This window comes from Delphinus delphis, chromosome 17, assembly GCF_949987515.2.
Source record: "Delphinus delphis chromosome 17, mDelDel1.2, whole genome shotgun sequence".
Lineage (NCBI taxonomy): Eukaryota > Metazoa > Chordata > Mammalia > Artiodactyla > Delphinidae > Delphinus > Delphinus delphis.
Window position 1 is genome coordinate 2,491,934 of NC_082699.1, and position 144,179 is coordinate 2,636,112.

At 44.9% G+C, this 144,179-nt stretch overlaps 1 protein-coding gene across 4 annotated transcripts; it reads right to left on the reverse strand.

The window, feature by feature from the left end:
- Positions 1–10,048: 10,048 nt before the first annotated feature.
- Positions 10,049–71,530, reverse strand: PCMTD1 (protein-L-isoaspartate (D-aspartate) O-methyltransferase domain containing 1). Of its 4 annotated transcripts, XM_060035367.1 has the most exons (6): positions 71,291–71,424; positions 44,633–45,062; positions 31,679–31,781; positions 20,023–20,194; positions 18,389–18,512; positions 10,049–13,086 (listed from the first exon to the last, which is right to left on the reverse strand). In XM_060035367.1, the coding sequence occupies exons 2-6, from the start codon at positions 44,937–44,939 to the stop codon at positions 12,722–12,724; spliced, it is 1,071 nt and encodes a 356-aa protein (XP_059891350.1). In that variant the 5' UTR covers positions 44,940–45,062; positions 71,291–71,424; the 3' UTR covers positions 10,049–12,721. The 4 variants fall into 4 exon arrangements, with proteins under 4 accessions (XP_059891350.1, XP_059891351.1, XP_059891353.1 ...); XM_060035368.1 differs by lacking the exon at positions 44,633–45,062 and having other exon boundaries at positions 71,291–71,530; XM_060035370.1 differs by lacking the exons at positions 31,679–31,781; positions 44,633–45,062 and having other exon boundaries at positions 71,291–71,530.
- Between the last annotated feature and the right edge of the window lie 72,649 nt (positions 71,531–144,179).

Sequence of the window (144,179 nt, forward strand, 5' to 3'; positions counted from 1 at the left end):
AAGATGATGATGAAAAAAACTGAAGACACAAACAAATGAAAAGATATCCCATGTTCACAGATTGGAAGAATTAGTATTGTTAAAATATCCATACTATCCAAAGCGATACACAGGCGCAACGCAATCTTTATTAAAACACAACGGCATTTTTCACGAGAACAGAAAAACATTTATAACTCCTAAAATTCATATGGAACCACAAAATACCCCAAAATAGACAAAGCAATCCTCAGAAAGAAGAACATAGCTGGAGAAATCACACTTTCTGAGTACAAGCTACATTACAAAGCTATAGTAATCAAAACAATATGATACTGGCGTTAAAAAGACACATAGACCAATGGAACTGAATAGAGAGTCCACTATTAAACCCACACATATACGGTCAATTAATATTTGCCAAAGGCACTAAGAATGCACAATGGGGAAAAGATAACCTCTTCAATTAATGGTGTTGGGAAAACTGGACAGCCACCCACAAAAGAATAAAATTGGATCACTAATTTATACCACTCACAAAAATTAACTCAACATACATTAAAGATTTAAATGTAAGAACTTCGACCTAAATCTCCTAGAAGAAAACACAGGGGAAAAGCTCCTTAAGATTGGTCTTGGCGATTTTTTGGATTTGATCCCAAAAGCAAAGGCAACAAAAGCAAACACAGGACTACATCAAACTAGAAAAATTCTACATAGCAAAGGAAATCATCCACAAAATGAAAAAGCAACCTACAGAATGGGAGAAAATATCTGCAAATCATATATCTGATACCTGGCTAATACCCAAAATATATAAAGAACTCATATAACTCAATAACAAAATCCCCAAATAATCTAATTTTAAAATGGGCAAAGGACCTGAATAGATATTTTTCCAAAGAAGATATACAAATGGCCAACGGAGAGATGAAAAGATGCTCAACATCACTAGTCATTAGGAAAATGTAATTCAAAACCACAATAAGATATCACCACGCTTGTTCGGATGGGATGGCTGCTAACAAACAGACAAGAGATGACAAACGTTGGCAAGGATGTGGGAAAAAGAGAACCCGTGTGCACTGTTGGTGGAATGTAAACTGGTGCAGTCACTATGGAAAACAGTATGGAGGTTCCTCAGAAAAATGAAAAATAGAACTACCGTATGAACCAGCCATCCCACTTCTGTGTATATCTCCAAAGGAAACAAAATCAGGATCTCAGGGGGCTTCCCTGGTGGCGCAGTGGTTGGGAATCCGCCTGCCGATGCAGGGGACACAGGTTCATGCCCCGGTCTGGGAGGATCCCACATGCCACGGAGCGGCTGGGCCCGTGAGCCATGGCCGTTGAACCTGCGCGTCCAGAGCCTGTGCTCCGCAACAGGAGAGGCCACAACAGTGAGAGGCCCGCATACCACAAAAAAAAAAAAAAAAATCAGTATCTCAAAGAGATTACCTGCACTCCCAGGTCCACTGCAGCACTGTTCACAATAGCCAAGATACTGGCAACGTGGATGACCTGGAGGGCTTCGTGCTAAGTGAAATAAGCCCAATAGAGAAAGATAAACACTGTGTGGTATCACTTATATGTGGAACCCTAAAATTAAACTAAAGTTGAACTCACAGAATCAGAGAATAAACGGTAGTTGCCAGAGCCTTGGGAGTGGGGGAAATGGGGAGCTGTTGGTCAAAATGTACAAACTTTCAGTTAAAAGAGGTTCTGAGGATCTAATGTACACCATGGTGACTATAGTACTGTCGACGTGAAATTTGCTGAGCGAGCACAGTTAAAGCATTCTCACAAAAACAAAACAAAAGAGTAACTATGTGAGGTGATGATGTTATTTAACTTGGTTGTGATAATCATTTTATAATGTATTCACAGATCAAATCATCACATTGTACATTTTAGATATATACAATTTTGTCAATTATACTCAATAAAGCTGGAAAAATAAAAAATATATTAATCTAAACTAGTTAAATGCAAATCATAATCTATCAAATTTTAAATCAAATGTATTAAAATTAAATCTTTACTTATAAAAATGTAATTAAACCTTATTAAATATTTTTACAAAAGTAAATCTATTTTTAATTAAGCATTCCAAGTTTATACAGTTACCAGCGTAAAGAGTCTGTTATCACACTTCACACACATTATGTCTAGACATACAAATATACAAACGTAGAGTGTGTGAATTCAAGAGGAAGATGCAAATCCCTTGCTAACTTATGAGTATGTCCAGTCCAGGGATGGGTTCATGAAGAGAATCAAGGAAACGGATGATCAATGAGATTGGGAAATTGATTATGCATGAATGAGAATAGCTGTCATGCTATTGTGAATGGAGGGATGTGACAAGGTAGCGTATTTGTGTTCTCTCTTATCTACATGTTCCTACAGCTCAAATCGCCTCTCTGCTCCAGGGCTAGCACCAGTATCTCCCATAAATCCCGGCAGCCTTTGGAGAGGTAACATCCCCTTTTGTTTTGAGGCATTAGGGCAGGAGATGAGGGGAAGCATCTTCTGGGACCACAGAAGATGGTCCTCGTGATGGCCACATGATGGCCACGTGATGGTGATGGCCACGTGATGGTGATGGCCACGAGAGCAGACGTTCGGGTTTTGGGTGCACCCTGCCAGCACCAAGCCCTGGCTCCCAGGGACAGAGGCCCAGGGGCTGCTCGCCTGCCCAGGCTTGGCTGAAGGAGGTTCTCCTCTACTCACTTCCTCTACTCGATGTCTTGAGACACTCTCCTTCCAGCCACGAAGCCCCACTGCCCTTCTTTCAGCTTCTCTAAGAGCCAAAATCTACTCAGCCTTAGACTTCACTCCTCTGCTTGGAAGTTCTTTGAATGGCTGTCTCCTCATTCTGTAGGTTTCAACCCCCTTCTCAGGCAGGCCAGCCCTGATGCTTCTAAGTAAGCTCTCCCCACACCCACCCCTGCTGGCAATGTTCCATCCCTGCACAGTTTCCTACATAGGACATCTCAGAATTTGCACTCTATATATTTGGGGGGTTGGGGTTTTTTTTCTTTATTATCTATGTTCCCATTTTTGGTATAAGAGCCAGAGGGAAGGACCAAGAAGCAAAATATAGCTTTTTTTTTTTTTTTATTTTTTAGCTATTAGTATAAAATAAGCACTCCATGAATATTTGGAGGAAGGAGAGAGGGAAAGAGACTGGAAAATTCTCTGTAGGCAGGAATTATTTATAGATCAATTCTCCACTTAAAAATACTGCTAAAGGGACTTCCGTGGTGGTGCAGTGGTTAAGAATCCGCCTGCCAACGCAGGGGACACGAGTTAGAGCTCTGGTCCGGAGAGATCTCATATGCCGCGGAGCAACTAAGCCCGTGTACCACCGCTACTGAGCCTGCGCTCTAGAGCCCGCGAGTCACAACTACTGAGCCCACATGCCACAACTACTGAAGCCCGCACACCTAGAGCCCGTGCTCCACAACAAGAGAAGCCACCACAGTGAGAAGCCCGAGCGCCTAGAGCCCGTGCTCTGCAACAAGAGAAGCCACCGCAATGAGAAGCCCGCGGACCGCAACAAAGAGTAGCCCCCGCTCGCCACAACTAGAGAAAGCCCGCACACAGCAACAAAGACCCAACGCAGCCAAAAATTAATAAATTAATTTTTGTAAAGAAAACATTGATGAAAGAAATCAAAGATGACACCAACAGATGGAGAGATATACCATGTTCTTGGATTGGAAGAATCAGTATCATGTTTTCATTTTTCTTGGACCAGAATTGCTGGGTCATACGGTAATTCTACGTTTAAGGTTTTGAGGAATTGCCAAGCTGTCCTCCAACGGGCTCTGCTTCACAATTCCATCAGCAGTGTTTCTCCACATCCTTGCTGACACGTTATCGTCTGACATTTTTATTTTGTCATTCTCAAGAGTTAAAGTTGTAGCTCATTCTGGATTTGCATTTCATTAATTACTAATGATGCTGAGCATCTCCAGATGGGTTTTACTCGCCATTTGTGTACCTTCTTTTAAAAAATAGCTCTTCAAGTACTTTGCTCAATTTTGACTGGGTTATGTGGGTTTTTAAATTGTTGAGGTAAAAGGGTTCTCATATATGATTTGAAATTTTTCTCCCATTCTGTCTTATTACTTTTCTGATGGTGTCCTTTGAAGTGCCAAAGTTGTTGATTTTGATGAAGAACAATTTATCTCTTTTTTCTTTTGCTTTCAAAGGCAGATCTGCCTTTTCTTTTTCAGAATTTTCATCTTAAGCAGTTCGTTGTGGTCCTTCATGATATTGCTTGCATGAAAATGTAATCCTATGTCAAGGATTTTTGGCCCCAAAGAAGTAGAGGACCAATCTGAACAGACTTTGCATACACTTCTCTCGGCTTTCATACCCTGTCTCCAATAGGGCTCAAAAACTGAAGGTTCTGGGCTGAAAGCAACCTGCAAATACACGTGGTCGAGCCTTTCACTTTGAAAAACTGTAATTAGCTGCTAATATTGAAAAGTCAGGGGGACTTCCCTGGTGGTCCAGTGGGTAAGACTCTGTGCTCTCAGTGCAGGGGACCCAGGTTTGATCCCTGGTCAGGGAACTAGATCCCCCATGCAGAAACGAAGATGCCGTATGCCGCAATTAAGACCTGGCGCAGCCAAATAAATAAACAAATGTTTTTTTGAATAAATAAATAAAAATAAAAGTCAGGGAGGGAACTTCCTGGCAGTCCAGTGGTTAGGACTCCACGCTTTCACTGCCTAGCGCCCAGGTTCCATCCCTGGTTGGGGAACTAACATACCTGCAAGACGCGTCGCTTGGCCAAAAAAATTAAAAAAAAATAAAAATCAGGGAATTTCACTTTTGACTTCCATATTTTCTTGAAAACTACAGCCAGCTCATTATCAATGGGCCCCAAGCCCTGAGGGCAGCACCCACTCAGGAGCTGGCTGGCCCCGGCTGTCCCCGCTCCCCAGGACTCCAGCTGCAGGTCAGTCGCTGCCCATCACTCTACTAAGGGCAGGTCGTCTTTCACGCCCCCCCCCCCCTGCTCCCCTCAGAGGACCCTGCCAGCCAGCTTCCTGTGGGTATATGAGTCCAAAGTTCATGCCCTGAGCCGTAAACAGTAGTCACTGCAAACCCTTCCATACAGCTGGGCAGAACCAGATCCTCTCCTAAGCGTGTAACGCGCACGAGCTCATGTCACCTGAGAATAACGCCAGGAGGCGAAAACCGCTAGCATCCCCATTTTACAGACTGAGAAACCGAGACCCCAGGAAGCTGGGAACTCGCAGGGGGCCCGGCTGGGGTCCTGAGGGTCCAGCCACTGGGCATCATTCTCCAGCCGAGGAAGGCTCTGCACAGCTGCAAGGACAACGCCCTCTCCCTTCCGCTCAGGGCCTCCAGGAGAGGGTGTCCGGCACGGGCCGACCGCCGACCTTGGCACCTGACGGGCGGCGCACAGGCCGCCCTGTGCCTGGCGCTGGGGCTTCTGCAGAAACTGACGCCGCAACACGACACAGGCAAGGTTCAAGGCCAAAGGCCCCGCTCGCCCTGCCCTCTGGCCACCACACGAGAAGCGGCCCCGGGCTCAAGAATGCGTCTTGTGGGTTTTTCCAGTAAGGCTGTTTTTCGTATTCACGAGCACATAAAATTAAGATGCTTAACAAAAATTACTCTGGGCCGAATATAAGTGGGCTTATGTGCAACGACCACCACCAGCTTGAACTCTCATTACCCAGCTAGATCCTCATTTCACGATTATGACGAAAAGTGACCCGGCGCTGCTCGTCCTACCTCTTGCTCAAAATCCCCGGAGTCTCACTCGGGGAGAGTGAGACTCACCCGCCCAGGGATGCACCCGAACGGGGCAGGCGGCTCTCTCCCGCGCGCACCCGCCACGACCGGCAGACACTTTACCGGGGACGCTGGGCCCTTCCAACCGCCTCGTCCTAGAGGCACTTCTCCTCTTGGGGCGTAAAGCCTGAGCACCACGATGAGAAGGGTGCGCACGCCACACACTGTGCGACCCGAAGGGCAGCTCAGTGATGCGGTTTCTCTCCCCACACAGAAGGCGAGGACGGCGGGTGAGCACCCAGGCCCATCTGCCCGCCCACTCCGGCGTGGTCTCCCGGGCGCCGACCTGCCTGCTCGCCCGGGCCCCCGCCCCGCGCTCCCGGCTGCTCTGGGTACCCGGGAGCAACGCCCACCGCAGGGCGCGGGGAGGCCCAGCCGGGAGCGGGGGCACGCGGCGTGGGCGGCTGCTTCACCCAATTCAGAGTAGGGAAGATTTGGGGGTGGGGGGCGACGATAAAGGGGTTAAACTGGGACTCTATGGAGGCAAATTACCCAAGGAATGAAGATGGGAATTCTCTGTGGTAAGTTCTGGAAGATGCTAGGAGACCCGTTCCTTTCACCGCTTCAGGGCTCGCGCTTTCCAGTCTAAGCGCCGAAGCCTGGGGTTGCGGAAAAGTGAGGACCCTGCTCCGACGACCCGAGCGGGGGCGGGACCTGGGGGGACAGAGGCGCGGCGGGGCGGGGGAGCACGCCGCGGGGGCGGGGGGGAGCGCGGGGCTGGGCCAGGAGGCGGGGCGGGCCAGGAGGCGGGGCGGGGTGCGCCGCGGGGAAGAGGGCCCGTCAGCGCCAAAGCCGCCCGACAAGGCACCTCCTCTTGGCGCGTCGCTCCACTGTTTCCGTGAGCACAGCCTCTCAGCCCCCGGCCGGGCTTCGGCAGCTCACGTTGGTTCATTATTTATTGCATCCACGCAGGACAGCTTTTCTTCTTTTTATCCGGTAACACTTCCAAACCCTGAAGGGCGAGCGCAGTAATAATTGGCTGACCCGGGGGCACATACTCCCTACTCCGAACAGTATTATTCCACTCCTGAAACCCAAAGCGCTGCACTAATAAGAGATTCCCACCAGCTGCTTCTGGTTTCTTCCTTGAACACTGTTTAGCGCCCACGCCCGGCCCTGGAGCAGACGCACCCACGGTCACGCGTGTGAGCACGTGAAGTGGCACCGATGAGCCTCCAGGACCCGCCGCCCCGGCGGCTGCAGACCCGCCTCTCACCCTCTAGGTGCCCGCGGGCGGGCGGCCCTCTCCCGGCGACACCGCTGGAAACAAGACTTCTGCCACAAGTATGTCTTGCAGTTCAACGTGTACTTTTTGGGCACTCTGTAAGCAGGTATTTAAGGTTTTGGTTTTATCTTTAAAGACTGAAACTTTCAAACAAATCTCATCCGTAAAATAGGACTTTAAAAAGTGCAAAACAGAAAAACAAAGTGAAACTTGGATGGTTAATTTAGGCAGCAACTCCAGATGACCACACTGCGAGACAGACGTAGTGAGCGGAGAACGTTTTGTCAAATTTTATCAACCTTATGAGTATAAAGAAGAAACAGATTCATTCTCCTTCTCTCAGCAATTCTTCGTTCCTTTACATTCTACTGTAGGTGAACACTGCCCTCTATTGGCAGAATGTTCCAACTTTTAAATATGTGGGGTTTGGGGTTTTTTTAATACAAAAATCAGAAGAAAAAACTCAATCTCCATGAACAAGAATGATTTTAAAATAAACGAACTATGCTTGACATCGTTCGTGTGTCTCTTATTGTCTATATCAATAAACGAAAAAGCCAGCTTCGTCCTTTCAGGCCCACCGCTAACGATTCCGATGCTCTTGGTGATGTTTGCAATTTGGAGAACTTGGACAAGACATGCGGGTTTGTGTGTCGTTTTCAGTTCAAAATATTCAATATAATAAATATTACATTGTATTCGTAGGGCATTTTTCTGGAAGGAAAGACTAAAAACTTTCTACTTTTAAAAACCTGACAGTCAATGGAAAAAAAACACCCTACTGTTACCTTCCATGAGTATAAGGCTAAGAACTGCAAGAGGAGCACATGAATGCCAGCCGCATCGTGGCTGTGGGACCTTTCCTCGCAGGCCTTAGGAAACTCCAGCAGAAAACTGTGTGCGCTAGATAAAGCAGTAGAGACTTTTTTTTTTTTAAGGCATCAGTGTGCTGAGTGAGCACGTTAGTAAGACATAGACAAGGGTCCAAAAACGAAGTGAAAAGGGAAGCCAGCAAGGTACGTGAACACCGGAGTCTCATTCAGCTGGAGTATTTGCTTAACTTAGCGACATTAACTTCAGATTTGGGGCAGCAAGCTTACAGGAAGAAGGGGAAAAGCCCTTTCCTAACTGGGGAGGGCTTCATTGGAATCTCCACGTCCGCATAAAGTTCATTAAGGAGAACTAGAAATAATCCACCTTGTCCCCTCCTTCCCCCAGAGAACGCAGAGAAAACTGCCTATTTCAAAACTTGCTATGAGGAGGGAGTAAAATCTCCCCGAAGATGTAACGTCCCAGGTTAGCTTTCCCGTGGATGTTCAGGCCCCTCTCCCTGAGTGGTGTGAAACCCTTAAACCCAGGACTTAGTTTGAAGAGGCCGTGAGCCAGCAGTGCTTCTGGCAAAGACCAGTTGGCCTCCAATAAACCCTCACAGATAGAGTTCCACAAGCTCAGTCAAAGCCCGCAAAGCACAAGAGAAACGGGGTCATCACAGCTGGCCCTCAGAGACATCCTGAGCAGAAGCCCGCCACAGAGTTCAGATACTGGAATCAGATATGGAATAGAAAACAGGTTCAGTGTGCTTACCGAATTGAACGTATTAATAAAGAGCAGGAAATTATTTAAAAAAAATTTTTTTAAGAACTAGAAAATTTAACAGACATTAAAACTCAGTGTAAGGGTTTAACAGCAGACTTAAAGCAAGTGAAGACAATTAGTGGTTGGAAGATATATTTGAATGAATTACTTAGAATCCAATGCTGAGAGGCAAAAAGTTGAGGCAACGTCTGTAAGAAAAGAAAATGGCCAAGAATTTCCAGAGCTGATCAAAGAGGCCAGTCCACACACCTATAAAACAAATACCAGGTAGGATTAAAGATAAAAATTAACACCTAGTACATTATATGAAACTACAGAAAATCAACAATGCCAAGACAAGAGTATTAACAATGTCAGGACAAAACTGTAAAAACAGAGATAAAAGATAACCTTCAAAGAAATGGCTATCAGTGAACTTCTCAACAGCTACAATGAAAGCCAGAATGTAGAGAACTCCATTGTTTTAGAGAAAAATACTGTCATCCTAAAATTATATTAGTAATATTTTTCAAGAACAAAGATAAATTTTTTTCAGACAAAACTAAGAGCTAGCTACCGCAGGGTCTTTCACCAAAAGAAATTTCAAAAGATGTACTTTAGGCAAAAGAAAATTGAGATGATCCAAGAGTCAAGAAGAAATAATGAACAAAAAAGTGGGAATGTGGGAATCTAGCATCACCACAGACAACAGGGACCAGCCTCAGAAAGACAACGTGCAGTGAAAACTAGGTGCACAGCAATGAACAGGGGTGATTCCACTCATACCGCCTGGAGATACGAGCGTATGTATAAAACCGCGGCAAAAAGCCAGGTGTGACCGTCACAAACGGGCACCCTGAGAGGGGGGCTAGGATGAGCAGGGAAGAGGGGCACACACAGGAACGGTAGTGCTGTCAGTCAAGCCTCATGGTTCGTACTCACATGTACGGACATGAACACTCATTCCTTGGACTTTCCAAGCATCTTATAAATATCCTTCGTATCTACTTGAATAGTTCATAAAAATACATTTTTTGTTGTTGTTGTTTTGTTTTTTTGCGGTACGCGGGCCTCTCACTGTTGTGGCCTCTCCCGTTGCGGAGCACAGGCTCTGGACGCGCAGGCTCAGCGGCCATGGCTCAGGGGCCCAGCCGCTCCGCGGCATGTGGGATCTTCCCGGACCAGGGCACGAACCCGTGTGCCCTGCATCGGCAGGCGGACTCTCAACCACTGCGCCACCAGGGAAGCCCCATAAAAATAAATTTTTTAAAACCCTACACCCTTCAGCGGTGGCAACAGTCAAAAGGAAATGAGGTGTCCAAATACAGACAATTCTATACCATAATTCAGCATATATCCATAGGTGTACTGACATTTTCTAAATTTAGAAAGAGAAAAAAGGCAGGCCACTGGAGAACGATGCTTAATTATATGCAACTGTTTATTTAAAATAATTTTCCAAGTTTTCCCATAAATTAACAGGTTTTGCTTCACTTTTGTCCTCTCAAACAGCTGGAAACCAACACTTCCACATTTTGTATTTTAACTACTATGTGTGCTATCTTAATGACATTTTTCTTTATTAGTACTAGAACCAGATATATGGACCAATAAGCAGTACAGATTTAAACGATGTTCCTGGTAGTTAATGGTGTTGCCGGCAGTTTCTCGGGCTCTATCAGATCCTGGGTGCTATTTCAAGCCATCTCCAAGCAGCAATCTGACTGAGGGGGGAAGTCGTCGTGCTCCCTCCCTAGGCCTACTTTCTCTCCGCAAAACAAATAATTACCCCACTGTAAATTCCCATGAATACACTGCTCATCATTTTGAATTACTTCATCTTTATTTGCTACCTCTCCACCTATAAAGCACAATTATCCACACTCAAATATAACATGATTCATTAAAAAATAAACACCCAAAATATTCTTAATCATTCTAATATATTCCCATTAATAGATAAAAGGGCTTTCGCTTAAAATTTCATTCTTTATTTCTACTTCTTTATTTGAAGTCAATAGTAAAGTCACAACTGTGAAATAAATGCATTTAAAAACACAAAAGATACATTTCAATGACAAAAAATAGGCAATGATTATGAAAACCTACTGTACATTTTGCCAAAGCCAACAGAATAAAAGCTGCTATGAAAAACTCCATCTTCAAATATATCCTTAACAAAAACGTCCCTCATGAATAGTTAACACCACGATTTAAGAAAACGTCGTGTTGACGTTATCTGAACACTTGCCCCGAAAACAACAAAGCTGGTGGGGGGGCGGCTAGATAAAAAATATGTGGGCACCAGGAGCCCCAAATTAAACCTCTAAAATGGACACTGATTTCAAAATAAAAGGAACATTTCTAACGTGACAATAGCATGAAACTATTTTTTTTTCCTTGATAGAAATGAATGGGGCATTTCTTAACAATAACAGCTTAGTAATCGCCTAAGAAAAATTGTGGAGATACCCCCAACGCCCAAGCCCAGTCAATGGTAAAAAACGAACAGCTTCCACGAAATTATCTTTCACATTACTAAAATATCCTGATTTACCTGGGATGATTCACGCTTAGACTATTTCAAACAGTTGTTTTTAGACGTGTGGAATTACCAGAGCTGAGATTTTTTTAAACCATTCATCTAACGGTTGAATCTTTGCAGAGACATAAGAATCCTTCCACTACACATCGATTGCATTTCCTCAAGCATACTTGTTCAACAGTTGTAACAGTGATGCTGGTGGTGATAAGTGATACTCTCAAATTTTTCCTTCTAAAAAATATATAATCCATGGAACACTAAATAGTAAATATGCTACACTGTATACTTTCTTAAACAAGGCATGACTCTTCAGGCCCTAGTAGGAAGAAAAGAAACACTAATAACGGCATTTACCGCCTGTTTCACTACTGACATTCAAATAATGAATACAGTAGTATGGGATATTAATCAAAAAAATGAAAATCACTGTTACTTTACCACAAGAAACAAGAACAAAATAAAAACATGGGAAGAAATTAAATGAGCCCAGTGTAGGTCCCAAAGATTACACTATGATTCCGAATTTTCAAAGAAAAGGTCATCTACATATAATTTCTGTGACTACTTCCTATGCTACAAAGATGAATTTCAAAGCAAATGCAGGCTGGCGCAGCCCTGCTTGTCAAGGATGAACCTGCCAATGAACCAGGAGTTTCCTTTGCTAAAGTGCACCTGTGACCAGCCCACTCAGGCCGATTCACCGATGAGCCATCAACAGTCGCGTAGAACAACGGACTCTCTTAAAGCAAATACTTTATACAGTGGACTACAGGGAAAACCGTCCTAAATATACTATCTTCTAAAACTTCAGAGTAAGATAACCTCATCATTTTTAAATACTGAAAATGTAAAGGGTCCAACCAAACTAAGAGTTGTATTAAGTATATACGTTTTACTTTAATATTCACTTGACGTGCTCCTAAAATCTCTATGAGAGAAGCAGATGTTTTCCCCATGTCTTTTGGCAACAGATTCAAGAGCAAGAGTAGCAGTGCTGTTGAACTCCCTGAAAGGAGGAGGCTTTTTAAAGCTACATTACTCCGTATCTGCATCATTATTGCACTCATACATTGCCCGGAACAGACCTACAGCAACTCAGCAATAGTGACTGCAACACACAAGGCTTCTGATTTCCTTGTTAGATGAAGGTTTCATGGAGGAAATGCAAATGGCTGCAGTTGGAATCAGACTACATATATGCTTCCTGATTATTTCACCTTATGGAAGATTAAGTCTAACCCTCACCACTACTAGTCTGTAAGGAACCAGATGAGGGTCTGAAGGACCCAGTCTTGACTACTGTTACATTCCACTCTTGAAGTCGCTCCAAGTTAAAACAGCAATTTTAACAAGATTTAAAGAAAAATATATTTTATAAAAGGGATTCTTTTTAATCACAGAATACATCATTTTTATTACCAAGACAGAAACAAGTTATACTTTTTCCACTAAAAATTCACTCTGATGAAAGAAAGCATTCTCTTTTAACGTCTAACAATGCTACATTTTCAAGACTAAAGGAGTTATCAGTAGGCGTTCTTCCTTCTTGCTCTAAGTTACTTCTCCCTAAAGTACGTCAAGTACGCTTTTAGAGCCTCGGGCAGGGGGAGCCTCATGATCTTCTCCCTCAGCAAGTTCTGGGGTGGCGTCTCCTGCTCGCGGGCGGCGCCGCGGCCCGTCTCCTCCCCCGCGTTATCCTCTTCCATCTTCTCCTCCTCCTCGCTGTCCAGAGGCTGAGGGATGAGCTGATTCCCCACAAAGACATAAGTGTTAATCCTCTGCTTGACCCTCTTCCTTTTCCTTTTGGGCGGAGCCCTCTGAGGAACGCCCTTGGCCTGCATCTCATCATTGATGAAATTTCTAAGTGTGCGTCGAATGTAAATACGAGCCAAGTCCTGCAGATTCCTGACAGCACAGGGGGCTAAAAACACACGGAAAACATAAAAAGTACAACGTTATATACTGTTCACTTCTTAGTGAGTATTAGGAGACAGGACATAAAAAACTGACGTTCATCTAACACAGATTTTAGGAAGCACGCCTACTATGTGCCAGACCACTGCAGTACTGAGGACAGCGGACGGCACCGGGGTCTGTGTGTACGGACATGTGCGCATCCCCAGGTATGAGCATAAACCCTCTCGGGGAGGATAAATAACTTACAACGGCTGGAGCGCACGTGAATTAAGCAGTTAGGGGACACGAAGAGAAGAGCTTTTACCCTACACATCTTCTGTACTTTCTGATGTTGAAAAGTACGTGAAGGACCTGTTTCAAAACCTCAAATGAAGGCACTGTTTGAACAGCTGCCTCAGTCTGAGCTCTAGACTGTTACACGCATGCACACGCAGTTTCCATCTTTCTGTAAATCAACAGGCAGAACTGGTTCGCTGGTAAAGGGCCCCCAGAAATCATGGCGCACACTTTAGCAGCCCCGAAACACCACAGACCTAAGCTGCTGACGCTCGCTTCTATCTAGCGCACGGGGAGAGTCGGAACAGGCCCTGTCTGCTTCACTCCTGCTTCCCACCGGCGCGCAGGTGTTAAGACCTAGCGCCACATGCCCCTCTTGGTGGCCTCCTCCAGTGCATTGCACCCAGACAAAGAAAATTCTCAGGTCCCCACCTGAAATCCGTTCTTCCTAGTTTCCACCCCTGTGGGAATAAAACCCTTATCAAGGATTCTTCTCAAATACCTAACAAAACAAAACACAGCCCTCCTCAGTTCAACAGCACAAGAAAGCCTTCATCACTTCTCCCCTTACTTTTGGTACTTGTTCTTAGCTACCTCCTTCCCAACCTTCCTGTGATCATGTCACTTATCCGAATGTGTATGTGGCCGCTCTTTGCCCTCAGCTGTGAGCCCTTGGGGGCGGGGGGTAGGAAAGAGGCCTGGGGCCCTTCCTCACCCCCCCACAAAGGGCCTGAGGGTGCACATCCTGTCCGGGGTGCTTCCCTCCTGCCCTAGTGCCCGGGGCTCTGCCCAGTCACAAGCTGGGCACATCGTGCAGCGGGAGATGTGGTCGTTCATAAAACTCCAGGCAGGAGGCATTTTAGACCAATTCCAAGATCCCTTAGCACATACTTCCTGGCCTGCTACAAACCTTTTCTTCAGACTCTCTACTGAAACCCAAAATGGAAGAGCACGGCCCGGCCCGGCCCCTCTGTGGGGTGGCGGCTGGCAAGGGAAGGAGCGGGCGTGCCAGGGGCCGGCATGAGACAGGACCACGCTGGGGCGGAGAGAGGGGACAAGCCTGAGTTCTGCTGTGAAGACAGGACGGATGGGGACTGGACGCGGAGTCTTTGGTCCGAGCGGCGAGGCAGATGTAACGCTGATTACCCACGTGACCAAGAGAAAGCACAGTTCGGGGAGGAGAAGATAAAGATTTGCTTTGCTCGCGCTGTGTGTCCTAAATGGAGGTCTGGGCGCTGCTGCCACCCCGTGGGCCTTTCACATGGGGCAGCCAGTCAGTGCCGGGCGAGGCAAGCGGGGAGGGGCCGGCAAGGTGCTCGGGGCCCAGAGGCCACGCGACGTGCCGGCCCTTTCCAGCCGCGGCAGTCCCTCCACCGCCGGGCTGGGGGCAAGGCCCGGCTGCAGACGGGAGTCATGGGGTCATCAGCCCCAAAGGCCAGGACGGCCCCCGCGGGGGGCGCCGGCGGGAGGGAGGCCGGAGGTCAAGGGACCACTGCAGGAAGCGGGGTAGAGAACAAGCGGGGATAGAGCTTCAGAAGCTACAAAGAAGAGGAGGAGTACTTAGACTTCTCGGGCGTCCCTGTGGGTGTGACCCGCCCACACCCCGGGCGCTCTCCCAACACGTCCACTGTCCTCCTCCTCTGCCAGCACTGCCTGCTCCTCCAGGGACACGATCACCACGACGACCGCCGGGACAGCCCGACTGCAGAAGCACCGACGGACCCGGACTGGAAAAGGATTCAGACCTGGCTCCATTCAGTCGCTTCTAACACTCACAGGTCCTCATAGTCGCTTCTAACACTCACAGGACCTCACAGGTCCTTCTAACACTCACAGCACCCACAAGAGCCTCATTTAAACGTTTTTCTGATAATACGAACACTTTTAGACAATTCTCAGCCCTACTTATTCAAAAATCCCAGTATTTTCTGTACTGCAACCTCCTTGTTCCTAATGCTTCTAGTCACGAGAAGGATTCAATGGACCAGACAGACAACACTAGTCCTGACTGCTATAAAATTTTACTGTGAATTGAAGCTCTCAGGCCAAAACGACAATGAAGGTTATCTCTAACACACACGTCAGCTCTATTTGTTCCCAAAAGGCGGTCTCTATGTAGATTTTATAGGAACCTAGCAGTCAGCACTTTCATTTTTATTTGTTAAGTAAGACTGAAAAGGGCACTGGATTTAGGTCAAACCCCATTTTTAACCTACAAAACCGCAACTTCGTATGGCTCAGTGTGGTGCAGTTCAACAGTTCATGAAATCTCCTGACCTCTGTGATACTGAGATTTATAAGAAGAAATGCACATTTGGCTTCCCCTTCCTGACACAGAGCTCCTAAAACACGTGGAATTTCCTAAGTGATGAGAGCATCAAAGTGAAAAGCAGTGCTTTTTAGTGTTCATGAGAGGCTCCCTTCAACCACACGTGACTTGATGTTACGGGGTGACTTTCACTAAGCCCTTCAAGGTGCTAGGCTGGCTGTCGGGCACATCAACCATGGGATTAGAGAAATGGAACTTTCAGGCTACCCCTCCAGAGACGGGAAAGGGGCTAGAGGTTGAGTTAATCACCGAGAGTCGATGATTTAATCAATCGAACCTCCACAGAAGCCCCTAATGGAAAGGCTCGGGGAGCTTCTGGGCTGGTGAAGAGCTGGAGGCGCTGGGAGGGTGGTGCACGCAGAGAGGGCGTGGACGTCCGCATCCGCCCACACACCCCGCCCTGGGCATCACTCCCATCCGGCTGTTCCCCAGTTAATCTAATGAGTAATCTGTTCTCCTGCATTCTGGGAGCCGCTCCAGCAAATTATCGAACTCTAGGAGGGGTCATGGGGGCCTGATTCACAAGCAGCCCGTGAGAAGCTGGAGGAGGACAGAGCCTGCAGCCTGCGGGGTCTGGGCTAGCACCGGCGAGCACCACAACTGCACCAGACCACAGTCTAGCTCGCTGGGGTCCGCAGAGGACTGCAGGATTGCTCAAGGAGGAGAACCCACAGGTCTGGACGACAGGAGGATTCGGCAGGTGGTGTATAAAGGAAACAGAGTTTTCCTTTAGTTGGTGTAGAGTTTTTCCTTCACCCCTTCTAAAGGGCCTGCTGTGAAATTTATTTTTATAATGTCTTATACCAAAGAAAGAAAAAGAAATATGACTTTAAGTTGAATAAAAATTTGTGATGAACTTGAGGAAAAGTTATGAATATATTTCAGTAACTGCTGACATGAGCAATTTCATAGCTACAAAATACATTTGGCAAAGGATTTGCACGTGTATTTTTTAGGGTTTTTTTGTGCTAACATTCTTTCATATTTTTATTCCCTATAATTAATGAAATAATGTTCTCTACACAGAAACCTATTTTAACTTACTTTAACAGAAAAGCAAACGTGTTCTTATTCTCCACACATCCTATTCCATTTCAATTCCTAGCTACCTAGTCCCCAAGTCCACCTCTCCACTGTTAAGAACTTGAGCAGGGGAAACAGGTGTAATTTACTGACCTTCCCAAAATCCCAACACTATTCTTTACTAAGCCATTATTACCTGCTAAGCACTTTTTATAAACACTACTTCATTTAATTCTCAAAACCACCCCAGGGCTTCCCTGGTGGCACAGTGGTTAAGAATCCTCCTGCCAATGCAGGGGTCATGGGTTCAAGCCCTGGTCCGGGAAGATCCCACATGCCGCGTAACAACTAAGCCCGTGCCTGCAACTACTGAGCCTTCGCTCTAGAGCCTGCATGCCACAACTACTAAGCCCACATGCTACAACTACTAACACCCACGCGCCTAGAGCCCGTGCTCTGCAACAAAGAGAAGCCAACGCAATGAGAAGCCCGCGCACCGCATGGAAGAGTAGCCCCCGCTCAACACAACTCGAGAAAGCCCGCGCGCAGCAACGAAGACCCAACGCAGCCAGAAGTAAATAAATAAAATAAATAAAATTAAAATTAAAAAAAACACCCCAAAAGACCACAAAACCACATGGGTTGTGGGAGGGTAAAATAACCCTGAAAATAAAATGAAATCTCTCCCAGGTTCCTATGAAATAAATTCATTTAGAAAGCAAATTAAACCAAGAAGTCTACTATGGTAAAGTTCTAAAGCTCATTTTTGGCAAAGAACTTTACTTATTGGTCTCCAAAGCCATGATACACGCTGGGCCAACCACAGCCGCGCTCACCGCTCTTCCTCAGGGTCTCAGCAGCCCTCAGGGAGCTCAGCGCTCCCGCCTTCTCCAAAGTCCAGTCTCGCACACCGCACACTGCTGTCCCCCCACTTCTCGGCCCTGCCTCTGCTCGTGGTCCAGCTCTGACCTGGTGGATCACAGGCCCAGTCCCAGCGCCTCCTCACCCATCCTCCTAGCTCGTGCAGCGGGGTGACACCCACATGCCTACCTAATGGGAAACTCAAGCCCAGCCAAAATAAAAGTCTCTGATCTTCCTACACCAATTTCCAAGCTATTCACCCCTCAGTCCTAAACAGCAATAAATGGTACCATCACTCAGTGAGGGGCTCAGGGTAAAACTTTGGAACCCTCTTTTTCCTCCACCATTTTCCTACCTTCAAACAACTCCACCCCCATCAACACTGACTCTCTCCTTGAGGACAAGGCAAGTCTCCATCAGCTATCCTCTGCAGCCCAGCCGAGGAGCCTCAGCGACCCTGAAAGTTACTGCTGGTCTTGGAACGAGCAAGCTCTTTTCAGCCTAAAGAAAGGCTTTTGTGTCTGCTGTCCCTCTGTATGGAAAATGGTGCCAACAAATTTACCGTAATTAATCATTTCACAACTGTAAGTAACAAACTCATCTCTTCATTGACCTGCCCCTTCTTTTCATGCCTCCATGAAGGCAGCTAACAGGGTCTGGCGCAAGGTAGGAGCTTCATCGAAAAAAACAAATCCATGGAATGTATTACTGCATTATTTACTTAACTCTCCATAATTAACACAGTCCACTAATCCCAAGCACAGCTGCTGAACAACACAAGCCACGGGCCAGTCAGAAAGGCCCGGCGGTTACTTACGGAGGCCCACAGAGTCCGGTTTGCCACTGTCGTTCTTGCTCGGCTGCACGAGTGGGGCAAATGACACAGCAAGGATGTTTTTACTTTCCCAAGTGTTTTGTCCAGTTCGCATAATTTGTGTTAACTATTTAGAGGGAGAAAAGAAATAGAACGGCTTTATCTTGGAAGTGTGATCACCTTACAGTCACAATTTTGTTTTAACAGAATAACAGCAGTGAATGCTATATAATCACTTGTATCTGAATGCAAGCAAATTACTTTCGTTTAAATATTTACCATAAAATGATACAGGAGGAATCACAAATACCTGCTGTTCAAGACAGACACTTGAGCGCAAAAGGCATGACTTTGCAGGTTGTATCTGGGGTCTGAGGGCTTCTAGGGGTACTCTTCCAACCCACACCTGCCACTGGCCCCCAAAACACACGTCCCACACAGGTTCAGTTGTTTGGTTGAAGTGTTGTATTAGTAAAAAGACGTTTTCATTACTGTACCAACGAATCAACTTCATGATCTTCCATGGTGGTTATAAAATACAGATTCTAATTCTAATCCCAGCTTGACATTTCACAGATATATGTAATTAGTCACAAGGGGATTAGAAGTTTTACCCAGTCAGCAAATACCCACCATCAGTTCTAGAGAAAAAATATTAGCTCAGTACATGACTGAAGGAAGATGAATTAGCATCTTCAATTTATATTATAGCAATCAGCCTATTATATTTTACATTAGTACAATAGTATATAATAAATATTCAATAAAATACCAATGGGAAACCATATTTTATATGTTTAAAAACGTCTCTTTAAAGGAAAACAGAAAAAGATGATTAATCTGGGAGTCTCAACACTCCAGAAGCATTCAAGTAACATTTTTCCAAGAATGTGTTTTAATGAATGCTTTATATTCTTTCTAATAACTGACAAACACAGTACATGGTGATGGTGAAATCCTCTGACCTGCAAATCACATGTGTGAACTTAGGGGACCCTCAGATATACAAACTCCAAAACGACCACACTATGTCCCAGTCATCTTGGACAATCGATCTTCTACTTACAAACCACAAGGTGTTTTAAACATCTCAGATGTAGGTTAATATGAATATAAAAGGTATTTTTTGCAATGTATATTTATAAAATTTCAAAGTAAAAGAGCCACCCATTTTCTGAATAAATTAGCATTTCATACACTTATTATACCTAATAATTCCAAACCAAAGGCAGACAATAGGTGAAAAATACTTTCAAATGCGCCTACGTATACTAAGAGAAGATCTAAAAATTTACTCATTTCTGGAATGGAGTTAAGCAGTTCAAACCAAACCGCAAACAGGATTTCCTTTTCATATGTTCAGCTAGAAGCAGTTACCACATTCAGTGGCACTCGCTCCCCTCACCCGGACCAGGGAGCAGCTCAGCGCGGCTCTCCTAACCCTAGTTAACGGGTCTTTTCCGCACCTGCCTTGGTTAATAGTCAAGAGCCCGTTTCAATGTTCTCCTCTATAGACAGATCTGTGAAGAGTAATTATTTCTTCCTTAACACTTACAGTGTACCTTTCACTGAGGTAACGCTTCCCGTCTTACGCTAAGTGCGTCTCCTACGTCAAGTGAAAGGACAGTGGAAGCTACCTGGTCTTCTACAGGCATGACCAGGATGCCCCCGACTTTCAGCAGTATCTTCATGTAGTGTTCGTGGTCCTTCTGGACTCCAGCCCCGCAGTAGACCCGGTCATACTGGTGGCTGTCTGATGCTATCTGCAGACAATTACCAACCACAAATGCAGGCTCACAGAACTCGAATCTATACGGAAAACAGACGGCATTTTACCTCATTAAGCAAAAGATCAGATCTAAACAAATTAACAGAGTCTAGCTTCTTGAAATAGTGAAGTTACCAAATTAATTATAAGGATAAAATATTATAAAGTTTGACTGAAATATCAGCTTTATGAAGTTTAACACTGATCAAATATATTGTTTTATTATCAGTGATGCATTGTACATTTTTTCAAAACATTAACCTTTTTTTTTGCCACACTGAAACCTTACTTAAGGCTTAAAAGGTGAATATAGTGAAAAAGCCATCACAACACCAACCTTGCGATGCCCACAAAGGACATACAGTAAGGATGAGAATCCCAAAGGTCAAACAAGAGAGAAAAGGCTTCACTCCCCCCGCTCTTTCCAAAAGAAGCCAGGGGCCAGTGGACATGGAAGGGCTTGTGCAGTCCCCACTGCGGGCACCTTGCTGCAGTTAACAGTGGCAAAGCTTGTCAGGAAGACACCGGTGCCCTTACCCTATGCTCTTGCAACCACTAAAGAGTAGGGAGATTTTCCTAATACATTTTGGCAGAACTATGTTACAGGGTTGGAAAAGAGAGCAGAATGAAGTGTTTTTTGGCCCCCATGATCTCCCTACACAACAAAAGAAGAGAGATGGATGGTTTCAAAGCAAAGGCATCTTATCCAGGCCGCCTGTTCCTGGTTACAGTGTTGGTTCGTTGTATATAGAGTTAGGCTTTTACAAACTATCCTATTTAGACTTCTACTTTATTCCTTAAGTTCTGGCAAATCTGAAAACGGTCTCTAAAATACATAATTAAAAGCCTAATTCACTAATAAAACACGTACGGTAATATTTTTAAATTAATTCATGAAATATCCTTTCACTTTTAAGTTGATTGATGTTAATTTGACCACACAGCAAAATCAGGCTATCATTTGAGGGTGAAGTAATTTACATTAAAAGTTTCGGCATGCGGTGAAACATGACTCTGAATCATAATCACTTTTATTTTGTAAAACGTATCCTGTCCTTTGGTAATTAACAGACTTATTCCGCAGTAAGTTCCCATTAAAATTCACTAAAGTACAGACACACTATGGTCATCGATATCTAAAGAAGAGTTTCGCAGCATGATGCCGTCCTCAAGTTCCTGTCCCCTTGGTGGAGGGGCTGGGGGCATGAGGGTCAGTGTAGAGCCTGCACCCTCCTCTCCACACGGGGCTCCACACAGGGCCGGCCCCGCGCCACCGCTCCTTCTGCGGCACCTGCGCCCCAGTGCTCACGCCTTCTGGCTCTCCCCTCCCTCCACCGCTTCCCGCACGGCTGCTCAGCACAGGTCCATGCCCCTTAGAGGGCCATGTGGGGCTCCTTACGGTTCTACCTGGAACCCCACTTCCAGACTCACTCCCTGGCTCTGCCCCCACCCCACACACACTGCACTGCAGCCACAGGTTGAACTGTTGGCTTCTCATCACTTAGAGGAAATATTACAAAGTGTCTCCTGTATCTGTGTCTGTGCTGTTCCTTTGACTGAAAGGCCCCTCCCTCTCTACTTGATAAACGCCTAGCATCACTTGGAGACACAGCTCAGATATGAGATACACAATGAAATCTTACCCAACTCCTTAATCGGGTCTCATTCTTTCTACTTGCATAATACACACAAAAGTGTGAACTTACCTATTTAATGGACAATGTTTAATTCCTCTCTTACACTCAACACAACCTAGGCTTGTCTATAATCTGGCTTTCAAATAACTAAATAATGTGATCACTTGGTTTAATCATCTCATCAAACTCAAACAAAATAAGCATCCTTTAAAAAGAAAAAAGACCAGTATTTTCAATCTAAAAATCCCATTCTTATAAAATTTCATTTTAAATAACTTAATTTTATAATAATTTAAGCCAGTCTTAAAATTTTCAGGACGAACGTGAGCAGGGAATTTAAATTTAAAAATCTGAATTATTAAACCTCTTTTACCATTAAGTCTGTTAAATCAACTTAAAAATATGCTTATAGTTTAAAAGTTTCCTACTAGTTAAAAATACTTGAAAGCTCACAGAACTATTATCTAGCAAAACACCATTACAAGTAAACAACTTACAATTAAAACCACTTCTCATGTTCGTGATATTTTTATATGCTCTCATCCCAGCAAAATGAATTAGAAGGAGTTTAGTGTCTGATTCTAAAATCAAATGTGTGACTCTAGCCAAGTGGCCTGACACTAGCGATTAGGACAATTCATTCCAAATACTGTTTCTGGGGCACCAGTTGTGTGTCAGCTGGAAATACAACAGGAAACACTCAGGCCTGCATCTAGTGGAAGAGACAACAATCTCAGTAACTGAAGATTAATTTACAAGTGTGATAAATGCTCTAAAGGTATATGACTCCATAAATAGACTGAGGATGCAAGGAAACCGACAGCCCTGGGGAGTGAGAGAAAGGCTCCCTGAGAAATGATTAAGCCGTGATCTGAAAGGGGAGACAGGACAAGCAAACCACACGACCCAAGATGGCAGCCACTAGCCACATGTGGATACGAGCCCCTGAAGTGTGGCTCGTCCACACTGAGATGTGCTGAAAGGATAAAAATCACACAAGATCTCAAATATTCAGTATGAAAATGTAAAATATCTCAGTATTTCCTTTATATGCGTGTGTATATGTGTATGTATGTATGTGTGTGTGTATGTGTGTGTATATGTGCATGTGTGTGTGTGTGTATACTTCAACAGCCGCATAAACTGAAAACACTGAACAACTACCCTTCTAACTCTATCACCTGTAAACAGGAGCTTCAAATATTTCCCTTAACACAAACTTCCCTTTGGAATATTCTCCTGGTTTTCCTGATATCTCTTCGAACACTTCCTCTGAATTTTAATTGTATCTCCATCACCTATTACGGGCCTCAAAAAACACTAACTAAGTAGGAGAGAAACATAAGAAACAATTGTTTTGTCTGCTGTTCCACCTACCAACTTTGAATGTGAACCCAAACTTGACAAACTAAGTATGTTAATCACAAGAACCCCAGGACTAGAAGAGAAACCTGCACAGAAACAGTTACAGAAAAAATATGTGCCCATGGCACCTTCTATATCAATATGATGGTTCTTGTTTTACTAAATTGGATAACTATAAATAACTGTAGCTTCATGTTACAAAATACATGATTTTTTCCCCAAGTGCTAAAAAAAAGGCAAAACTCAAACAGTAAAAAAAAAAAACAAAACAAACACTTTTGCCTTTAATGAATAAACCAAACCAACTGTCCTCTAACTGAAAGGTACTTTGTTTTTGTTTTTTTTTTGAGGTACGCAGGCCTCTCACCGTTGTGGCCTCTCCCGTTGCGAAGCACAGGCTCCGGACGCGCAGGCCCAGCGGCCATGGCTCACGGGCCCCGCCGCTCCGCGGCATGTGGGATCCCCCTGGACCAGGGCACGAACCCGCGTCCCCCGCATCAGCAGGCGGACTCCCGAACACTGCGCCACCACGGAAGCCCCTGAAAGGTACTTTTTAGGGGCCTTTCTGAAGATCTTAAATAAGCCACCTTATTCTAGGAACGAAAGTCTTTTCCCTTGTAATGCAGATCTGAACAAGTATAACTGCTTCCACTTAGGGAATATTACAAAGAATCATTATAGAGAAAAATTAGACCTCTAAATTTATAAATAACTTCTATTAATGCAAATGGACCACATACCTCTAACAAATGCATATGGGTCTTTACACTTTCATTTAACAAATTAATTTCCTTTACCAGCATACTCAAATTTTAAAGTTTAACAGAACCTGAGACAACATTCCAAAGAGTAGAAGGATTGGACTATTTCTAGACACAAAATAGTAAAGCTTCAAGGACACATCAGGTAGAAAGGTGAATGCTTTTAAATATAGGCACAAAAACACCTAGCATAGTAATTTACTAGTTATAAGAAGCATGTCTAGCAGAGACAGTGTTCCGTCTGGGTACTGTTCATTACACTTAGAGCCATGGCTTCCCCTTCACCAATAATTCACGAATCCTTCACGTTATCAAAGAAAACAAAACAACTCTCAAACTGCCTGTACTTATAACGTTATTTTTTTAAATACACAAATGGGTTATAGATTATCTTTCCTAATAAAGGATTTAGAGATGAGCTTTAGTATTTCTGACGAGGTAGAGGTGAGACTCTTACTTAGACATTCTGTATTCTGATACTGAAATTATGGCTCATTTTTAAAATAGCATTTCATGTAAAGAAATTCATATCAATCCTACTAATAATATTTTTTCAAAAGTCTACGATTAAACTTTTTCAGGCAAATGTTTACGGATGTGCTCGTATATGTATGAAGAACAAATGACTGATTTGAGGCATGGATGACAGCCACCGTGTGGCTAGAGTCAATTACAACTGCTACTAGTTCTTCCAGTGTAAAGAAGAAAATAAAGAGAACAGTTTCCTCCTTCAGCTTTAACTAGATTCTGAAAGCTGCATCTTCCCCAAGTTTCCACAAACCTCTACAGGCAAAGGACATATAACAAAAATACCATTCTGTATAATCTGGAAGACTGTAGTAATAAACTAACCAGAAGTTTTCACTTTATTATAAAATAGTGCTACATTATTTATAGATTTATACATAAAATCTAAAATAGTTTTTAGTTTAAATAGTTAAATAGTTTAAAAATAGTGAAAGAAAAAATCCAAATTCCACCTTTCCACATCAACCACACACAAATGGAACCTGAGAAGGGAAAAAAAAAAAACAGCAAAACAAAAATAAACAAAAAGAAGAAAGATAAGAGACCTACCAAAAGGAGACTTCCTACGTGGTTATCATTTTAATCCTAGAAGTATGGTTCTTGTGTTCTCTTCCAGTTTTCACACTTGATTTAGGGGAGCTCATTAAAATTTTATGTCTGTTAGTAATGTGAAAAGTAGCAATCATTTTTATCCTTTGAAGAAAATTTCCAAAACAAAATTTCCCAGATACAGATACCTTATACTCCTAATATTACACCAAATTATACTTCCTAACAAGTTAGGTAACTTAGTTACCTGTATACAAAAAAAAAAAGTTAAACAGTTCTAAAATGTAATAACTACAAATTCATCCACTTTAGACTTATAATTATTTATTGATTTAAACCTGAAAATCTAATGGCTTTTTAGACTCTTACGTCGAGAGGGAAAATTATTTGACATGCCCTTACTAAAATAAAATGTGCACGGAAAATCATTTGTGGGAAAAGAGAGAGCACAGATAGCTTGGTTTACGACATGAGCGCTTGGCCAAACTAGCACCCGAAGTCCAATCACTTACCTCAGCAGTGCTTTTCTTTACAGGTGCATGCTGGATTATCTTCATCTCGAGATGGACAGACGATTCCATTCACAGCAGGGACCTTGCCAACTCGCCCATATAATTCTTTTGATAAGCTGCTAGGAGACCAGGGTGACCTAGCCTTGCCCTGCAGCTTCCCTCTTAGATGGATAGTCTAGGTCTAGGAGCTGACTGAGAGTAGAAAAAACAACATTCCCCTTCAATACACCGTTGGAGTGGGAGCTGACAGTTTGCACACCAGTTTATCATGTGCCATAGGACACTATCATTGAAATTTCAGACTATTATTCCCGTGGAATACAGGACTTCAAGGACAAAGGAAAGAATCCTATCTTGTTCTCATACTTCGTCCAAAACAACCTGCCAAATGAATCACAGACACTTCTTTTTCTTAAAACACTGTCATAATATACATTTTGAACTCTAACAGCTAGGACTACTTCATTAAAACAAAACTTCAGGGCTTCCCTGGTGGCACAGTGGTTGAGAGTCCGCCTGCCAATGGGACACAGGTTCGTGCCCCGGTCCGGGAGGATCCCACATGCCACGGAGCGGCTGGGCCCGTGAGCCATGGCCGCTGAGCCTGTGCTCCGCAAAGGGAGAGGCCACAGCAGTGAGAGGCCCACGTACCGCAAAAAAAAAAAAAAAAAAAAAAAAAAACTTCACAACATTCCATTGGGAAGAAAACCCAAGGAAACGTTAATCTCTTGATCTCCAAGTACAGTTATACCATTCAAAAACTCGTACAACCAAGGATTAAGCTACTGAATTTCAAAAAATTTAAAAAATCAAAGACTTTACCTTTTCAAGTGGCTTCCCTTCCAACTGTATCAAACTCATTCCAGAATAATTCAAGCATTATTTAAAGCACAGTGTGAAGAGTAAACACACAGATTTCTCATTGAATAGAGCTTTAGGAGACTCCACAGGACCAAAAACAGTCTCTAAACATTTTATAGGGAATGTGACAGGTACGTCGTATAAAAGTGAGCCTTCATATATTTCAACAATAATTTCTTATAAAGTAACTTGGGATAAAAACTATTTTATTTCTGTCAAACAGTATGTTATTCCCGGAATAATTTCTTCTCCTAAAATGTGTTAGAAGCCATCAAACTTTTACCCATGCCATTTCTAACCAATGTTAAAATACATAACTGGTAGCCCTGATGACTATTTTTAAGCATTTTTCTGTCCCACCATTTCAATGTTTGTCATGATTAAAAACTGTGTTTACAACCTATAATATCTCTCATACAACTACCATCTGAACATTATTAATATACCAAAGTGTTCAAGTATCCGAGAACTAGTTTGAAATAATATTGACTATATATCTAAGATAGCAAAACTACTTCAAGTATGCCATAATTCTCTTAAAGATGAAGCAGGACTGCTCTAGTGATAAACTCATAGAATACAGTATCATTTAATATTTTCCAATGCAAACTATATAATGTGGAAAAGGAGTCTATAATTAAAAATAAAATTAGGACACTAGACATTGCCACAAATCAATCAAATTCTTCTAAAATGCAGACAACTACACTAGCTCTGAAGGTAATTTAAAGTGTGTACCTTGACTGACCCTGAGGGACACGCTTCCTCTCCTGCCCATCTCCATCACCCATACCACAGGTAAGTCTCATTAATGAACAGGTAGGTGTGCTTTTTGATAAAAATGCTATAGTGCACGTAACCATGCTAACAGCAGTCCCTAAATTCTAATCTGGAAAAAATAAATAAATGATGGAAATAAAAGTGCTGCTTCAACTTTTGTATCTGGGGCCAAGTCGCTAGGCTGTAATTCATTGGCACAGCTTACCCCTGATAAATCAGTTTTTACATCATCATAGCTAAATCAGAACTAAACAAAGACTGGCCTAGCTGAAGTTATGGACTGTCTAACCCTGTTTACCCATCTGGGAAATGTGGACATCAATATTGCCTCTAGGACTGTGGGTACAGCACTTAGGATGGTACTTGGTACTTAAGGAACAGATAATACACATTACCTGCTGTTATTTTTATCATCTCATTACTGTCTTCATGACTCATTTCTACAACAAACTATGTAGAAACAACAGTCCCCCATTCAAAGAGAATGAAAATCTTCAATTAGGCTACGCTGCACTCATGTGGCTAATGACAGTAGAGTATTTCCAAAATCAGGTACAGCTTCCTTGGAGGGGAGAGGAGACAGGACCTATTGTCTCACAGGGAATGGCACACCCCAAAGCATGCCCTCTAGGGAGCCAAGTCGGCTCCGTGTATACAGCGTATACAAACACATCAATGAAGCCGTAAATAAATGCTACACCAATTACCACTTACTTGCAAAGCACTTACAGGGTAAAGGTTTATAATTCACGCTCCTTTAACTGACTTCCTCTTCCAAGTAAACACAGCTGGACAGATTATTTTGCTTACTCTACGTGCACAAACACTGATTCAGATAACCTCACCTTCCCCAAACTTCTCCTTCGCTCATGAAAGCCACTGGGCTAAGATAAAAACGTCACGGAGCGTGTGTGTGACGGGCAGAACAGGAGTCGGCAGACCACGGACAAGAGGCCAAATGCAGCCCGCACTTGTTTCTGTCAATGAAGTGGTACCAGAACTCCTCGCCCACCCCTCCACAGGGTGTCCCAGGAGGCCTCTGCACTGCAGTGGCACAGCTGAGCAGCTGCAACAGAGCCCGCTTGGCCCAGGAAGCCAGATACATCCACTATCTGGTCCTTCATCTGAAAAAGCTTGCCGGTGTTTTAGAGAACCTTTGAAATCAAATGTCAGTTCATTAGGGAATTTCGGTACATGTATACCACAGGCAGAGCAAAGGAATAAACCACACAAGAGAACTCCCCCTTCCCTCCTATCTCCAAGTACAGTAAATTCAGGGTAGCCTCTCCAAATTATTTCATTTGCCGATACAGAACCAAGACATAGAAAGAAAGTTTAAAAGTATATACATTATACTAAGGATCTTTTTTCTGAAAGAAGAAATAGTACTTTCAAGACTCAGGAACCAAGCTTGCTTTATAAAGCACACACAGAAACATACATCTGTACATTGTTTTTTAAATATGTATCTTACATTACATAATCTAACGTTGAGTAGTTTACTGAATCTTTTCCCGCCTACTATGTTTGGGAGTTCACTATGATCTCCAATAGATATACATAAGAAAACTTTAAAGATACAGTTTAAATCATAAGTGACATGACAATACTTTCGAAAAAGGAACTGATAAAAAAGATCCAAACCAACAGGATAAATAAGATTGGAAAAGTATTAGGTTTTAGCTTTCTACTGTCTTTGTGTTACACACAATCAAGGAGAGCCTGGTACTAAGGAACAATACTAAGTACTAAGGAATACATAAATAGCAATTTGTTTTCCTGAGTTACTTTATATTTTATTAATTAAAACGTATTTTGATGACCCGTACACAATTAAATGTAATAAAATTGCTTAGGAACGGAATTTTAAACATCACTTTCCAAAGCAAGGTTTTCAAATTTAAAAATTGAAAATAACTAGGAATATTATCAACAAACGCCAAGAAAAATCAAAGAAATCATCAAAACACAAGTAAGATAGGAAGAAAACTACTACATCTTCATCATTTCTATCACCAAAACCAAATGATGTTAAAGGAGCCCATTAAATGACTCAACTTTGATTACTTAACTTCCACCCAACTCACGACTTTGTGCAAAACGAAGCATTTCCCAGTACCTACTACCCCTTGTATGTGCAAGATACCTTTATAATCTGAAGTACATAACCACTAGTTCAGGAGCGACTTGAAAACCAGAATAGATAACATTTCCAGAACTGTCTTTTTTTTTCAGAATAGTTTATTAATATAAGAATCTGTTTTAAAAGTAAGTTGTAACACTTCAGAAACAACCATATCATAAAGTCTGATTAACTAAAGTAACAAGACCATTAAAAATTATAAAGAAACATTTAGATCAGTCATATCACCATATTTGATGATTCACCATTTTATGGATAACAAACCTGTATAACACAGTAACAACAACACTCAGGAAATACAAGCCAAGGACATTTGATCATCTTACGATTACATGAAAACAATTTTAGAAAAAAAAATTTTAATTGAGACACTTAAATATATAAAACCTTCAAAATTATCTGTGTTATAGATTACTTAATATTTAAATTACATCAACACAGAAATACTTTAAAGAATGACATATTTTACTGTTTGCCAGGACCATGCCCACTTGGCAGCAAGAAACTTGACTCCACAGATATTGTAAAGAGGTACTTCGATGATTCAAAGTTCTTCCTTGAGTTTGTTCTGCCTGATTAATGACCCAAAAGTGAATTATCTGTGCCTTTATGTGTTAACACCTGAAATATATTATCTAATATATAGCAGTTCTTAAGATAGACCTTAAACATTTGCTTTTCGTAATATTACTTTCATATTTTCCAAGTTTACTTGTATTCAAAAGGTCTTATGTGTATGTTAAGTTTCAACATCAAAACGAATACTTAGAACAATAGAAATTCAATAAATTCAACAAAGTTCCATAGTTCTAATAACCAATATAAAAACTAGCCATGCCCATATCTTAAGCACTTACCATACCACTAATTATAAGACAGACGGAAATGATGAAGACACAAAAGGATACTAACATTGAAACTCAATTTCTTATCAAATAACTTGAACTCAAAACTATTTTATTTCTGTCAAACAGTATGTTACTCTTGGAAACAGAATACGATCCCACACGGTAAGCATTTGAAAAATGATTCAAAAACATGAATTAAATGTTAACTCTTTATAAATAAGATAAAGAACTGTGTTCAGCAAACTGCTGCAGAAAATTCAAGGGACTTGCTCAGATCCACTGGCTTGATGACAGAACCAAGCCAAAGCCGAGCCGAGCACAGCTCCCGGCTCGCCGCCTGAGGCCGGTAACACCCAGTCACACTCCCTCCTGCACTGCGGACTCTGCGGCACCTGGGTTTTCTGTTCTTCAACCCACCCAGTGCCACTTGCCAGGGGACACATACAAACTGGCCATGGCAAAGGGGACGGAAAGAAAAGGGCCAGGGAAGGAAGGTGAGGAGGAGCAGAGAAGGGAGGAGAGAGGGGAAGACGCTCCAGGAGACCCTCAAAGGCCCTCCTGCTTCCTTCTTAGCGCTGACCCCCAGGCCTGAACCCTAGGAACAGCCCTCAGCTCGGAACCCACCCCCAGCCCAGGTCCCCACCTCCAAGCAAGGCCAGGCCAGGCCAGGCCAGAGCTGAGTGAGGCCCACTCCCAACAAGCTGGGTTGGAACCCTGGACCAAAGCTCTGCTATACAGTAAAGGGACTAGGTTCTAAGCTTGATTCCTATCCGTTTTAGGCCTTTCTCTCTTTGAAAATATGACTAGTTGAGAGAAATAAATGCCCTCCAAATTTTCCAGTTTCACAAGAGTTCACAGACTTCAGCAGAAGCAGCCTTTGCCCCACAGTACTACCACTGCTGAACTTCAGGGACATTACACAGCAAACAGACTTCCTTGCCCACGCAAGGGCCAACGCCTGTGCAGTATTTCTTCTAAGGGAAAGTAGGAGTTCAAAACAATGGTTCTATAAGCAAATTTCTCAAACACAGCCCTCACAGGATATATTAATATACTTCGATGATAATTTCCTCTGGCTATATTACTAAGTAACTTCATGTTTTTAAGAAAGTCCTCCATATTCTAACAGGTATCACTCTTATGCTACAAACAAAGAGGGCAGACTACTAAATTACTATCCCAAAGGTGTGAACACAGTTCCCAAAAAGTATTCTAATGCCAAGCACATCTTTACATTCTATCTTCAGGAAAGGTACTTGTATGATGTTTAATGAATGCAACATTACCCTACTAATAAAGTGACAGTAGCATATAATTAAAACATAGAAGTTATTTATTTGTAATTCACTATATACGTACACAGAATAAAAATCACAGCAGTTTTCTAACTTAATTTTTTGTCTCATTTTATACCACACTGATTGTCGCTGCACTCAACTGACAACTCAGGATCAATAAACTAACAGCAGTGAGGAACAGACATGTCAACGCGTCTACTTATCAAGTGCTTTCGAAGCAGAACTATAGGTGTGAATACTTACTTATCAAAGCTATCACTATTTTTGATGAAGCTCTCCAGCTTTTCCTTGGCATACTCCACCACATCTGAATGAAGCTCAATCCCATGATTTATTCCAAAAGGACCTGCAATTGTAGCAGCAGCATTTATAAAAAATATTAAGAATGTCTTTATAGAGCTCTTTCAATTTCTGCTCATTTATCTATCACAGGAGCATTTAAAGAGGGCTTGAAATATGTCTCTGCTAGCCACAGAGTTAAAAGCTATATGGAAACCTATTTACACCGCTTTAAAAAAAAATAAGTCACAAAGAGTTCTCTCCAGGGTGTAGCTTATCTGTCAGGACAATACTGCCAAAGAGATAATCATATTTCTATATGAAGTTTAAGTTAATTACCATTATCTTCTCCTTTACCATTTGTTAAGAATTTGGTAATTCTCAAATGTCTGCATCCACGGGCTGACACAGGTATGACAGAAGCCTCGCACAGCACCCCCCGACCCAGTGAATGCTACTTTCCCCCAGGGCTGACACCACACCCTCTGCCTCTGGAGCTCCCACTGTCCAGGGGAGTCTGGCGCCGGGCGGAGCTGGTTTGACTCTCCTGTTCCCGCCCACTTTACACCGCTTACTTGGCATTTCTTTTTGCACACAGCCAAGGATGAGTGACAGTCCAGGAACGAGGTACAGGGCAACGATCTAGGGACTGCTCCTTCCCCCACGCTGCTACTGGCCGAGAATGTGACCAACAGGATTCCCATTTCCTAAGGCTACTGTGCCTTGTGCCTGCCCCACGACCCCACGACAGTAACACACTGTTCTGAGCTAGTCATCTCATTCGTCCCAAACTTCTGAGACTGAGCCAATCAGGTTTTCCATTCTACGCTTTTGTTATATTCCTGTCTTACTTTGAGATTGGTCTCTCAGGAAAAAGTGTGTGTGTGTGTGTTATTTTCTGTATCTGGTATGTATCTTAGGAACTACTTAACTGGATGTGCCCCCTTCTGAATGCCATTAAAAATACAACATATACTGGAGTTCTACCGACCTCTAAGAACTTTAAAATAACAAAAAAATCAGTCCTCAATTAACATTTTTGAATGTACAGGGGGGCACATGAAATACCGGTTTGTAATCTAGGAATTACCTAACTATAAAAATTAAACCAAAATGTTCAGATACTATCTTCAGGTCAAAAGCAGATAAACCTACTATATTTCTATTGCATTTGATTAATTTAAAAAAAAACTGATTCTATTTGGAAAATGTATTCAGATTAAAAAAAAGATTAGATAAAAAGGTCCATCAGACCACAACACTTATAGCATTACCTTCCTTTGAAATGCTTTATACTTTTTTAAATAAGTTATTCTGATCAATGAAATCTTAAATGTTTTGCTTCTCATTTTTTGTTTCCTTACTGTCAAACCATTAGTCTTCATCTGCTAACTGGGACACCCATCCAATATCTTTTAAGATCTCTTGTAATTCCTTAATATTACCAAAGACAAATTGCCAAAAACTAGAATTTCCTTTTTCAAAAAATAAACGAAAATGGCACCAAAAAAATAAACTTAGAGAAGTACACGTAGTAACGTCACTTTTTAATTTAGTATTGAATCTGACTATTCTGAAAACTTGAATTTCCGTAAGGAAACAAAAAAGGCTAGGAAACACTGAGTAAAGTTTTCCTCATTTAAAAAAACTCAAATTACTCTACAGTTACTTAACATTATATATATAGTAAGGAAAATATTGCTCTAGGAAATGAATCTAATTTTCCTTCTACCCTTTTAAGGTAATCCACTGAACGTAAAACATAACGGAGACTTTTTTCATTTTAAGAATCTAGTTATACTCATCAACCATCTGGAAAACAAAATGAGGGCTATATGGATGAGAGGTCAATAAAAAAAGGTCACTAGGGCTTCCCTGGTGGCGCAGTGGTTGAGAGTCCGCCTGCCGATGCAGGGGACATGGGTTCGTGCCCCAGTCCGGGAAGATCCCACATGCCGCGGAGCGGCTGGGCCCGTGAGCCATGGCCGCTGAGCCTGCGCGTCCGGAGCCTATGCTCCGCAATGGGAGAGGCCACAGCGGTGAGAGGCCCGCGTACCGCAAGGAAAAAAAAAAAAAAAAAAAAAAAAAAAAAGGTCACTATTGCTGGGGCTGAAGCTTCCAATAGGACCGAACGGATAAACACTATAATAAAGGCGGCAAGTAGAGAATGTAGAAATCAAGGTTTCTGCTCAATATTTCAGACTGCCTTAGTAACAGAGGGCGTCTGAACTTAAGAGCTCTAAGTCAAAAGGGACTACGTAGGCTGTTTGTCACTTAAGACACCACTGGTCTCATTTTCCTTTTCTTGCTTTCTGCTTATACAATATCTAAAAGCAAAGTGGCACCTTTTGGAAATAAGGTTTAAAGTTTGTTAAGAAAATTTCTTAACGTTGTTTTTCACATCACCTTGACACAAAATAAAGACAATTTCATTAACATACAATGGATTTGTTTGATAGTATCATAAACACACATGTACGATATACTATCATTAATTTCTAGTACAAACACCATTCATGATTTTTTAACAGGTGGAATTGCTTCATTTTAAAATATCATGGACATATATCTTTAATTATCACTAATAAACTGAACAGTAATTAACATGTTGAAAAAATAAATTGAAAAGAATGCATTCATAGAAGGCAGAACTTAAATGGCAATGTCACCAGTATCTCATTTATTTGGAATGTGATATACAACTAGAACACATCAAGCATACGATAAAATTGCAGCGCGATGCTCTTTATTACAACTCATTTGACACCTGTATCAAATAGACCGGAAGAATAAAACACAGAAAACGAAAAAAGCACACACAGCTGCTTCTAGGGAAGGGGACTAAGACGCCTGGGGTGGGAAGGAGGCATTCTCACCATTACACTCTATTGTCTGAAGTGTGTCTTAACACATGCATGTATAACTTTTTCGATCAAAAAATAATGAGCTTAGTCAAAGAGATTTAAAAAAAAAAAGTACAAGATTTTCAAATAAATAAGTAATGTACAATAACTCTAATAGAAAGGTATAAACTGTTGCTGGAGAAAACTGAAATGGCATCCAAAAGATGAGAGCTTAAGACTCCCTATCACCATCTAACAGATGAAATGTTAATCTGACTGTGCTGAATACATGCCAGTGTTATTTTATATGTGCCAATGTGAAGAGATTTTTCTATGAAATAATAAAAGCTTAACTTTTGTCATATAAATTCTTAAAAAATCAAAGTACTGACAGTTGACCACTATCTTTAATTGCTAAATACTAAAGAGAAAACAGAAACTTACACAGAAGTCAAAGTTTATTAAGACAAATACAGGTATTAGAAAAACATAGGTATCCTATATTAGAAATTATTTTTAAGGCTGGCAAAAGTCCATTTATTAAGAGCAATAATGTAACAAAATTCCTATATAACAAAAAAATCTAAAGACTGTTTTTCTTTTGTAGTATTTGGACCTAAACCAGCTTATTTATCATCTTCCAATTAGTCGATAATGAGAGCTTATACATAAAGGTCGCTGATTATTAGGTCTAGGTATCAAGTGTCTATCAACACCTCCACTTCTTACCTACATGGCTGCTGGCCCTGTGTGACGCCCAGCACCCCACACCCCCTCTGAAGCACTGAGCGTGGTGTGCAGGCCCGGGCACCTGAGAGCTGCACAGCGCCCGGGATGCCCGGTGTCCTCCGTGCTGTGCGGAGAGCTAATCCGTGGAACAGCCACAAGCAAAAAGCACCTCACAGTGCACAGCACGTAACCAGAGGAGCTCTGAAGATGAACAAGTCGCAGTCCGTGTGAGACCGAAGCACTGCAGGGTGCTGAGAAACCGGGTGGATTAAGGCCAGTGCCTTCGTTTCCAATCCTGGCTCCTGCTACAGCTGGATCATCAGACCAGTCACTTACCATGTGAGGTCTTTCCTACTGTATGGAATGGGTCTGTGGGAGAATCATGTAAATTATGTAAAAGTCTTTCACACACCATAAAGTACAAGATGGGTACAAATCATTAGAAATTATAACATGCTCTCCCCTTGAATACAGAACCGGTTAACTGTAGAAGCAAAACTGCAGCTTATAGGTGGTTCTCTACCCTGACTGCATGTTAGAATAACCTGTGAATTTTAAAATCAAATTTCAAAGTCGATTAAATTTAATTTGATTTAAACTGTAAACAGGGGGAGGGAATCTCTCAGGGTGAGGCCCAGGCTCTGCAGGTGACCCTAACAAGGCAGCTTGGGTTGAGCACCCTAGCTACACCCTCCTAATTATTGCCATGCCCATCTAAATGATTTTTTACATCTCTTTGGAGTATTCAAATCTGTGCTCTCGTTGCTAAAATGATAATCAAGAGTTAATAACTACAAATAAAAGCATCGGGATAAAACTAAATATTTACCACAAGAGGGAGTAGGTGAATCAGTTATTCGGTTTCCATGAAATTAGCATAAAGTTTCTCAGTGAGAATTAAGTCACCCTTCAGTATTGGGGCGGGGGGGGGGGGGGGGGCGTTGGTTCCAGGACCACCCCCTGCAAATACCAAAATCTCTGCAACTCAAGTCCCTCATATAAATGGTAGTATCCGCATGCACCCTGCACATCTGTAATCCTCCCCTAATCATCTTGCCTACTTGTAATACCCAATACATAAATGCTACGTACAGGAAATACAGCGTAAATGCTATGTATGTAGTTGCCGGCACGTGACAAATTCAAGTTCTGCTTTTAGAGGCTTGCTGGACTTTTTCCCCCCAGTATCTTGATGCACGGTGGATGAATCCATAGATGCAGAACCCGTGGATACAGAGGACCAACTGTATATGTAAAAACACCTTTAAACAAGTTACAATGATATTTTATTACTAATTCTAGTTGAATAAAGTAGGCATCTTTGGGAAGATTTACAAGTAACTTTAGAAGAATTCAGAGATGGTAACAGGTGAAAAGCAGACAAGAATAGGTTTAATTCTTTCTTTCCGTGAACACCCTGGGGTATAACGCCAAGAAACAAAATAGTGCAAAGGTAGATGAAGAAAAGGGAAGAAAAAATGAGATCAGCAAAAGATTAAGTAACCGATAACCAGATAAGAGAAACTGATCGAATGCATTTCCACTTACGATACAAATATTTTCTTATGGTTGTCCGCCTTATTATATCACGTTACCAAAGCATATTAACAAAAGACACTGTCAAACATTTACCTGAATCTTGCCATGTTAAGCTTAAAATTCTTTAGCTAGTGGGACATACCTAAGACTGGAGACTTGTTCTCTGCTCTCTAGGTTTGGGAAAGGCCGCGTGAAGCAAGCCTTGGAATTTACCAGAACGTTCCAGTCCCTCAGGCTTCTCTCAGCTTATGGATATAAGTACTGTTTTCTTTTACTACAGGTGAATCTTAAAAATATGTTTACACGAAATCTGAAAGTGTCGGTTTAAACAGTTACGGAGCATGGCCCCAAGATCCTAAGTAAACTATGTCTAAAATGTCCACATATCAAGAACACATGTCACCATCAGCTGCTTCAGGTATTTCCACCCAGTGGGCTGATAATACCCAAGTCTAACGTGGCCAGAGTAGTTTACGACCATCTCTCACACGCCTACACCAGACACTACGCCAAAGCAGTCAGTAAACTGAGGAGTGTGCGCAACTGTGACAGAACAGGACATGGTTTACAAGGTAACGTGAACAGCTGTAGGTCTTGATCCAACTCTGTTCACGCACTCAACTTTCCACGGAAGCCATTTCATCAGCCCTTTTGTTGTACTGCATATTCACCTGTGAAGACACTCCAGGGCCAGTGCAGTGACCAAGTCACATCAATACTCAATAAAAATTCCTGAACTAAATGAAGAACAGCCAATAAATCTGACCCAACGCTTCTATTGCTAGTTCAGAAGCGACGTGCACGATTTCAAGGGTGTGGGATGTGTCTTCTGCACTGCTGTATCCTCAGCAGCGGGCTCAATGGCACGTATAATAAATACTCTTTGGGAGAATGATAAAGTACATAAACTTAGCTACCATCCCAAATTTAAAAGGTTCACAAGGAAGACTGAGGCAAGTGATATATATACAAAGCATAAAAATGTGTATTTGTCACGTCTTCATGTGTCAAATCTATTTTATCACAGAATGAGGCATTGTACAGAAGTAAATCTTACAGAAAAGTATATGTCATTGAAAATAAATTTCTTACTAATTTTAGCTGTTTGCTAGAAATCTTCTAAAATGCAATACAGACTTTCCTTTATGTACCTAGGAAAGGTCTTCTGCTTTCAAGTCAACTGCCACCCTCTAAGCATCCTGCGAGTCTGTGCCGAAGCGGAGGTGTCCCCAGGGCTCCATGCGCTGACTGCTCTTCAGGTGGGAAGATGAGACAAAGCGAGGAGACAGGTGAGGGGCCTGGCGGTTCTTTCAGGTTTCTAACCCTGTGAACAGACTGCCTATCCCGCAAGATAAAAGTTAAGGACAGAGAAGAGAGACTGCTGTTCAGGCCCTGCCTTGAGTAATTTTTGTAGGAAAAAGTACCTTTCACCAAAATGCAAACACAGGAGGTATAAGCCACTTGAGCTGCTCTGTCTTGTGTGGGCGAGGGTAAGGAAGGGCAACTTGAGCTGGAGACAGGCTGAACTTGGGAATCTCGTGCACACTGAAGAAGAGGCGTGCAGTAAGCACTGCATAATCAAATATCCAGCTTGTTGACCAGCTTGGAGGATGCGGAGTGTCCAGAGCTCAGCAGACAGACCTGGTGCTGGAAACCTGGGAATCCTCTGCCTGGGGAGGTGACCTGAAGACAGAAGGAAGAGCCACCCTTCACCATAGGCTGAAGCCAAAGAAGCTTCCACAAAAGGACAGAGGAAGTGTATGTAAAGGCAACGCAAAGAGCAGCAGAATCCGGGGGAAGATTCTTTGCACCAAAGGTGAGGGAGGCTGGACGGGCTGAGGCTGCAGGAGCTCCCGCACAGACGACGTGAAGGCAGCTTCCAGGAGCAGCCCTGCGACACAGGTGAGCCTCTGACGCGGGTGCTCAGTCCGGCACCCAGCTCAGCCTAGAGGAGACTGCCAGGGAGAGACACGGCGTGGGCGCCAGCTCCGGAGGGAGTCGCCGGGAGACGGAGATTCACAAGTCATTTCACACAGAGACACAAATTCAGAGAGGGTGAGGAGTGTTCTGGAGTACACAGTCAGCACACGGTGTCTGTGGTCGTTTATGTTCTGTAAAGTCCAGAAAATACTTACGAAGCAAATGCTACACCACGGCTACTAGGGAAATACGCACACATACACATACATACGTACCTCACAGAGATAATAACGTTCGGTCCTAAAAACTCACCCTGGTGGAGTCTATTTTCTCTATTTTGCACAAGAAGCGAGCTTCAGGAGAAAGGGGCCCAGCACCCAAGCTGCTCGCACCGCACTGTGACTGGATCCTCTGGCCGCCGCTCTGAGACGCTGAAACCAGGAGCAGAACCGTCCCTCGACCCAGGCCAGCTGGGGCCACGCCCACAAAGCGGCTCCCACCACCACCACCCCGCCCCCGCCGGCACCCGCACATGTGCGTCAATGACAGATACTGACATCAGGGTTACAGACGCATTTCAGCAAGTCGGCAAATTCGCAAATACGGTTCAACTGGTTTTGGTGCATGGACGATCCAGGCTGGGGAGCGTTAAGCCTGAAGGTAAAAACTCAGGATGCAAAGTGACCCACCTGAGACTTTTCACAGCACCGAGGGAAGTGCCTTTCAACCTCGAAGAAGAGCTTGAAGAAATATAACCAGAAGAAATTACTATGAAAACTTGGTAAAATTTCTACAGCTTGCACTGTTCCCTAAAACTGTATTTTTATTACTATTAGCTGCCCTGTAATAATCAGCAGTAACACCCATAAACACAGAATCATCTGGGGACTTCCACAGGAGCAGCAATGAAGGAGACGGCTGTCAGTAATGACTTCCGCTCCACAACCAGAAGTGAGGGGAAAACCCCAAGAAACACAATAATGGTAGCAACTCAATGCAGGGCATATGGGCAGAAAAAAGATGCACGGGAGCCCAACCAGGGCTAAGAAGTAACGGTGTAAAGGAGCTTAACTGATCTCAGAAAATGGTAGTGGCCTAAACGCAAGGGTTCTTTTCAAAACAGATTTGCTCAGAGCCCAAAATAAAGCCCATACCAAGGACAGTCTTTGTAATTCTTAAAAAGAAAAATAATAATCTCCTAAAAAAGAAGAAGTAGGGTAGAAATATAGAGGGAAAACTGAGGTTTGGCTTAATGCAGAGAAGAAGAGAAGAGAATCTACCTTAGAGAGAACCCTGGAAACGTGCAGAATGGGTTTTGTCTCACCAAAAAAGATGGGGGAGATGAGGCAGAAGACCACTCTGGATCTCCCTCATTCTCAGGCCTGAAGTGAGCCATGGGGGTTTTCTAAAAGGGGTGCTTAAAAAGATATGAAACGATTATTTGAAAATCCTATTTCTGATAAAGGGCTTGTACCTAAAATATATAAAGAACACTTACAACTCAATAATAAGTACACCAACAACTTAATTTAAAAATGGAGAAAAGATCTGAATAGACATTTCACCAAAGAAAATAGAGGAATAACCAAAAAGCACAGGAACAGATACTCCACATCATTAGGCATCAGGGAAGTGCAAGCTAAAACCACAAGATACCACTTTATACCCACTAAGATGGCTATTAAAGAAAAAAAAAAAAAACCATCAGTGCGGCTATGGAGAAACTAGAACCTCGTGTACTGTTGGTGGGAATATAAAATGGTGCAAGCCACTCCAGAAAACAGTTCGGCAAGTTCTTAGAAAGTTAAGCATAAACTCCCCATACAGCCCAGCAATTTCACTCCTAGGAACCCACCCAGGAGAAATGAAACTGGAGGTCTCCACCAAGATCTGTACATGAATGTGCACATCAGCATCATTCAAAATCAGCATTAACTGGTGAAAGGACAAACAAAATGTGGCACACCCACACGACGGAGGATTACTCAGCCACCAGAAGGAACGGACCACTGATACACGCCACAGCACAGGTGAACCCTGAAAATGTAACGCTCAAGGACAGAAACCATACCCAAAAGACCACAGACTGCATGACTCCACGGACATGACAGGTACAGAAGAGGCGAATCTACAGAGACGGAAAGTAGCTAAGTGGCTACCAGGGGCTGGGGCAGGGGCCTCTATGTGTGATGGAAGTGCTCTCAAGCTGGATTACGGCCATGCTTGTACAGCTCTGCTACAGACTTAAACTCCCTGACTTGTACAGTTAAAATGGGTGAACTTTATGGCATGTAAATTAGAACTTCATCCAAGTGAGGAAGAGGGCTAAAGTGAGAGAGAAAACATGAATGTCTGAGGTCAAAGGCAATGTCAGTGTAGCTGAATAAGTAAGTACCACTTAATGTCCTGTGGTAGAGAAAGAGCACAGAGACCAAACATGACGGCCACGCACAGCTTGACCAGCCCCCTGGGAGGTGAGGGCGTTTAGGTACACTGGCGGTGCTCTTCCCATCAGACACGCAAGCCTGCCCACCGTGTGCCCTGTAGGACCTAAGGCTGCAGAGCTGAGGCAGCGGCGTACGCAGAGCTGAGGCAGCGGCGTACGCAGTGCTGGGTGCTTCTGGCAGTCTCTCCACAGTCACGTCTGCTAACTCAAGACCTAGGCAAGAGACTGAGAAAGTCATTCAGCCCGAGGTTCCAGGTTTTATAAGCAACACCTAAGTTTTATATTATGGGTTACATAAGGGGTGAATCCCTCAGCACAAAGGACCAGAATGGAGACGAAGCGTCCCCACCTGAACCAGAAAGATGATCAGAGTAACGTGCCTGCGTGGTTCTGATATTTAATGACACGAGAGACCTCTTTCCCGCACCCTATTCAATGGGCTTCCCTGGAGAAGACAGCACTGAAAGGAGGGTCAATTAAGGACTAGATTCTGTGTGGAAACCCTTTGCTCCAGGAAGACTCCTAAGGAGAAGAGAGCGGAACAAGAATTTATCTTCAACTGGGAACAAAACAAGTTGTCAGAAGGAGGCATGATTTAGAACCTGGAGCAGTCCATTTCCTCAGTGCGCGGCAAAACTAAATTCCATTTATGAGTAACTGCTCCAAATGTGGTGGAAGACACTTCCTGCAGCCAGGATCACCCTAACCTCTCACTGAACGAGAGCTCTCAGGACTGCAGCCCACCCTCTCCAGGGGAGATCCCTCAAGGGGCCTCGTCAGACGCGCTGCCCTCCCGGTGCGGCCCAGAGCCTCCGGATCACACGGAGCGTGTCCTCGGTCGAGGAGTGCTGCCCACAGGGAGCACGCGCCGCCCGTCTCGGGACTGGAGAGCAGGGCTGAGGGCCAGGGTGCTAGAGCAGTGCAGCTAGGAGACAGCTTCTGCTGCTATGGCCACTGCGAAGCACTGGGCCAAGCCCGACGCACGGCTCTCAGATTATTACAGGCAACACGGAAGCAGCCCCCTGTGGAGCTGGTTCTAAGTGATTTTTACGGATGTATCCCCCTCCTTGACTTTAATTAAATGCTCGAGAAACACAAACCAAAAAAGGGGAGCAGGAGGAAAAAAGATTAGCTTCCTCAGAAGCTGGAGAGATCCAAGGTTTATTAACTGTAATCACAGTCTTACAGACTCCGCTCTCTCTGCCTTTCCTTTTTTAAAATGTCTTTATCTTTCTCATCAAGTGAATTATTTACCAGCAAAAGGAGAGGTATTCTATCTTGGTCTTGACTGCAGGACCACACACAGACAAACGCTGGAACACTGTCCAGTCAGCGCGGTCACACATGTGACTGAAGACTCGCGACCTCCTGGAGCCTGCTAACAGGAGGAAGCGGCATCACTGTGGGTCACTCAAACCAGGGTCTGTTTCCCCACAATGCCCGCGGGTATAGAGGAGAAAGCATTCAAGATATGATGACGTTTGCAGTCGGCCTTCAAATACATCTGGCCCCAGTCATCTAATTTCTTGGAGACAAGTACTAAGGAATGGAGTTTAGGAGGGTGACCTCACTGCTGGTAAGGCAGCTAGTTAGGACCCCTGCTCTCCCCCCACCAGGCCTTTGGCTAAACTGCCCTCCCTCAGCAGGAGCCAGCTGACCGGCTAGAAGAGTGAAGGGCAGAACAACAGGTGCCTGGACGTGGAGTGAGGCCTGGACTTGAGCCTTAAGCAGCCACAGCTAGTCAAGAAACGCACTGGCTCAAGGAAGGCAGCTCCCGCTTTGGAAAAGCAGCTCTCCCTACTCCCCCTCCGCTAAGCTCCTTTGATTTGGAGACCGTCTCAAACCCTAGAGATTCCTTTTTCAAAGAGGCTCTAATGACACAAGTGCTAGGTTTCTGGGATTCCCAACCTGATGAAAAATTGGTATCTCAGGATCAGCAGAGCACCAAATTTAAATGTAAGCTGCTAAATTTCTTTCTTGGCAGAAATTAATAATGTTACCGTTTTTGACCAGTTATTATGTATCGGGAACTGACTCAGCTGTGGGATGAAAGGGCTTTTTTTTTTTTTTTAAAGTGAAATGATTGCAGGTTCCATACTAGGAGAGCAAGTACGGAGCTAGTCAGTGTTTAGGAAGGGGGAACTTCAGGCCTGAAAATGCCTAAAGTCGTACGATGTGAACACATAATTTACCGTGCAGACTGGGACACTTTGGGAAAGAAAAGGACATCATTAATATTGATGCTAGGATAACCAGGAAAAACCAGGACTGCCTCAGTGCACCAGGACCTCCTAGAGTACAGCCATTTCTCTATTTAAAATCCTTCCATGATCCCCATCACTGTAGAGTAGTCTGTAAACCAGTCTCATCCCTATAACGTGGGCACACACCCAACCACGGCACACAGCACACAGGATGAGAACCGTGCGTCTTCCTGTCTCTCCACTCCCGCCAGTCTGCAAACTCAAGGGCAAGAGTCCGTGTTATGGGCCTGACGCTCTACCTTAATGCTTGTCGCACAGCAGTTCTCGGTAAATACTAAGCGGCTCAGTGACACTCGTGATTGTTCATCCTCCATCCAACATCACAATGTCTCAGAGCAGACGCTCCTGCGTGCATGCTTTGTCCACCCGCCTCCTCAATCCCCCAGCTGTCATTTCCTAGCTACGTGACTCTAGGCGAGTTACTGAACCTCTGTGCCTCGGTTTACTCACCGACATACGCAGGAATCATGACAATACATACTTCACAGAGTTACTGGGAGCATTAAATGAGTTACTGTATGTCAAGTGCTTTCAGCAATGCCTAGCCCTCGTAGTAAGTACCCAGTAAGCTTCTTGAAGGCAGAGACATTTGTCCCTTTTGATCACTGCTGCATACTCGCTCCAGAAATAAGGCCTGGCAGAGAGACACTCAACGAGATGGCTGAAACTTAATGACATACACACTTCTCTCCCCAGTCCTGCGCTTTGCCCCACAGTGCCACACCCTCCATACCCCACAGACTCCTGCACCCTAACAAGAGCACAGCACCATCCCCTTCACCATGGGGCACTGACTGATAGCCATCAAACTCTCTATGCCAGCTGTCAGGATGCCAGCTGTCAGGACACTTTACCTGAAGTAGATTACATGATACTTCTGAGTTTCCCACCTTCCAACTGTTCAATTCTAAGTACAGACAATGGCTGGGGGTTCAAAAACAGTTCCAAGAACTTTTTAAGTCTAGGACTGAACGCAAAGCTAACTATCAGGGTCAGGGCTGAAAATAAGGCAAGATTACTACTATGACCTTGTGTTTCCACACTTAAGGAAGGTAACTACTTTTAGAATATACATTCAAACATACATTGTACACAAAGTTACAAACCCTATAAATCATAAACAGTAATACAAACTCAGCTTACTTTTTAAAATAGAATTTTACAAAAATTAAATTACCTAAAATTAAGCCCACCATTGTACTTAAATATCCGGTTCCACTTCCCAGGTTAAGAAAAGACAATCCTGGTTGAAGTTTCAACGCTTCCATAACTTCTGAATAAATGCAAGGTGCTGACAAGTGTATGTTGCCATGCTTCCAGGCTAAGTCTTTGTAAGCATTGTCTCGGTAGCCTTCCAAATAGTAATCTCCGCGATCAATCGCTCTGAAGGCTTGCTCCACTCTTTCAGTGCGGATATACTGAGCTTCTTTTAAGTTATCAATTAAGTCATCATTATCTTCCCCAGCACTCACAGCTCCTCCCATGATAGTATTCAAATCAAACCATAAATTTTAAAATGTAATAAAATTAGCAGAAATGGCTTCCAATAATGTAGTGTGGTTTGTTTTCCTTTAATATTGCACTTGATTTCCAAAAATAAATTAATCCTGAAAGGGAAGAATAAAAATAAACAGGTTTAAATGAATGCTCAAAAGGAAAGTAATTCCAGCTTATTAAATATATAATAGTCATTATAACTAACTACCATTTCTCAAGGACATATTCTGTTCCAGGCACAGAGTTAAGCTCTTTAAATATATTGTTTTATTTATTCTTATAACCACCACAAAAGGCAGCTTAAGTTTGATCTCCTCTGTACAGACAGGAAACCTGGGACACAGAACTAAGTTAAATCACCTCATACTGTGAGGTCCAGTATGGCAGCCACAGTCACACATGGCTACCCAGACCTAAATTAATTAAAATTAAATACAATTAAAAATTCAGTCACACTGGCCACACTCCAAGTGCTGAAGAGCCCCACGTGGCCAGTGGCTGCCATGGTGGACAGGCTGCTCTGGAAGGGGGCGCGGCTGGGGCGTGGCCCCCGGCCTTCCCGACTCCAGAGACCATGCCCCTCCATCACTGAGCCACGTGGCCTTCTTCAGAGTGTGGAAAGCCTAGGTAAATAAACACGAGTTACTGGATTTAAAGTTCCTAAACTTAAACATCCACTATCAATTCCTAAATGCACCACATAAATTCAAAAGGTTAACATAAAGAAGAATAGATTACCTAAACACAGAATACAAAATGGAACATGTTTAAAATGTGTGTCTAGAAATACATATATATACACATATGTAAATATACATACTAAGATTGTTGTGTTTGGTAAACCCTGTCATGATAAATGAGACCACAAATTTTGTTAACAACTTTAATAGGTTAAGCCTTAGAACATACGTTATACACACGTAGGTACAATGAACTTCTAACAAGTCAAACTCAGCATCTTTGAACGGAAACATAAGTGCAACTTGATAAAATAAGAATTTCAATAGTACTATTCAATACACAATTTAAGCTTTATTCAATGCGCTAATAAGCAAATTCATGTATCAATTAATTTCTGAATTGATAAATCAGGCGAGAGGGAAAGCGAGAAACAAAAACACCCATATGGCCAAAAACCAGAGTTCTGACAGCCCACTCGGTCCGCTCCTGACTGGCGAGAAGGCGAGCAGCCGGACCGCAGCCGGACCGCAGCCGGACAGAGCGGCCGCGCCCCTAGGGCCTGCCCCACTGCCGGGGCCCCTCTTGTCTCTCCTCCTCTCCAAGCAGGGGAAACACTGCAGACTCGCGCCGCGCTCCTATCTAGCGCGCTCAAGCTCATGCACACAAACGGCTGGCTCCGACGTCCCCACCCGCTCTCCTTGGAAAGGGCCAGGGCCCGCGGCGCCATCCTCCCCGCGAGCTGAGCGCCCTGCAGCCGCCACGCAACGAAGGCGGACGGGGACAGACCCTTTCCAGCTCAAGCACCGCGCGCCGCGCGGGGTGCAATTCCAGCACTTAAAGGTGGTGGGATTTGGGGCCGCGCCGTGAGGCTTGCGGGATCTTCGAGGCCTACCGCTGGCCCGCCAGGGAATTCCCCATTTAGAGGTGTTTTGACAGCATGGCCTCTAAGCACAGGTTATAGCTTTCTCACCGGGTCCTCAAAGTCTTCCCGAGACGACAGAAAAGCTGGCGACGCTGGGCAGCGGCGGCTGCCGTCAGACCCCCCCCCCCGCCCCCGCAGCACTTGCTGAGGATCTGACGAGAGCGACTCTGACTACACAGAGACATTTTACAGACAGCTCTACCGAAACGCCGTAATCTACTAGCTTGAAAAATTCCCTTCTGCTCTGTTTTATGGCTGAAGAGTGACCTGACCCTTCTCGGGTCCTTCTTAACTCTAACCCAAAATCATCACAGCAAAACGCACGCGTGGACCGCACCACACGGGAGCTCACACTCTCAGTGAGAAAGGCAAGGGGAAGACCCAAGCGACCAGGGACTGCCGCCATTTGCCGCCATCTGTGTACTGCCTCACCAACGCCACCGTAAGCCTGGTAAGAAGGCCCTGGCACGCCCACCGTCAAGTGAGAAACCGTCCGTAAAGGATGGGGAGCTACAGCTCACGTGACAGACGCTGCTGAAGGTGCCCACGGAGCCCACAGAGAACTGGCTCCGGGGATCAAGGAAGCTCTCCTAAGCGCATGGACTGTGCAACACAGTAATGGGAGTCAGGGAATTTACAGGCTGAGGAAACAGCTCAGCCTAAGTCAAGAGAGCAGAGAAATTACACGGAGCTGGGTAGACTTCAGCCTGCAGGCCAGTGATTTCTTTGGGGGGGACCCTTTTGAGAGTCTGATCACAAACTCCCCTCTATTAAAAAATGAACAAATTAGAAGTGTTGCATACAATTTTAGAAGGCTCCTGAGTTCCTGGAGACCCAGGAGTCCACTCTAGTTTAGGAACATCTACTATAGGCAGCAGAGTCAGTCAGGTATTAACAAGGGAAATTACTTTTCCATTTTAGAAAGTGCAGTGCATCTGTGTTTCAGATCTACTGCAACAGACCAGGCACTCAGAAGGCTGGAAAAAACATCACCTTTGTCAACAGGGTGTAGCGCCCAACTGCAAAATCAGATTTCCCAGACTCCTTTCTCTCTGGTCTGGTAGGAAAGAAACTGATCTGAACAGAAAGCTGAAAGGCTGTGCAGGAGGGAGGAAGTCAGGAAGGGCTTCCTGGAGTAGGAGGTACAACCTGCTGCAGTGCATGTTTCTTCAACACAAATGAGCTCACACGTTCAGCATACACGGTAATGACGTGGAGATAATGAAGGTGTGGTGGTTTACAATACATGTTCGTGTTCTGAAGTGACAGGAAGGCACAAGCTTCCACACACTAAAGGCATACCGTGGCAGCTCATAAAGACTTCAAGCAAAAAGCTTAGAATAGAGTACCTTCCTAGGTAAGACAATGAGACGATGGGACAGTGTCTTCAAGTGATCTGGGGGACTGTGGATGCAGATGTAAAAATGCTAAGACGTTTTCCCTGAATTAAAACAACAGACTAATGAAGGCTATACCCAGGTTCATATTTTTTAATTTTAATAAAAATGACATCTATATGCAAATAAAATGATAACCCATAAGCAAATGGTCTTCCAGGGCCTGAATGTCAAAGGAGGACGATGAGCCCCAGGGTTTAAGGCTGTGAAGGACTGACTGGCTGTGATGCCAGCTGCAAACCCCAGCAGAGGTTTAGCTGTCCCAGAAATTTCCTTAGGATTGGTATTGTTTCTGCTGGTAAGCTGGCTGCACAGGCTTTGAGTGGCATGCCCCAACGCTATTTTTCCCACAAGCCCTGCTGTTTTGCAAAACATTAGGTGTTTTCAGATGTTATAGTAGAAAAACCCAGTACTTGACCTCTCAGACCCTTGAAAAGATCCTAGGAGACCTCAAGGACCCCAGAGCACATGTGGCAAGCAGCTGGCATAAACAATTACAAACTCAGATGCACAGGGCACAGCAGTTGCACAAGGTGTTAGGGGGCACCCAGCCCAGACACAGTGGGGGCAGGGGAGGGGATGGAAGGACCACACGAGTTGCCTAAAGAAGGCCTGGGAAGCAGAGACAGCAGAAAGCAGGAAAGGCATTTCGGGATGTAGAAGGGACAGGGGCAACACACCCGCTCAAACACTGCAAACAGCACCGCAGAGGTGAGCCCGGGGACAGAAAGCAGTGCTCCCGAGGCCAGAAGGACCAAGGGGCCTGGCAAACTCGCAGGCCACAGCACATGGAGCCTGGACCTCCTCCTGCAGACGGGGCAAGCCAGGGAAGGATTTCAGACAATGAGAAGCGCACTGAATGACTCAAACAGGATGTTAAGGGAAAACCAAAACCATAAAAGAAAGGGACTGTTAGAATTGGAATACATTATTTGGTCTGTGGAAGGCAATATTTACACAGTCATAACAGAAACCATGATTGCTGATTTAACTTGAATAGTCATTTAACCACACTGGGAGGATGAGAGGGAGGTAAAGGGGGTATGGGAGTTAACCCTTCATCTGTAGCAGGACGTAAAAGCAACCTTTTTAAGTTCCCTCTGGAGTGTGAGCCTCCTGGGGGGGACAGGTGAAGCCAGGAACTGCTATGCTTTGTCTGCAAGGCTCGTAGTATCACTTAACTTTCTAAACTGCGTATCTGCATTATTTGAACAAAACTGACAAGGTAAAAATGAAGACAGCTATATATATTTATTTAGACCAGAAGAAGTACAATAAAGACACATGGAGAATAGTTTCCTAAGGAATAAAAATATATTTAACAAATAAAATAAGTCTACAGCAGAAAAACCACGGAACAAAAAAGAGATCATAATATAAATAATAATTTACACTACAGAGCTTCAAAGATGTCATTTTATCATATACATTGTTCTGAAAAACTGAGTGAAAATGAATCACATAGTACATATAAATTGTATGTATGATTATAAATTACATTTTATAATATTCACTGATTTGATTATAAAAGTAGTATATGCATTTGCAGAAAACCTGAAAACCAAGTAAAATAAAAATTATTGATAAGCCTAACCTTTGAAGAGTCACTGTTATTATTTACTTTCTAAGCATCAATAGTCTTATTTTTTTAACATAATGTTGGTATTATACTGTATATATTATTTCAGACATTCAGTTAATGTCTTAAGCATTTATTCATGCCATCAAAAGTTCTTCCAAAATCCAGGGGCGTGATATTCCATGAGACAGATGCACCAAGTAACCAATCCCCTGACTACGGGACCGTGAGATTTACACTGATTACCATCAATGTACATATGAGGAGTTCGCAAGTTAAATCTGTAGTGAGTATTTTGATAATTCAACAATCATCTCCTACCTTGAAATTCAGTTCATTTTTTATGAGTAAAGCAAACAGTATCTAAAAAGCCATTACAGCATTAGGTCATGGAATGTGTTTGCCAGTTGTTAATTCTGAGATAATTCCATCTCGATCATGGAAAAGTGCCAAACACAAGTCAAGAGACCAAGGTCTAGCCTTGATCCCATTGATAACTTTGCTGTATGGCTCTGGGCAACCCTCCAGAACACCACTTCCTCACCTGTGAAATGAAGAGGCTAATTCTGATTCCTAAGGTAGCCCAGGGCTCTGATTTCTCTGCTATTTTGGCATCAGTTAAACCTGCATTGAATACAACTGAGTTTTAGTTATCTAGAAATGAGCGTCTGTGCCTCAGCATTTGTTACTTCAATCACAATTTTTTCTGCCGCACTCCTGCCATTTTCTCTAACATAGAAGGAAAAAAAATTTAGGAGTGTTCAAGTCCTGCATTAAACAATAAAAGCAAAATAAGGATTCTGAGAAAAAGAAGAAAGGGTAAAGGTAGAACAGGACAAAGTGTCAGAATAAAGGACTGAACAGCTTAGGCAGTTATGTCCCAGAAGGAAGCTGCGGCACTTACTCCTCAGAACAGTTTTCACTCCTGAGGGTGGAGGAGCAAAGGGCACATCCACATAAGCTCACCTGACATGATTTCCAAGTGCTCCAAAAGCTGCTTGCCCTATGCTTTCAAAATTAGGTCTGTGGCTTCATGTACCTGGCAGCGGGAAAGAACTACTGGCAGCTCCATTCAACGTCATGGTGTCTTTCAGGCAGCTCAGGGATGTTTTATGGGAGGTTAAAGCCAAGTCAAAGGAGGCAGGAAGCAAGCCAGTGGCAGACAGACGCCACGGGGCAGGAAGAGAACAGGCAGAAGGCTGACCCCTCCCCTGCCTTCCTGGCACCGGGGGCCAGCAGTCACTCCTTGTGCTCCTGTCCCCGCAGAGGTGGGGATGCAGCCCACCCAGCTTTGGGGGAAGGAGACTGGTGACCCAAACAAAGGAGAACACACTACTGGAGGGCAGGAACATAGGCTCTTTCTTCCTTAAGCCTTCAAGGATCTTGCCATGGGAGTCATGGACCAAGGCCGCTTTGAGTACAGAGAGAACTGCACGGGAACCTTTCTCAATGATGACAGACAAACACGAGGAAACATAGAGAGTTATGAAAGGAAGAAAAAGAAAAAATAGGGTGAGCCAAGGTTCGCTACTCCATGCCAAAAGCTGCTGAGAACATCTAATTAACTCCACGTCCAAGGACAATGCAAAGCTTGCCCTTGTTTTACCACTAATAACACACACATGCAATTCCCTGTGTACCTCCACCTACCTGGCACTGGAGTCTGTTTCTTCAGCATCCCTACGAAGAAGCACTAACCTCATCTTACTGACGAGAACAAAGTTCAAAGACCACGAGACAAGCTCACAGCTGGCAGGGGTGAGCCACAACGCAAATCCGGTCTGTCAAGCCGTGGACCCTCCTGAAACACAACAGCTGACCCAGAGGCTCCTGACCTCTCACTCCGAAGAACCTTTCATTCTCTTAGCTGAAAAGATGTTCACTTCAGATCTCCTTCCCTCTCCTCAACCTCTCATTTCCTTTTTTTCCTCCCTTTTGTACTCTTGGTTCCAAAGAAAGAATGGATTAGAACAGCGGTCCCCAACCTTTTGGGCACCAGGGACCAGTTTCGTGGAAGACAATTTTTCCACGGACGGGGGCGGGGGCGCGAGCGGTGGGCAGCGGCAGACGAAGGCTGGCTCGGCTACCCACCTCTCACCTCCTGCTGTGCGGCCCACCTCCTAACAGGTCTGCAGCCTGGGGGCTGGGGACCCCTGGATTCGAGGGAAATTAAGCATCTGATGTCATTTAATGACTGTACAGCCTCGGGCAAACTGTTTAACCTGTGATCTTCAGTTTCCCTATCTATAAAATGGGAAAAATAATAACCACATCATCAATTTGTGAAGAGTAAAGAGTACGCTACATAGAAAGCTCCTAGTAATACACAAATCCAGTAAATACTTCATTTTCTTTCACTTCTATGACACAATGCACATTGCAAACTTTCATTCTTCAATCCAGAAGACCAAAGAGGGAACACAAGGAAGCACCAGTTCTGGAATCTGGCGCCGTTATCACCTAGCGAGCGGCCTCCGTGAGACACGATTCTAGAGGGAGTGTGAACCCTGAAGCTGGAGCGCCAGGAAGAAAGGCAAACTGATAAGCCACTGTTCAAGCATCCACACTAGATACTCTGACATTCAGCAAGTGCTAAGATGCCTATATTCACAGGTGTGGACTTCTCAGTTACCTTCTCAGTCCCACGACTCCAGAGCTGCCCCTGCTGCCTTTCCCCACAGTGCCCCTCATTCTTCTAATTCTCCCCTCCTCCCCACCTGGGACAGTGGACAACGGCATGAACTCACAGATGGACAGAGAAGCAGTAGGTGGTGGCTTGCTGAAGAGTTCAAGGTACAGGACATGAGGGGATAAAGAAATACACATTTTTTTAAAAGAAGAGATATGAAGCAACTCAATCTGAATTTTTTTTATTTTGAAAATTACAGAACTTCATATAGCTCCAGAAGTCTCTCCTCTCCTCTTACTCAAAGAATCTACGGCCTTGTCAAACCTCTACCACTGCCACGCAAGCCCGTGGTCACTGAGCACAGCCCTAATCGTAGACCACAAACACCCTCGCTATACACCTGTGACTGTGACCTAACAAAACCAGTCCTCGGGGAATAACCTCATCAGGTTTGAGGATATTTACTTGCCATCTTTCCATTTTTCAAGAAGTATTAAGAAGTGCTATACTACAGTCCTCATAGGAGCCACAGCCTGCAAGTCGTTTGCCTCCTCTAACTCGGGAAAAGTCAGAATACGGAACTGGCAGCTGTGCTGTCCGCTTTCAGTCCGTTAAGTGACAATGTTCTTAGGATGTAATGAGATCGATGGGGAAGCATGAGAGAAAAGCATACGTATTTTCAGCTCCTCTTGGGTCACGCTTTCAAAGTGGGGCTTATTTGAAAAATTATGAATTCACACAGGACAATATTCAAATAAAAATAAAAGAATACTCCGAAGCAAAACTACATGGTTTGGAAACTACTCATCAGTTCAGATGATTTGTATCTGTTCCCTTCCACTAATCTGTTCCAACATTTCGTTATAAAATAAACCCGAAGATGAGCTCACGCCAAAGATGTTCTTGCTATATATTAACGCACTGTGTAGTGCAAAGACTGGCCTTGTCACACAGTCATTACATCAAATTATTTTGATGGCACCTTTAAAAACTTTCAAAAAGTCTAAGTAAGCGCTTGACTAAGCAAAGATAAAGAATGTAAGTAGGTTAACTACAGTTTTCCAGTATTATAAAATGGCATCTTTTTTTTTAACATCTTTATTGGAGTATAATTGCTCTACAATGGTGTGTTAGTTGCTGCTGTATAACAAAGTGAATCAGCTATACGTATACATGTATCCCCATATCCCCTCCCTCTTGCGTCTCCCTCCCACCCTCCCTATCCTACCCCTCTAGGTGGTCACAAAGCTCCGAGCTGATCTCCCTGTGCTATGCGGCTGCTTCCCACTAGCTACCTATTTTATGTTTGGTAGTGTATATATGTCCATGCCACTCTCTCACTTTGTCACAGCTTACCCTTCCCCCTCCCCATATCCTCAAGTCCGTTCTCTAGTAGGTCTGTGTCTTTATTCCCGTCTTGCCCCTAGGTTCTTCATGACCTTTTTTTTTCTTCTTCTTCCTTAGATTCCATATATATGTGTTAGCATACAGTATTTGTTTTTCTCTTTCTGACTTACTTCACTCTGTATGACAGACTCCAGGTCCATGCACCTCACTACAAATAACTCAATTTCATTTCTTTTTATGGCTGAGTAATATTCCATTGTATATATGTGCCACATCTTCTTTATCCATTCATCCGATGATGGACACTTAGGTTGCTTCCATGTCCTGGCTATTGTAAATAGTGCTGCAGTGAACACTGTGGTACATGACTCTTTGAATTATGGTTTTCTCAGGGTATATGCCCAGTAGTGGGATTGCTAGGTCATATGGTAGTTCTATAAAATGGCATCTTTCTGAAGTCCATGACGGTCACTTTATCTATAGACAGACACTAGTAAAAGCTGCATAAAACAAAAACACCTTGTTATATTTCAGTACCAACTCACATAATATCATAATTACCTTAGGGTATTTCAGAACAGGTGGTATTACCTGCACCATATGAATGAAGAAAACCAACTGAGAAAGAGTAAATTGTTCTAGATTTCCTAAATACAGAGATATTTCAGCCTTATTCATAGATCTTACGTCATGCACTACTACTAATATTCACATTATCAGAAATACAGTGACTAGAAATGCAGGTCTGAGACCCTTGAGAAATGCAAACACACACACACCCCACATTGATACTATAGCTTCATTTCATTTATGGGGACAAATAGTTCTATCCTTATTTTTACTCACAACCCAGAGAAAGTTTAATAAGTTCTGAGAGATGAACTGTCGTCCTAAGACAATCATAACAATGCTACATGGGCTCTGAATTGAGTGCTAAGAGCTTCACCTTAAGTTCAAATGATTCATTTGTCATCCGTGGTTCCTTTAGTTAATAAATCTCATTTTCAGAAAACTGTCCAAACTAAGCAATCAAAATGCTTGCAAAAGCTTTTACAACTATAGCTCAGTACCTCTCCCCAGCCTGCACTGAACACTTCTTCACCACGAATCCGGCAAGATGAGCACGACCCAGGCACACTGAGGAAAGGATGTCAAAGGATGGCTTCAGTGCACACAGACAGTCTCTGCTCAAGGAAATCAGTCTCTTAAATAGGTAGCATATTTTCAGAAAAAATGTTTAAAATTTACTCTTAACTTGGCTAAAATGAATTTACAGAACTAAAGGTCTCTAGTAATGTAAGAAACCGTTTCATTTTAAAATGAAATTAGACCGGTCTTCAAACTATAAACAGTAGTCAAAATGGGTGAGTAAAATCATGTTTATTCATAGCGTATTTAAAACACTACACGTTCCCTCAACAAAAAGTGACTCAAAGCAAATAGTATTACCTTACATTTGGATATTTTAATTTTTAAGTGTTTTGCACAAAAAGATTTTACTTGATGATTTCCTCATTTAATAAACAAAAACTGATAACCTAGTCTCAGGACCTCTGATAGGCACGGAGGTTACGTGCTGAGTCACAGCCCTCCGCAACGTGAGATTCTGGTCAGAATTCGACAGGAGCCACATCAACAGGAATGTAACTTAATTTCGCTTTACTCTTTGCTACCCTTACAAGGACCATTTGTAGAAGGAGTACTAGCATATCAAATCATAACTTCACATCAAGTTGTATGTTCATTATGAATCATATTCTAACAGAAAGTGCTCTTTTAAAATAAAAATTATACTTAAATAAAGGCTCATAGGATACTGTGTGGGTTCTGTGTCGGAACCCTAATTGTACAGCTTCCCAGCTATGTGGCCTCAGGACACATAATCCACCTCTCTAGGCCTCAGCTACTACATGGTAAACCCAATATTAATAATAATAACTACCTCAGGATTAGTGAGAAATATATGGGATAATCTACGTAAACTGCCTGTGACATTCCGTAACACACACCATGTGCTCAACAGCTGTGTTTATGATTTAATGCAGACCTACTTAGTCCTCTCACAAAAGAACACGTTTCCATTTCAAGAAACATTCATCATATGTATAGAAATCTAGCATAAAATATAATAAAGACACATAAAATACTGTGGATGTTAGGTGCCAACTGTCAATGAGATCTCAAAAACCCTATGGTGTTTCTGAGGGAAACCAAAGCATGGAAAGATTGGGGCAAGACTGCGAGGATATATCTCGTGAGCTGGATGGAACTGGAGGAATCAATGTGAACTCATGATACGTGTTTAAAATATATACATATAAAATATATATGTGTATGTGTACACATATACATGTATATATACACACACACATATAAAAATAAGAAGCTAGAGAAAACACATATACATACATAGTCTTCCGTGTTTAAGAAGGCCTAGAAGATTGACAGCGACTGCTTTTCACTCTTGTTGGAAAAGGTGCGGAAGACATTGTGCATTTCTACCTCCCACTCCACTCTCCTATCTGTGCACACTGATCTCCCCATCCGCACACTGAGGACCCTGAGGTGTCCACTCCCCCAGTGTCAGTGGGGACTCTGGCACCTCAGCTGCAGGTTCTCTGCCGCCAGCTCTCACCATCATCCTGGGCACCTTCAACAAGCACCACAACTCCAACAACAGCAACTGTCTCATGTCTGAGAACCTGCCCACCCACTGCCCCTGGGAATCCTTATTTCATTCTCCAGGCACATCTTGCATCTAATTTGCTGATCCTTCTACCACTACACTTAACCTTCAGTGTCCCCAGTCCTTGAGCTAACTTTTTCTATAAAAGGTCAGAGAGCAAGTATTTTAGGATTTGCAAGCCATAGTTTCCATCACAACTTCTGAACTGTGTGCTTCCAGAGCAAAGGCAGCTACAAACAACTTATAAATCAAATAGTGTGGCTATGTCCCAGAAATTTTATTTATGGACCCCCGAAACCTGAATTACATAGAATTTTCACATCATGAAACAGTACTCTTAGTATTTTTCCAACCATCTGAAAATGTAAACACCCTTCTTAGTTTGCAGGCTACACAAAAACAGACAGCAGGCCCAGTTTAACCCACGGGCCACAATTTGCTAACACCCGCCAGTACCACTTTCTTCCCAGACTGAACAGGTTCCACGAACAAGTCTTCACCCCCTTACTCTGCCCCTCCTCCTGTCCCTCTCAGCCCCTCGCCCGGGCTTTCCACCTCACTCCTCCTGCGGGCTCCTGACCTTGGACAGCGTAGCCATGTCTCGGCGGGCTCCCACAGAGCAAGAGGGTTCCCGGCACCTGGCTCCCTCAGAGGCTGCCCTAGCCACTTTGCGGAAGGCAGCCTCTGGTGAAACACCTCTCTAGCATTTTTGCCTCATACCCCAGAGAGCAGATTTCTAGAAAATTCCATCAAGGAGGCACCAGAGCAACTTCTCTGCCATCCAATGAGCCAGACACCCTCCCAACAAGGCCTGGATCTCGGCGCCAGGCGGGCCTCTTCCTGGAGCGCTCAATCCCAGCCCCAGGAGTAGTGGCTGCTCCTCATACCGTTTCCATATTCTTTAGGGCTCTCTTTACTTACTAGCCAATCCCATTACAGCTAACAATTCTTCACATTAAACTTTCCCTGTTCAAAGTACCGTGTGGTTTTCCTTTCCTGTACAAACTAGACTCATACAAACCTGAAAACCAGAAAGACTACATTCAGGTCCATCAGAGAACGAAAGACAGTTAGGCAGTAAAATGAACTGAGGATACACGAGACCCTGATACCATGCCAGCCAAAACACCCACAGTCCCATGGATCTGACGTGAGTTGCTATATCCTGCAATGACCACCCCTTTTTTTAAAACTTCCAAGTATGTGATTGTGTTTTATCTTAGTTTCTTGGCAAAATGTTAAACACTTGTCACCAGCTTTTCTGTGCTACGAGAGCTGTCCACCGTGATCACAAAGGGAAGTTAGACGGCCAACAGCAACTAGGAGTCTGAGGGCAGCAGGCGCCAATTCTGCCGTCTTAAAGTTCTTGCTCAGGGGGACTTTCCTGGGGGAGCCATGGCTAAGAATCCGCCTGCCAATGCAGGGGACACGGGTTCGAGCCCTGGTCCAGGAAGATCCCACAGGCCGCAGAGCAACGAAGCCCATGCACCACAACTACTGGGCCTGCGCTCTAGAGCCCACGAGCCACAACTACTGAAGCCCGCACGCGTAGAGCCCATGCTCCACAACAAGAGAAGCCCCCGCTCGCCGCAACTAGAGAAAGCCCAGGCGCAGCAACGAAGACCCAACACAGCCAAAACTTAATTAATTAATTAAAGTTCCTTCTCAGGAGATCCATCACTGGGTCACACTCTTAGACAGAAGGATGCCTGGCAGCCTCAGCTACTGGGAGTCAGCTTAAACATGAGCTTGTTAACTGAAACACAACATCTTTCTGGTTCCCTTGTTTCCCCTGTATAGACTTCAATAATTATTAGCACACCTGGAAAAGGACAAAATAAAACCAATGAAAAACTCATTAAATTTCATGTAGACATGGTAGGCAGGCTAAAAATAGAGACCCACAAAGGAATGAAGGAACAGGGAAACAGCAAAGCCAAATTCTTGAAACAAATGCCTGAGATAAGCAATAGTAAAGGTTACTTTTTCTAGCCAGTGGCATTTCAAATCGGAAGAAGACAAGACCATCAAAAAACATTTATTGGAAAATGCAGTCCCAGAGTTGTAGGAACACAGAGGGAAAACTAAATATACAAACAGGCCCTAAAGAATTCAATGGATTTGTTGTATTACTCATTTTGCAGAAAATAATTTTGGAAGAAAGCAACAGTAAAAAATGGTAAATAAGCCATATAAACGTTGCTGCTGTGCCCTAAAAATGTGATACGCTGAACACCAGAGAAGAGCAGGACTAGCCAGAAAGACATCCTTATGCTTCTACAGAGCATTTGGTTTTATTTTAATGTGTGTTGTGTGGGGAGGTATATGTGTTCTGGAAGAACAAAAATATTTTCGGGCTTCCCTGGTGGCGCAGTGGTTGAGAGTCCGCCTGCCGATGCAGGGGACACGGGTTCGTGCCCCGGTCCGGGAAGATCCCACATCCCGCGGAGCGGCTGGGCCCATGAGCCATGGCCACTGAGCCTGCGCGTCCAGAGCCTGCTCCGCAACAGGAGAGGCCACAGCAGTGAGAGGCCCGCGTACCGCAAAAAAAAAAAAAAAAAAAAATTCAAAAATAATAATCTCTAATAATTTACCTTATCCAACTACCTTACTGTCATTTTTTACAGCAGGGGAGCCTAGGGTAGAAATTTACTTATGTCTATTTACAGTGAATGCAGAGGGATAGTCTTTCTTTCCTACTGAGAACAAAGAGTATATACAACTTCTTCAAATATAAGACTCCTTCCCCCAAACTGGAAGGATTCCATGTAGCAAACTCACAAGGACCCCAGCTTCTATCTGCCAGAAAAGCGACTTAAACAGCTGTTAATTTTGTCCATGCCTTCCTCCAACATACTGCCTCAGGCTTTTGAGGGCAGGTATGTATCACTCCTTTCTCTTGCTCTGCTGATTCAAAGTCACCCTCCTCTTCAGTACAAATTTTCCAGTGCATTTAATAAATTACTAGATTAATTTCACAGGGCCACGGGTCCCCACCATCACTTCAAACACAATACACCCAAAGCCTTCTACACAGCCCTCACCCTGCAGGGCAGCTACTCGCTTCAATTACTCCCACCGCTCTCAGTGAAAATTCCATTCTATCACCATCCTTATCAATTTTAGCTAGATTACTACAACTAACTTCAAGACAGTCTTCATACTTGTGGTTCTCCCATCTGTACACCATTTTGACTCACCTACCCAATACACCACTTTTGTCATTAAAAACAGAACGAAGCTCCAAAAACTCAAGAGGTATCTCCAGGATGCTACAAAAATGAGAGAAAATCCCACCTGGCAGGGCTCAAGACCACCCCCATTTAAAAACAGCAGTAGGACTTCCCTGGTGGCACAGTGGCTAAGAATCCGCCTGCCAATGCAGTGGACACGGGTTCGAGCCCTGGTCCGGGAAGGTCCCACATGCCGTGGAGCAAATAAGCCCATGCTTCACAACTACTGAGCCTGCGCTCTAGAGCCCATGAGCCACAACTACTGAGCCCACGTGCCACAACTACTGAGCCTGCACTCCAGAGCCCACGAGCCACAACTACTGAGCCCGTGTGCCACAACTACTGAAGCCCGCACGCCTAGAGCCCGCGCACCGCGACAAAGAGTAGCCCCCGCTCTCTGCAACTGGAGAAAGCCCCAGCGCAGCAACGAAGCCAAAAATAAATAAATAAATAAAAATGACACTAATATAAACGCTCTAAATCAAGCCTTTAAAAAATTTTTTTTAATAAAAATAAACACAGCAGTAGTTTTTTATCAGCTTTGTAATGTCATCTAAATATTTTGTTGGGGGAAGGGGTTGCTTAGCAATCACTTCACTAAGGAATCAAATGATCACAATGTGTTATTATTACCTGTATACATTTTCTATCACTGCCTTAACAAATTACCACAAATGAAACTGCCTAAAACCACACAGGTTCATTATATTACAGTCCCAGAGATCAGAGTCTAACACAGGTCTCACTGGGCTAAGATTAGGGTGCAGGCAGGGCTGCATTCCTTTCTGGAGGCTCTAAGGGGGGTTACTCTTGCATTTTCAAAAGTCTAGTGTCCAAAAAAAAAAAAAAAAAGTCTAGTGTCCGTCTGCTTTCTTTGGCTTATGACCCTTTTCTCCATCTTCAAAGCCAGCCACGTCAGGCTGAGTCCTCACTCTGCCTCTTTCTTCCACTTCTAAGGAACCCTGTGATCACACTGGGCCCATCACAGTAATACAGGACACTCTCCCTATCAAAGTCAGCTAATTAGCAACCTTAATTCCCCTGAGCCATACAGGGTAACACACTGACAGGGTCCAGGAATTAAAGCATGAACACCCTGGGGAAGAGGGCATTATCTGTCTATCACACTGCCCGAAGTCTACAACCAAATGCTGCTCCACAGGGAATTAAATCTGTACACTTGGGGCCTGAATCCATTCTACTCACCAAGACACAGGAAACAAAATAAGAGATCACAAGGGTAATCGGCGGCAAGAGAGCTCGTGGTCCTGATGGAACACGGAAGTCATTTTCTCTTACAGACAAGGCACGGCCACACCAAGACAACCCAAAGTCCCCTGAAACAACAATGACTATACTGCAGACGACTATACAAGGACTTTAAAGATGACCCTGAAAGTCAATTTGAAGCACTAACTGGAAACACTGCAACAAATAAAACCATCAATTTTTTATTTGGTTATTCTTAAGGCATGTAATCATTTTCTCTTATAAATGAAAACGTATGCCCAGTCCTATAACCCTGGAGCAGTATCACAAAAAAACTCGAGCATCCCTAATATGCTACACCACTGGGCGAAGCTGTGCCTAAGCTCAAAACCACTTAGGGCTCAACCCTGCTCGATTCCTGCCCTTACTTTTAGGACAGTGGGAAGCCACTGCACAGATTCATTCTGAGGGCTGACAAAAATTCAGTTCAGCGTGAGTTAAGACCCTGTACGTGAGCGCTGGCACCTTTTCTCAGCTGTTGGTACTTGTCAGGATTTTTGCAGCAGATTCAAAATTGCTCAAACTTTAATGCAGTATGATTCCAGGTTGGCCTCAAGAGGGAGCACCCTTTTAAAAACAGACTGCCCTACAGGTGGTGCTTTGCGTGTTATCACTAAAAACGAACGGAAGACAAGCGAGCCTAAGGTGGCTCCCCAGCGACCGCGCCCCGGCTCCCTGGCTACTCCTGACCCCCCCCCACAATACTGACGCGAGGCTGCTCCCAAGGCTAGCCTCTCGTTTAAATGGACACTACTGCTGTGCGAGTCCCTCGCTCTGCCGAGTGACGACTGATCTCATGATACTTGAAAAGCAGTGTGTGACTCATAAAGCATTACTACCTTTATCATTAGTGCAACTTTCATTAGTTGAGCATTTACTGCATATAAAGCGGTGCCATTTTAATTCATTTAATCTTAACAAAACCCTGTGCAATAGTATCACTTCCAAGCAAAGGGATGACCTAACTTCCTTAGGAGGCAGAATGGGCTCTGAGTTCTAGGTCTGTTCTCGCACCAAGCCCTCTGTCCTTGAAGACTGCAGATCCTTTCACAGGAAAGAAAGCAGATTCAGCAGATTCAGGAAAAGGAACTAACTCTGAATCTCAGTTCATGCATCTATAAAATGAGACTAATGATACTCACCACACAAGACACTCTTTGACAAGGCTGTTGTAAAGATTAAATGAAGGGAAAGTTATACAAAAGTGTGAAAATGTTAAAGCACCAAGATATTAGCATCTCGTACTGCACCGTTCCAGGGAGCATCCATCACACACAGGAGACTTCCTGAGGCAGCGCAGGGAATGGCAATCACACTGTGTCTGTGTGAATGGGGCCTCCTGGAGCCGTGCGCCGCGGATGTCCATGCGCACGTGCATATGCAGGTGTGGCCCCAAATACATACAGGATGTACTATCTAGGCACAATAAAACCAGGGATTATTAAACAGTGACAGCTGAACAAGTCCTTAACAAGAAACAGAAAGCTTACAAGAAGCTTTTTTGCCATGAACAATAAGGTGGCTCAACTAGTTTAAGACCATGGTGATCTCTCCCTTTCCATCAGAATCAAACCAATTTCAGGAACAGTTACATTACAGGTATTTATATAAATCACTGCAGAAAAGCCTAAATCTTTCTTTTGCCATTTCTAATTTCTCTGGTTCATAAAGGAATAAAGGTTCAAAATCACTCTATTTGCAGGAAAAAAGTCAAGTCCATTAAACCATTAAAATGGTTTAGAAGTATCTGAAGTAATTCTTTCACAATGGTATTTATAATACATGTTAAATCACTACAGACCACTGCCAGGCTTTTTCTTAAAACTAAAACTGTAGTAACTACCTTCATGTGTTCCAAAATCTGCTCTTATATTTGAGTATCAAGGTGACCATGAATTTAAAAATCCACTCTAGTCATCAAGAGATTACAATGCAGGGGGCTTCCCTGGTGGCACAGTGGTTAAGAATCCGCCTGCCAATGCAGGGGACACGGGTTCGAGGTCTGATCCAGGAAGATGCCACATGCCGCGGAGCAACTAAGCCCGCGAGCCACGACTACTGAGCCTGCGCTCTAGAGCCTGCGAGTCACAACTACTGAGCCCCTGTGCTGCAACTACTGAAGCCGGCACACCTAGAGCCCATGCGCCACAGCCAGAGAAGCCACCGTAATGAGAAGCCCGCGCACCGCAACGAAGAGCAGCCCCCGCTCGCTGCAACTAAAGAAAAGCCCACGTGCAGCAACAAAGACCTAATGCAGCCAAAAATAAATTAATTAATTGATTAATTTTTAAAAAGAGACTAGAATGCAAACAGGAGACTAAGAGTACCAGGACTCACAGGGGTCACAGGGATAAAATACACCATCCTTCGAAATACTGTCAAACAAAGAAAGGCTCATTTTGTGTTTGTTTTTGAGCTATGGCATTTCTAAATATTTCTTTCTAATAAACTTAAGATCCAGTATTTTAAAGACGATTACAAAAATACAATGATACACAATCAGAATAAAAGCTCTGAATTATTAAACCAGGAACAGCAATAGAGGTGGATATACTAACCCACCTACTGACACACGTGGGGCTCCCATCACCAACAGCTAAACCACTCGGCACTTGGCCGTTCATGCACAAACCACCTGACATGCTAAGCTGAGGCCCTACCACAGCCTTGGTCCCCTGGCAAAGCATCCAGGTCAGAGAAAATTCAAGCACTCACATTTTCCATGCTTCTATCACCAAATATATTTGCCTTATATGGCAGCAGGATTTATAAAGCTGGGCTTTTCTAGTTGGTGTTCTCATTAATACAGAAATCTCTCAGAATTAACTAGAGGACACTCACCCCGGGTGATTACATTCCCGACAATCTGTTTCTTTTTTATCCATATTTTCTAGTCTTTCTACAAGGAGTTCTTACTGCTATTATATGTGGCAGGATCTGGAGATGAACCAAGACAAATGACCTTTTTACCTATTATTTCTACGAGGGCCAGGAAAGTGTGTATAAGTGACCAAACGAGAATCATAGGTGTTCAGAAATGAGTCAGTGCAAACGAATCCTTGTTACAAAAACCTGAGCCATGTGGACCCAGGCAGCATATACAGTACCAGCATAAAGAGAAATGACATAGCTACCAAACACCTAAAAAACTCATTTTTTGATGCCTATCAGAAAAACACTCAAATCCCATATTTAGGACAGAATTACTGAAAAATAACAAAGAAAAGATAACTTATCCTGTTCAGTAAGCCATATCTACTATGTTTAAAAAACAAACAAAAAAAAGGCACAGCTTGGGAAACCTTAAATGACTTGTTAGGAGTAACCTGATAGACCAGCTGCACAACTTTAGCAGCTGTGACACTTGTATACGATGACAGTCTGTATTTATAGCACCCTTGGTCAGAAGGAATCAAAGTGCATTCATTATTTACCTGACATCCCATCATCACCTTATGCACTTGTTATCACATTCAATTCTGACTTTTCATTATTCTTACCGTGACTTGTTATTCAATAGGATTCTGACTGACATTTTTAAGATACATGAATGTTATTTCTGTTTATACATAAAGTCTGAAAGGATTCACACCACACTGTTAAAAAGCCATTATTACCCAAACAACCCATGAGGAACAGATGTGGATGACAGAGGTTTGCTGAAGGAGGAATTTGTTAAACTTCATTTATTTCAGTAGTTTAAATCTTACACCTGAACATACAATAACACTACAGTAAAAAATTCAATGACCTCATATATTATTGGCCATGACATTTCCTTCTAGATGACACCCAGGGATCTTAGTTCATTCCCTGAACAGATTTCCTATGTTAAATATACTATTACAGGCCACAGTCCCAGAGACGAGTTTCCAGATATGGAGAACCCTTTCCAAGTACAGAACTTCTAACCGCAGGCAGAGGTGGCCTCGCGCGGAGCGGACACTGGCCCTGGGAGCTGCGGCCAATCACCACTGCCACTGCCATTCCTACTCTTCCGCCCACAGTCACCAGGGACTCCAGCAAGCATCTTCACATGGCCCGTCCTTCTCTCACCAGTCATCATCAGGCCTGAAAAGGAAACCATTTCATTCCCCAAGAAACATCCATTTCAGTTTTCAATTTTTATTTTTCCCTAGAGAGAAAGATCTACTTTTTATTTCTCTTCCTTCAAACGGGTGGCTCAATGGGTATAACAGTATAAAACTGGAAACAATCTAAATGTCCATCAGTAGGGAATAAGGTTAAATAAATGATAATACATACAATCTACATATGTAGCAATATATAGCAGATACTTTGAGGCTGCAAAAAGGTTTTTTTAAAGAATGAAGAAATTCTTTACTGTTATGGAATATTAGAGATACACTCAGTGAAAAATGCAAGTGAAACTGTTGCAATGACCCTCATCCTAACTGGAAAGAAGAAGAGTATTTATTCAAATTTACTCGCATACAAATAGTTTCTTTTGTATCATTCCAGAGATAAGTGGCTACCTCCCAGCGGGGAGAAGGGCAGCCTGAGGAGTCATCTTCAGGCTAGAAACTTCTCACAGCACTTAAACCTTGAGCCATGTGACTGCAGTACCTATTTTCAAAATCATTTATTTTAAACTTGCTTACAACTTTTATCTTTAGAGAAGTATTTGTGATTACTTTAATCCTTTATGAAGTCGAGAGCAGGAAGACTAATAATTAGTCTGAGAATCAATCTCACTCTTATAATCATGCATTTAGTATTCCAAAAAGAAACCCCAAATGTGTCCCCCATCACCATCACCAAGATATCCTACATTCGCAACTCCTAACAGAAAGGATTATATTTTTATAAGATAAAGCAGAAACTAATTACTTAATATAATACTTATATTGTATTACTTACACTATAATACAAAATGCAGAGGCAGATATAAGAGAAATATAAAATTTTAACCTTTGCATGGTAACCATTAACCTTGATAGATTCAAAATAATCTGAAATTTCACATGAACTCTTCAGGAAGCAGACTTATGTATAATCTGTGTGAGGGCATTTCAGCTGACCAAAACGTTGGAGCTTCCTGGTGTCACAAAAAAGGAATAAATGACACTGCAGGATAGGCCCGTATCTACATAAGCACAGAGAAAGGTGTGAGGCCAGAAAGCTTATGAGAACATTGTAGTTCATTTGACAATATGTCTAATTTAACCGCATCGAAAAGAATTCAAATGTCAAGCCATTAATTTTAAGAATTTATATACATATATTATACATATGTACAATTGTCAATAACTCAGACACATGCATACAAAAAAAAAACTGAATTTTTAAGAAAAAACAACTTATCATAATTACCTAGAAATGAATCTGAAAATTGAACTCATTTGATAGCCTACAACAAGAAAATCTGGTTGTCACATACACAAAATTAAAAACTCCAATAAACTACTGGGTGTCATCTACCAACTAAAGTCAAATACTACTTAAATTGCCATTAACAGGGCAGGTGACCAGAGATCATTTTCATATCCATTCACACCCATCTCCTGAGCGTCCACAACACACGGTTTCTGTTTTCGAGCATTTTTTAATCCAATTACAACTGTTAAGAGTACTCAAAAACAAATTCAGAGTAGAAAGTTCTCATCACAAGGTTAAGCAACTATAATATGAATGAGAGGAGACCTTACTCGCAGGCGGGGAAGAGGAGCCCTAGCGAAATACAGCGCATCAGCAAGCCTTCCACAAGGAGGGCCTCAAAGAGCTGAGACAGGAAAGGGAGGAAACTCCGAAAGAAAATGCATAAGAAACCAGAAGTTTGAATAAAACAAGGAACCAATTGGAGGAGGAGCGCTGGGGCCACGTAATGCAGTTTTGAAAAGGCAAAGGTGAAGAACAAGGACTGTATTCCAGAGTGGATCAGGAGCCACGCGGTGCAGGCACAAAGGTCAAGAACACAAAACTGGAAGACATGCTTGGGATTCCAACTCCAGTTCACCTACCCACTAGCAACTCCCTCAGGCTCATGAACTCTCGATTTCTTCCTCTGTAAAGTGGCATAACAGTACCTACAAAATAAAACTATTACAAGGACCAAATGACACAAAGCACCCGGCACAGTGGCTGTCAGAAGAAGCACTCCGTACGTTTTGGGGTTTTGTTTTGTTTGCAAAAAGCAGGGGGAAAAAATGATCAGGGCTGCATTTAGTACAATTAATTTGATAGCAGCAAACGATGGGATGGTAAAACCTAGAGATTCGGGACGACTCCGGTTAATGGCAGTTGAAGCAAAGGGATTAAAACTACTTAACTGCTGGGAAAATGGAAAAGAGGCAGGAGAATCAGGAACCACATGCAATAAAATGACAAATCATTTATAAGAAGGGGCCAAGTGTCAAAGGTGTCCTTTGATTTTGAGTCTAGATGACTAAGAAAATGTGAGGATCATTAATACAAACAAGTAAATGAAGGAAAAAGAATTAACTTTGCAAGGAAAACACTTCAATTCTGAATCTATTTGATTCAACATAACAAAATGACAGCACTTTAAAGAGTCTGTCAAGGAAAACAACAGAAGGCAGGTCTGAAGCTCTGGAAATAAAATGAAGCTGGTGATGCAAACTGGGACCTCAGCAAAGAGGGAATGAACAGGGGGATCCAGGGGCCTGAGGCGGCCAGAAAGGAGAAAACACAGCTCCAAAAAAGGGAGACGGGAACTGTATCTCAGGTAACACCTGTACGTAAGTCCAAGGTGCTGGCCTGTAGCAGGAACAGGGAAGACAAGGGCCTCACGACACTTCACAGTCCACAGCTCTCAGATGCTCACTGCACTTGAGGTTATACACTGAACTGACTTACTGCACTGTGGTTATTACAGGTTTACAAGAGCCCGCCCATTACTGCAAAGTGTTAATTATTCCAACTCAACCCCCAGCAGGACACAGCTACCACAGGATAATAATCGTAATTAGACTTTTTTTCAGTATCTCAAAGAACTATAACTTTTAAGTTCTTATCTCCCTTGACCTCCAACCACGGAGCTGACTCTTTGAGGGCTCCCCTTTCCCTCTGTCTACTCTGAGGGCCAACTCTCAGATTATCTCCCCTCTCCTTTGGCCTCTCTTGCATCTTAACCATTTTCTCCCTAGAAACAGAGCTATCAGGGAACAGGTCCTTTAGGCAATTCCACAAGAGTTCTTTCATACTTAGCTTTTAAATCTCATCTAGATTTTAAACTCTAGATCATAGCTGATGCTTTTGTTACCATTCATAGGCCCTGAATAGTTTATTGACGGCTACTCATAAATGTATGCCGCCCCAAAAGAATTTTTAGGCTAACCTGGAAAACTGTATTTCTCCCCGTGAGCCATAAGATCTCTTATTAATTTTTGAGACTATGCACACACAGAATTGGATTCCCCATCCTCCAACAGCTGCAAGTCCTAACGTATTCTAAAGACATCTTGCTAGTGCTGAATTGTTTTTTTGTATCCCACAACTATAAAACCCACTCACATCCAGTGTAAGTTGTCCAAGAGACAAGTGATGGCAGATATGCCATTTAAATGTGAATCTAATTACCATCCTTAACAAATGCCAAGGAAAAAAAGCTCAAATATTTTCCTATACGTGGGTTTCTTCTCAAATACATATTACAACTGATCATACTTTAACTTCAGTACGTGCTGTATTTCTTTAAACCACACAGTTGTCACATCTGCTGGAAAACCAAAACAGATCAATAACCATAACATTATGACATACACTCTATTAAACTGCCTGTCATGATGCAGTTTTAGGTGGCCAAAATAAATAAGCAAATTTTAATCTTTTCAGGACGCTCTTTGTATTGTTTTCATCATATTAGTTTACAAAGAGTGTAATGGTGTTCATAAAAATACTAAATGAAACTAGTCTATAAGGAATAAAAGCATCTGTAAGAGCTACAATTCACTATGACATCCAAATTTTGCATGGCATCAAATGGAGTGACTGAAAACTAAAGTAACACAATCCCCCATCTACTTGCTTAATGGCATCACCTCAAGGAATTCAATATTTTAATAATACACCATCAGAAACCTCATCTAAAAGATATCATTAGAGGGACTTCCCTGGTGGCGCAGCGGTTAAGAATCCACCTGCCAGTGCTGGGGACACGGGTTCGAGCCCTGGTCCGGGAACATTTCACATGCCGCGGAGCAATTAAGCCTGCAAGCCACAACTACTGAGCCCACGTGCCACAACTACTGAGCCCCTGTGCCTAGAGCCCGTGCTCTGCAGCAAGAGAAGCCACCGCAATGAAAAGCCTGCGCACCGCAACAAAGAGTAGCCCCCACTCGCCGCAACTAGAGAAAGCCTGCGCACAGCAACAAAGACCCAAAGCAGCCAAAAATAAAAATTAATAAAAATAAATAGATATTGTTAGAGTTTCACACTAATTATCCTTTAGATTATTTTTCAATACATACAATTATATTTATGTCTCTATTTGTAAGGAACGTTTCCAAGCCAAAAAAGAGAAGGAAACTCTAAGTTCGGTAATTTTGTGAGGTAATTTTCATTAATGGGGGGCAGCACAGGAGAGCAAAAAACAGGTTCTTGGATGCAGGTCTGAAGCATGAAGCATGCCTGAGTCTAATGCAGTCAGCACCACTGAAACGGCAGCGGGGTCTTCACCAGTTTAACCTCTCAGAGCCTCTGTTTAAAAATTCATATAGTGGAGAGACTGCCACCTATGTTGTGAGAAATACATAAGAAAGCGCATTCCACTACCAGCAAGGATAACTAAAAAGGCCACGGATGTTTTTTATTCCTTCTAAACAGTTTCCCGAATAATAAAATGCTACACGACTGGGCCTCAGATTTCAGGCTATACATGTTGAGAACCAGATGGTTCTCTGTGATGACCTTACTCAGTTGTTTTCCCTGGAAGCCAGCACCAAGATGAACGCACAGCACATTTTTAATAGATACAAGGCGGTGATTCGATCAACGAAGCCTCCAGTTCTGCACGCAGAAATATCAAGTGTAGCAGAGAGCCCCTAGTTCCCCGTGCTCTTGAATAGTAAGCAGCTGCTCTCATCCCTCCACTTAACAGCTTACTCCCTACGGTTTACCTGCCTGAGACACAAACCTGCGGGCCACTGGCCTCCTACCTTTACCTCTTCGTCACACAGGGGCCAGTTCACATTTGAGGGACTGAATCTGTTTTCAACTGAGCATATGGAATTTAAGTTTACTCTGAAAAATGCACTTAAAAAAACAAAAAATGAAGTATTTTAGTAACCTGCATTATGAAGTCACCCAGGCCTCCTGAAAGCTACCATTAAGCTCTATGTAAACATATTACTCAACTTCCTAATATGTAAGTATCCCCAACTGGCAGACATTCTGAAAGTTCTACCACATTACGTTTCAAAACATTAGTTTGTAGACCTTATTAAAAGCTAACTAAAAGCTAAATGATTATACAACTATGGACGACAATGTTCATCGATTAAAATAGAGCTCTGTATGTTTTTAAAAGAATGAGGTATGTCATAAAATGGAGAAACAACCATGAGTAGAACTGGCCAATAAGAACTATATACTACATATGATCCCAATTTTGTTCTTTTTGTTTTATTGAAGTATAGTCGATTTACAATAACGTGACAACTGTGTTTTTAAACCGTATTTATTACACGCACAGACAAATCCTTAATGGCTAAACACCACACTCGCAGACTGGTTCCCCTGGGCAGTAAGCGGGGGGGGGGGGGGGGGGGGGAGATGGGTGGGAGGCCGGCGCGGCGGGAGGACACACTTCGTCACTGTGCGGCTGCGCTGTGTTTCCTTAAAGAGCACATAGTACTTCTGCAACAATGATACATAACAAACTAAGAGCAAAAACTATCGGGTAAGACCGTACTTCCTCCTCCGTACCCAAAGGATGCCAATGTGTAATATAAAAAACACAGGATCTCTAAATTTTAAGAAGAGGACAGATGGAAACACAGTTCTGGAAGCGGGGAACAAACAAAAAAATAATTGGATTCGCAAAATTTCTCCCCGTGTGGTTCCACGCCTGGGTCCCCTCTACTCCGGCGGTGGACGAGCCCGCACTCTACAGCAGTAACCGCCCAACCAAGACCCGAAAACGAGAAAAGGCGGCGCCGCTCCAGCCCCCGAGAGCCCCGCCAGCCGCAGCGCCGAAGCCGCGCGAGGCGCCGCGGGCAGGTCCGCCTCCTCCGAAGCCGACAACAACAAAGTCGCGGCGGCGGGGCCCGGGCCCGGCCCCCCGGCCCTTCCACCTCCTTGGACCCCGCGGCCGCCAGCCTCCCTTCAGCACCCAGGCCCCCTCGAACCCTCAGCCGCCGGCCCCGACCTCCGGCCCCTCGGCCCTTCCGACCTCCCGGCCTCCGACCCCGGCCCCGCGGCCCTTCCGACCTCCAGGCCCCAGACCCGCCTCCAACCCCGGGCCCAGCCTCCCCAGAACCCTCGGCCGCCCGGCCCAGACCTCCCTCCCTCCCGGCCCCCGACCACCCCCTGACTCCCTCAATCCCTCGGCCCCCTTCGGCCCTTCCGGCCCCTTGGCCCCCGACCCCGCCCCCAGCCCGAGGCGACTGCCTTACCTGTGGCGAGGCGGTCGGTGGGCCCGCCGCAGCGGGCGCAGGTGAGGCGCTGGGACTCGGCGGGCTCCGCGGCAGCCGGCGCCGCCGCCAAAACAACACGTCCGCCGCCGCCGCCGGGGGGAGGGGCGGAGCCCGGACGCTGGTTGGGGAAGCCCGAGCGCCGCGGCCTCCGAGCCGGCGGGGACCGGGCATGCGCGGACGGCGGCGGGCGCGAGGGCCGCCGCGAGGACGCTGAAATCAACAAGGCCCGGGGACGCCCCATCCGACTCCGCCCCTCGACTCGCCCCGCCCCTAGCCCAAACCACGCGAGATCTCTACGGAGCCCGAAAACATGGAGGCAGAGAGAGATCGCGCGAGAGCAGCCGCCGCGTAGCCGCCGCCGACGCCACCGCCCTCCCCCCCGCCTCCCCGCGTTGGGGGGCTGTTTCCGGAGCTTGGGCCGGCGAGTGAGCTGGTGCTGCTCAGCGGTTCCCGGCGGCGTGTGGGCGCTTGTCTGTCCGCCACGGCAGGCGGCTTCCACCCCCTTGGGCGGCGCCGGGAGAGGAGGCGAGGCCGAGGGCTGCCTGGCGGGAGGGGTCTGCCCGCGGCTGCCGGCCTTGCAGACGTGCGGACCATGTCCGCGGGCTGCCTCCGCGGGTGAACAGTTAGAGCGCCCTGAATGCCGTGCTGCTTCCCACCGTGGCTATCTGTGTGCAGAAGCGTTTAAATCAGATACTGTTGGCGGAAACCCTGCAGGCGAGGTCAGAGCCCTAGGGAGGAGCTCGCAGACGGAGCAGAGTTGCTAAGAGCTGGTCGGCGTTCAGTTCAGCAACTGTGTTTGCAGTGAATGGAGTGTAAATGCAGGTCCGGCGGCCGCTCCGCTCCTCCTGCAGTCTTTCTGTCTGCGGTGTCCTTGACCCCTGCATTCCTGGTCCCGGGCCCTAACTGTGTACTCACCGTGATGGGGTCACGGAACAGTCTTAAAGGGTTCGCTTTCTGAAATTCCCAAGCAGGAATTTCTGCACCCGAAAGTCTCCTACTATAAGCTAAATAAGTAAAAATGGTCAAGTTAGGAAAATAGCTGAAATCATGAATCACCTGCCACACCTCTTTTCTCCCCTTCATTTCTTTATGCATTTTCTTTGCTTTCCCCATTCTGCAATAGGAATTTTTCAGAGTTCTAGACTTTTTTTTTCTTCTTCCGCAACTGCATTAAACTTGACCACATGTTATTTTTAGTAAGACTACCAGTAAGGATGTAGTTAGCAAACGGGACCAAGTGCTGTTCTTGTGGGTGAGTGATTCAACAGCAAATCGGCCGACAGCTCAGTGTCTTCCTGGGGTTCTCCACCCTCAGACCATTTCTGATTACGCCTGCATTTAGCACTTCTCGTGCATAATTTACTTCTGGTGAGTGTGTGCCTTCCTACTGATGTGTAATCCACAAAGTCTGGGCGCAGGCCTATGGTGTTCCCTGCTGCTCTCCAGCACCCAGTACAGGGTCTCCTGCAAGACTGGTCCTCTGCAGTTGTTGAACGGCTGATATAATTTTAAATTATCCCGTCATCCAGAATTATTTAGAGATTTGTTTAGACTTTGATTAATGTAGATGCCCACAAGACAATTTATTCCTAGAGCTCTTGGTCCAGTTTTGCAGCGAGTGTGGTCCTGGCAACGGGAAAGTAACACTTGCTGCAGTAACTTAATTCTTCACACCAGGTTGCTTCAGTTTTAATATTAAGCAGGAGATAGCCAGAGTGCATACTTCATGAATACAGAATCCTGTGTAGGCAGGAGCCTTGTAATATCGGAAATGCTCTGTTAGTTGCACGCAGAGGCTGTCGACTGAAAAAAAAATGCACAAAGTGAGAGTTGTGAGTTAAGTTTTATTTGTGGGAAGATCAGAACTCTAGCCCGGGAGACAGCTTTTCAGATAGCCCTGAGAAGCTGCCCCGAGGAGGTAGGGGACGGTCAGTGTTATACAGGTTTTTAGTGCATTGGGCGCACACACGTTTTGGCAGAGGTTTGCCGCTAGTCACGAGGAGCAGATGTCACTGCTTATGCTTTTAGTGCTTTTCTAGGTGTGAGGAGATGCAAGAATTGGGCTCATGAAATCTTCTGAGACTATCTGACTGTCTGAAAGCCTGTTCCGCCAGTTTTTCCCGGAGCACAGAGCGCCTCATTCCTGATCTCCAACCTGAGCTCCTTTCAGGGGGTGCTGAAGGTCAGCAGCTGCAGCGGCTCATGATTTAATCCTTGTAAAGGTAGATGGCGAATGCCAGTGTGTAGTTGGCAGGGCATTCGGCAAATGCTTATTAAACTAAACCAAATTCAGAATACAAACTACTGTCACCATCCTGGAGTTCACATTTCCCAAAGTCATGGCAAGAGTTGTTGCATGTTCTCTTCAGCCTCAGGATTGGAGGTCTTCGTGTGTTGCCCAGATTAACCTTAAATCACCTAGTTATTTGCAAACACCTCTGTTGCATAATGGGCCTTGGTTATGGTTTATAGTGAGTGCCAAGTCTGGTCTGAGGCCTGAAAGAATTTCTTTGTATCTTTCATTTGACCTGCAATGTCTGGGGAAAATCCAGGACTAAATCCTACTAAATATGGAACTGTTTTGTTCTGCAACTAAATTTCCTTGTACTATTTTCAGTACAGTTACAAGTCCATCGCCTCCTTCCCCGCCCAACAAAAAAATAAATATCTCCTCTCTAATAAAAGAGAATTAGTTTCACTGTACTTACTTTTCTGTTTGAAAAACAAGAGCCACACAACGGCATTGCCTTACTGATTTTAAGAAACATAAATTTGGCTTTTTGGGAAGATGGTCATGTTTCTAGAGTAGGACTAGAATTTGGAAATGAAGGAGAAAACTTCAGACCCTACATTCCAGAGGAGTGATATCTATATAATTTACAAATCAAGGAAATACAAAGCAGTCTCAGAGCTGACAGATGAAAGGGAATCTTTTAACTTCGTGACAACCTTTGTTTATAGCCATTAGCACTTTGTTTTATTCCAAGGTGTCTCCTTGGTGTTGCGTCCCACTGTGATCACTTAAGATTACTGAGAAACATTAAAGTCAAAATTCAGGATTTCTCTATGACAACATACAAGTAGCTTATCCTCTAGAAGAAAAGTGAAACAGACTTTAAGTCAGTGGTTCTCAAAATGTGGTCTTGGGTGGCCTCAGCCTGCAGCGGCTTGAAGCAGGGTTTCAGTTCCCGGCCAGTGACTGAGGTCGGGTCACAGCAGTGAGAGCACCGAATGCTAGCCACTAGACCAAAGGTCAGTGACAAGGCCCTGGCCCTACAGCTTTGCAGAAAAAGAATTCCCACAAAGACGGAAAGTAGTGAAACAAGTAAAGTATTTATTAGGAGAAGAAAAAGTACAGTACGTGTGGAGAGACACACGGGCAGACTCAGAGAGAGAGTCGTGCCCTCGTGAATCAGTGAATCACTCTTATGGGGCATTTCTTCCTGGTTTCCTTTGGCCAATCATTTTGATTTGCCTGATCTGAGTCCGTATTTGGTTTATCTCAGGATTTCCCCACGTGTGCGTGCACATCTCTTAGCCAAGGTGGATTCTACTGAAGAGGCCTATGGGCCACTTAGCATCACTCCCCTTTTGACCTCCAAGGAGCCTTTCTGGGCATGTGTAGTCGGGGAGGTCTCCTGACTTGGAGAATGAGGAAGATGTGGTCTCTTATCTTCCATCTGGGCAGGGCCCAGCCTCCTCTCTCAATTGTCCTGTTATTCTCCTCGGAGTATCTGAGTATCAGTCCACAGGGAAGGAACTCCAACCATTTGCCCCCGGGGGCCAGTCTACTTCCTGCCTCAGTCTGGGCCCAGAGGCATCAAATCATAAGGGAACTCACCGGAAGTGTAAATCCAGGGGGCCCAAACCCAATTTAACAAGTCCTCTGGGCGATTCTGATCAGTGCTGAAAGTTTGAAAATAGACTTTTTCAGTACATCTTTTTTCTAAAGTACATATAGTTCATAGATATGAAACTGGGTGGAAAACAGGCTTGCTTTGGTGAAAATACTCCATTCCTGGTATTCCCAGTGGCTATAAATCATCTCCTAGTAAGGAAAGTGTACTCATTGTTCATGGACCTTCCCCAGTGTTTCTTCCTTTATGGGCCTTTCTCAATCCTTTGAGCCACAATATGGTGTTGTTTTGTTGATATTTTTCACATTCAAAGATGCTATTCGTGATGATGGGTGTGCACGGAAAGACTGCTCAAGCAACCCTTCCCACGTGGGACAATCACCTGGAATCGTGCACCACCGCTGCTTCTGTGGGCCTGAGCCTTTAGTGACTCTTCTGTATTTTTTTTCCCTCTGAACTACCCACCCAGAATGCCACGTTGATCTGCAGAATCCATTAGTTTCCCAGCATTTCAAAGCTATACTGTATTTTCTGAAACTTCTTAATATGTTAAAAACAAACAACAACAAAAAAACTACGACAAAATTTATGTAAAGTTATTTTATAGTAAGAGTCTTTAAAAACCTGGAACCTGGAACAGCAAAGAATTCAATTCTTCTGAGACCAAGCAACAAATGCAAAAACACATACCTTGCTGTGTCTAACCACCTCCCTCCACTGGAACTCTTCACAGCAAAACACTGAAAAGCAGAAAAGTTGCTTTTAGCTTCTCAAATTCAGTAACCATTGAAATCTAAGTAATAAAGGAATTGTATGTGCAATTAAAAATAAAATTATACTCTCCCCAAGTCACTTGACCCTATTCTTTGAGTGGATACTTCCAAAATTCCTGCTCTATTGAACATTAAGAATGAAACCTGTTTGTGCAGACTATATTCAATTAGAAATGACTTTTAATTGGAAATTTAATCTCTAATAATATTAAGTCATAATATACATCTATTTGTGTTACCCTGTTTTTATATATAGATCCCTTTTATTCTATCTGACAATACATAAAATGTATTCTGTCTGACAATACCTAATACCAAAGACATTTAAATGACTATTTCAGGCCTTATTTCTCACTTTCTCAGGGTTTACTTGAAAATAACTTATCTGATAATGGACTACTGATTCCTACATCAACTCTTTTTCTCTTTTCTGTTGGCTTAGAAGTCTTTATACTCAAAGAAGCTATGCAGATAGCCCCTTTGATCACCTAAATTGAGAAGTCTTAAGGTTACTTATCTTGTTGCATTTGCCTAAGACTCTAATTGTATACTATGTAATATTAAATTGGCCAGATGGTTTTCAAAGTGATGTATAATATCCATTTTATTAATAAGTAAATTGATAGAGATTCAGTGAAAATAAGAATAAGAAAAAAAAAGGGGCAAGGGCCAGCCACGTTGAAGAGAAAATTTCATTTATATAAAGATTTGAGAGATTGCTGTATTTATGTTCATATGTTTTTATCTCATATGATAAACGTTGGGTCTAAAATGTTGATGAATTCGATAGTTTATTACTATATACACTTAAATAGATGAAACAACTATTTTGAAGTGATGACATAACTTTAATTGCTTCGTCCTAAACAATTGAAGTGCTTCCCTGGTGGCGCAGTAGTTAAGAATCCGCCTGCCAATGCAGGGGACACGGGTTCGAGCCCTGGTCCGGGAAGATCCCACATGCCGCGGAGCAACTAAGCTCGTGTACCACAACTACTGAGCCTGCGAGCCACAACTACTGAGCCCGCGAGCCACAATTACTGAGCCTGCAGGCCACAACTACTGAAGCCCACGTGCCTAGAGCCCGTGCTCTGCAACAAGAGAAGCCACCACAATGAGAAGCCCGCGCACCACAACGAAGAGTAGACCCCGCTCGCCACAACTGGAGAAAGCCCGCGCGCAGCAACAAAGACCCAACGCAGCCAAAAATAAAATAAATAAATTTTTTTAATTGAAATAATTGTTTAATAATTGTATAGTTATCTTTGCCTATTTATTCTCTTACTCTGGAACCTGTGTTCCTTCCACATGTCAGATTTCACCCCCTCTCTGACAGATTAAAAGTACAAAAAGTTAAAATCATTTCCCTAAGACAAATATTTACATTATATCTTTGTTTCAAATTTTGCAAAACAGGCTTCTTTCTGGAACTCAAATATGATCATGTGGTTTCCTTTTTCATTAGAATAACAGCTTAGGGAAGAAATTGCCCTAATAAGCTAACTATATATCATAGGTTTATATAATTTAAGCTACTAACATAATAAATGTAATGAAGATATTTTTATTGACAAAAATAGCATTTAAGATACTCTATTTCCATGAAAACTTTCAGCCTCTTCCTCTCGTCCTTTCTCCACGTCTTCACCATCTTCTCTACTGTGGGCATTCAGGCACTAGTAAATGGAAAGAGGAAGTTATTCCATTTTCAGAGATGATTAACGTTTAAGAGAAGAGAAATCTAACCATCTTGCATCTGGATTCAGATCCACCTTTAGGTTTTTTTTTTTTTTTTTCTATCAAAGCTTATTCCAGAGAGCTGCCTGTGGGCAAACTTCTATTATAAACTTGAAAAGTAATGGCATGGTACCTTCAAATTTGATAAGATTGGGTTTTTTGTTTGTTTGTTTTGGGGCCACGCCCGCTTCTTGTGGGTCTTAGTTCCCTGAACAGGGATTGAACCCCGGGCCCGGCAGTTAAAGCACTGAGTCCTAACCACTGGACCACCAGGAAATTCCCAAGATTAGTCTTTTATGAATGAATGACTGAGAAGGAGAAAAACACTGGAAGTGTACCCATTTTCATACTTCCTATTCCTTGGTACTGTGAGAATTATATTCTATAAAAAAAATATATATATTACATTTGTGCTAAGAAGGAGGAGGGGGGAGGGGCGGGGAGGAAAGGAAAAGCCTCCCGCTGTCCATTTAGTAAAATTCATGGAGGCCAAATTAATTGATTCTTCTAATCCTTTAGAATTATCATTCCCATATTATCTTATTTTTAACGGCCCTTACAGCTGTGTTCACATTTAATTTACGGCGTTGACAGGCCTCTCCACATAGATTGTGAGAAGCTTAAAAGAGGCCTAGGGCCTAGCACAGTGGCCCGCGGGAGGGGCTCTACCAAAAAAGCATCAGTAGAATGTTCATAGTCTATAAACCTCTGCGGGAGAGAGACAAGCAGTCTGGTTAAGTGATGCGCTCATTCGTTCAACAAGTGTTTATTAGGATGTGAGCTCTGCTGGGCAAGGAGATACAGCAGGTAACAGTTGGAAAAGGCCCTGCCTTCTTAGAGCTCATATTTTAGTGCAGCTGTACATAAACAGACAGTGGAAATTATGGGGCAATAGTATAAAGAATTTCAGAGCTAACCAGTACCTTAGAAGGCATTTGGTCAGCTCTCATGTTTTAACAGATGGATTGAGTATTAACTGTAACTTTGCAATTACAGTAGATTTCATATTGATAGGATACTGGAAGTTCTTCCAGTAAAAGGAAATATAAAAATTATCAACAAAAAAGGAATTTATTTTAGGAAAATAAGCATTTCTACTTCATTGTCTGCAGTAAATAGTGACTTCAACTCTAATATGTTTTTTAATCTATAGAGATGCTTTTCTTTCACTAGGGATACTGCTTGTAAATTAGATGCATTGAAACTATAGATTTAATTTTTTTTCATTTATATGTAACTAAATTTTAAATTAATTTTTAAAGAATCTATTAAAAATTTAATGAACATTTTCTGAGAAACTGTGATAGATGTTGAAGATATGAAGCAAAATGTGACATCATTGCTTTCTTAATAAACTTGTATTCAAACAATGCAAGGAAGAAAGTGACGCGGCACGTGCTTAAGCTATGGCATCTGAATTCTGAGATGAAGATGATAAATTCCTTGGTCAGTAAGCCTGTCTTTATTGATCAGATAACTGAACCATAGTAATGAGTCCAGGCACTGAAATGATAACTAGTATTCATAGATTCTTCCTGCTCTAAATGGGTTGATAATCTTGAACACAGTAATTAGGAGGAATTGACCAGAACCAACTGGCCTTCAAATAGAGTGTTTTTTAAAAAGTCCCATTAAATGGAATAGTTTGCTAAAAATAATACTAAAAATAGGGCTTGTGTCAACAAATTCATTATTAGGGCAGAACAGAGAATTTAAATGAAAAATCCTAAAACAAAGCCTTGGCCTAAATAATCATCAACACCCTTCCTTTTGGCAAACGTGGTATAAATCAGAATGTGACTTAAAGCCTATGCTTTTTCAGGGAGATATTTACAGAGTCTGGTCCACCCCAAACACTCTGGAAGAGTGTTCAGTGTAGCCCAATTTGAAGGTCATGGTTAAGTGACAGAGGCAGTCCAAGAGCACAGGTGCTTGGATCACGCAGCTCCCCGGCCAGGACCAGCTATAAACCAGCACTTAACATGAGCAGCACATCAGCTCTCCTCCTCTGCCTGGTGCCGTCACGCTGCCCGACCCCTCTGTGGTCTCATCCCCACCTTCCCCACCAACAGTCCCTCTGCCTCTCTACAATGTGTCCTGTTGGACCCAGGAGTAGCACCATGTTGGAAAGAACTTAATGATAAGGGATTCACGCCAAGATGCTTCATAGACAAGATCAGCTCGGTTTCCCTCCAGGAGTATTTTTACTTAGACAACTCTCTAAAAAATGTAGAATTCTTACAAAGGAATTAACTAACGATGTTCTAATCACAGAGGACTTTGGCCTCAGCGGTAAGCCGCCACTGAATGTTACAGGGAGAGGGCTTTCTGTCTCCTTAGCTTCCTTCAATTTCTAATGAAAAGGCTGAAATATGAAATACATCTCTGACACTAGTTTATATTTTTATTCTGCATCTGTTCCTTTTCCCTTGATCTGCTTGAGCAGGTAGGCAAGTCACGTGGCTTGTGCCTTGTGGGAGAGGTGAAGTTGGCAGGACAGAGAGCTGACTTTGTTGGCACAATTATGCCCCAAGGCCTCCCTCCCCAGATGGGAATGAAACAGATGAGCCTGCGTGCAGTGAGCAGCAAAACAAAAACAAAACCTGTTTACCAAGCCAGGGGCGAGACCTCGGAGAAAATGGACGCGCAGTATAGCTGGAGAGGCCGGACTTTCAGACTTGGAGTTTCTGGTTGCACGACATTCTCTCACGCCCGTAGGGTAGAACGGACTCAGTAGGACCTCCAGAAGCCAAGGGTCTACACCAGGTGGGACAACGGGCATCTCAGTAGTAACTACTGTGAGCTGATAGCTCCAGGCCAGGACAGCCTCCTCGGTGGTTTGACCTCACACAAGAACCCAGGAGGTTTAATCATTACGGACATAGGAGACCTGCAAGTATAATTCAAACGGAAATTTCTCATGGGTTCCGTAGGTTACGAACTCACACTCAAAATTCATTTGACTAGGAAAAAATATTTGACTGTATTGACTTAGGCTTTAAAATGGCACAGTCTGCTGTGGTTTTGACTGCATTCCAACATACCACTGGAGAATATTACTGGACGGCTGTCTGGAGGTCAGATATTCTCAGCCCACAGACTGAAGGTGACCATCCGTCCTGGTCTGCTCGTGGCAGTCCCAGTTGATGACTGCCGTCCTGTCATGATTATTAACAGTGCACCCTTTCACTTGCAAGTGCGCAGGTTTGGATGATACACTGCATGGCTCCCCGATACAAAACTCTCAACTACCGTCTGCACAGGCTAGATTCTGCCTCTGTAACAACACAGAGTTGCCGTGGTTTCCCCCGACACAAGTTTATCAGGTGAACTCTAGGCCGCTGTCCCCGTGGGTTGGCTCAGGGTTCCAGGCCCCACCGTATTAACATGTGTTTTCCACGACCTTTACAACGGGAAAAGAGAGCTCTTAAAGTGTCTCATGCCAGCAAATAAATGATCCAACTTGCTGGCCAGGACTATTCATACGGCTCAAACTATTGGCAAGGGCAGGGGTGGGTAATTTTGCCATTTTCCGAGAAGAAAAGAGCAGAATATGAGTGTGAAAACTCTCACTGCTAGCTATTCAAGCAAGTAGGCGGATGAGTTCTTTGCCACTTCCCTCAGGCTTAACCACAGTTCTAGTCAAAGTGACTCTGAGGTTCCTTGATGGCGCAGTGGTTAAGAATCCTCCTGCCAACACAGGGGACACAGGTTCGAGTCCTGGTCCAGGAGGATCCCACGTGCCATGGAGCAACTAAGCCCGTGAGCCACAACTACTGAAGCCTGTGCGCCTGAAGCCCATGCTCCGCAACAAGAGAAGCCACTGCAATGAGAAGCCCGCACACCGCAATGAAGAGTAGCCCCCGCTCGCTGCAACTAGAGAAAGCCAGTGCGCAGCAACGAAGACCCAACTCAGCCAAAAATAAATAAATGTATTTATTTATTTATTAAAAATATATATTAAAAAAAAGATACGAGGGTTTAAAGTTTTGTTTGTCACTAAGAAAAAAATCCAAAATACGATTCAAGATCCTTTGAGTTTGAGAACATTACCAGTTAAAAATAATAGTCATAAAACAAATGCACACTTCATAAATATATATGCATTGCCTAGCCCCTAACGTAACTAGTGGTCAGGAGAAAAAGAAAAAAAAAAAAAATCTAAGCTAATTCATACGCATTCATGGTCATTAGCATTCCTGTTGAAGAAATTAACCAGTTGTTTTGACTGTAGAGAGAAACTTTATGTTTCAATAGAAAACCATACCACAGCCTCTGGGTTATCAGATTCTAGTCCTAGTCACTGTCTTGGAGGGATGTGGCGCCTCTTTATAACCTGCATGGTATTCGTACCTACCTGTCAGTTGGGCTGGGTTCTGCTGTTGTGCACATTCTGCCCATCCTTTACCAAGTTTTCATTTCTTCACATTGGTTCATATTGTTCCCCTCCCCTCAGTGTGATCTGGGGAAGCTTGCCCAGGGGTCTGGTGGCTGCAGTCTGATGCTGCCAGAAGGTCACTACCTCAGCCCAGCTGTTCCTAGTACTCTGCAAATACTGCTCGCCCCAGAAACACTTAGTGGCCACTTCAGAGGAAATGTTTAACTTAGCGCTTCTTTGTTACAATCTACCACGTTCTCAAAATTATCCCGTGTTGTCATTTTGCTTGATTACAAATTTTTTGTTGTCATTTTTCTTCTGAAGGCTACTTTTGTTTTCCTTATTAGTAAGAAAAAATATTCCTTCTTCAATATATTTCTATTATCTTAAATTCTTAATCATCGTTATTTGAATACATTTCAACCTGTTCCTTTTCTTAACATTTTTTTTGGAAATAATTATAGATCCACAGGAAATGATAAAGCTAGTACAGAGAGTTCCCATGTACCTTTACCTAGTCTAATATCTGATGTGTTTATAATATGATATCAAAACCAACAGCTCGGGAGTTCTCTGGTGGCCTAGTGGTTAGGGTTAGGTGCTTTCACTGCAGAGGCCTGGGTTTGATCCCCGGTTTGATCCCGTAGAGCAAGCCGCACTGTACGGCCAAAATAAATTTAAAAAAAAAAAGCAAAAAAAACCAAAGAGCTTGACATTGGTGCAGTATGCACTCTTCTGCTGGATCCAGTCTGAAGCTCTGTTGCATTCTTCACTTCATTCATTGAATCCTTCAGCTCCAGAACCGACCTTCGGTTCTTTTGAATGATTTCTCTCTCTTTGTTGAACTTCTCGTTTTGTTCATGAATTGTCTTCCTGATCTCACTGTCTATCAATGTTCTCACTGAACTTATTTAAAACATTTATTTTGAATTCTTTGTCGGGCAATTTGTAGATCTCCATATTTGGGGTTGGTTACTAGAAATTCAGTCTTCCTTTGGTAGTGTCACATTTCTTTGATTTTGTGTGTTCCTTGCAGCCTTGGTGTGTGTACAGTGGCCCCTTCCAGACTTGACGGACTGGCTTGGGTGGGAAAGACCTTCCCCTGCAGTGGTGCGAGGGTGCCTGCTGGCGGGGGGGGCGGTCACACCGCGACACGTCCAGGGATGTGGGGTGCCGTGGAGGCATGGACTCTGGGGGAGCACAATGGCACCGCGGATGCGGGGGTGTGCGGTGAGAGGGTCTCAGGGGCGCCTCCAGCTGGGCAGGGGCCGCGGGGGCAGAGGTGGCTCCACAGAGGGAAGGTGGGGTCTTCGGCCCCTCGATCAGCATCAGCAGACTGAGGAGGCCATCCTGCTCTCCTTTTTCCCCCCAGAAGGAGGCTGCAGCTGAGGGTGTCCCTCTCTACACTCAGCTGTGCAGTCTGCAGGAAGAGGCCGACGCAGGTAAATGCTCCCTACGCATTTCTGTGCAGCCATCCTTGGTTTTTATGCTCCACTGGGTCGCTGAAGCATTTTAATTGTATTCTGGAACTTTCCCAGAGCTACTTTCTTTCTTCCATGGGTAGTTGTTCATTGTTTTTCTGGGGGAAGGAGGGCTGGGAGGTCTTAGTCTACCATCTTGCTGACATGACTTCTGTATGTAGAACTCTAGGTAATCTTACTACATGTGTAGATTTCTGTAATCATTACTGCAGTCAAGACATAGCACAATTCTATCATCACAAAGATCTCCCAGCTATTACCCCTTTATAATCACATCCACCCCTTCCCCACCATTCCTAACCCATGACAACCACTAATCTGTTTTCCATGTCTATAATTTTGTCATGTAAAGAAAGTTATAAACATGGAATCATACAATAATATGACATTTTGAGATTGGCATTTTTCAATCAGGTTAACGTCTTTAATATCCTTCCAAGTTGTTGCCTGTATCAGTAGTGTGTCCCGGGCTTCCCTGGTGGTGCAGTGGTTGAGAATCCGCCTGCCAATGCAGGGGACACGGGTTCAAACCCCGGTTTGGGAAGATTCCACATGCCGCGGAGTAACTAAGCCCGTGCACCACAACTACTGAGCCTGAACTCTAGAGCCCGCGAGCCACAACCATTGAGCTCGGGTGCTGCAACTACTGAAGGCCGTGTGCTCTAGGGCCCGTACTCCACAACAAGAGAAGCCACCGCAGTGAGAAGCCCGCACACCATCACGAAGAGCAGCCCCTGCTCACCGCAACTAGAGAAAGCCCACACGCAGCAACGAAGACCCAACGCAGCCAAAAATAAATAAATTAAAAAAAAAAGTGTGTCCCTTTTCATTGCTGACTAGCATTCCATGGTACAGATGTACCACCATTAATTGAACTTTTCATCATCTATTGAGGGATACCCTGATTATTTCCAGTTTGGGGCTGTTACAAATAAAAGTGCTATGCGTAATTATGCTATGCATAATTTTTCTGCAGATATAAGCTTTCATAAGTAAAATTTCTGGGTCATATGGTAAGTGTATGATTAGTTTTTTAAGAGTTTGCCAGGCTATTTTCTTTCTTTTTTATAAATTTATTTATTTATTTATTTATTTATGGCTGCAGTGGGTCTTCGTTGCTGCGCACAGGCTTTCTCTAACTGCAGCGAGCAGGGGCTACTCTTGGTTGCGGTGTGCAGGCTTCTTATTGCGGTGGCTTCTCTTGTTGCAGAGCACGGGCTCTAGAGCGCAGGCTTCAGTAGTTGCGGCATGCGGGCTTCAGTAGTTGTGGCTCGTGGGCTCCAGAGCACAGGCTCAGTAGTTGTGGCACACGGGCTTAGTTGCTCCACGGCATGTGGGATCTTCCCGGACCAGGCTCGAACCCGTGTCCCCTGCATTGGGAGGCAGATTCTTAACCACTGCGCCACCAGGGAAGCCCCTGCCAGGCTATTTTCGAGCGGTTGTACCATTTTACATTCTCACCGGTAATGTATCAGAGAACTAGATTTTCCACATCCTCACCGGCCTTTAGTATTGTCATTATTTTTTTTTTTTAACTGTCCTACTAGTAGTGATTCTGAACATCTTTCTCTGTGCTTACTTACCATCAGTATATCCTCTTCAGTGAAGTGTTTCTTTAGGTCTTTTTCTCATGTTCAAATCGAATCGAAAATAGGACACAAATGAACTTACCTACGAAACAGAAACAGACTCAGACATAGAGAACAAACTTGTGGTTGCCACCACTAGGTTTCAGGACCTCGGAATAACCATCTGGGCTCACACATTCACCCTCTGAATTACTGACTGTCCTCTGGGCTTGTAGTCCCACCCTCTGGTTCCGTGTCTTCACACGTAGAGCCATCCTTCTTCTTTCAGGAAAGGTAGCAGGTTTGCGATTGAGTAGTTTTATCAGCCTGTTTCCTGCCTGGAGAATTTGGGGAGTCTGACACCCTTGGCATCCTTCCTTCATTCTGTTCTGTCTGGTCCATTTCAGCTCAGTTCAGTGTTTCTGCCAAGAACCGTGTGAGTCTCCCGTGTAAGTCTTAGGGATTCACTCCATTAGAGACAAGAGGCTTCTCTACACATCTTTCCTGGATTACCCGTATCTATTCCTTGTTTACACTTAGGTGGCTGAGGTTGGCCATGAGTCAAATACCTGGTCTCTTCAAAGATCCCCCTGTGTGCTTGAATACTCTCACGACAGCAAAAGCTGTCCAGCCACACTCCTGGCTTGCTCTCAGAGAAGGCTTTCCTGCCAGTGAATCTCTTACTTCTAGCATCTTTTGCAATCTGAGTAGAATGTTTCCCAAATCATCAAACCCCGATTCTTTTCTGCTTCACAGTTCTTCCTTCAGTTTATCTCTTTCCTCTCACTTTTTACTTAAAAGCTGCAAGAAGAAACCGGGCATCAACTTCCACATTCTTGAAAATCTCCTCAGCTACATAGCGACAAGGACTCTGTCCTTTGACGAGACTCTCTCCTCTGAGCTCTGGTTTTGACTAGGTCTTGCCCTTGGGCTCTGTCCTTGGCTTACTTTGTCCAATTTTAGCAAGAATCCTGCTGATTCAGTTTAGTGAAAAACCCCACCCTGATCAAATTCCTCATCCTCAAACTTTGCTAGCCGCCTTCAGCAAAAATCCTGTCGGGCCAGTTTAGCCAGAATCCCCCTACCCACAGGGCCTCCTCTTAGTAATTTTCCATCCACGGGCCGCCACCTGCTTCCTGGGGTACTTGTGCTTGTACTTGGCGTTAAGCTGAATCTCTTTGCTTCCTGCAAACCCCGTCGTAGTGGTCGCTGAATGAAGTCAACCTTACTGTCTTTCACATGAGTCATGAAAATTTTTCTTTACCATTGTCCAAGTTCATCACTTACAAGTTCTGCTTTCCACAGAAAGGCAGGAAACTGCCAGTATGTAACAAGGATCCCCTTCCTCCAGTTTCCAGTAATGTTTTCCTCATCTCCTTCTGGGCCCTCACAGCAGAGCCTTCGGTGTCCTTGTTAACGGTCTCTTCCTGATGATTCACGAACTCTCTAAAACAATATCCTTTCTCTGCCATGCTTCTCACTGCCTGCTGAGTCCATACTAGCAGACCCACTAACAACCACATTTTCTAATAGGGAAGAACAAATCTCCCTTGACTTTAACCTGTGTATTCTATCGCTCTTGCTCCAAATTCATCACTAATGGGATGTTGCCTATAGCTTAAAGTATACACAATTGCCCATCTCAGGGAACCCTGCCCCCGCGCTTGAATGTTAAACTAGAATACCTTTGTTCAGCTCACAGAGAACATCCGGACCCCGCCCACCTGTAAATGGCTGCAGGAAAGAAGACATTAATACATCCCCTACAGAGACTGGCGGAAACCCCGAGATATTTGTAACAACCTATAACCTAGATTGCCTTTTCTGTTGTTTCTTGCGTTAACAGATGTGCGGCTGAGACTCTGATAAAATGATAATGTATAGTTCCAGATGAGACTGTCGACTTAAAAAAAATGCCCAGTGTGAGGGTTACGAGTTAAGTTTTACTGGGGGCAAAATGAGGACTGCAGCCCGGGAAACAGCATCCCAGATAGCACTGAGAAACTGCTCCAAAGAGGCCGGGGGCGGGGGGGGGGGGGGGAGGTCAGTATATATATATGTGATTTTGGTGTACTGCTATAGTCACGCGGAGCAGACGTCACCGTGAAGGAATTTAGTGCTTTTCTAGGTAAGAGGAGATACAAGAATTGGGCTCATAAAATCAGCTCCTGAAAATACCTGACTATCTGAAGACCTGTTCTGCCGGTTTTTCCCAGAGCACAGAGCGCCTCATTCCTGATCTCCACCCTGAGCTCCTTTCCGGGGATGTTGAAGGTCAGCGGCCGCAGGGACACCTGATTTAATCCTCGAAGACGCAGAGGGCCAATGGCGAGTGACAATTTGTAGTTGACAAAATCTTCGCCAGACCTGGGGATGCGCATTCCTACCACCATGGGACGAAACAGTTATGAAATGCCACGAAAACCATGGTCAAATTTAGGACCATGAAGGGGCCCTGCTGGCTGAAAATTGACACACACCACCTGCCTCTCCACTGTAGCTGCTGTCCTTCAACACGCCCTGAAAGGAGTTCAGGGTGATCAGGAACGAGGCCCTCTGTGCTCTGGGAAAAACTAGCAGAACACATCTTCAGATAGTTAGATGTTTTCAGGAGAAGATTTGACGAGCCCAAATTCTTGCATCTTCACATATCTAGAAAAGCATCAAAATCACTAATGGTGATGTCTGCTTTGGCCATTGAGGAGAGAAATGCATTTGGAAGTAAAAATGGAGTAGCTGTGTCAGACTTAGATGCCGCCAGCCATTCTCAAAGCAGTGTCGCCGGAATGTGGGTATCTCTGTCAAATTTATGATTAACTTCCTTATCTGAACCTTTATTCCTTTTCTTGTTCAAAACTTGTTCTCCTCAAGACTGAGGAGTAACAAAGAAAAGGGGGAATTGTAACTGAACAGGACCCCAGGGCCTTCCCAGGACAGACCTCCCCCATGTCCTCTGCTGTAGCTCCTCTCTGAAGGACCTAGATAGTAGTATTTGATGCGAATTTCCTGAGTTGTTTTGCAGATGTGAAAAACCCCCACCAAAGGGAAGATGTTAACAATTGACGACCACGAGCACACAGCCCCAGGCCTCCTGGAGCCTGAGGACTGATAATGTGAACCCCTGTGACACCACCCTGCAACCTCAGCCGCGGGCTTCAGTAGTTGTGGCGCACGGACTCAGTAGTTGTGGCTTTCAGGCTCTAGAGCACAGGCTCAGTAGTTGTGACACATGGGCTTAGTTGTTCCATGGCATGTGGGATCTTCCCAGATCAGGGCTCGAACCTGTGTCCCCTGCATTGGAAGGTGGATTCTTAACCACTGCACCACCAGGGAAGCCCCTTCCGTCCCTCTTTGGAACAGCTTCTCAGAGCCACTGAGAGGTTGTCTCCCAGGCTGCAGTTCTCAATAAGACCCTGAATAAAACTTAACTCACAGCCCTTACGCTGTGCACTGTTCCTTCAGCCAACGCTTGTCAGTTACCCTTGCTCATTACGAGTTCTTTAGGGTCTCATTCTGCAGGAATTCCTGGGTACCCACTCTGGCCTGTGAAAACACCTGTGTAAATGAAGATTAGGAGTTGACTTTGGGACCCTAATTAAGTGGGGAAGAAATGAGTAGACAGAGAAGAAATATTACACATTTTGCACATAGAATTAAATGAATAAGATGAAATAATGTCTTTTCTCATATAACATTCAATTTAAAATTGAACCACAGATCTTATAAACCTTGCTAAAACATGATGATAGATACAACTTTTACTACTATCTGGTTTTTGCAGAGAACGTAGAAGAGTGAGAACTATAAAATACGCATCAAGGATGGTCAGATCCTAAAAGTAAAGCTAGAACATTTCCACAAGGATGGTCCAGAGGCTGTGAAGTAACTTCTCCCAGCCTTGACAGGTTGCCCACCCCAGGCAATGTCAGGGATGGTGAGGAATTCTGGGTGGCATTGAAGAGGCAACCAGGAGAATTTGGGGAAGAATTGGTGTTTGCTCTGACCACTCCCCTCCCCCTCCCGCGCAGGAGGCCAAAGGAGAGGATCTCGGCAGCGTGGGGAGCTGTGGTCACCTGGCACTTGTGGGGTTAACGGGGCCGCTAGGCTCGTTCGTTCAGCAAATGGGTGCAGGAGTCACAGTGGCTGCTTTTTTTAATTAATTAATTAATTAAATTGTTGACTGTGTTGGGTCTTCATTGCTGTGCATGGGCTTTTCTCTAGTTGCAGTGAGCAGGGGCTACTCTTCGTTGCAGTGCACACGCTTCTCACTGCGGTGGCTTCTCTTGCTGCGGAGCATGAGCTCTAGGCGCATGGGTTTCAGTAGTTGCAGCACACAGGCTCAGTAGTTGTGGCTTGCGGGCTCTAGAGCGCAGGCTCAGTAGTTGCGGCGCACGGGCTTAGTTGCTCCGTGGCATGTGGGATCTTCCCAGACCAGGGATCGAACCCGTGTCCCCTGCATTGGCAGGCGGATTCTTAAGCACTGAGCCACCAGGGAAGTCCCCGCAGTGGCTGCTTTGAACGTGAGCTCTGCTACCGGCAGCAACACCAGCTTGGGTGTGGTCCTCAGTACCTCCATGCCTTTGCTTCCTCATCTGTAGAGTGGGGTCACAAATGACCCACATCCCAAGACTGTTGTGGGGATTTAATGATGTTTGTGAAGGATAGTACTTCTGGGGCTTCCCTGGTGGCGCAGTGGTTAAGAGTCCACCTGCCAATACAGGGGACATAGGTTCGAGCCCTGGTCCAGGAAGATCTCACATGCCGTGGAGTAACTAAGCACGTGCGCCACAACTACTGAGCGTGTGCTCTAGAGCCCACAAGCCACAACTACTGAGCCCGTGAACCACAACTACTGAAGCCCGTGTGCCTAGAGCCTGTGCTCCGCAACAAGAGAAGCCACCACAATGAGAAGCCTGTGTACCACAGTGAAGAGCAGCCCCTGCTCGCCGCAACTAGAGAAAGCCTGGGTGCAGCAACGAAGACCCAACACAGCCAAAAAAAAAAAAAAAAGAATAGCAGTTCTGACACGTGGTAGGACTATGTGTGTAAGAACTCCGCTGATTAATCCCTGAGTGCCAGGGATTGTTTCTGTCTCTAGGGAAGCAGCAGAGAACTAAAGTACACAGGACTTTGTGATTCTGACCGTTGTCAACTGTGATCTGAACATCTCTGATTTCAAGATGCTTCATCTTTCAAAATCTTTCCAGCTCTGAAATTCTATGAAAAAGGGAAATATTACTAAATTGACAAAACACCTATCAATTCAATGCTAATTATTTTCCTACTGTGATGGTTAATTTTATGTGTCAACTTGGTTGGGCCACTGTTCCTAGATATTTGGTCAAATACCAGTCTAGATGTTGCTGTGAAGGTGTTTTTAAGATGGGATTAACATTTAAGTCAGTAGGCTTTGAGTAAAGCAGATTACCCTCTGCAAGGTGGGTGGGCCTTATCCAATCAGTTGAAGGCCTTAACAGAAAGAAGACTGAGGTCACCTGAGGAAGAGGGAATTCTGCTCCAGATGCCTTTGGAATTGAGCTGCAACTTCAGTTCTTCCCTGGGTTTCCAACCTGACAGCCCACCCTGTGGGCTTCCCAGCAACCCCCATCATGTGAACCAATTCCTGAAAATAAATTTCTCTCTCTCTCTCAATAAATACATAGACAGATGGATAGATAGATAATTGGTTCTCTTTTTCTGGAAAAATTCGACTAATGTACCTACCAAAATTAATGTACGGGCCCTATGATTTCTTGTTTGAGGATTGTAAGCGAGATTACATTGGTTAAAGTGCGATATACACTATCTGATACGTGAAACTGCACAAACTCATCTTTTTATTTATTTATTAAAAATTTTTTTTTTCTTTTTATAAATTTATTTATTTTTGGCTGCGTTGGGTCTTCGTTGCTGTGAGTGGGCTTTCTCTAGTTGCAGCGAGCAGGGGCTACTCTTCATTGCGGTGTGTGGGCTTCTTATTGCAGTGGCTTCTCTTGCTGCAGAGCACGGGGTCTAGGTGCGCAGGCTTCAGTAGTTATGGTACGTGGGCTCAGCAGTTGTGGCTCACAGGCTCTAGAGCTCAGGCTCAGTAGTTGTGGTGCAAGAGCTTAGCTACTCTGCAGCGTATGGGATCTTCCCGGACCAGGGCTCAAACCCGTGTCCTCTGCATTGGTAGGCGGATGCTTAAGCACTGTGCCACCAGGGAAGTCCTAACTCATCTTTTTAAATTGCTCAAATCATTAACCAAGGAGGTGAGTATATAAAATGGGCAATTGTTAACAGATGTCAATTCCTTCCTGTATCTCACAAGCCTCTCCGGTTTCCTATTAAATTTGGATACTGTAGACATTAAAAGAAAAAGTCCCCACCAATTTAGGTTTTATTTTATAAGCTCTTCTATCCTTCTGGAATAATAATAAAAAAAAAAAAAATCCCAAGTTTAGCTGCTGGAAACTGCATCCTTCTTAGAGGAGGTTTCCCGAGATCTGGGATCATCTTCTCGCCAGCTGAAACCCAGTTATCATCCACACAGGACTGGTTCAAGAAGCATTCAAGGCCCTGCTTGCATTTGACCATTATAAAGGTGAACTGTAGTTTCTGTATAAGTTAACTTGTCTCTAAATCGAGGTTTGCTGGCCTGGGGATTCAGGGGCGGTCACGAGCTGGCCTGGCCTCCCCGGCTTGTCAGGTGCCCTGGAGGAGGTGACAGCTTCTGTCCTCTGTTCCCGACTCCATCCCAGAGATCTGGAGTCTCCAGGTCACAGGCAGCTCCTGGAATTTGGGGGGCTTCTGATCCAAATGTGAAGAGAGACTTCCTTTCCCTTTGTTTTGTCCCAAATTTAAGGTATGAGCCCCCTAGAGAAGAGTTTTCAGTAGTGTTTTAATTTTGCGCCCCAAAGAACACTCAGAAATACAATATTTTCTGCACCAGTTTCTCGATCTTCTACTGAGGCAAAATTGTTTTGCTTGTTGTGCTTTGGGCTTTGGTGATGTGTTTCAAAGTTCTGAGAACTGGAGGCCCAACGTTCTCAGGAGAGGTGACCAGAAAAGTGTTCGTTCATAATTTATCACAGGGCTAACAATAGTACCTGCCTGACAGGCTGACCTGGAGGTTTGCTAAATCAGCACCGTCAAGCTGTCCAAGTATCAATCAGCACATAACGAACGGGTGCCACGGATCTCAGTTAAGGGAACCTGTGGTCAAGCTTTGGAGAGGCTGCCTTAACCCTAGCAAGGGGACCTGCCGCCCTCTTTTACTACTCCAACAGCATTAAATTGCAACCCTGCCTTTCTTATTTGAGGGCCTGGAGGGGAGAACTAGATCTGTTTTGTAACAAAAATGTAGCAAAGTTCCAAGCATACGGGAGGCTAGAGCAAGATGAAAAGATCAAAGACCATCTCCTGCTTTTGTTCTGAGACCAGAATAGCAGCATGCCCGTTCCCTAAGGCAGTTTATCCAGGCCAGACTCGCAGAGGGATAGAAACATTCCCCACAGCCAAGGAGGCAAGCTGTGGCGTCCGAGGGTGTCCAAGTGTCTCAGGCACGTTTAGGAAATGGGATTTTCGATACACACCTCAGATAACTCTCATGCAGGTGGTTTAAGGATCACAATTTTGAGAAACAAGGGTCTAGTCCCTTATTCAATTGCAATCAAACTCAGAACTTTTAAAATACATTGCAATTTAATTGAATAAACTGCCTGAGGTTTTCTATTCCTTGTAATTTTAGATGAGATAGGAATAAAGGACTTAATAACAGTTATGCTGGATTTTTACAAAATGTAAAATGTGCAAAATGTTCTTTGCATAGGAGCAGCTTCCTTCATTTAGCATTTCTGACCTACTCCTTAATTTCACATTAGAGTCCTTAATTCTTTTTCTGTTTTGTAAATGACTGAGAGGCTTCAAACAACCCAGATGCCTGCATTCCAAGCATCGGTTGTCTGGGTCTATGCACTGAGTACAATTTTGTCCACTGGGATTTTGTTCAGTGCTTTTGCAATGTGCCACGGAAGACGGTCCACCAATGTTTAAATTGGTTATATCAAAAACAAGAAAAAAATTCATGGTGGATCAAGCTGTTAAGATAAATGTTTGTAGCCATAACTTAATAGTACATGAAATTGTTTTGCTTTTTTTTTTTTTTTTTGAGTTGATAAATGTGGGCATGTTTGTGGGTAAATTTACCTGAGGCTTTACTTCTAACTTCGTCCTTATGTAACTATTAGGAAATGGCTCATATGGGACACTTAAAAAAAAACAACACAGTGCCATAAATAAATGTCACATCTCACAGAAATCAAGATTTTCCCAAAGATGAAAATCACAGGAAACAGGACTGTTGAATTCTAGGAAGTCGTTGTCCGTACCAAGGACAATGGTCTTTTAAATTTCGACATTCCTTTTAAATTGTGCCTTTTCAGATAAGCCAGTGGGCCAGTAGGTGGTTATACACAAGGCCTTTGGGTTCTGTTCATGGATTGGGAAATTTCTGGCCTTTTCAAAATGCTCAAAGTTACCATGTCATAGCCCAGCACCCTCCTTGTGTCTTTGTTGAAAATAAGAAGACATATACTAATGGAAAAAAATCAGCACTGTTTTTGTGAAGTATTTTTTCTCCTAAAGAAAAGAAATGCCTTTAGTAAAAAAAAAAAAAATTATCTTTCTATCTCCAATATGACATAACAGAGCCTTTAAATATTCTTTTGTACTCATATGGTGAACGTACCATTCCCTACTTAATGAGGATTAATTCATTAGCAGATGGTCAGGAGTGGGTATGAAAGGTAGGGGCTCAAGGGGAACTACAGTGTCACAGTGAGTGGGAGAGAGAAGTAATGACCACCCTTATCTAAAATCATCTGAGGAGAGAGAGAAATCCTCAGAAGATGCAGAGGCAGCGGTGAGTGGCGTGTGACAGAGGTGATGTTAATTAGATGAAACAGCACGAGGACCCAGACCGTGTGAGCGCCTACAGGCTGTGGGTGATTTTATTAAGGAAGGTATTCGTGGCACAAATGTAGAAGGATGCCCATTCCAGAAGATTCCAGAGCATTCTTCCCAACCTCATCGTAGGCGAGGACGTCGTCTTTCTTGCCTAAGCTCTTTCCGCCACTTTCCACACGGCCACGAGGACAGACCCCCCATAAATGCTTCCACATTTTCACCGCTGCTTGGAGAAAAGAAATTCCACCCTTCTTAATAATTTAGACTCACAACCCTTCGGATCCAAAAGATCTAGGTAGAATTGGGCGAACCTTGGCCAGTTCTGTGGAATTGTGGAAACCTGTGGAAAATTCTGTGGAGCCTGTGGAAAATGAACCTCCCCTAAGATTTTATGGGAATTTCAGAGCCTGTTCTGAGTCTACACTTCTGTTTCTACGAGAGCGGTCTCTGGGAAACACCATGCTGTCCCATGGGTGAAGCCCACGAACAATCAGGGTGATCCACTCATACAAACTGTGGGTCAACATGGACGTGCAGAGGTGCTGGAGGTCTGTGGTCCCTGGGGAGTGACACACGGGGTCCCCACCCTGCCCTTCCCTCCTCTCTCCTCACACTGTTCCCCATCTCCTTCCCTGGGGCAGAACCACACTTTTCCCACGGCTGCCTGTGTAGGCGTTTAACCACCAGCGTTTGGGGGTTCTTGGGTGTGCTTTTGGGGTATCACCATCCACCTCAAGGCGCCCGCTGAGGCATTTTTCCCCCATAAGGAGTTCTCCTGAGCTGCACATCCCCTTACTGTCCCTCGGAATTTTCACTCTGTCTGGCTCTGCAGCCCAGCGAGCCTGGGGACCACACGGGCCAAAGTCCCTCATCTTAGGCTCTGGTCACATCAGCCAATGGAGGCTCTGAGGTGATGGGGCCGGGGTGGGGGCCTGTCCCCAGCAGCGTCCCCGGGGAGCGGCGTTAGCTCTTGCTGGAGTCCTGAAGCCGTGATCCCTCTTGGTGGACCGTCTGCTGATGATCTCCAGCTACCAGCCTGACGAGGAGGCAGGTGCCTCTGCTCTGAGTGCTGGAATTTGCCCACTTGACGTCACACGAGCCCAACACGTCATGGTTTGTTTGCATCCTGTCTCCTCTCTCCAAACGCCTGGCCTCTCCTTGAACCCAGCAGTGTTGTCCCTTTGCTTCCCCTCCTGCAGCACAAGTCTCCTTTCTGCCCACACCTGCCTCTCCATCTCCAAGGCCCTTCTCAAGGATCCTGGGTCTGGGAGCCTTTCCCCTGCCCCCCTCGCCCAGAAGGGCTTGGATTCCTGCCCCTGACTGTTTTGTGGCATGTCTCTCTGCCCCACAGGAATGATGTCTTCATTCCCCCAAACAAATGTACGTTGAGCATCTTCTATGATTCAGGCACTGTTCTACATCATGGGACACAGCATCGATCAAAACCCCATCCCTGCCCTCCTGGAACTGAGACCCTCGTGGAGAGACAAACAATAGACCAGGAAGCAAGTAGGTCTGTGAGGCATCCAGTGGGGATGGGTACCACGGAGATAAATGGAGTGGACTGAGGGTCCGTCTGTGTTGGAAAGAGGAGTCCGCAAAGGCAGAGAGTTGTTGCCAGGGGGGCCTGAGTGAAGCCAGGGTGTTTGAACAGAGGCCTCGGTGAAGTGCGGTGATCTCTGAGGCTACGTCTGTAAGCCATGGAAACAGCAGTGCAAATGTCCTGAGGGAGAAATGGGTTTAGCAGTTCCTTGTGAGGAAGAGCCGGGAGCCGTGGGCTGGGGGATCCCTAGGACAGGAGGTGGGGGGTCCCCAGGGAGGTGAGCCCAGGAGCACAGATTCAGAGGCCCCTGGAGAGCTGTGAGTTGGGGGAGGGACCCGGACTTGACTGTGCATCCGGCTTCCCCTCCCCAGGGCCCAGATGAGCAGAGTCATTCACAGTTAATTCTGTGCTTTTTCTTTCCCCTTTTGCCAACATACTTTCCTAAGTGTTATCAAAATAACTGTAGCTTTTCTTAACTACAAAGCACCAGGGCAGCACAGGTGACGCCCACGGGGCCAAGGCTGGGAGATGGCCCGTCCGTCCCCAGCTAGCCTCTGCCTGTGTGTGGGTCTCTCTGTGATGTGTGAAGTTCCTTTCAGTCTCGGTGCCTGGGCTCCCTGCACAAGCGTGAGGGCAGGAGGTGACGAGGCTCTTCCACCTCTGTCAGGACAACTGCGCATAGTGGTCACAGATTTTTTTTTAATATAAATTTATTTATTTATTTTTATTTCTGGCTGCCTTGGGTCAGAGTTGCTGCGTGCAGGCTTTCTCTAGTTGCGGCAAGCGGGGGCCGCTCTTCGTTGCAGTGTGTGGGCTTTTCATTGCAGTGGCTTCTCTTGTTGCGGAGCACGGGCTCTAGGCGCGTGGGCTTCAGTAGTTGTGGCACGTGGGCTCAGTAGCTGTGGCTCGCGGACTCTAGAGCGCAGGCTCAGTAGTCATGGTGCACAAGCTTAGCTGCTCCGCGGCATGTGGGATCTTCCCGGACCAGGGCTCGAACCCGTGTCCCCTGTATTGGCAGGCGGATTCTTAACCACTGCGCCACAAGGGAAGTCCCTGGCACCCCTGGTCTCTGATCCCTCTTCCTGGTGAATGTTTTACTGGTGAGAAAAGCCATATTCCACACCGTTCCTGGCCCTGATGGTTACTGCAGCCACTCAGTGCTGCCCAAAGAACCCAAGGAGCAGCCTGTCATTCTATTTTCATATTCTACTCGAGCGGTCTGTCTAAGGGACACCTTTGCAGCCTTTCCCTGGATTCTGTGTTCAAGTTTACTTGAACAAACAAACTTGCTTATTTGTTTGTTTCTTTCCTTAATGTACATTGATTGTAGGATATATCACCCAGAGGTAAGACTTTTAGGTATTTCCACAGGGTGACAATATTTTTCTACATTATATTGGTGATGTAAATGATATTCCTTCTGTCTTCCATCTTCCCACTTCAGTGAGCTCCCCCCAAAGCTAAATGTTCGCTACTATCAGCGCATCAGGACACTGGTGGCTTGGGTCTGCCAGCCTCCAGTGTAGGTCCCACCTGTGACGGAAGAGACAGCCACCAGGTTCTGCCTCTCGGTGGGTCAGAGGCTGCCCCCGACCCCGAGCATCTGGGCAGACTTCAAATAGAATGTTGACTTCCTGTGACACCAGCATCACGGGATCAGACAACACCTCCACCCCCGACCTCAAAGTGCGCTTTGGTCAAGACTCACGTACATCAGTAAAGATCTCCTGGCTTTATGTGAACCGCCAGGCACGTAAGGCCCACTTTCTAACCAGGGCAGGGTGAAGGCCAGGCAGGGTAAGAGGGGTTCAGGGTTTCTGAGGTGACTGTTTAATGAGACAGGAAATGAACAGAGACAGTAGATTAAGCGTGGGAAATGGGCCTTAAGGCAGGTCTGGGTTTCAGAGCACCCCCCTTACTTGTGATGTGTACTCTGAGATCTCAGTTCTGGTCAACCCCCCGCCCCTCCCCTCCCTCCATATGACACCAGGGTCTCAGAATCAAGCATTTCCACGTCTCACAGGGCGGTAGATCGGTGACAAAAATACCACAGAATGTGTTTGTCGAGAGATTACATTTTGTCTTCATTTTGTAGACCACTTCCCTATTTGCAACGCGGACAAAGCCTCCTGTGGAGCCCGTTGTTTCCATGACAACCCCTCCCAGCACCGCCTCCCACCCCTGCACAGCCTGTCACACCTGGTGCCCCCTTCTGGCCCTCGAGGGGCAGGACGCTGCGCCCAGGGACGCTGCGCCCAGGGTGTGGCCCGGATGCCCCGAGCTGGCTGCGCCCACACCTCCCACGCGTCCCTATCTCTGTTTTCTCGTTCCCCTTCCAGCTCCAAACTCCTGGTGGCTCTGGAGCCGAGCTGGGGTGATGGAGGCGACCCCCTCCAGCCCCTTTACCGGCACACGCACGGCTTTATGCTAATCACGGATCAGAATTCAGGTAAAGGAAGCCGTGGCCTCCCCAGATCGGATGGGCAACGCCTCTGTGTGGTATGGGATCGAGCGCAAAGTCCCCACAGCCTGGGCCCTCGGGGTCCTCGGAGGCAGCTCGCTGAGGCTGGGGGCTTTGGAATGCAGGACGGGGTCTGCCCCGAGACAACCAGGAGGTGAGCGGGATGGGAGAGAGAGCAAGGGCAGGAAGACCCTGACAGGGGCGCCCGGCCTCCCGACCCTGATCTTTTACGAGACGATAGGTCCCAAATAAAGTCACTTACACTGAGCCCATGTCGTCAAACTGAGACCTAACTACATTAGTCTCTGCTCTCCCAGAAACGGAATCTTAAACCGGCCAACTGGGAATGGCCGTCCAGCACCAGCGAGGTCATGTGCCTGGTAGACCGCGGGCGTGCCCTGAAGGGAGTGACCTTGACACACTAGCCTGCTGTTTGCTGGCGTAATCTCCTTGCTCCCTGCCTGTAAAGTCTCACTGCATGCAGCTCCTCGGAGCGCCTTTCCATCTGCTGGATGGGATGCCGCTAATTGGAATCAATTTTTTGTTGTTGTTGTTGTTTTTGCGGTATGCGGGCCTCTCACTGTCGTGGCCTCTCCCATTGCGGAGCACAGGCTCCGGACGCGCAGGCTCAGCGGCCATGGCTCACGGGCCCAGCCGCTCCGCGGCATGTGGGATCTTCTCGGACCGGGGCACGAACCCGTGTCCCCTGCATCGGCAGGCGGACTCTCAACCACTGCGCCACCAGGGAAGCACCTGGAATCAGTTTTTGCACAAATAAACTCTTATAAACTTTAATATGCTTCAGTATATCTTTTAACACCCGCTTCAGCCCCCTTTTGCTCTAAATGAGACCAGGATTGTCATTCTTATTCATAAATGCATCCTTGAGGGGGAGACTGAGCCACAGGCAGCAGGGAAAGGAGGGGACCTGCGCTGTGCTTGGACCCCCTGCCCTTGGGCCACAGGCCGGCATGGGGAGCTGATGTCCTTCAGACGCAGCACCGGAGCCTCAGCCAGAAGGCGGCAGATAGGCCAGGCCAGCAGCCCTGACGGGACCCCTCCTGACGCCTGTCCTTGGGGTCTAAGTGCACAGTCTAGAGCCTGGGAAATGTCTCGTGCATTTGTACACAGCGGGGACTTCCTGAGTCTGCCATCCCAAAGAGCATCGCAACAGCACGTCCCTGCCGTCTGGGCATCTCTCCTTTGGCAAGTCCCCAATGTGTACGCCCAGAAACCAAGCGAGAGCTGCTCTTGTCAACAGAGGTCTCCCCAGGCTTCCACCTTGAGTGACTTCATATTCTGTGTCTATCAGAAACTTAACTAATGAAGACTGTGACGTATAGAATGTAGATCTTTTTGAATAAAAACTACAGAACAGAAAATCTTATCCCAACGTTAATTTTCTCTTCCTGGGGCTTGGCAATTAGTTTTCACACAATCCCTGAGAAATTAAAAATTTCTGGAAACAGAATAGAAACACTGTAAATGAATTTAATGTAGTAACACTGGATACCTCTGCTAGAAAACAAAAACGCTTCTAAATGCTGAAAGATAGACTGTGAGGTGCAGCGGTTAATTCCTCCATGTCAGATTCCAGTACCAGGTGCTATGGGGGAAGGTTTAAGGGTAGGGTGTGTGTGTGTGTATATGTGTGTGTGTGTGAGTATGTGCATATGTGTTTGTGTGTATGTATGTGTATGCATGTGTGTGTATATATGTATGTGTGTGTATATGTGTGTGCCTGTATATATATGTGTGTGTGTGTGGTGTTACTTGGAGAAAGACCACATTAAAGCAGGAACTGAAGGAAGATTTTGTCTCTTCTCCTCACTTGCCCCCGGGGTGGTAGATTTGGCAGAGTAAAGGTGAATGAAGAGGCCAAGATGGTGTGTGTAGACACAAAACCCAGAGGGGCGGCTGGACCCAGGATCAGCGACGGTGTCTGCACGGGTGGAGAGCAATCCAGGAGGAAGGAAGAGTAGACGCCAGAAAGCAAAGACGAGGGAGGACAGATCAAGGGGGCAGCAACCACAGTTGGAGAGATGGCCCTTTGGTCTGAGGAATGCGTTAGTTTCCCAGGGCTGCTGTTACAAGGTTCTGCAGGATGGGTGGTTTAAACAAAAGGAATTCATTTTCTCCCAGTTCTGGAGGCTGGAAGTTGAGATCAAGGTCCCAGCAGGGTGGGGCTTCCCTGGTGGCCCAGTGGTAAAGAATCTGCCTTCCAATGTAGGGGACGTTGGTTCGATCCCTGGTCGGGGAACTAAGATCCCACGTGCCGCGGGGCAAATAAGCCCACGAGTCACAACTACTGAGCTTGTGCTCCACAACGAGAGAGCCCGAGTGCCATAAACTACAGAGCCCACATGCCCTGGAGCCTACGTGCCACAACTAGAGAGAGAAAACCCGCATGCCAGAACTAGAGAGAAGCCCACGCCCCACAGTGAAATATCCCACATGCCGCAACTAAGACCCGACACAGACAAAAAATAAAATAAAATAAAGAAAATAAAGAAATAAATATTTTTTTAAAAAAGAAAACAAATAGCATGATATTTAAAAAAAAAAGAAAACCCACCAGGGTAGGTTCCTTCTGAGGCCATGAGGGAAGGGCCTCTCTCCTTGGCCAGTGGGTAGCCGTCTTCTCCATGTGTCTTCACACAGTCTCCCCTCTGTGCATGCATGTCTGTGCTCACCTTTCCTTCTCTTATAAGGACATCAGTCACACTGGACTAGGACCCACCCTAATGGACTCATTTTACCTTAATTATCTCTGTAAAGACCCTGTGTCCAAATATAATCACTATCTTAGTGCATTTGGACTGTTTATAACAAAAATGCCATGTAACTAACTTATATGTGGAACCAGCCCCCAAAGCAAACCAAAACGAAAGAACAAAACAAAAATAAACTCATAGATGCAGAGAACAGATTGATAGTTGCCAGAAGGGGGTGAGGTGTGGGTGAATTGGGTGAAGATAGTCAAAGGTACAAACTTCCAATGATAAGATAAATAAGTCCTGGGATGTAATGCACAGCATGGTGATTATAGTAAACAATACTGTACTGCAAAAAGTTACTAAGAGAGTATATCTTAAAAGTTCTCGTCACAAGAAAAAAAATCTGTCACTATATGTGGTGATGGATATTAACTAAGCTTACTGTGGTCATTACTTCGCACCATAGCCAGGTATCAAATCATAATTTTGTACACCTAAAACTACAATGTTATGTGTCAATTATATTCAATAAATAATAAAGAGAAGCAAAACGAGAAAAAGGTACAAGGATTAGAAGATAATTATGGGAGGTCCAACATCAAAATAATAGGAGTTTCAGATGTACTACAACAACAAAAATTTTAAAAAGGGGGAGGACATTTTTAACAGGATACTTCAAAAAATGTTTATGTTGGGAAAAATATTTGCTTCTCCATTTGAAAAATTTACTAAATATCCAGCAAAAGAAATGAAATGTAGATATTTTCCATCTGTTCTCATCTACACTAGGACTTTGCCTTCCTTCAATCCCATTTGAGAAAAAACTTGGCCAAGCCAGAGGTTATTTTTAAAACTGGCCCCTATAGGGGAGCCCAGCAGGTTCTACCTAGACCTCCTGGCAGGTGGAGATGTGACAGACGGGGGCCTAGAGGAGCCTGGTCTGAGGGGGTTCCCACTGGGGACTTGGGCAGCGGGGAGGTCCCCAGGGAAACAAGTGCCCGGTGTTCCTGGGGGCTGGCTTTGCTAAAGACCTCGTCTTCAAACTCGGCTCAGAATTATTTGAGCTCCCAAACTTCTGGACTTGGACAGTGAACTTGTTAGCAATGTCCAGTGTTCTGGAAGGTGAGGAAGGAAAGGACCTCGTTCAACCCGCAGGGGGGGACTTTAGAAAAACTAAATTTGTCTTGGAGAGATGCAAACCCTGTGACTTTCCTCATCCAGGGAGTGAAGCTCATGCTTCCTGTGAATGGACTCTTTTATCCATTTAATGCAGCAGAAATAAGAAATAATCATAGCTCCACCAGAATGTTTGACTCCACATGTGAAATTCAAAGCAAGAGTATACGGAGTAGGAATGGTCTGGGTGCTGTAGGGTCTGTAATCAAGTACGGGGAGCATCTCCATGGGAATAAAACCTATACACCTGAGGAAGAGAATTCGTAGACTCGGGGCCCTTAAGCAACATTTATTTCTCACTGTGCTGGAAGCTGGGGAGTCCAAGGTCAAGGCTCCGGCAGATCTGGTGTCTGGTGACAGCCAGTTCCCTCGTACATGGGCAAGGGACTCTGCCCTCGTGACTGTGTGGGACCCTGGGTGGGTCGCCCCCAAAATGTCCCTCAACAGCATATTGGTTATTTTTGCACTAAAGTTACTTAAGAAACACCCGACGCAAGAGGGACACTCTGACCCTCCTCTCTATCTCCCTGAAGCAGGAAATAAATCTCCCTTGTGAAACGTGCTTCTCCCTGCGTCCAGAGGTAGAAGGACGTCCTTATCTCCGGAGATAGGGAATTCGGCCAAGCAGGCTGGATGAACAAAACCTGTGACTCCTCTCGTTGACTCCCCAGGCCCAAGGTCTCTTTAGATTCTTCACGAATTGAGCACCCAAACCGAGGTTTCTTTGTCCTGTCAGTTCCTCACCAATGTATTGTTTCTTTGTCTAAAAAGTATAAAAGCTGCCTGCTTTGACCACTTCTTAGTGTCATTTCTCTGGAACCTCCATGCACACAATTAAAATTGGTTTCTTTTTCTCCCGTTCTTCTGTCCCGTGTCAACTTTATTATTAGTCCAGCCACAAGAACTCAAGAGGGGTAGAGGGGGAAATTTCCCCTCCCTGACATGACTTAATCACCTCCCAAAGGTCCCACTTGCCAACACTTTCACACTGAGGGTTAGGTTGCAGCGTGAACTCGGAGGGTGGGGGGGTGGGAGTGGGGGCTGGGGGTGGGGGCTGGGGGGGGAGGGCGACACAAACACTCAGCTCACAGGAGACACATTCTGATGCACTGCGCTTAGGGTTTCAACACATCAATTGTAATTCAGCCCGTAACAAGGAAACACGTTTTTTATTCCTGTAACAGAAGGGGAAAGCTGGGCAGACCTGGGTAGGTGTGTGGACTTGGGGGCAGAGATGGGGGGGAGGCTGCGTAGTTTTCAGGGTCTAGCATCTCAGGGAAACAAGTTGCTTGTTGGCCATGAACTTGCTGAAGACACAGAGCAGGAATTCGGGCTGCCGGGAGGCCTGGTTCAGGTCATGAATTTAAAGTGAAACCAGTCAGCTCGGTCTGTAATTTCTTCCAGCAGCTGCTCCGGAAGAGCAGAAGAAAGGGGAAGGGCCCTTTACCAGCAAGCACCACTCACCCCCCCGGAATGAAAATAACACGCAGTGACCAGGGGGTAGAATCCATCCCTCTCTTCACCCAGTGTTAGCTGCTACCAATCACACATTTATCTCTTTATGGTGCTCTCCAAGCTTGGATAAACGAACTTGCATCCAATGCTGTCTTAGAACCAAGACTTTCCACTGACCGTGTCACATCTCCGGGCTTCAGAATAGCTGACCCGGGCCAGCGAGATCCTCTAGATGAGACTCGGGAGTATCCAGCTGCAGGGGGTACAGCAGCCAAAGCTCCGACCTGGAGAAGGCTGGGAATCCACTGACTTTCTTGTTCCCTTGTAACCAGGGAGCCTGGAGAGGTTCCAGCGCTGCGCGTTCACAGCCTACCGCGAACTCCTGTTTATTGGCTCAGCAGACGCGTCCTGAGAGCGTTCCACGTGCAGGTGCTGTTCTCGGACTGGAGGAGGTGAACAGATCTCTGAAGTTTGCAGGGACATAAATGTAAGCAAAATTCCTGTGATTTAACATGCGGATAGCACTAGGAAGAAAATAAAGCGCAGGAAGGAGGTTAGGGGCCGGGGAGTCGGCCAGGCGTGGAGTGAACTCAGAGGACGTGCATTTGGGGAACACATGAAGGAAGTGAAGGACAGGCCCTCCGCAGGCCTGCAGCCCCCAGAACCCTTTGTGCTCAGTGTTTGCTGAGCTGCAGGTGGAATGACGATAAACCTGCGCCTTGAGGATTCGACTTCCTAACACACAGCGCTTTGCACACAAAGTTGATTAGCCACTGCTTTACTGGAAACGTGGCCACAGGGTAAAAAAGTCCTGTTATCCAATTATTAGTGAATACACAACTGTTGTTTCCACTGTACCTGTTGGTTCCCCTATTATCTGAAGTTTTAGTGACTTTTTAGTACTCATAAACAAAGTTAATAGAGACGTTGAAGGCACACAGACTGTCAGTTTTCACGGACAGCGGCTAGATACTAAAATATTCCCCCGCCCCCATCATTATAACTGCTAAGTGGGCTTTTGGACTAGGGGACTCTTCTGATGACACAGGGGATATTTCCATATCACAGGACTGTCACATGAGCTTTTTCCAAATATAAATTCACCTCTCTGCCAAGGCACCATGACATGCTAGCTAGACGAGTTTGGTATTAAAAGCAGTGGAGACATTTAGAGATGAAGAGTAGCCCCCTCTCGCCGCAACTAGAGAAGGCCTGCGTGCAGCAACGAAGACCCAATGCAGCCAAAAATAAATTTAAAAAAAGTAAAAAAAACCTTATTTTCTTATTTAGAAAAATGATTTGTCAAAATGTATCAAAAAGTCTTAAAAAAAAGCATGCATTGCATCCAGTGATCTCATACTGTGACTCATTCAAAGAGTAATATCAAATATATTAAACAATTAATGTCGAAAAATTGAAAATAACCTAAATTGGGAAATGTTTATGTTTGGAGGAATTTAATGAAGCTCTTTGAATCCACCAAATTGAGAAATGTTTCTATATATATAGTGTTATCTGAAAAAGTATGTAAAATTATACACGTTACATGAGTAAAATGATATTTTAGAAGGCGTACTAAAATTTTTATGGTAGCGATCTTTGATCTGTAGAAGAGAAATAAATTGCTAATTTAGTTTTACTTTTCTGTATATTTCAATTTTCCACAAGCATGAATTTATAACAAATTAAAATTTAAAACATAAAACACAAACATAAATTTGCATGGAGAGTTAGTTTGTAAGTAGACTCCTTATGTACCCTTCACATACATGGTGTTTAGTTGTTTTAATGGACTTAGACACTGGATCCACACACAGAATTTGTACAAAATCCTTGATTGAAGTTTGGATCTCAAGAAAGGATGGGATTAGAGTACTCACAGCAGGAGACACTGCCCCCTTGTGGCAATATTGAGAATTTCAGGGATGGTACCCGGAGGAGTAAATCGGTTGGTGTTAATTTATAAACTAGGATGGATGCCATATTATTAAGTCACAGTGAGTCCAAAGAGTTGTCTATTTTGGGGCGGGGGGAGTGAACGACACTGAAAAACTAAGTGAAGAGGAACTCGTACCTATCATAAAAGTCCAGTACACAATATTTTTGGGGTGGGTTTCAAAGTATGGCCCAAGGAACAATCCTAAATGGAGTTGACAAACTGAAAACTTATGAAGTAAATTTGTACAGTGTGACATTGTTCCCCACCCTGCAAACTCCTCCTCCCGTAGGCCTTACCTGTCAGAAGCCCTGTCACCTGTAAGAAGCCTCATCCCACTGTCCAAGCAGGGGCGGCCACTCCCTTCTCTGTGGTCCCATGACATCAAGGATGTCTTGCATAGCAATTATTGGATAAGTAAAATTCGAGAAAAAAACAGATGATTTAAGATTGTTTCCAGCCTTTCATCTTCTTCCAAACCAGAGACGGAAGGGATAGGAGGAAAAGCTGGAGGCCAGGAGAGGAAAGAAGTTTATCTCTGGGGAGACCGCAGGGCACGTAAGAAATTTTAGGAGGGTCTCATGTTCCCTTAGAGTGTTTGAAACCACGGAAAGTCCAGGGAGCGCACCCCTGTGACCCTGTCCAGCCGGGGCCCCCGGCCTGCCCCCCGCTCACCTCCAGAAGCCCCTGGGGAGATGCAATGTTACAACACACCTGTTACTGGCTTCGCTCCCTCCCCATCTACTGGCCGCGTTTCCCGGGATCAACTCCCCCGTTTCAGGGCCTGGGAAAACCCAGGTTGACTTTAAACTCACTCCGGATGGACCGTGTCCTGGCTGTCACCACTCACTCCAGGACCGGCAGGTGAGGTCCTCCACATGGCTGTCTCAGAGGCCTGGTCTCATTGATCTAACGAGCAGCAGATTTTTGTGAAGTGAGTAAATGTATGACTGAATGAAGGCTACCCCAGAGCGGCCACACGGTAATGTGGGAGATTCTAAAATGCTACAAGTTAGGGTCCCCACGGCTTTCCACTTCAGCAAACATACCCACTCTTCACGGACCCAGCCATGTTAGGTAGTGAGTGACGCTCTGAATATCTGAATCACGTGTGCGCTCTCCAAATGAGTCATTGTTTCCAAAACTATGTAATGCATTATTGGCTTTAAAGATGTTTTCACTATTTCAAATGATAATAATACAGTTTCAGAGGAAGAACGTTTTACTGAGTTTAATGATCCCGGAGACTCATTACTTTTCTTTCTTGAAACACGGAATCAAAACATTTCCATCTCTTCCTAAATCATTTTTATGAAGCTGACTTTCTCCACCACTGAATTTAGAGAGAAGCCTCTTAATTCAGAATCAGATATTACATACTCTGTGTTAAGACTTAAATATGTAAGTATATATGTAAAGTAGCTTATTTTCTGCACCATGGAACAATACAATATTCAGGTTGATATTTTAAAGTCAAAATACAGAAACTGAAAGGAATAAGGGTTAATTATTTTTAGTGGGTTAGGAATCAGGTTTAAGACGCTAAAATATTATATTCAGCAGAGGATGGTTGATACTCTTCACATCTCATGTGTGGTTTGAAAGCATTCTAATTTTTTTTTTTTTTTTTTTTTTTTTGCGGTACGTGGGCCTCTCACTGTTGTGGCCTCTCCCGTTGCGGAGCACAGGCTCCGGACGCGCAGGTTCGGCGGCCATGGCTCACGGGTCCAGCCGATCCGCTGCACGTGGGATCCTCCCAGACCGGGGCACGAACCCGTGTCCCCTGCATCGGTAGGCGGACTCTCAGCCACTGAGCCACCAGGGAAGCCCCCCCTTTAGACTTTTTAGGATCAGGTGAGCCATCCGGTGGGTCTCCCCTCCCCCTGCAGGTCGCTGGTGTGGGTTTCTCTGCAGGGGCCACTCCCTTGAGCGAGGGCTGGCTTCAGAAGGTCAGCAGGCGGGCAGGTGCGTGGACGGCAGGTTTCACTTTAGGGTCGCGGGCAGGACACAGGCAGGCGCGCCGAGGGCCCGAAGCACCAAGCAATGCCAGCCTTCCCTGGCTGCGTGGTATTCCCGCCCTGGGCGAAAGCTCCCTCTTCCCTTCTTTCTCGTTTACGTTTGTGTTTCTGGTCCAGAGGTTCCTGAGACACACCCACTGTCTTAGGTGTTTTCTCCCCACCAGAAGGCTTCCTGAGGCCTGAGTTCACTCTCTGCACAGGGCAGGCTTCAGGTTTAAAACCCTGGTCCCGGCCAACTGCTGATGGATGCTGCACCCTGTGCGTGTGCACACAGGTGTACACGCGTGGATGTGCGTACACGTACACGTGTGTGCACGTGCATACGCGTGTACACAGGTGTGCAAGTGTATGTATGTATGTGTGTGCATGTGTGCACGTGTGTGTGTGGCATGGGGAGCTCTCTGCCCACCCACCTGCTACCAGGATGAGACTCACCATGGCCTCAGCGGCCAGGATTCCCCACCGGCTCTCGTCCACTGATGCCCACTTCCTGGTTCCCAAGGCTGCTGTGTATTTCCTGTTTCTGTCCTTCCTTTCTTTTCCTTTTCCTCCTTCCCTGCCTCCCTTCTTTCCTTCCTTTTTTTTTTTTAATTTGTATTGGAATATAGTTGATTTACAATGTTAGTTAGTTTCAGGTGTACAGCAAAGTGAATCAGTTATATATATATGTATCCACTCTTTTTAAGAGTCTTTTCCCATAATGGTTATTAGAGTATTGAGTAGAGTTCCCTGTGCAATAGAGTAGGTCCTTATTAGTTATCTATATTTTATGTACAGTAGTGTGTATATGTCAATTCCAATCTCCCAGTTTACCCCTCCCCCCTTACCTCCTGGTAACCATAAGATTGTTTTCTACATCTGTGATTCTATTTCTGTTTTGTAAATAAGTTCATTTGTACCATTTTTAGATTCCGCATATAAGCAATATTGTAGGATATTTGTCCTTCTCTGTCTTCCTTCTTTTTCTTGTTTCCTGTCATTTTGTTTTCAGTCCAGTATCTGAATCCCCATTGGAGTCTCTGCTGGAGAGACCGTGCAGGGTGGTGGCTGAGAGCGTGTGCCCTGAGGCCAGGCAGCCAGAGCTGGAGATTCAGCTCTTTCATACATTCTCTGTGTGACCTTGGGCAAGTTGCTTTCCTTTTCCGTGCTCAGTTTCCACCTCTATTTGATTGTTTTAAGGATTAAAAGTTAATATGTGTAAGTCAGTTAGAACATTGCCTGGCAAAATATTTTTATTGTTTTATATATTATGTTCTTAAAATTCAGTGGGTTCTTTTTTTAATATTATGATTAAAAAAACTTTTGGTTTTATGGATTAAACCGTTCATTTAATTTACTTAGTCCAAAGGTGAGAAAAACATAATTTGTATAAAGATAGTTGTACAATGTATGATTCACAACTAGAAATGATTCACATGTCTAACCATTAGAGAATGGATAAGTAAACCACAGAATATTTTATTGTACGTTAAAAGGCAGATGTGTAGGAAAAGCAGATTCACAAAAATTTGTGTGGCATAACTAGTAACATTTATACATTGTTTTCATGTATAACGTTTGAGTGTTTATATATAACTTTTGCGTGTTTGAGTTTTATATATAACCTAATAATATTTATACATGATTTTATATATAACTTCTGAGTGTTTCTGATTAGAATCAAAAAAGATTACATTCTACCTTTTTTTGTTTTAACTTGGTAGATTGTTATTTGCAAGGAAAGGACAGAGAAAGGAGACACTGGAATTCCTGTAACAACGAGCTCAGTTTTTAAGTTTATTTTTTATTTTTTTAAGTTATTTTTTTGGCTGCGGTTGTGTCTTCATTGCTGCACACGGGCTTTCTCTAGTTGCGGCGAGCGGGGGCTACTCTTTGTTGCGGTGCGTGGGCTTCTCATTGCGGTGGTTTCTCTTGTTGTGCAGCGTGGGCTCTAGGTGCACGGGGTCAGTAGCTGTGGCTCGTGGGCTCTAGAGCACAGGCTCAGTGGTTGTGGTGCACGGGCTTAGTAGCTCTGCGGCATGTGGGGTCTTCCCGGACCAGGGCTCGAACCTGTGTCCCCTGCATTGGGAGGCAGATTCTTAACCACTGCGCCACCAGGGAAGTCCCCAGGTCAGTTTTAAGATGCCTCTCAGCTCTTCAGGCCTGGAGATCGACGATGCTCTTGTTCAAGCAGGCTAGAAATGAAGCCTCAGATGCCGTAATTGCCACTGGGACCCACCCTAGTCTAAGAAAACAATTCTGAGACTCTATTTTGCTGAAATGAAAGAGCTCTTTGTGTTTCAACTTTCGAAGGCGGCACTCCCTGCCATGTATATTACAACACCATAGCTACAGTCAGAGCTTCTAGGAAGAATTTTCTAGCGAAGAACAAAGCTTCTGGAAGCTGAGATTAGAGGACTCCAAAGGAGCCTAGAGAAGGCCGTTCATATTAAATACGCCTGACAGTGTTAACGTAAATAAAAATGAGGATATAGTTGGTGAAGAATATTTTAGGTTTCCTTTTAGGGGCGGGTCCTGGGACAAGATGAGCCAGGTATTTAGAGTGTTTCTTTCTTTCTCGTCTGATTTAGGATTAGACAATCAGCAAGGTATTTTTAAATTGTGGACAAGCAAAGAAAGCTAGGGGTGTGGTTAACATGTATGATTTTTTTTAAATGCATGTTTTGATGGCTACATTTTGGAGATTTTATAATTTTATTATCTAATAATCACCTGCATCAAAATATTTTAAAAGGGTAATCATATCCAAGCTGGTGTTGAGCACCTTTAATCTTTCTTTTTTATTTTTTAAATTTTTTTTGCGGTACGCGGGCCTCTCATTGCTGTGGCCTCTCCCGTTGCGGAGCACAGGCTCCGGACGCGCAGGCTCAGCGGCCATGGCTCACGGGCCGAGCCGCTCCGCGGCACGTGGGATCCTCCCGGACCGGGGCACGAACCTGTGTCCCCTGCATCGGCAGGCGGACCCTCAACCACTGTGCTACCAGGGAAGCCCCCCACCTTTAATCTTTTAAAAATTAATTTGAAAACTAATTTTTCAATCATGAAAGTAGGGTTATGCTTATCATTCATTAACATGTTGCTTCTTTTTTGTGTTGTAAACAAGCGAGAAGGATGTTTATACATATATATTTTTTCCTTTTAGGAGATCAAATTCTGTACAATAATACTGATAAACCCTGATTTGTATACTTTAAAAAAATTATATTTGGAAAGATACACTACATCCCTTAAAATGTCTCTCTGATATTTTCTTTTAGTTAACAAATTAAAAGGGAAAAAAAGAAATGTGACAGCTGAGAAATAGGAAAGAGTGTATTTACTAAAAACTAGTTTACAGATCGAGTTAAAATAATGTGCTGAGGAGGCTTCCGGCAGACACATAGGACTTGTTTACGTTTTGATTGCAGTTTAATAATTTGTTGATTGCATTATAATCACAGCAATATTGCATTTTAATCACATGCGTACATTTGGTTAACAAAATTAATGCCTTTAAATCACAATTTGATTTTTGCTAATACATAACCAGTTCTTTTTCTGTCCCTGCTCCAATAAGGATCATAATCAGTAAACCTGGTTTGGAATCAATTCTTTTTGGTGAACTCCCTAGCCATAGCTGGCTTCTAGCCTACCAAAAACACTATCTTTCACACAAATGTGGAAAAGCGAATAATGCTTCATAGAATAATGTATAATAAATTGGGAGCATGCCTCATCTAGCATAAACCTGCAATATTCCCTGTGTGAGTAAAAGCCGCAATTACGGAGGCCGGCAATTGCTCTGCTCTTCACACACTGGACACCTGTCTACTTGGTGCCGAGGCGGCCTGGCTTCAGAGGACCAGTGGCTGGACCAGTTTTTGCAGGAGGGGACCCAGGCACGTCATCAGACCTGCTCAGATCTGCAAACACTGTGAAGCTTGTAACGTGCCTCTCCCCACATGAGTCCAACATCTACTCATTTTTAGTAGAAAATATTATAAGAAAGCAAAAATGACTCAGCCACTGCCCAGAAAATCTCTGTGCCATTTTAACAATAAAATGAAAGTACGACACCTGCGGTAGAACATTCAAACCATATAGAGGGGTTTGGAGTGAAAATAATTACTTTCCACTCATTCTCTTTCTAGAAAGACCACAGTGCCATGAAGCCCTTCCAAAAGAGTTTTCTCTAACAGAAGAACATTGTTTTACTTCTTTACATCTGAGATGTGATTTTCGTGAATAGGCCTGTTCTACTTGAATTGTATCCCTTACTCCTTACAGCTTCAGGCAATATCATCTCATTTTTACAGATGAGGAAATTGAGATTGGATCGATGAATCTACCCGACGTTATGCAGCCCAGAAGTGGTGCACCAAGTTTTGTGCCCAAGACCCTCAAGTCCAAAGTTATTTTGCACTGGGTCAGGGGACAGTCAGAAAGTGGAAACCACACCAGTTATTTCAATGGAGAAAATTTGCGTAACGTTCACTAGTATCAAAAAAACGGAAAACTCAGAAAGGTGGACACTTCTTCCTGTGTCTCCTGGACTATGAAGGTGATGGTTGGAGCCCTGGGCACCATATTGGACCTTGAGGTTATCTTAAAGATAAGAACCACAGGACTCAGAACTTGAGGATAAAAAAGCAGAAAGAAATTTTGAGGATCTCAAATGACAGTGGAGTTTATGTGTGATAGAAATAGATGTTTATCTTGGACTTCCCTGGTGGCACAGTGGTTAAGAATCTACCTCCCAATGCAGGGGACACGGGTTTGAGCCCTGGTCTGGGAAGATCCCACACGCCACGGAGCAGCTAAGCCCGTGCGCCACAACTACTGAGCCTGCGCTCTAGAGCCCACGAGCTACAACTACTGAGTCTGTGCTCTAGAGCCTGCAAGCCACAACTACTAAGCCCACATGCCACAACTACTGAATCCACACACCTAGAGCCCGTGCTCTGCAACAAAGAGCAGCCCCTGCTCGCCTCAACTAGAGAAAGGCCACGCACAGCAACAAAGACCCAATAAATAAATAAATAAGAAAAAGAAACAGATTTTTATCTTGTTTAAGTCATGGTCATTTGGGGTTTCCTTTACATGTAACCAAGCACAATCCTAGCTACTTATGGCTACAGGATTCCAGGAATATTCAATAAATTGCCTCAGATCATGCAGTGTATTAGGAGCAGAGCTAGGGCTCAAATCTAAGATCTGATCTTCCTTTGCATCTCATAAAGTACTATGCAGTACTGAAGAATAACACATAATATAGTTATATCAATTCGTATCAGTTCAATAGTGCAGTTCACTTTCAAAACTCCACTGGCATACTGAAATGGTACTTAAATGAAGTAGCAAAAAAAGATCAAATATTAGGATCAAACCAGGCTAAGACAGTTTTTTTTCTTTAAAGTTTAAACAATCTATTATCCAGATCACTGATAGTTTAACATTTTTAAACTAGGACATCTGCTTTCATCTCAGCAATGAGCTTCCGCGGTAAGAAGCTTTCAGTGACTGGGTTTGTGGCAGAATGCCGCTGTAGGAAAAGGTGCAGAAATTCTGAGCTGTACAGGTACTGCCGCTATAGTCCAGTCTGGAGCTGATGGGGGAGCTCTGTGACCGCTGGGTCAGGGCGAGGCCGGCTGGGACCGGGATGTTGCCCTCCTGCGGAAGAGGCTGCTGCGTATGCGTTGCTAGGGCTTTTCAGGGCGCAGGCTTAGAAAGGAAAACCCAACTAGAGGCAGAAAGCTTGCTCAGTCCCTTTCTCTGAATTCACCTGAGCCCCATGTCCTTTAGAGCTCTTGGCAGGATAGATTTTTACTGATTAGCCTTTATTTTACATTTTAAATAACAGAGTCTTAATCAATAATCTGAAAAGACCACATGTTAGAAAATATAAATCTAAAAGCCCAAATGACAATAAAAAAATTTGATTTCGACCTTCCTAGGTACATTCTCATCTTTTGCATTTACATACTCCGTTTTTTTTTTTTTTTTATGTTACGCAGGCCTCTCACTGTTGTGGCCTTTCGCGCTGCAGAGCACAGGCTCTGGACGCACAGGCTCAGCAGCCATGGCTCACGGGCCCAGCCGCTCCGCGGCATGTGGGATCTTCCCGGACCGGGGCACGAACCCGCGTCCCCTGCATCGGCAGGCGGACTCTCAACCACTGCGCCACCAGGGAAGCCCCCTACATACTCAGTTTTAAGCCATCTTAGGGATTTGATGATATTTTAATAAATTGATACAGTGAGTTAGTATAATTAACATAATTATGACATAATAAATGAAACTTTGTATTTTGTTTGACACTTACACCTTGGTGAGTTAGGTAATGATTAAAAATTATACCACTAGGGCCTCGATTTAATTAGTGTTCTTTGACTTGAAAGATGCAGTTGCTAGGTTATAAGAATGCTGAATTGAGATCATTTAGTCATTTCAAAGAAAAGGACCCTTTCTTTAGTCCCATAGGATATTATAAAGTCTCTAAAAGGAGAGCTCTTCAGAAAAGGCAAATTGGGTGAGAATTTTTTTTTTTAATATTTATTTATTTGGCTGCATTGGGTCTTAGTTTCAGCATGTGGGATCTTTTGTTGTGGCAGGCGGGCTTCTCTCTAGTTGTGGCGCATGGGCTCTAGAGCGCACATGGGCTTAGTTGCCCCATGGCATGTGGGATCTTAGTTCCCTGACCAGGGATCGAACCCACATCCCCTGCATTGGAAGGCGGATTCTTAACCACTGGACCACTAGGGAAGTCCCTGGGTGAGAAATTTTAAATGCTAATGATTCAGTTCTTAGTTTCGGGCTACTTTAACACAGTGAGGAGGTGCAGTAACACTGCGGCTGATTGTGGAGGCATTTGAAGCTGATGCAAGTGGAAATGAAGGGAGAGGAGCATCATGGGAAGCCACAGGAGGACGGATGTGGCTGGAAGGATGTACGGGCACTAGTCCCAGCAGCCCTGGGACTTTTGTCATCATCAAACCGCCACACAGCCCCAGGGAGGGGTATCAGCTGCCTCTGGGCTTGGTGACCAAAGGGTAGACCGTCCAGCCTGCAGTACTTCTGAGGATAAAAGGAGTCTCTAAGTTTAATAAAATTGAACACCCATTGGTTTTATTATAGCGGTAGACCTGTAAAATAATTACATTACAAATAATGTTCAAATATAAATTTTCTAAAAACTAAAAGTAGCATATGTTTGCCTATATTAAGGAAAACATGTAAGCTACTTCATATTGGTTATCTGATCATTAAAATAACACAAGCAAGATCATTATTCTTGGTATATATTCAAACACTTTAATCAATTTTTTTAGACATCTCTTTTTTTTTTTTTTCTTTTTTAAATACCGTGGCACTGGTATTTTTTCTGGAAAATGTTTCACAATTTTTGTTATTTTGTTAAGTTTTAAAAAATAAAATTGCCTGCAGTTTTTTTCCAAATTGCCTTAGCGTTAAAGTTGAAATTATTGGTACTTCCCACTGAATTTTCTGTATGGACCGTAATTGGTTTTTTTTTGGCTCAAAACAACATTTATTTTCTCACAGTTTCTGTGTGTCAGATATTCAGAAGCAGCTCAGCTGGACAGATCTGGTTCAGTCTCTCAAGAAGCTGGAAAGATAGAGTTGCCACACGATCCAGCAATCCTACTCCCGGGCATGTATCTGGAGAAAACTTGAATTTGAAAAGATACATGCACCACAATGTCCATTGCAGCTCTATTTACAATAGCCAAGATGTGGAAGCAACCTAAGTGTCCATCGACAGAGGAATGGATAAAGAAGAGGTGGTACGTATATACAATGGAATATTACTCAGCCATAAAAAAGAACAAAATAATGCCATTGGCAGGAACATGGATGGACCTGGAGATGTAAGCCAGGCAGAGAAAGACAAATATCATATGATACCGCTTACATGTGGAATCTAAAAAAACGATACAAATGAACTTATTTACAGCACAGAAATAGACTCACAGACGTAGGAAACCAACTTACGGTTACCAAAGAGGAAAGCGGGGGCAGAGGGAGGGATAAATTCGGAGTTTGGGGAAAAGAAAAAAGAATTTGCCGTCAAGATCCTTGGACCGTAATACCCTTAACTGAGAAAATTCTCCACAGGTGTTGAGCACTCGGTAACCGCAGAGTAAATTCTGCTTCGTGGAAGACGCTTAAGACGATAATCCAGAACGTTTTGGGGGCAGCGCAGCAGGACAGTGAAAGTGGTGGCCTAAGTGGAGAAAACCAGGAGCAGGAACGCCCTGGATTTGGCCGAGGGGTAGACACCATCCCCAGCGCGCCTGCACCGGCTGCAGTGTCGCTCGGGTCTAAAGAGAGGCGGCAGCTGTCAAAATGCACGAGTGTTCGTACACGTGCCCATTGCCGAGCGCATATCGTGTAATCCTTAAGTGCCGGCCTGAGTCCTTGAGAGGAAGACGTTAGTAAAACGCTTCTGGAAAGGCCGGGAAAGGACATGGGCTGTGGCCGAATCGCCCGCACACGGTCGGCCTCTGCTCACCGGTCAGGGGCCTCCCGTCCACCGAGAGCCACCGAATACAGGGCTACAAACCCTTCCAGCTTATTTCAGTGCAGCTATTAGCGCTGCTTTGTTTAAAGATCAAAAACAAATCCAGGAGAATCACCAAACTGGATGATTCTGTCAGGACACTAGGTGCGATGTAAGTCTGTCCTGGGGGCCCCAGGACAGGGGGTCCCCACCCTTAGGCTCTGCGTCAGTGATGTGTCCAGCAGAAATCTCACACCCGTCCGAGAGGTCATTTAAATAATAAAAAAGGAAACAGGTGACCTTTTTTTTTCACAGGTGACATTTTAAATGATACACTTTTAACCGGTAGCTTCAAGATGCTCTAGCTGTCGAGGTAGCTGTCGTGGAATTGCTGATGAGCTTCTCCGTGTGCTCGTCCGGGCCTCTGGCTTCTGCTGTGCATTTGCACTTCGAGGCTTTCTCCTGGGACCATCACACTCCACGTGCTCAGCGGCCGCCTGTGCCCAGCGGTCCCTGTGCTGGACAACGCAGCTGTAGATGACAAGCCACTCGTAGGTGGCGGAGAGGCTCCCACCTGGGGCTGGTGGCTCTGGCGCCCAGGGCCCCTCACTCTTCTCTGCAGAGGCAGCTCCGTCGCTCGGCCGCAGGGCTGCGGGGGGCCCCCATGAGATCCCTGCGCCCAGGTGCTGCCCCAGGATGGGGGGCATTTCCCCTTTTCCTGTCACCCCCGGGTCCCCGGCCCTGGCAGCAAGCCACCACTCAGCCACCCCCAGGCCTCAGGCTGCAGACAGGCGTCCAGGTCCACCCCTGGAGGAGAGACCAAGGGAGAGACGAGAAAGGCTGGACGCGGACGCAGGCATCTGGGGACGGAATGCTGAACCCCTCGTACCTGGAGGAGGGGCGGGGATGGCAGGAGGGCCTGGGGGCGGGGCCCGGGGGGGCCTGGGTCTAAGGGTGGACTGCGTTTCATTCGTCTCCTTCATAAATAACTTGCTAAGTAAGTACTTAGCCTCATTTAGAAACTCAGTTTCTGCAAACAGTTCTGGGAATGACCTGAGATCGGTTCAATGCTACCGATGTGTCCACAGCTGCCCTCTTCTCTCCTAGCATCAACCCTGCACTTGGGCAGCCCCAGGCCTGACCCACCTGCTTCCCGGGCAGTAACTCGATTTCCTCCCCGCCGGACAGTACCCCTGCTGGTCCCTCTGTGGGGTGCAGTCCCTCTCCTTCAGACTGTCCCCACCCAGGGTGCTAGGCTTGGTCGAGATGCGGCCGTCCCTGGTTGTCCCCGTGGACATGGTCCTCATGGGGTCCACGTGTCCGGTCACTGTTCAGGCGCGGGTGAGGCCTCCTGAGAGGACGGGGCGGGGGCAAGGGGGCGGCCCACAAGCCCCAGTGTCTCTCTGTTGCTTTCATCACCTGCCACGTGGTACAGCAGGGGTGGGCCGCGCTCAACGTATGTGCAGATTACGGTGTCTGGTATTAACTAAACCAACACCACAAAACGAACAAGAGACCAAAAAGATTCCTGCAAAGACATCATGACTTGAAGATAATAGCACCGAAATAAACACAAGCTAAAAATAACAAAACTGCGGAGCTGTCACTCTGACCCCTAAGACAAGCCCTTTATCAGTCACACGACAAGGCAAAACCCCAAAAAGCAACAAAAATCAGATCTGACAATAAACCACACAGAATTGAGATTATCAATAAGACAACTTTGAAAAATAGGTTTGTACATGTAACCATGAGCCTCAGCCCCATCTCTTGAGGAGCCCTAACGATAGTGCAGAGCAGAATGTTTACCAGAGCACAGAGACACATCACTGCATCTCTGTACACGTGATAATAAAGACAGAAGCTCCCTCATAATCACCAGTATCTCTTGTTGGTTGTTAGAAAAAGAAAGTAAATACACGATAATCGGCAATATTGGGTTTTCTAGACAAACCCTGACATTCTTTCTGAACAGCCTTCCTGCAGTTTGCCCGTTGTAATGGCAAGACCACCCCTTGCAGTTCTGTGAGCTGGTCTAGTTTGTGAGAACCCCTATACTTTGGGTTCGTTAAAAAATCAGTTTTATGACCACCTAACTTCCTGCTGGGAATAATCCCTTTCTCCTGGCAAAGCAGTTCTGGACGGATGACCGTGGAGATTTTAAATGTGATGTCTGAGTTCTTCATCTTCAACAATACTCAATTCAAAACTTTAAAAAAATTTATTGAGTTAAATGAAAAAGTGATTAGAAGCCGTTTTGTGAGTTTTTGTTTTTAATAGCAAAAGGCAAAAGCCACATGATATTGGGGAACCACCAAAGCCCACCGGAACACACCACCAGTTGAGGAAGCTGGGTTATTGCTGGTTGCAGCCAGGGAGGGCACACACCATGGGGAACGGTGGCCGTCTCAGTAGAGGGAGCTGGAAGGAAACGACTGTGGGATTTGGGCTTCTGTTAGGTAATTTGGGAGGAAGGTTCAAACGAGAGGGTTCTGCTAAGGCTTGATGCTATCAGGGAGCAGGGGCGATTCTACGACTGGGCGTCGTACTACATCTTGCCCTATTTCTAGCACAGAAGCAGGGCTGAAGCCGGGGTCTTCGCAGAAGCCGCATTACCTGTCCTGGCCGGCAGAGGGGGATGTTTGGTCATTTGTGCCTGAACCGCTGGTGTTCTATCTGGACAGAGTGGTCTTGCTTCTGTCCCCATGAGTCATGGTCTCAGAACGGTTTGTCTGATGTCGGTGTCCTGTGAATGGTTCCACAGGAGGACACCCAGCCTGTCCGTGAGTGCCACGCGACTCCGACGTCAGGGCTGTGCTTCTGAGAACTTCAGCAAGCGCTCCTAGGAGATGGGAAGCTGCTCCAGGGCTTGAGCTCAGGGGCACCGTCATGGGATGCTGGGCGGGGCGGACAATTTATTTTACAGCAGAGTGCTTTTATATACTTAATAAACAGTCTCAAAGCTATGAACTAATCTTTCATAAAAGTGCTTCAAATACTGCTTCTTTCTGCTGGTCAATCTGTCAAGGCATCTTGCGTTGTATCTTAATGAATACGACAGATAGAGCCTGAAACATAGTAACCCTGATTTTTGCATACAGTTTATTCCTATAAAAAATTCAACCAAAATAAAAATAAATGAATAAATGAAATAAAATAAATAAAAATATTGAAAATAAAAATAAATAAAATAAAACATATTTTTATGTCTCTGGCATCTTTAATGCACTTGATTGTATTAGCTTGAACATAAGAAAAAAAAAAGAAATTACTTTAGTAAGGCACTTGATTTTACACTGTAGAGATAGAAGAGAAATGTGTATTTTGCCTAATTATTACTTTATTTTAGTAAAACTTTAAGCTCCTCGCTCAGGATACCCAGTGCTACACATTCAAGTAAACAAATAGAAAATCATCTCAGCAGTTAGAAGTCTCCAGACTTAGTAAGTCTCATCCTCCTTTCTGGAAATGAAGGGGCATTTAGGGAAATTTGGTTTGTACCAGCTGTGCTGTCACAGATTGTCTCTTTGCCCATCCTGCCTATCCAGGGGTAGGACGTTACACACCAACATGAGAATCCTCTTTTGACAACTTCCCTAAAATGTTCATGTCATTCTGCTCCTACAAGTATTCCTTTATACTATTTATCATTTAAAAAAGTAATGATTAAATATTTAACATATTCAAAAACACAGTAAAAAATATAACAGGAAACTATAACCCATATTTAACAGAGGTCAACATACTTTCCTAAGAAGATACCCTCAGACCTTTTCTTAGAGATTAATGGGTTTAGGGTTGAGATTTTGTGGACAGGAAGTGGGCAGAGGAGGATTCTATTGGATGCCAAGTGAACGGAGTGTGTTAGTCCAATGTAAACGCCATCAGCGATGTTTAAACATTTCCACCATATTTTCGCCCCATCGACGTGATCTTAAGTTTCTGGCATCAACCGCACATGGCGATGTGGTGTCCAGGAGTCGGATTTGGGGTATCCAGCATACGAAGAATTTTATAAAACACGGCTTACAAAGTGAAAACCATATTTTGTAAAAATAGTTCTGAAAGGACAGATGCCTAAAGACATATTTCCAAAATGCATCTTCTAGTGGGCTGTGAAGTACAGCTAGAGCAGTGGGAAAACCTCATCTTGTCATTTTTTGTAATAACCTATTGTCAGTTCGACTTCTGATTAGGGAGACAAACCAAAAACACAAATTCTATTTCCTTGATTAACTTGTACAGAATAATTTCCAGGATGAACCAACTGGCTTCCATCCTTGAAACTCAGAATTTATACCTCAGAGGTCCTCAGTCACTGGAGATTTGGTTAAATACAAAATCAAACCTAATTCGGGCCATTAATTACAGAGCCCCTGATGCTCTATTCAGCTCTGATAGCTGTATTCTTTTGAAGAAAACGGCAACAATTATAAAAGAGTTATTCCTGTTGGCTTGGAGATTCCAAGTTCTTTGGGATTCTACCCAACTCTAAATTTATTAAACCTTATTTTCCCACGTGCTAGGAGCGAGGTGCGTTGGGAATTTGCACAGATCCGCTAGGGTTGTCTCGCATTCAGCATCGGCACAAGTAGGCAGAGCTGTGAAGCAGGAGGACAGGACCGATGTCGTCCTACCTGCCCAGCGTCTGTTCCTCCTCAGTCATGACGACCCATCCACTCCATCCACACAGCCTATGTCTCACTGGGACTCTAAGCCAGCACTTCCCCCAGCCTGTGCCATCAGTGGTGACCTGATGGGACAACGAGATGCCCTCCATCCGTCCATCCCAGACTCTGCTCCTCCCAGGTGTCCAGGTACCCAAGCATCCCTGCCCCCAGGTCTCCAGAGCTGCCCGTGGTTCCCATGAGCCCAAAGCCCAGTTCTGCAGCTTCTCTTCCATCCCAGAAACCACCTGAGGGCCTGGAAGGAAGTCCCTTTTCCCCTGTTACACAGAGTGGGTTCCTGTTGCTTATAATCAGAGAATTCTAGCTAACACATTTAAGAAAATTTGTATTAAAGGGAAAATATTTTAATCTCAGCATCATCTTTTTTTTTTTTTTTTTTTTTGGGATACGCGGGCCTCTCACTGCTGTGACCTCTCCCGTTGCAGAGCACAGGCTCCGGACGCGCAGGCTCAGCGGCCATGGCTCACGGGCCCAGCCGCTCCGCGGCATGTGGGATCCTCCCTGACCGGGGCACGAACCCGTGTCCCCTGCATCGGCAGGCGGACTCTCAACCACTGCGCCACCAGGGAAGCCCTCCATAGTCTTTAAGAAATACATGGTCAGGGGCCACTGGGTCCTGGAAACACTGTGTGTTTTTCAGGTTGGAACAGCCGTGGATGGTGAATCGTCCTTGCCTCTGAGGTGAGCAAACAGTATTCAACTACTTAATCCTATTATCAAAGTGAGTTAACAAAATTCAATGTAAATTGCATCAGTTCAGAATTGCTAGTGCATATCTGAATAATGAATGTGCAGATTTTCTGCTTTCTCTGGATATAAGACGAATAACGTGGGTTTCAAAGTGTCTAACACCGTGCTTTTCAGAAACTGAGGACCCACGTCTGTGTGTTTGCACACGTGTGTGTGCTTGTGCATGCATGTGTGTGTGCGTGGGAGTGTGTGTGCAGGTGTATGCGTGCACGTGTGTGATGTGTGTGTTCGTTCAGCATTAAATATATCCCTGACATTTGACTGGCTTGTGCTTTTTCATCTCTGTTGAAAGAATGCAAGTCCTTTTCCAATAGCCACCTCCTCTTAGTTGACTAGTATTTAAACTTAGAATTTTCAGGAAGAAAATTGAAACGTAGACGTCCATCGATGGGTATTGATTCTATGCCAACATTTTTTTAGTAAACACTTTATTGTTATTGAAAAATAGTATAATATGTAAAGACATGTTAGACATGCAGTGTTTGACTCTATAGAAAAAACGGGAGAGAATGAAAACTAATAGGTCAGAATGAGGTGGAATAATAATAGCTAGAATATAAAAAAGGAAGATCAGTAAATTTTATAGGAATTCAGAAATCACAATCAGAAATGCAACTTACAGAGAAACAAAATATTTGATCTAGAAAAAATCTGAACAGAATCTATCTTCTATGTTATCATGAGATAGTCATAATTAACCTTGTTCCAAAATTATAAATGAGTCCACACTACTAAAAGGTGTTCTGACATTGAGAGCTCTTTTCTAGAGGAAATAAATATGCCTAATTTTCAATGTACTTAAAATAGAATCAAATTTTAAATGAAGTCAGCATATGACTTAGCACCAGGTTTTGCAAAAGTTTGATCATGTTGAATTAGCAGCGTCAAATGAAATATTTTTTACTTTTAAATTAAAACTTAGAGGGTATATGAATAATATAAAAATCAGATGGCAACTAATTCAGATGGAGTTTTACCATTATCACTAACATTCACGGCATGAAGAGGACCAAAAATGTTTTTGCCAAGCACAGGATCAAAAGTTTGTAAACTGCTCTGTGGTGCTGGTGTCAGTACTAGCAACCTTCACATATAAAAAAGTGGGCTCAAATCATGATATAATTCACAGAGCATCTTTGGGATAGATGTTCTATTTTCTGAATACAAATGACAATTTGCAAATGTAATTCCATTTTCTAAACTACGTTGGATTCCTAATAACACTCTCCTCTGCTCAAGCTGCTTGGAATGTCGGGACTCTTACCCTTACGCCACAATGTGGAGTTTGCTGTTAACTTTGGGGAGGATTCTCTTGAATTCTACTACAGCAAAACTGTGGTTGAATTGTGACTTTCTTCTAGAAATGAATCTATCCAGCTGGGTCTATGCAGTATTAAGTGAAGGAATTATCTGGAACTCGTCCAGTTTGGAGTGAAGAAAGAGATCATGTCTGGATAATGGAAGTCTCCAGGTGAACGTTTGGAGTCTGACAGTTTCCACAGTTGAAGTCAACCCAACAGATTTCATGTCAGCCCAGAACCCTCTGCGCTTGGAAGTGGACTTGGCTGTCTCTCAGCGTTTAACATGTGTTCAGTTCCCCTTAAGCTGTCCCAGCCCTCGGAGCAGCCAGATGTTTCAGAATCTTGTAGAGAAAGCCCAGCGAGTAACAGATCTTCCAGAGGCGGGAATCCTGCTGGGTCAGGGCTGACCCTGCACTTGGGGAGCCCAGGACAGTCCCCGGGAGGGGCAAGCGCCTCCTGCTGTGGGCCTGTCTCCTTACTGGGGTGCCCTTGACCTTGGTGGTCTGTCCCGTCCCCTCCCACCGCCACTCCCACCAGCAGGAGGCATATTTAGCAGGTTTCAACGTTTTGTCTGCCTTCGCTGCTTTCTAACCCCAATTTAAGAATTGAAGCCTGCCCCTGTCCCTTAGCGCTTTTGGGTTCTATTTTCCTAAAATGCTTCTCCGGGTGACGGATCCATCAATCCCATTCGATGATTAGGTTTCCGCTGTTTCCGCGGCTTCATCTTCATTCCTCTGGAAGAGCTCGATCTCCTCACCTCTCACCCATGGAGTTCACTGCCCGTCCTTCAGGGAAACGGTACCATCAGTGTCTTTGTGGCTTTGGACGCCCACAGCTTGAGATGGGGATGGAAATACAGCCACTCGGTGTAGTGAGCACAGTCCCCTCCCCCATGGCTGGCATCGTGGCTGTGACTCATCCCCACCCGTTATCCTAAACCCACCCACCCTTTTCTTCCTGCTGTCCCCTGTCTGGGTATGAATCCCCATAGCCCCCAGGCTGGTCTCCACACTCAGACTCCACCCACCCCAGGACATTTGTTGCTATGCTAGCGGGATAAACGAGCTTTCGAAAACTCATCCTGAGCATGTGATTCTTCTGCCTAAAATTCTTCAATGGCTTGCAACTGGGCAAATTCTAAAATCCTTCTCATGACATCTGAAACCTTTGAGAACTGAATTTCTGCCCATGTCTCAGTTCCATACTAGAGCTGGCGGCCCCTGGGGACCTTCCTGCAGGGCCTGTGGGGTCTTCCTGCTTGGGGACCCTGACCCTGTCACTGGGAGGCCTCCCATGACACCCCTACTCTGTCCCTTTCGAGAACCTAACATGAGATTTTTTTGCATCATGTAGTGTAGTGGATTACTGTTTACTTGTCTGAATTTCCTGTTAGAGTCTAGACACGGAGCCCTGTGGGGATGGACCATCTCTCTTTATATTGGATTTGTTTTTGCCTGTTTAACACATAGTAAATTCTCAAAACGTTTAGTGGATTAATAATACATTTGTGAAAATCTGAGGTCAAAATATATTCCCAATATCCTTTCCTCGAGTAATATAATGATCAATCATCATTTGAGTCACTGCGTCATTTCCCTGTCACATCTTTCAAGAAAATGGAGTTATCTTTCAAGAAATCTACATCGTATCATTACAGTGAAGCTTAAACAGCAGGAATTACACAGCATAGGATGGGCTGGAGGCTATGATTCTACCTTGACTGTTGGGGAAAAGCACAGATAAAAAGGCAAAAAATAAAAACACACAAAAAATTACCTACCATTGAGTGCTATAGCTTAGCTTAAAAACCTTTAAATATGGAAGAGTTCTTTTGTAGCTACCGTGCTCTTTCTACTGACTGTATCTCCTCTTCTCCTACCAAACGAGGATGGTAGGAACATCCTGGTGGGGAGTATCTTGGCCTTGGGAGTCCATCAGGGCCATATTTACAGCTTGGCTCCTGCAGAGGCCTGGAGCCCGCACACCCTCCCAGGCCAGCATCCTGTTTGGGCAGAGGCCGCCAGGTGCCTGATTGCACAGAGAGATAGGATGGGACCACTCAGTGTGCAGTCAGGGAAGGTTTCACAGATCGCGAGTGTTTGCAGGGGCTAGTCACCATCGCGCCATGGAAACGCGGCCTGCCATCTTCCCGCTAAACGGGGGGGATCCGCCAAGCAGGAGGCCAAGGTCACACGACAGCACCGCTCCTTTGGATGATAAACCCAGAGAAAGAAACGCCTGTGGTGTGACGTGGGTGGATACCGTTGTTTGAAAAAAAATTCCAAACTCTGTTCTTTACCTGATCAGCCAGCAAGCACAGGAAACTGGAGTTTAACATCACTCAGTGGATAATAAGCCTTTAACTAATGACATTTTTGCAGTCCGTCCTCAAAGGAGTCCAATGCCAACTTTGTTGTAAGGCAGATGGTGGGGAAAAGGTGGAAGTGAATCTGATCATTTAGCAGGCAGATTAATTTATGTGACAATAACCAGCGTCCAAATTGGGTTTGTGGACTCATTACATTTTCTCCCTATGAAATTTAGTAAAATGCCAAACTCTATGTTTTAAAGGAGCTGAAGGTTATTTTCTCATTTTAAAAGGGGCACATTCAGCATTTGTTAGGATCTATAGGAACAATATTCCCACAGCTTCAAGGTAGTTGGTGACTTTTCTGTAGTTTCCAGATAATTTGTTGGTAATAAAATTTTGGTCCCCTCAGCAATCCTTAGTTAATCTTAAAAATAATCAATTATTTGATTGCCGGGTCACTTTTTTTAGGAACCCAAGTAATTAAGAAAATAGATTCAGTAAAACTTCAAATTATTTTGATAAGTAAAAAAAAAATAAAATAAAGAAAGAAGGAATGAAAGGAAAGAAGGATGAGGTGAAAATGTTAATGTCATTTTAGCTGCTCCTTGAGTTTGCAAGATCTGCTTGTAATAGAAAGGTTGTCTTATTTGACCTGCTAAAGCCAAAGTAATGAAAAGGAAGGGCTTTGACTCTAGAAAATCAAGAAGAGAAACAGAAACACGGACATTATTGATTAAACCATAGACTGTGCACTAAATTCTTCTAACCCAGACCTCAGAATCGCTGGCTGGCCCTGCAGGACCGTGTCGGTGTCCATCCAAAGCATCTCTGAAGGTGGCCTTGTGCTGGCAGCAGCTGGAGGCTCCTTGGGCAGGTGCTCCAGGCCCGCCCACCCCGCTGCAGACTCCTGGACCTGCTCATCTCGACTTTTAAAAAGCCACATCTGGGCTTCCCTGGTGGCGCAGTGGTTGAGAGTCCGCCTGCCGATGCAGGGGACACGGGTTCGTGCCCCGGTCCGGGAAGATCCCACATGCCGCGGAGCAGCTGGGCCCGTGAGCCATGGCCGCTGAGCCTGTGCGTCCGGAGCCTGTGCTCCGCAACGGGAGAGGCCACAACAGTGAGAGGCCCGCGTACTGCAAGAAAAAAAAAAAAGCCACATCTAACCCACATTTTCTCGCTTTAGTTTTTGCTTATCTCCACAAGCCAAGAAAATTTGGTAGAGGTTTCCTTTTTGTCCACAAGACAAAAATGATCAGTTTGGGAGCCATGCTTTTAAATTTATCTTTTAACAAAATTATCACATATATACATTCTTTTTTTTTCTTTTTTCTTTTGGCTGCATTGGGTTTTAGGGGTGGCACCTTGTGGCATGCGGCCTTCTACCCGATTAATTCCCCGACCAGGGATCCAACTGCGTCCCCTGCACTGGGAGGCGGATTATTTACCCCTGGGCCACCAGGGAAGTCCCTACACATTCTTGTCGGCACAAATGTAAGTGGTGTGGTTGGATACAGGCTAACAGGGGCGTGTTCCCGGCCCCTCCAGAGCTGCTTCCGCGCGGCGTCTTTGTACTAGGCCCACGGAGGTCTGAGTGGGCTGAGGCTGCCCTAGTTGTTCTCTAAATGAGTCGGCGGGTCCCGTGATGCTGTCTGCTACCGCGCGTGATTCACAGAACGACGTGTGAGTTCTGGGAACCGTGCGGCGTGACTCAGCTTTTCCACCGCTGCGTAATACTCTGGGGTGTAACTGCATCGAGTCTGTGTATCCAGGCCTTTTCTTTCCTCCTCTGAGAGGACGACATAGGACACATCTTCCTCGTTGCGGGAAAAAACTCTAACTTCACCATTTTCTTACGTCTTGCCCAGAGGGAAGATCTGGCAGGACACATGGGAAAATAAGTATACCAAAGCATAACTAGGATTAACGATCTTTAATGTATCTAGGAAGCCATGTACCCAACAGATCATTTCTGTAAAATGCTCTCAAGCTGGTCCACCCAGTACGTCCCCTAAAACACACACTCCATTGCCTCCCCCCCGCCCAGGGGCCTCCCTGCCCCCTGCTTTTCTGCTCCTGCCTGGCCTTGAGCCTGACCGCAGACCATTCCTCCTATGACCCGGATCACGGCACCTTGTGCGCAAAGATCGCTAACGGCTCTGCCAGCAGTCGGGTTTGGATTAGCCGAGTCCATGCACTGATACTCAGGGCCCCTCGCAGCCCAGCCTCAGGACGGATGTTCTGACCCGTCTCAACCACTGACCAGCCGTGGGCTCGTCCATCACATCGCTGACCCTCCCCCCGTGGCCGTTTCCGCACGTCCACAAGGGGGGATCTTGACTGCGTAACCTGCGTCGTTCTTCTCCATTGTGAGACCCTCAGCGCATCTCAGTGACGATCAAAGAGCTGGGAAACTGCTCGCGGCGCCAGCTCTCAGATCCGTGTATTTCATCCTCACTTCAACACGGTTTCAGTTCTTTTGAAGGATTTTGCTTCCGCTTTAAACATATGAGTGCGGATGTTTAAAGAAATCCGAAAGCCCCTGGGGCCTGGCTCACTCCCAGCTTGCCACCACTTGTGGTGACCGACGGGTGAGCTGGGCGGCTTTGGGCAGCAAGGCCTGTTTTAATCAAACGCTTTCGTCTGAAAGGCAGTTCACAACTTCTGGGGGGCAAAGAATAGCTCCCTGCAGGGTGGACGTACAAGGCTGTGGTGCTGAGCTCTTTAAACACTTTCAGCGGGAGGGAAAGCTCCTTTCACCGGACAAACTTGCAGCAAGTGCTCTTTGGGGTCACTGTCCTGAGGACACGCGGTGACCACGACGATGTTCCTGCCCTCGCGTGGCTTTGAGTCCAGCAGCGGCTAAGCCAGCAGCACTACCCTGTGTTAGAATATGGCAAACGTCACTCTCGAAGTTCCCAAAACTCCAGGAGCTCACAGAGGGGAGACGACACTGGGGACCAGGGCGAGGAGGGAAACCGTCCCGAAGAAAGTGGACTTTGCGTGTTCTTTGTTGGGGTTTGTGGCGGTTAAAAGGGTTAGGAGTAGGCAGTCGGGACTCGAGGTTAGCATTACACACGGGTGTAGACTTCACTTCCCCTCGCCTCCCCAGCCAGGCATGACTGTCAGCTGAGATCCAGTGATACACCCCGTGAAAAGCGCAGCTCCCCTAGAGCATATGTCCTGGCATTAGTGGCGGGAGGGCCGGGGTGGCAGAGTTTCAAACAGGGACCAGAATGTTGTAGCCACCACGCTCTAAGTCCCAGGCTGTCCAGCATCTCCAGCAGAGCTCTCTGTTACCTCAGTTGAGGTGTGAGTGGTGATAATCCTGCACGCTTGGACCCTTCTCCAAGTGTGCAACCGTGAAGGAGGTGCAGAAACCACAGGGGTCTGTCCTAGCGCGCTGCTGAGGTGGAGAATGAGGATGGGGTCTGGCCAGCAACGCCCTGCCCCGCACCCCTTCTCCACCCGCCTGAACGGACTCCCCCCGCCGCCCCGAGCCACAGGCCCCCCACCTACAGGCTGCAGGGTTGACTGAACGAGAGAGGGCAGGCTGAGGCCAGGTCAGCCGCTCCTGTGGAAGAGGAAGGGGGGGCCACCCAGACAACTAGTACCCTGGGGATTCACCTGTGAGAGAAGCCACGCCTCCCCTGGGGAGAGTGACGAGGGGCAAAGGCCAGGGGTGTCCTTCTAGGAAAAGTGCCCAGGGAAGTTTCCAGGGACTGGAGAGTGTTCCTGGGGGCTGCGTCTTCTCGCACAGGCTCGTGGTGGGACCCTGGGTGGAGGAGATCAGAAGTCTGATGTTTTCTCCCCCAGCCTTGCTCCGGCTTCCTGAGCTGGGTGCCACTGCCCGTGTCCCCCGAGATATACGTCAGCTGTATCAGCACAGGTATTCATGCACCCTGTTTTCTCCAGGACCGTGTTGTTCTGAGCCGACAAGCCCCTTCCTGCTCTACCTGTGGCCCTCGTCCCGCCCAGTCGGGTAGTCGAGTGTAGATCTCCAGACATCACAACGCAAGGGACAGGCGAGCACACTCCCAGCAAAGTAAAAACGCTCCAAATTTGACCACTGTAAATTCCTGTACGCAAACAGATCTCCAGGGAGAAAGGCGAAGCCCAAAATAGTCCTGGCCAGTTTTCATTCCTCTCCGCCTCAGCCAGGACGTCTCCCCTGTGACCCCGGGTAGCAGCCGAGGCTCAGGCTGCCTCCGCATCCCACGCTTTCTTCCGGACCTTAGCAGTCCAGCCACTCCAAGATGACGCACGTCTCTCACTGCTTCTCTTTCTAAAGAATCATTAAGAAATCCCAGGAAATCCTTAGGCTATGGAGGTTCAATGACAGTAACTCCACAGGCTGAGGATTAAGTGCCCAGGACATAACATGATTTTCCTTCTTTCTTTCTTTTCTTCCTTCCTTCCTTTCTTTCTTTTTTTCTTTCTTTCTTTAAAAAAAAAATTTATTTATTTAGGCTGTGCTGGGTCTCAGTTATGGCATACGGGATCTAGTTCCCCCACCCAGGATTGAACCCGGGCCCCCTGCACTGGGAGCGTGGAGTCTTACGCACTGGACCAACAGGGAAGTCCCTAACATGATTTTCTTAAATACATTACGCATAAACTTCCACTGTCTCCATTCATGAAAATAAAAATGACAGAATGTATATTTTATATGTATAAGAATGGTTGGAATCATTCCACTCAAATTTGAGGGCTCCTGGAGAAAATGACGTCAAGGCAAAGGCAGGCGCTGCCCCTGGTCACCTCCCCGAAGTGACACAGCCTGTGCCCAGAGGTGGCCAAAGGGGACCAGCTCCGGACGCAGGGATGGCTCTTACCTGTGGCTCCGAGCCCGCAGCCGGGCTACCACGTTCCCTGCCTTCCCTCGGGGCCACGGGAACGCTCCTGGCGCCACAGAGGCAGGTCCATTCCTGGCAGAGGCCACGGCCGCTTCAGAGACGCCGGAGACACACCAAGCCCAGGCTTGGAGCCTGAGGGAATGAAGGCGAATATTTTCTTCTCATCTGAATGTCCTGTAATTTATTCCTTTTTCTGTCCATTGTAGCAGATCCTTGGATTCAGCTGTGGTAGTTAATATTTAATCAGAATGGAAAGTGAGGATAAAAATCATCCCCTCGAATTCAAACACAAAGTCTTCTTCCAGAAAGTGGCCCCTGGAGACCCGTCCTCCACCCACCGGTGACCAAGCAGCTTTGCAGGTGTGCTGTGTAGCTGCCAGGGGCTGAATGTGTCCCCGCATCACATGTGCTGAAGCCCTAACCCCATCCCTGAGAAAGGGACTGGGAGGCAAGGCTTTCAAGAGGTGATTAAGGTGAAATGAGGTCATTAGGATGGGTCCTAATCTAACCTGACTGATGTCCTCATAGGAAGAGGAGATCAGGACACAGAGACGTCAGACAGGTACACACAGAGGGGAGACCACGTGAGGACATGGGGAGAAGACGGCCGTCCACACGCCCAGGAGAGGCTTCTAGAAAAACCCGCCCTGCCGACACCTTGACCTCAGACCTCCAGCCCCCAGAACCGTAAGAAATCAGTTTGTGTTTTTAAGTCACGCAGGCGCTGATGTTCTGTTTTACCACCCTCCCCTCGCCCCGCCAGGAAACTAATGGAGTAACACACACATGTGATTTTTCACTTTTGTTCTGCGTGAACAAGTAGTGAATCTGATCCAAACTCACAATCTCTTTTTCTAGAAAACTAAGGAGAAAATGTGTTAGGTCTGCCTCTGAATCCTTTTCTCCTACCAAGTGTCATATTTTGTGAGAAAAGTAATGGATCAGTCATAATTCTGGATCAATTCCAAGGTTTAAAAGAAAACAAAAGATTCATCCACAGTTCTTTAACAAATAGACACGATGTATACATCCACTAAATTAGACAACGAAACAGAAAGCGTTTTCAGAATCAGTAAAATATTTTCCAAGATAAAGCCAACCAGTATTCATAAATTGGCGGGTAAATTCGCTTTGCTCAAACTTCTGCAATTGTTCCTGACAAGGATGATTTTCAAGAGGTTTTAACAGACACTCGAATGATTATTTCAGCTTCAGACTAGATTACAGTCAGAACTGGGTACACTACAAACTCAAGCTTCCAGTCGGAATGCTGGGGAGTGCCCTGATCCTGCAATAACGCTGTTTCTCCACTAACTGACAGTGGCCGGACCCAGGGTACATCTTGATACAGAAAGCCTAAAAATGGCCAAAATGAAGTGACTGTTTTCCGTATTCATCTTATAATGTTATGTGAATTCATAAAAAGAACCAGATGAATGACAAAAGAAGCCTAAAACAATTTTAAAGGTAACTAGTAACAATACCCTAAAAGCTTTTCTTAATGTACATCACCTGCGAATGTCAAGATCAAGGTTTTGTACAGGTTGATTTTAAAGGGATTTGGGAGGGGGAAAGTTTTTGGTTGCTTGCTTTTGAACAAGTAAAAATCAAAACACGGAGTAGCTGATAGCAATTAGGACACGAAGGCTTCCACTGGTCCGAGGCACAGGAGAAATCGGAAGGACATTTCAGCTGAGGATGTGGCCTGAACTTTGCATTCTAATTTTTGTCCAGGCTTTTTTTTTTAATAGACTTCTTGTCATGTAATTAAAATAAAGGCCAGGGAGCAAATGAAATGAATGTTCAAACACCTAAGAACAAAGTGTGTCTATACAGTCCAATTTCTTAAGCCGGATTCAGGGTACATGAATGTTTATAAAATTACCTTCAGAACGTTTTGCTATGTCTGAAATATTGCATAATAAGAAAAATAAAATGAAAAGAAATGTATTCTCAGCATTTTAAAATTTCCTTCTTTTGTGGATGATGACCCCGGCCCCGTCCCTCTGTGTGCGGTGGGTCCCTGTGGCTGGATGAGCAGAAGGAAACCTGATGGCCTGTCCTCAGGGCCCTTAGAAGGTCTGAGAGGGCCTTCCATGCCTTAGGACCAGCCTGGCCCTGTGGTACCCGACTTCTGTTTGTGTCGCCATATAAAAATGCACTTGGACGCCTTCAGGTAGGGAATCAAAATGTTTTTTGATGACTGGGAATCTCATAATGCTTCAGGAAGCTCTCGTGAGATTTTAGGGATTCAAAAAAGGGAATCCTTTGATATCGGGGTGGGAAAAGCAGAAGAGCCACTGTCAGGGGGTGCCCATCGCTAGTCACTGCTTAAGGCAGATGGTTTTGTTTAGAATGTTGGAAACAAAAGAGTGTTAAGATGGGAAACAAAGTAGCTGCTTAATAAATACAGAGAGTGAGAAACATTTGGGTAGAGGAGCCCTAAATAGACCGCCCTGCTCAATTTATGCAAAAATATTGAAAGTGTGTTATTCCACACTTACTAAGAATCTGTTGTATAGCAGACACTTCAACCTCTACTGCAGAACTTCAACTTAAATGAAAACCTGGTGTCTCCGTTTGAGTTGCCTGTTCTTTCTGTCTTCAGCTCCTCTCCTCTCTCTAAAGACCAGAAAACTCCCAAGTTAGCCAGCGCTTGGGGAGCTTGTGGGGATTGGAAGTGGAGGCTCTGAGTCCAGCCCACCTGGGGCCTGAGAAGTGGATGAGCAGGGTGGTGAAGATTCCTAGTGAATTCTACCGAATGTTCAAAAAATTAATACGAATTCTTCATAGACTACCTACCCCCAAAAGAAGACGAGGGAACACTTCCCATGAGTATGGAAGTCTTCCTGTTTATTTAGTTATTCTTTAATTTCTTTTAATGATGAGTTGTAGTTTTAGAATTTTGCACTTTTTTGTTAAATTTATTGCTAAGCATTTTCTTCTTTTTGATGTTACTGTAAATAAAATTGTTTCCTGAATTTTATTGTTCATTGCTGGTGTAAAGAAATGCTACTGACTTTTGTATATTGGTCTTGTATCCTACAGTCTTGTTGAGCCTATTCTAATAGCTTTAAAGTATACTACCTTGGAGATCTCTCTCTCTCTCTCTCTCTCGTATATCTATATCTATATCTATCTATCTATCTATCTATCTATCTATCTATATCTATATATATATATATATATCTCATCCAAGGAGAGAGGCCTCAGCAGAACCAAACCTGCCCACATTTGATCTTGGACTTCCAGCCTCCAGAACTGTGAGAAAATACATTTTTGTTGTTAAGTTCCCCAGTCTATGGTATTTTGTTATGGCAGCTGACTAATACAATAACTGTGATAATTACCTTTTTCATCAATATTTTTCTCCAGAAATCTGAGCCAACGCTATCCCATCCCCTCCTCTTACCACTAAAAAAAATCCAAAACAAAATAAGACAAATCCTGGCATTTTTTTCCCAGGTGGAAGTGGTGAGAGACATTTCCACTTTCAGATGGTTTTCTCTGTCTTTTCGGGCAAACCTCCAAAAGAACCAATCCCCGTTAGCTCACTTTTCTGAAAATTGGATGATATTGCAGGATTTTGGAGGGTTTATAAATCACCCTTTCTCCCCAACACACACACAATCCCTGTGGGTTGACAAGCAGGAGTGTGAGCTACTCAAAAGGCTCAGTCCCCTTTGTCTTTCTTTCTTTCTTTTTTTTTTTTTCTGGCGGTACGCGGGCCTCTCACTGCTGCGGCCTCTCCCGTTGCGGAGCACAGGCTCCGGACGCGCAGGCTCAGCGGCCATGGCTCACGGGCCCAGCCGCTCCGCGGCATGTGGGATCCTCCCGGACCGGGGCACGAACCCGTGTCCGCTGCATCGGCAGGCGGACTCTCAACCACTGCGCCACCAGGGAAGCCCTTGTCTTTCTTTTTGAATCACCCTCTTTTCAAAGATCCTAAGCAGTGTGAAGTGTGTCCCTTCCCTCGTGGAATGGCTCCTGCAGAGTTTAAACTGCTTCTAAGCTTCGTCACGGTTTATTCTGTTCAGGTTTAGAAAACAAGGGGTTGCTTTCTGGCTTCATTCTGCCACGATTTCGTTATTTCATTCTTCCCTCTGGATTCAGAGGGGCCCCTCAAGTGGAAGAAAGATGGTGCGAAGGTGGGCTTCCCAAGTCCATCCTAGGAGGCTTGGATTCTGTCTGAGGCAAACCTAGAGGGTCCTCAAACTAGGTTTTGCATTTCTGGCAGTGGTCTTGTGTGAGTGTCATCAGATGCCTCTCTCCTACCGTGCGACAGAACATGGAGAAACGTGTGACCTAGGAAAACACGCTTCTGAGCGGCACCAGCAACAAAATCTGCTCCTCGGTGACTTAAATCATAATTGGAATTATCAGTCCAAGGGTGGTCTCGATGCTAAACAGTACGCTCGTGCCATCTGTTCCAACACCGTAGTTTGGGGAATTTCGATGTGATGTGCTGAAAGATTATTTTAAGAGGTGCAGCTTATGGTGAAGCCTTCCGATAGTGCCTCTTTCCTAAACCAGTTCAGTATTTATAAATGCCTAGGGGCGAAAGAGCCCCTGAAACTTTATCCCCACCTTCAGAAACAGTTTGAAAGGTTTGTTGAATATTAATGTAGTGTACAGTTACTTTTGAGCTCTTGCCAAGAGTGCCAGGATAATATAGGATATGCATGTCGCAGGGTGCCTGAAAGCCAAGCTGCTGTTGGTAGATTTGAACTTGAGGGCAGATTCTGCAAAAGGGGAGGAACATTTGCAAACGTTGGCAAATAGGCAACAGAATGCAGCCCGGGGCTGAGAGCACGTTAATGCGCATGAGATCACAAGTCCAGGGGGAGATATTACATAATATTCAAAAGGACGGGATGCGTCAGGGCCTGCAATTCTACAGCCGAGGTCACGGGTGTCTGTGAGGAAGAGGGAGGCGTGGAGGCCAGATTGCCCCGCTCACGAGTCCTCACACCCTTGTCTGTTCTGGTCTCTGTGGTACTCGACTTCTCTCTTCTAGTTTCTCCATCATTTTATTAAGCTGAAAAACCAGCTTTCTCTGTTCTCCATGCCCTTCCAGACTTTACCCTGGGGACCTTACCTTTTCCCTCAAAAACATTTTCCCTAAACTAAGAGCCACCTACTGTGAGATGGATTATGTATCTTCCCTCATGTTTTAAACAACACTTCTCCTTATCTCTATCATGTCATCATCCTTTCATATAAAATGGGATGTATTTGTATGGATTATACAAAAAATGCAAATTAGTATTAGCCTGAAAGAAGATGGTATAACGTTTAAAATATAAATAAGCCAAGCTTGAATTTAAAACTCTGAACGGGAGCTGGGGCCTCTTTGCTAATTATCTTTTGGGTTATACAGATAGTATGTGCACAGGGACAGCAGAAGTCCTGCCATCTAATGGCTAATTCATGCAATAAGAATTTATTCTAACATTAATTGAAAAGCAAACATCACAAAAAGTCTTTCTATTCAGGGAATGGAAAATAGGTGCATTCTTTGTAGACTTATGTAAATTTTCAAAAACTGTCCCTGCAACGAATAGATGAACATAAATGTTAGCGCCAGTAATTGAGTGCGATTATTTTTATTAGAAATACTTTATCTTCATGGAGGATATAGACAGAACTAAAGAAAAATTGAATAGGATCTTGATACATATCACAATATTATATCTAATCAACAAAAAATGTAATATCAAGAGTGATACAGGGATTTTTTATTACTGCTTTCCAGAAAAAGGAAGTAGACTGCAGGGAAGTTAAGCAAGGTCCAAAATCACACAGAGAGTGATTAGCAAAGCCGGGAATTCACTCCATGTTCGTCTAATTGCAAAGTTCATGCTCAGGTCAAATGGGAAAGGGGTGCTTAAAAGTCCTGTACTCCCAGTGGTACTCAAAATAGTCGCTTTAACATACATCTAAGGCTAAGAGGTGTCCTTTGGGGCCGAGGCCTCTCGTTCCACGGCCGGGATAGCGACACCGTACAGTCACTGGCAGACGCCCCCTGGACACACCATGCTGTCACCGTGTCTGCTGTCCTGCCGAGGGCACAGGGGGCGAGGGAGCCCCTCCATCTAGAAATTCATAGTCTCCATCAGGGGCAGAAGAACGGAAGCATCAGCTTTGTTGTTTGAAAGACACCTCGCTGTTACTGTTTTCTGGCATCCCTCATCCCCAGGCAGTGAGGCGGAACTTGTCCCGTTCCTACGTGGGCACAGGGAGCTTGAAGCTGGCCTGGGGGCACCTGGACTCTTACTCGGGTCCTTAGACTGAAAGCCTGAGCTCCACCAATCCAATGAATGAGTACCATTGGACCTTGATTCTGGACCAGGAGGAACCAGTCTGCAGAACCAAAGTGCGTGGAGGCCTTGGAGAACGTTTGGTAAAGAGTGTCTTATTGCTGCAAAACAAACGACCTCGAAACTTTACCTCCAAAACCACGACCCTCTGAAGTTCCCTGACTCTGGTTAGGGATTCAGACGTTCATCCTACTCCATGCGGCGTCTTCTGGGGCTGCACCACCCAGGGTGTCCTCTTCACTTGTTTCTGGTTCCTCAGCTCAGGTGGTTCCAACAGGGGGGGATGGTGGGCCCCCTGGACGGGGTGGGGATGTCTAGGTCTTGGGGTCTCTTCGTGGGCTGTGGCCCTCTGCTCCCCTCTGTGGAGTCACAGGGTCTCTCCTCTCTCTCTCTCTCTCTGTCTCTCTCACTCACTCTTATACCCTGGGTCCTGTCCACCTGGTCTCTCCAGCAGGCTTCTACATGGAAGCTCAGGGTTCCCCAAAGTGCACAACTGAAAGCTTCCAGAACAGAATCAGTACGATCCTATTTCCTGTTTACATAAGGGAGCTGGATTTCATCAGTGAGGCCAGGGTTACCCCACATGCGGTAGCATCATGGTACAATTCAATTTCACTGCAGAACAAACCAGTAAGAATTACAGAGCTATTCACTCTGTTCTCCCAACAGATTCTTTCCTTGTCCAGATATTAGGAAGGATGGTCACGATATGGTTAGTTCTGGGCTCCAGGTTAGTTGGGGGCAAAGCTCACCATCCTGTCTTAGCTGAGAGGCTTCTATTGAGGCTGGTTTCCATGCTGCGCCCCCCTGCCTTCTACAGAATATTTCCCATCCCTGCCAACTGTACTATAGAATATGTCTGATTCTGACTTACTCTTGGAGTGAAGGCAGTCACAGTGCACGGAGGTTAACTACAAGTGGCCTCTGAGAATTTCCATGGCTTTGGAGGTCCACAGATTTCCCACAGGAGTGCCTCTCGGACCTCATCGGCTCGAACGAGGCCGCTGTCCCACTGGCGCTGCAGCCTCCATTGTATTAACATAGTCAGGAGGCCCTGGGGGTCAGGCACAGCCCCCACGATGCTGGGCCCGGGCTCTACGCAGCCAGGGTGTGTGTTGAGTCTGCCTGACCTACTCACTACAGCCTCATTCTCTTTCCAGGTGGCTCTTCTGTCGTGCCTCTTCCTGGAAGAGAATTCCCTCTCTTCTTTTTCTTCTCCTTAAAAAATCTCCCCGTGAATTCTGCTCCTCCTTAAAGGCAGCTTCACCTTGACCTGGGACCCCTAAGCCAGCAACCATCTCCCCTCAAGCCGTTCTCTGTCTTGCCAGCGTTGTTTAATCCACCAGGAACGTCATTGCCCTTGTGAACTGATGGCCTGGGTGCAGTTAGAGACTTGATCTGTACCCCGAAATCCCAGGTCCCCCACCTGCAGGTCAGGTGAGCTGTAGTCACACCCAGATGTGATTTCATCTGAATATGCCGCCCACAGCCTTCCTTGTCTCAGGTGCGGCCACTTCCCAGGGAATTTTGGACCATGTGATGACCACTGCTTAGTTCCCATCATCCTTTCCTATTGTTTCATAGCTTTTCATCCGCACAAAAGGGCTGGTGTATATTTGTGCACACACACGGCTGCGTGTCGGCATGCAGCTGCTGTGTTTTTTGGTTTTTTTTTTGCGGTACGTGGGCCTCTCACTGTTGTGGCCTCTCCCGCTGCGGAGCACAGGCTCCGGACGCGCAGGCTCAGTGGCCATGGCTCACGGGCCCAGCCGCTCTGCGGCACGTGGGATCTTCCCGGACCAGGGCACGAACCCGTGTCCCCTGCATCGGCAGGTGGACTCTCAACCACTGCGCCACCAGGGAAGCCCCGCATTTTTTTTTTTAATTGAAGTACAGTTGATTTACAACGTTGTGTTAATTACTGCTGTGCAGCAGTGATCAGTTATTCATATACACATTCATTTTTAAATATTCTTCTCCATGATGGTTCATCACAGGGTATTGACTATAGTTCCCTGTGCTCTACAGTAGGACCTTGTTGTTTATCCATCCTGTATGTAAGAGTTTGCATCTGCTCACCCCAGACTCCCGGCCCATTCCTCCCCCACCCCTTGGCAACCACACGTCTGTCCTCTAAGTAATTCCTTGCTTTGAGCCTCCCTGGAGGCAGGAAGCATAATATTGAGTTTCCCTTGTTCCATAGCTCACGCATGCGCTCCTTTACCCTCAGCTGCTATTTCTCTTTTTCTCCATGTGTCACTGATTTTACCCAGACTTTTCCAGCTTGGAAGAAATACTCGGTCACACCACTGTGCTGGGCCCCTTTGCCGGCAGCAGTGTTTGTCTAGCAAGTGCGTCGCTGTGGGCCACTCCCATGGATACAGGGCAGGTGTACACGCGGATGTGACCCGAGGGCTGTCTCCGCCAGCAGGTGACACAGCCGCCTTCACTGCCAACGCTCATTTTGCCAGACGGGGTGGAGGTGTGATCCACCTCTCGAGGCCCGTGGCAATTCTAGTGTCAGGGTTTAAAGGTGAAGGTCCTGCTGAGGGGTCAGCCCCGCAGCTGGAGCTCTGGTCCCGGAACAGTCGCGGTCACGAGGGAGGACTGTGCAGGTGTGCACGGCCCTCCCTCCCGCACCCTCTGCCCCAAACGCGTTTCTCCACGCACGCGCAGAGCCAAGCCCACCGTCCCCAAGTTAGTGGCGCTCACAGCCCACTTTGGTAAGATCCTAACGGCAGGGAATGTCAGTAGTCTCTTGGTTTCGCCTCCTCACCACCTGGACTACCTTCTTGCTGGTCAGAGGTCCTAGGGGTGCTGTCTGTCGTTCCAGCATAAATTTTCCTTTTGTCCGTGGTGCTGAGACTAGAGATGCAAATGCAGAGACATGGGGGCAGGAGGTAAGTTGACGAGAAGGGAGGTCCCCGAGGCTGCAGTGTGGTGGAGAGTCCTCTGGGGAGCAGTAGGGCAGGAACCAGGGGGCACAGGGTCTCGTAGCCTTGCTGGGACCGTCCTCTGTCCCTATGCAGGGTGCTGTCCCCGCAGGGAAGGCCCCTGGCTCCCTTCCACCCCAAGGGGACCCGTGAGTTCCCTGAATGGTGGGACTGGGAGACACAGCCCTTCTGGGCTCTGTCTTTGTCGGGGAATCCACTTGCCCGCAGAAGGCGTGTGTCACGTCTGTGCTTGGCCGTGTGATGAGGTCTGCCTGCCCTGTCCTGGAGCCCAGGATCGTCCAGCGGTTCCACTGCACAATCCAGGGCAGCAGAGTCAGCAGCCCTGCTGGCTCCCACCCGGAGCTGCATTCCCCAGCAGTGCTCTCAGAAGCAGAGATGGTGCTCTGCCCGCTATATGTCTGTGTCCTGTGTCCGGTAGGACACAAAGATATTACGTAGGTAACCCATGAAAAACAAGCATTAATAACTTAATCTTTTTTTTCCAGCTGCAATGGGAAGATTTTGAAGCGTTTCAAGTTGCGGTTGGGAGTGAAATGATCTGATTTATGTTCTGTAAAGATCGTTTTGACTCCTGAGAGCAGAATGAAATGAGGAGGTCCAAAATAGGAGCTCGTTAGTAATCCAGCCACAGGAGGAGGGTAGGTTAACTTGGGATGTGTCTGGACTGGACGTGGGGAAGGGAATGAATGGTAGGGAGGAGTCATGGTAACCCTTGGTTTTTAGGTTTAATCGTGTGGAAGGAGCTCACAGGTACTGAGGTGGGAAATTCTGTTTAAGGGCGTATCTGTAAGAACTGCGTTTGCGATTTTTAGTTTGAACTTCCAGCAGCTAGTCAAGTAGAGACATCAGGTATGCAGCTGAATTCGATGCTGAAGGTTTGGGTTACGTCAGGACTCTGGAAGCACACGTGTGGAAGTCGTCAGCAAAAGGTGGTATTTAATGTCTTTAGATTCTGAATAAAACATAACAGGTGTTTGGCAACTGTAATTATGTAGTGGGTGAGTGTGATGTCATAACAATTCGGGCTTGGGGGGATGGGCTGGAGGGCAGCGATCACAATTACCAGCGACAGAAACAGTCGCTTTATGAAATACACACTCTCCCCACAGCTGAGGTGATGGGACGGTAAAAAGGCAGGAAGCCAGAAAAACACTGTCAGGAAGGTTGTGTTTCACCAAGAGCATGAACCATAGTCTCTGATTTTAAAATGACTTATTTCACTCTTTTATGATTTATTGCTAGTGTATAATTTTTTGAATGTTATTCATAAAACAAAATTTCAGAAAACAGGAAGAATGCATCTATCAACAGTCAAACCAGGAAAAAAAAATTCATTTTGCTGCTGCTTACCTAAAAGGACAGGTTCAAAATGTATTGAGGAAAAAAAGTCCTAAAATCCAAGGGAAACCAAGGATATGTAAAATGTTATGGAAAATTATGTAATTTTTTAATCATTAAACAAAAATTTGGATTCACTTATGAGAATGAATAAAAGAGACCCTCCCAAAGTCTTTGCCATATGAAATTGAATTTTTTTCACTGTAAAAACGTGAGCCATGGCTGCTGAGCCTGCACGTCCGGAGCCTGTGCTCTGCAACGGGAGAGGCCACAACAGTGAGAGGCCCGCGTACCGCAAAAAAAAAAAAAAAAAAAAAAAAAAGCAGCTTGATAATAACATAAAAGGATGAAACCTTTTTTTTTTTTTTTAAATGATGCAAAATGGATAAAAACCATCACAACCACTGCCAGGAAAAATCCGACAAACAGACTCTGCTCTCCTGTTATCAGGTTGGTGTCAATAATTATCCAGGCACCAAATGGCAGTTTGGAGAATTACTGAAAGAAGACTTTCAGACCAATTCTTCCAGTTGAGACATTCAGGGACGGAGAAATGTGTGGAATTGAATTAAAACACTGGTAAAGCAATTTGTTTTCTCTTCTCGGTTACAAATAAGCTCATGGAGCCTGCTGGTGGACTCTCGTAGCTGGAAGAGGGGAGGGGAGAATGAGGTGACATCCACCGAGACCAAGGGTGCTGGGCCCCCGGCAGTCGGTGACGATGGCCGCCACATCTCCCAGCAGCTCCTGGATAGACAAGAGAACAGACAGAATCGCTCTTTCTGGATGAGGACACACAGGCCGAGTGAGAGGATGGAGAGGATGAAGGGAGGATGCCCACCGGCTCCCCTAATGTGTGCTGGCGGGGCTCCCGCCCAGCCTGGTTCAGAGCAGAGAGACTGGAGGTTGGAGATGTGCTTTGCCGGGTGGGCGAGCGTCTGCAGGACATTTGGGGTCCACTGGTCCATTCATTGAACACGTAGACTGTGCTGCCAGTGGGCTTATGGGGTATGGAACTGTGATGTGTCCTTTCTCACAGAGTTGATGGCCCAGCAGGAGGTGATCATTATGGAGGTGACAGGCAGTGTGGAAAATATTGTGACTAGAAGCACCAGGGTGTCTACACTTCTCTCCTTAACAACCCACGCCAGTAACTGAGCCCCAGCAGAACTCCTGGACCCTCTCAATCCCTTTTGATTAATATGAATGTTGGTTATCAAGGGCTTATAGCCAACTTGACCGAACCGATAGGTCAATCAATGCATAACTGGTGGGTTATTTTGGGGGGTACATATGATTCCTCTGGTTCTAGGTTGCTCACCATAACTCCCCAGTTTTGTCTGGGAACAGGAGGAATTGCTGAAACTCAACTCTGTAACCAATTTTCTCATTTGCATGTTGGCTTAGAAAGAGAAGGTAAGAAAGTAAGTTTTAAACTATCTGGAGATTTCAGTGATTCATGCCTTGGTTGGCCTCTCTTTTTGTTTCTGAAGAGGTTTATCTGCCGTTCCCATAATTTGACTCATTATGGAGTAGGTATGTTAACCGTCCTGATGTCTTTTAAAAAATGGAATCAATTGAGAGTTTTAAAAATTAAACTTGCCATTTGCAGCAACGTGGATGGACTTGGAGGGTATTATGCTAAGTGACATAAGTCATCAGAGAAAGACAAATACTGCATGATCTCACTTACACGTGAAATCTAAAAACTACAACAAACTAGTGAACATAGCATGAAAGAAGCAGACTCACAGACATAGAGAACAAACGAGTCATTACCAGAGGGGAGAGGGAAGCGGGGAGGGGCAATACGGGGTGGGGCAGTGGGAGGTACGAAATACTGGGTGTAAGACAGACTCAAGGATGTATCGTACAACACGGAGAATAGAGCCAATAGTTTGTAATACCTGTAAATGGAAAGTAACCATTAAAATTGTATAAAAATTAATCTTGAAAGATATAAAAATATAAGTTTATGGTAGTAAAATTTAAAAGTCCATATTGAAGAAAAGAAATATAAATATATTTCAACAGAAATTCCATTAACCAAAGATAACCATTGGTAATATTTTGTTATATTTTTACATTGTTTTAAAGTTTACAGTTTTCTTCTTAGGCATATATCAGGAAAATTTTTTTCTAGATTAATGTGTGTAATTCAAATGATCTTTTAATGGTTATTGAATTCTACTATATGAATATGCCATAAGTGGCTAAACCATGCTCTTATTTGACAATGAAGATATTTCTATATTTCCATCATAAACAATTAACATCTTTGCACACATCTTTATTAGGCCTGATTTTTAGAAATAAAATTGCTGGGTCCACGATAGTAACACTCGTAAAGTTTTCGATACATCTCGCCAGATTTTCTTCCAGAAACGTAGCAATTTATGCTCCTGACAGCAGCGTAACAAAGGCTTATTTCAAAAACCCTTGTCAAGACTAGTTTTATCTCTTTTTTTATCTTTACCGATTTGAAATAAGTGCAGCTTATTGTTTTTAATTTAAAATATTTTAAATACTAGGGTGTTTTATGTTAAGGTATAGTGTTTTATTTTTTTTTAAAGTTTTAGGCAGACAGCACAAAGCAGGGGAAGTTAAACATATGCTTTAAGTACTGAGGCTGCATGGGTTTAATTCATGACAGGAAGGAAAGCTTTCTTTGATTTCAGACCAGATAGGAGGTGCGACTCGCTAAGGGTCAGAGTCCTGAAGGCGGAGTGAGGCAGGCGAAAGATCTCCAGCCCTGGTCATTGGCTCTGGGCCTGTGAGCAAGGAATTCTGGAGGGTGAATGAGTCTTTGGCAGATCCTAAGATGAGCTGTCTGGAGATGCCTGGGGAAGGGGAATGAAAGCTGGGGTGGGGGGCGCGGCAGAGACACTGGGACAGAGCCCAACGGGAGATTACAGGAGACGAATGAGGATGTTATGAAACTGCTCAGAAGTGAAGAGCAGAGTGACCTGGAGCCTGTAGCTTTGGTCATTTCACAGCTCTCACCACTGCCCTCCCTCCTTCAACCACGGAGATCTGGGAAGAAAGGACTCACTCACAACTTGCTCTTTTTTCTTATTTCAAAAACGCTATTATTTAAGCATCTTTCAGTAGCCGTTAATGCAGATTTCAGTCTACATACAAGGCACCTAAGATAAAGCGCCTGTCCCTTCTGACATAGGAAAGCAAGAAAGCTGACCAGTGAGGGTGAAGAAGGGTACGTTTTCACCCAAGGACACGTGTTGGAGTTAAATGAACACCTGCTATATCCATACCGGGCATTGAGAGAGTCCAGGGGGCGGAGTTTGGTCCATGTGGCTCCTTCCACTGGTCTCAAGTCAGCCTCCATCCTAGAGGGAAAAACAGCTTTCTTCTGGGGAGACTTCTTACCACCAACCTAACTAACAAAGCAACATCCACAGAGAGGCAATTATGGTTGTTCACAGATTTGCAGGTTGGAAAACTCTAGATAAAGCACGGTCAAGAGTAAAGACGTCCCTCCACAAGCCCCTTCATCCTTTATGAAGATGTGTAGGATATAACATAGAAACTGTTGAGTGTTCATCTTTGTCTCCTACACTATCTTTTTTTTTTTTTTTTTGTGGTACGCGGGCCTCTCACTGTTGTGGCCTCTCCCGTTGCGGAGCACAGGCTCGGGACGCGCAGGCTCAGCGGCCATGGCTCACGGGCCCAGCCGCTGCGCGGCATGTGGGATCTTCCCGGACCGGGGCACGAACCCGCGTCCCCTGCATCGGCAGGCGGACTCCCAACGACTGCGCCACCAGGGAAGCCCGCCTTCATCCTTTAATCCAG

Coding starts and splice junctions, on each gene's coding strand:
- PCMTD1 (XM_060035367.1), bottom strand. CDS start 44,939: ATGGGAGGAGCTGTGAGTGCTGGGGAAGATAATGATGACTTAATTGAT. Junction 31,782..44,632: donor AATGGTGGGCTTAATTTTAG/GTAATTTAATTT, acceptor CTACAATTGCAG/GTCCTTTTGGAATAAATCAT. Junction 20,195..31,678: donor AATAGTGATAGCTTTGATAA/GTAAGTATTCAC, acceptor TTTTCCGTATAG/ATTCGAGTTCTGTGAGCCTG.